The 144,179-nt window shown below is 36.2% G+C and overlaps 1 protein-coding gene across 3 annotated transcripts; it reads left to right on the top strand.

Moving 5' to 3' along the window:
- Positions 1–16,847: 16,847 nt before the first annotated feature.
- Positions 16,848–89,073, top strand: LOC131149872 (uncharacterized). Of its 3 annotated transcripts, XM_058100659.1 has the most exons (31): positions 16,848–17,455; positions 17,713–18,169; positions 26,233–26,487; positions 26,572–26,784; positions 26,865–26,996; positions 27,174–27,303; positions 27,404–27,450; positions 27,531–27,632; positions 27,818–27,925; positions 38,093–38,235; positions 38,329–38,423; positions 38,530–38,608; positions 38,703–38,754; positions 38,839–38,919; positions 54,410–54,505; positions 54,612–54,712; positions 64,336–64,813; positions 85,000–85,035; positions 85,133–85,334; positions 85,411–85,544; positions 85,644–85,824; positions 85,920–86,152; positions 86,292–86,384; positions 86,877–86,963; positions 87,040–87,072; positions 87,173–87,301; positions 87,411–87,471; positions 87,552–87,607; positions 87,706–87,762; positions 87,866–87,986; positions 88,186–89,073. In XM_058100659.1, exons 1-31 carry the CDS (start codon positions 17,040–17,042, stop codon positions 88,329–88,331), a joined length of 4,554 nt encoding a protein of 1,517 aa, XP_057956642.1. In that variant the 5' UTR covers positions 16,848–17,039; the 3' UTR covers positions 88,332–89,073. The 3 variants fall into 3 exon arrangements, with proteins under 3 accessions (XP_057956642.1, XP_057956643.1, XP_057956644.1); XM_058100660.1 differs by lacking the exon at positions 87,040–87,072; XM_058100661.1 differs by lacking the exons at positions 38,093–38,235; positions 38,329–38,423; positions 38,530–38,608; positions 38,703–38,754; positions 38,839–38,919.
- The last annotated feature ends 55,106 nt before the right edge of the window (positions 89,074–144,179 follow it).

A 144,179-nucleotide genomic window follows, 5' to 3' on the forward strand; every position in this document is an offset into this window, starting at 1 on the left:
TGGCAAAACCACCAAAGGATTCAATAAACCTATTCCGTTGATGGGTGGAACAAACCTTTACAACACTCCTTGATTAAGGCTAGAGCCCGCCTTCTCCAAACGATATCCCCTCGTCCGATCACTCCTTACATAGGCTAAAGCCCGCCTTTCTAAGCAATATCCCCTTGGTTAGCCAACGATCCAAACAACCCTTGGAATCATCAATCTAAAAGATACAAATCAAATATTTGTGTACAAGAACTTGCTCACATGAAGAGCTGATTAGTACAACAATTTAGATACTAATATACTTCAAAGTAAATAACAATATGGAATTTAACTTGAAGCTCAATGAAGTATATCATTGATTGATTCTTTCAATGATTGAAAGATTGAGAATTTGTAGCACAATATTGGTGGAAGAAGATCAACAAAAACTCAGTTGAATTCGTGCACAATATGTGAGCTTGAGAGCAAGAGAGAGACTTGAGAGTTTGAGAGCAATTTGAGAGAGATGCTGATTTTTTGCTGAATTTTAAATTCTTGGTGTATGATTCAATAATCTTTGAGGCGTATTTATAGACTTTAAAAGGTAAGTAACTTGGTCCCCAAGTGTGTTAAAATATCCCCCAAGTAAGTTTCCATAAATTTTGAGCCACAAACAAACCCATTTAAAAATTTGACTGTTATGAGAAAAATCAAAACAGCCGCGTGGCAGTCACCTGCCCCAATCCTCCAGTTGCCTGCCATGTTATTTTTAAAGGAATAGTAGGGGCAGTAACCTGGAAGTCACCTACCAGAACTAAGCCAATCGCCTGGCATAGCTACCCAGGCGCCTAGCATGTTCAAGCAGTCGCCTAGCATGCACACATGCGGCTGTTCGAGCACCCTTTTGTTTTTCGGTAATAACGTTTTTTGTATAACTCCGAATTTGATGATCTTGGTGTAAAATTAAGACTAAGAGAACATACTACAACTTTCATGTTTAACACTTTTTAAAATAAATAGTTTTTGATAAAGAGAAATACATCTCAATGCAGATGTAGAAAAATTAACAGCATTTTGAAAATCCTCTTTTTGATGCTTTTCATTCCAAAAATGATTCTAACCTTTTTGAAATAATTTTGACCTTATAAAAATATTTTTCAAGTATGTTAAAAGGTGTCTAGGTCCAATATATTAACCTAAGAGTTTCATGTATCCATATTGAAATTATTTGAAGTATTTACATGAAATTTCCTAGACTCTTACAAATTTTCAATCCTTGAATTCCTTGAAGTCTTTATGCTTGCTTCATCTTTCTTTGAGCTTTCCATGTTGATCACTTGGGATTTTATTCTTGAAGCTTTTTCTTTAATATCAATGCTCTCATGATCTTCAGGCTTTAAGCTTTAAATCCATTTTTGAATCCATGCTTTAAGCTTCATATTGAATTCATTCTTTGAAGTACAAGCTTTCATCAATTCTTTAACGCTCTATCCTTAAGTCCTGAAAATATATCACTTAAACAAAACATGTTAAGTTCTACTTATTTGTTAGCATCAAAATAGGATATTAAGCCTTGTAAGGCCAACACTATCAAACTGATCACTAGTAACCCCCATATCCCTCCTATGGCACGACACAAATCTAAGGACCTCACCGTTGAATTTCAGGTCCACCATTACATTATCACCTACAACTTCTGCCCTAGGATTGGTGGACGTGATTAGGTAACCCTAGGCGATATCTTTTGCATGTATTTTCTATGGGTTAGTAGAAGCATTTACTTACTGACGATCATTGTTCAGAATATGGAGGAGAGTCTGAAATGGCAATAGGGTTGCCTACCATACAATCATCTGCTCACCACGTTTTTTGATCATTTCAACCTCATTCATGCAAGGATGCCTTCTATTCGCCCTACGCCGGATGACACCTATATGGAGGCTACCCTGCGTTGTATGCACTTTGAGAAGGATGACGATACATATACGTGGGTAAAAGCCCATGAGCAAGGCCGGGCACCAGTAGATGAAGTCAAAGCTACCATAGATGAGGATGACAAGGCCAAGGAACCTGCTATTGATCCCATCCTCGAGCATCTCGATGGTCTTCAGCTTGCCATGACGCAGTCCGATCTGCGCTCCCGTTCCTGCTTTGATTCGATCGATGCGGCCTTAGCACTTCAAGAAAATCACAATCACACTCGATTTGACTCTATTGATGATACCTTAGCTGCTCTCCACGCCAAATTTGATCGTCCATAGGAATAGTATACGGTGACACCCCTATTTTTTATAATGGCAAAGGGGGAGATGAAAGGATGTTCTTTTGAGGCTAATATTCTTTTATGTAGTCAAACATACTGATGACTTATTTTCTGATGTAGTGATGAAATTTGCATCACTTTCAATATTCTGATGCAAATCGTCGTACATTCTTTATTATGCTCACTTTGGAATCATGAATGGACTTGTGTTGAATGAAAAATAATGAGATGCTTGTGTTGAATAAAAAATACAGAGATTCTTGTGTTGAATACTAAACTGCTAGTATAGGATATTAAATTTATGTAGGTTTAAAAGCACAAAAAATGCTTAATTTACAGACGGCATGCTGTCAAAAATTCACTTGAGTCCCTTTTTCAAAAACTAAAAACGATTATCACATAGTGCATACATTAAGGGGGAGGAATTGTTAAAATTTTAACATTTGCATATATTGAGGGGGAGCATTTTTTTTCAAAAGAACACTAATGGCTTGCCATCATAAAAAAGGGGGAGAATGTTAGACCTAGTGGCTAAGGGCTTTCATTCTAGCGTTGTTTTGATGACAACAACCCATTAGTAGTTATTTAAGGTTACTGAAAGTTTTCCTCTAGTCTAGTCCAGATACACAAGACAATTCTAAAGCAAGCATAAGGGTTAAACAAGTCTCAAACCAGCAAAGAGCAGATGACGATCAACAAAGTCCAAGGTTGGCCTTAAAAGGTTTAACATCTTGTTTTGATGCTAACAAACAAGTAGAACTTAACATATTTGGTTAAGTGTTGTCATTTCAGGGTTCAATGATGTATGCAAGGTCAAGTGTTCAAAAGGATTCATGAAAGCTTATATTTCAAAGAAGAATGATCAATATGAAGCTTAAAGCATGGATTCAAAAATGGATTTAAAGATAAAGTTTGAAGATCATGAAAGCATGAGGATTAAATAGAACTTGAAGAAAGCTCAAAGAAAGATGAAGCAAGCATAAAGACCTCAAGGAATTCAAGAATTGAAAGTTTGAAAGAGTTTATAGGAAATTTCATGTAAGTACTTCAAATAATTTCAATATGGATGCATGAAGCTCTTAGGTTATGTTCTTTGACCTAGATACCTTTTAAAATACTTGTAAAATATTTTTATAAGGTCAAAACTTATTTCAAAAAGGTTAGAATCATTTTTGGAATGAAAAGCACCAAAAAGAGAATTTCCCAATTTCTGTCATTTTTTATATATCTGCATTTAGGTGCATTTTTTTCTACAAAAACCTCCTTATTTTAAAAAGTATTCAACATTAAAGTTGTAGTATTTTTTCTAAGCTTTCTTTTGACACCAAGCTCATCAAATTTTGATTTACATATAAAAAGTTATGACCAAAATACTGAAAGGTGCTTGAAGTTGACAATTTGACAGCCGATTGTCCATGTTCTTATAGAAGCCTGTTGTTACATTCTCACACGCCTATCTGTGTTCCATTTGGTGACTACCACCTTGCTACCCCTTTAAAATAACTAGACAGCTGACTGACCAAAAGTGACAGTCAACTATCACACGACAAATTTTTAATTTCTATAATAAACAAATTTTTTAAATGAGATTGTTTGGGGCTCAAACTTTGTGAAAACTTAGGGAATACTCTAATTCACTTAGGGATCAAGTTACATACCTTTTCAAGTCTATAAATAAGCCTTAATATCATTGAATTAATAGAACTAAGAATTAAATTCAGCATTCAAAATCTCTCTCAATTGCTCTCAAATTCTCAAGGCTCTCCCTTGCTCTCAACTTGCACGAAGTTTACTGAGTTCTTACTAATTCTACTCACCAATCTTGTGCTACAAATTCTAAATCTTTCAATCATTGAAATAATTAATCAGTGATATACTCCCTTGAGCTTCAAGTTAAATTTCATATTGTTATTTACTTTGAAGTATATTATAGTACTGAATTGTTGTACTAATCAGCTCTTTGTGTGAGCAATTATTTGTACACAAATATTTGATTGTATCTTGTAGATTGACGATTCCAAGGATTTTTTGGATCTTTGGTTAAGCAAGGGGATATTGCTTGAAGGAGTGACAGAACGAGGGTACATCGTTTGGAGAGACGGGCTCTAGCCTAATCGAAGGAGTGTGTAAACAGTGTTGTTCCGCTCGGCAAAGGAACTAATTTTAGTGAATCCTTTGGTGGTTTGCCAAAGGCGAGGACGTAGGCTGGGTATAAGCCGAACCTCGTAAAAATCTCGGTCTCACTCTCTCTTTCCCTTACTCTTTATTTTCAGCACATTCAAATTACGTGGATGGTTCAATTGATAATCATATATACTACGTATATTTGAAAATCAAGTAAACTTAAAGTCTAATTTTGATTTGGGTTGTGGAAACCAAAAGGGAGTACGTTGGTTAAACCATATTTTGCGGAAACCATAAGGGAGTACGTTACTTGGTTAAACACCCAAAGATAAATTAACTGAGAGTTTATTTGAATTCTGAATATTGGGAAGAGTGTGAATGTTATGTTGATTGAGAAAGCTAATTCATTATCAAAGGGATTGTATTAATAAACAGGGCTGCAAACAAACAAAAGCTGAAATTTTGTATCTTATATGTCTTGGTTTGAATATTGTGCTTGATTGGTTAATTAGTTTAATTGATTAATTGATTACTTGTTGGTTGAGCAATAGTATTTTGAATTAAAAGAACTAAGTTCTTGTGTGATTGGTAAATTAAACAAATAAGTCTAAAATTGATTAACCAAGAAGAATTCCTTATAAACATTAAAAGAAAGTTTTAAAATCCAATCACCCCCCCCCCTCTTGGGACTGCACCTTGCTTTTTATCTAACATATGACATATCTAAAACTTAATCACTCAACCAAAGCATTTATGGATCCTACATAGCGAGCACAAGCTCTGGGTTGTGTGTGTATGAGTAAGGAAGGTTGATATTGTAATCCCTTGTGTATGGTGCTGTTCAAAAGTAACTAGCAAGATATGGGCAAATTGCATATGCATTTAGTTCATGATAGGCTAGAACATAAACACTAGTCTCACACATACATATCAAGTCAAGTAAATTGCATAAGATGTCTATAACTTTCAAACATATTTTATTAAACCAAAGACATCTTAAAATAGATTAAACATTATTTCTAAAACAAGATGAAACCTTTACTTTAACATGAACCAATGTTTGAATAGTTTTTAAAATGATAAGTAAAGGGTTCGTGACCACCTAAAAAGTTCAGAGCAGGTTCGTCGACGAATATAGGGGATTTGGCAATGAAGACATTGCAGTGGTTCATCGACATACACAAGGTACTCATCGACGAAAAGATACCGAGACCACCTAAAAGTTCAAAGAAGATTCGTCGACGAATACAGGGGATTCGGCGACGAACACAATAGACCGGTTCGTCGACGTACATAGGTTACTCGTCAACAAAAAGAAACTGAGACCCATTTGAATTCATAACTAATGGTTTGTTGACAAACACAGGGCATTGTCGATGAAGGTAGTCATGGGACTCATCAATGAGGTTGTGACCTCGTTGACGAATGTCGAGCTGGAGACTGCATTAAATGCGCTTAAATGACTAGTTCTCAATTTGTCTTATGTCAATTAATGTCCAACGACTCTCCAACACCCAACTCGTCACTTTGACCTTTAAAATGGGCCTTATGCATTTATTTAAAACTAGTTAAGAAAATTGGTTGTTGAGAATAATTATTTTGCATTTATACTAGGGTTTCACTTTGTGCCATCTTGCCCCCTTGCTCTTTACACTTGTTTTACACACCATTTACCAAGAGGGAATAGTGTGAGGCTTGTATTGGGACATTCATCTCAAAGAGGAGCATTCTACATTGTTTCTACTCGCTTTCAAATTCATTGTATTGGAAGGCTCTTTGTGAGCCATTATAAGGTGACTCTAGGTGAGCGTCATTGTTAAAGCTCTTTGTGAGTAGCTGGTTTGTAAAGGCTTCTCTGCTGGGAAGGAGGGTTACATGGATTTGGGGAATCCTTGAGTTGGTCTCAAGGTGTGGGCGTAGGCTTGGTACCGAACCACTTTAACATTATTGTGTTAAGCTTCTTTTATCCCTTCTCTCTTGTGTTGCTCACTTATTGCTATTTGCTTTATATGTATACACTGTGATATAATACCCTTACTTTTGCCAAGAAAACTTTGTGATTGTAGAAAAATTTGTATATCTGTGAAAGACGTCTATTCACCCCCCCCCCTCTAGAAGCATATCCAGACCAATAGGGCCAATAAGCATAAGGCTCAGCTTACCCTTCCTCCTAAACCTTTCAGTGGCGCTATTTTAAAAAATACATGGTCTCCTACTTCGAATTCCATTTTTCGGTGGTGATTATCTGCATAACTTTTCTGCTGGCTCTGAGCTGCACTGATTCATTATATAATAAGTTGTACTTATCGTACGCCTGCTGCACTATTTCTGGTCCCAAAACTTGTCTCTCACCTACTTCATCCCAGTATAGAGGAGAATGACATCTCCTACCATAAGGTGCCATGTCGATGCTGGTTTGATAGCTGTTATTGTATGTAAACTCTACCAACGGCAGATACTGGATCCAACTACCCCCAAAATCTAATACATATGCCCGTAGTATATCCTCTAATATCTGAATCGTCCTCTCTGACTGCCCGTACGTATGAGGATCAAACGTCGTGCTGAATGATAACTGACACCCCAGAGCGTACTACAAGCTCCTCCAAAATCGTGATGTGAAACATGAATCTCAATCTGATACTATAGACACTGGCACACCATGTGATCATACTATCTCTTGAATATATATTTCTGCCAATTTGTACATGGAATAGTTGGCTTTGATAGGGATAAAGTGAACAGTCTTTGTCAGTCATTCTACGACCACCCAAATAGTATTTTGTCCCTGCCGCACTAGCGGTAAACCCATCACGAAATCCATAGAAATGTGATCTCATTTCCACTCTAGGATGTAAAGTGGTTGCAACTGTCCCACTGATCTCTGGTGTTCGGCCTTAACCTACTGGCACATCAAACATCGCTGCCAAAACTCGGCAATCTCCCTTTTCTTGCTGCTCCACCAGAAAGACTCTCACAAGTCCCTATACATTTTTGTGCTACCTGGATGAACTGTGTATAAGGATCTTTGGGCCTCCTCTAGGATCATCCTTCTGATATCCATATGTACAGGCACGTATAGCCTGGTACAAAACTGCAAGGTTCCGTCATCAGAAATACTGAACTCCTCTCCATGTCTGTCCTGCACTTTAGCTATTAGCCGTGCTAATTATGTGTCATCCCTTTGAGTAGCTTTAATCCTGTCTTGTAAAGTAGGCTACACCACCAAATTGACAATAAATGCCTAGTGATCATATTCTACTAACTCCATGCTAAGCCTCTCCAAGTCCATCAGGATCGAGTGCAAAACTACTGCTGCTGACAATGCTGCTATCATGGATTTTCGGCACAGCGCATTAGCTACCACATTTGCCTTTCCTAGGTGGTCGCTGATGGTTCAATCATAATCCTTTATGAGCTCTAATCATCTTCTCTGTCATATATTCAACTCCTTCTACGTGAAGAAGTACTTTAAACTTTTATGGTCTGAAAATATTTCATATCTCTCTCTATACAGATAATGCCTCCAAATTTTCAGTGCATGAATCATTGCAGCCAATTCTAGATCATGAGTGAGATAATTCTTTTCATATTCTTTCAATTGTCTAGAGGCATATGCAACCACTCTACTCTATTGCATCAATGCACATCCAAGCCCCCTCAAAGATGCGTCACAGTAGATCACGTAACCTTCACCTCCTAATGGAATAGTTAATACTGGTGCTATGACGAGCCTCTGTTTCAATTCTTGGAAGCTCTACTCACAAAAGTCATCCCATTCAAACCTGGCATTCTTTCTGGTTAGTCATGTCAAAGGTCTTGATAAATTTGAGAATCATACTACAAATAATCGGTAATAACCTGCTAGTCCCAAGAAACTCCTGATTTCCTAAATGTTCCTCGGCCTAGCCCAATTCACCACTACCTCTATCTTGCTGGGATCTACAGAAATTTCATCCCTTGATATAACATGCCTCAGAAACGCAACTTTCTCTAACCATAATTCACATTTGCTAAACTTGGCATACAATTTCTTTTCCCTGAGCATCTGAAGTACTAGCCTTAAGTGTGTCTCGTGCTCCTCAAAACTCCTCAAGTAGACTAGTATGTCATCAATGAAAACCACAACGAACTGGTCTAAATACTGGTGAAAGATTCTATTCATCAAATCCATGAATACAGTAAGAGCATTCATCAAACCAAATGGCATAACTAGAAATTCATAATGCACATACCTGGTCCTGAAAGCTGTCTTTGAGATATCTTTAGTTTTAACTTTCACCTGGTGATAACTTGGCCTAAGGTCGATCTTGAAATAGACCTGTCTACCCTGAAGCTGATTAAATAAGTCATTTATACAGTGTAAAGGATACTTGTTCTTAATTGTTACTATATTTATTTCCTTATAATCTATGCACATCCTCATAGACCCGTTCTTCTTTTTCATAAATAACACTGGAGCTCCCTAAAACGATACACTAGGTTTGATAAACCCTTTATTCAATAAATCCTACAACTGATCCTTTAATTCTCCAAATTCTACTAGAGCCATTCGGTAAGGAGCTTTAGAGATCAGCGCCATCCCTGGAAGTAAGTCGATAGTAAAATCTATCTCGCGGTCAGGAGGCAATCCAAGTAGTTCTTCTAGAAAAACGTCTGGAAACTCTCTAACCACTAGTATACTGGCAAGCTTCAATTCATTTTCTGTCACCTCCTTTACATAATTCTTAAACCCCTGACATTCGTTTAGGAGTGATCTTCTCAACTACATGGTTGACACTAATTGAGGCGAGGAATGGACACGTGACCCCATAAATATGAATTCTGGCCTTCCTGGTGATTTGAATATCACCTCTTTCAGATGACATTCGATACTAGCATGGTTAGTAGCCAGCCAGTTCATACCCATTATTACATCTAATCCATGAAAATCTAACACAATTAGGTCAGCTAGTAATACTCTCCCCTGAATTTCTACCGGGTCGCCCCTGAGCACCCTACGACACCTTACCACTGACTTTGTTGGTGTTGCTACTGATAATTCAACATCTAATAATTGTGTCTCAAATCCAAACAATTTAACATATTTCATAGACACAAAAGAGTAGGTGACACATGCATCAAATAAAACAATAACTTGATATGATAAAGTAGTAAGGGTACCTATCACGACATCGTTTGTGGCCTCCGCGTCTCCCGACGTCAATGAAAAAACCCTAGTTGAGGCTACATTTCTTTGCTAGCCTCCATGAGGCACCTGATGACCTCCTTAGTAAGGTTTGGGTGCAGGAGCGGCACCAAGTGGTGTTGGGCAGTCTCGCACCAAATGTCCCGGTTTACCGCAGCGATAGTAGGCGCCTTTCCTTGCTTGACACTCTCCAAAGTGTCTTTTTCCATATGTTTGACATAAAGGGTAGGCTTGCACTCCCTGAACCTCACGGCCCCCAGCCTCCTGCCTCTGTCCTCTGCCATAGTTTCCTCTCCTCCACTAACCTCGACTAGATCCCTATTGAAAGCCTGAAAGCGTGGACCTCTTCCTCTGTCCATGCTCCTTTGCACCCATCCGCTCATCGGCCTTAACCACAGTTGCTTTGTCTACCAATTTAGCAATGTACTGCACTTTCAACACTGCTACCTGCTTATAAATTTCTCACCTCAGACCCCTTTCAAACTGTCTCACTTTCTTTGCTTCATAGGGATGATGTATGAGGGGAAGCAGAACAACTATATAAACCTCGTCGCGTACTACTGGACTATTTGCTGTCCCTACTTCAAATTCAGGAACTCCTCCACTTTGGCCTCCCTGATAGTGGCCGAAAAGTATATGTCAAAGAACAAATCTTTAAATAGCACCAGGTCATAGCTATAGGCACCGCCCTTTGTTCCTCTAACAGTTTCACCACAGTCCACCATCTCTGCTCCTCTATGCACTATAGCACCGCCAATACTTTCTCAATTTCCTGTATCCAGTTTTCAGCGACTGCAGGAGCTCCTCTTGAAAATGTCAGGGGATTCATCTTGGTGAATTTCTCTATTGTACACCCATAGTTTGTAGAAAAGCCTCCCTGATCTCTAGTACTTTGTGCGATCTCAGCCATGACCTGCTGAGTTACACTCTTCAGCACCGCCTGCACTCGAGGGCCCTACACCCTCTGTACCACTCGCATGTGCACTGCCACCTCCAAGGTCCATCCTAAAAAAAAAAAAAAACAATAAACATAACTTAGGGACCCTATCCTTATAATTTACGTATCTAACCAAAACTCTTAGTATCCCTTCTATCTTCACATCCCTATCATAATTTAAGATTCAATCCTACACTTTAGAAACACAACTCGTCAATAGTTTACTATGACTTTCCTGAAAATGTCACCCCAGGAAGGACACAGAAACCACCATGGAAGTCCTGCCTCCAACTGCAGAACAAAACCTCAAATCCTTTTACCTATACTCTAGTATTGTTTTCGCTGCACTCTGAAGTCTACTGAACTTAGCAACCTAGGCTCTAATTGTAGTAACCTGGATAATTATGGGAATTAAATAATAAATAAAATATGGGGGAAAAGAATTTTAAAGGGGGACACAATAGGGCCTTGTCAACATGGATGCAGGTCTCACCGACGAGAATTTACTGAGGGGCTATTTCGGGGCCTGAAACTCATCGAAGAGGGTTAGGTGCTCATCAATGAACTTCCTTCTTAAACTCGTCAACGAGGTGACATGGCTCGTCGACAAGGCCACGTGGCAAAAGGTCTATAAATAGCCAGAATTTGGGATTCAACGAGAGAAAATCATTTTTCTCATTCCTTTCTCTCTCTCTCTCTCTCTCTCTCTCTCTCTCTCTCTCTCTCTCTCTCTCTCTCTCCTGCTCGGTTCCTCTCCCTTCTCTCTACGATTCTCGCCCCGTTTCTCCCTGTTTCGACCATCAGAATCCGCCATGTTGATCCTGGGGAGATTCTTTACCAGTCTGCTAGAATAGATTGTTTGTTTGGCCAATTTGGGCACCATCCCAAAACCAAGGTAAGTATATTATTTGGGTATTTTCAGTTTTATTAGGGTTATTTGAGTTTAGATTGTGAGTAATATGGGAATATACAAGAGTTTTGTGAAATAAATTAGGGTACTATATTTTCAGGATTAGCGTATTTTTGGGACCTTGCAGGCATGGGTTGAGGACCCAGCGAATATTTTTAGGAGCCCAAATAAATTATAATATAGAAAAATTTACGTGTATGTAGGTTTGGGGAAATATAGTTGATTTATGGGAAATATGCATATATGTATTATTTCAGGATTTTGGGGATAGTACGCCGTGAACGAGAGGATTATGTTGGAGGTAAGCCTCCCAGCCAGTTAGGTAAGGAAAATATGTTATGCTAGTAAATTTAGAAATATTATCAGTAAATTATAGTATTTGTTTATTAAGGTATAGGGTATAAATTATACAGTTTTACAGATTTCAAAACATGAGATATATTAATTGTGTGGCCTAAGTAGATATTTGTTAAGTACAAAATTTATATAGTTTCTCAGAATATCATGATTTACAGTGTATATATATAGACAGATATATTTTACAAACAGATATTTATCAGACAGATATTTTTCATATATTATATAAACAAGTAATTTACAGTATTTACATAATGCCATGTTTTCTGTTGACCCTATGGGTCATACCCTATTTTGATGATGACAAATACTCAGGTATTTAATGACTGTCAAGTTGATGTGTAGGTTTATCTTGGTAGTATCCTATGATGGTACTCGGAGACCCGAAGGAAAACAAAGACCCTGAAGACCCTAGATATAATTTATTTATTGTAATTTATATTCAGGTCTATAAAATATAAGTAGGAAAGGTTTGTAATAGTAAATAGGACTTTGATTGTAACAATTGCATGCATCACCCGCATGATAATATGTAAGCTCAAACAAACCGCAACCTAAAAGTGACCTTAGGGTTTCGGTCGACCGACACCAAACTTTTTTGGTGTCTTTATTTTGGACATAAATGACTCTAGAACACACACATATTTGCACCTATGTTTGTTAGGCACTTGATTAGGGTCTGTGTGTATTGAAATTGGACCAAAATGCACACTTGGTGCACTTTCAGTCAACCGGCCAAGGCAGTTCATTTTGCCCTGGTCGATCGAAACATGCTTGGGTCAACAGTTGACCAAGGCCCTAGTCAACCAAACTAGGTAGTTCAAAAGGCCATGGTTGACCGAAACCCCCTGGGGTCAAATATTTGACTATCTGGTCAACCGAAACAAAAATGAACTCCAACTACCTAATCGACTGTGGGTCTTCGGGAAAAATCTCAACGATCTGGTCGACCGAACCAGCCAGTTCAAAATGGCCCGGTCAACCGAACCTCGGTAAAATGGAAAATCACCTTTGGAAAGGCACTTTCGGTCAACTGACCACTCAGTTCAAAAATGCCCTTGTCAACTGAACCATATAAGATCTGGTCGACCGAACCTCTCGGGTTGCCCTGATTTTTACCGCAGTTAAACATTTTTAAACAGGGTTAATTAGGATTAAAATGATCTTAAACAATATTAAGAATACCTTACATGTCCTAACGACTATAATTATTCCAATGTCTATATATAGCCCATCATTTGCTAAGATTAGTATGTGATTAGAAAATTTGATTCGGGAGAATTCTTTGAAAATCCAAAAACCTATAATACTCATTTTTTAGGCTCCTACACTTTTATTTACCTTCTCATACTGATTAAACCCTCTGTAAGTTGATTGAGTGTTAGTCTAAATAGGTTTGCTATCCCACTCTTGATTGATTGATTCAATTTTTTTTTACGAGAGCTAAACCTAAGTGTTTTTAGGAGGCTTTTGCTAATAAGTCTATCCTAAGAAGACTTGCTTAAGCTTCTAAGTATTGCACTTGTGTTGCAATATCTTAGGAAGCTTGTATTTGTCTTTGGGTTGCAAAATCATTTTCAAAACATACTCAAATATCTTGTGTGGTTTATATTGATATATTTGTGAAAAGATATTTGTGTTTGAGATATTGATCTTTGCTGCAATATTCATTAACTTACATATCCTTTGCTGAATACAAAGATCAAATATTCTTTTGCAAACCAAATGTATATATTACTAGAGCATCATACGATTGAGAAAATTTGCTGATTGAAGCATACATATATATACTGTCTGGGTAGTATCTTTGTGTGAGCTGTTAGATTGAGCATATATTGTGATACAAAGATCATATTGGTTGATACTCTCACGCACTCATTACACTGATAGTAAATATATATATATATATATATATATATATATATCTGAGAGATGAAATACTAGACCACACTGAGCCTACATATTAAATCATATTGTTGTGTATGTAATTGCGCGTATTTTAGTACATATCTGCTTTACACGAAAGCACAATCACTGTACCATTTTATTGTAATACACATATGTTGTATTTCCAATAACGAGCCTGAAAAGGGAGACTAGCCTTAGAATAGTCCCGGATTGACTTAGACCTAATTAGGAAAGTTAGGTGCGTTGTCCTGTTAAGGCGTGTAGGTTGAGGTCAGCCCCGCTAATTGACCTGGTTAAGGTTGAGGTCAGCCCTATGCTAATTGACCTGGTTGTAATCGGTGCCGCTCCACCCTTAAGTGAGCTATTAGTGGAATCCTCGGGCTTGCGAGCTAGAAGCAGGGACGTAGGCACAGTTGGCCGAACTCCGATAACATATCATGTGTTTGTTTATATTTCTGCACTTTATATTTACCGCACGTGTATGTTATTATGTGAATGATGCGCTTGATTTAAATTTCCTTATATTATATTTTAGGCGTATTTGGAACTGCATAGAAAGACCCTAGGTTGTAATATTTTGCTAACATCTAGTTCAACCTAAGAGAAAAGTTTCGTTAAACCAAAGGTTAGACTTCCAACGTCAGATTACGTGTATCCGCTATGATATTGAAACCGATAATGAAAATGAAAATATGCAAATGATTATGCAATGGTTTCGCCAGTGACAACCATAACTTCGTTAAACTAGAGGTTAGACTTCCAACGCCAGGTTACGGGATATCCACTATGATATTGAACCCGATTATGAGTATGAATTTTGCAGCATAGTAAAGTATATTCACAGCATGTATATTTAAATATTTTCTATTAAAAAATAATATAAGATTATTATTTTTAATTAACAATAATCTTATTATTAAAGTATATTTACAGCATATTACTATAATAACTAACATGTCATAATACATAGTAAAACAATATATAGCCATTTTAAAATAAATTTTGAATAAAAATGATAATATTTTTATAATTAGAAACTTAAAAGCTAATTATTTTAATTTTTAATGCAAATTTAATTATTTTATATTAATTAAAATCACATAATATTATTTATTAATTAACAATAATCTTATTATTAATATATATTTATAACATTTGATTATCACATTAATTTATGTTAAAAATAGCATCGATAACTAAATTAATTTTTTGATTTATTTAATGTTAATTTAAATTTATAGATGGTTCTTTTTATTATATTTTATTAATAATTAATAGGTTAATAAATAATATAAGATTATTATATTTAATTAACAATAATCTTGTTATTAATGTATATTTACAGCATAACTCATTGCTTCATAAATTCTAATAACTCATTGCTTGTTCTCATATGGGAAGACTGGCATTGCATTCTCAATTTCGTTTTGGGGATTGGGAAAGATGTAGACAAATTATTAGGCTAGTATAATAATTAAAACTAGTAACTAAATCTTAACAAAAGGGAATGGACTTTATAAATGTTAGTTATGAAAACTACGTATAATAAAATTTAATTAACTAATATAGAGGAACAAATTTATAAAAATTAAAACAAATAACTTAACACTACATGCATTTATAGTTTCAAAATTGTTTACATTTAGTCAACCTGTGCGCACAAAGCAGTAAGTTGTAACATTATTTATTAGGAAATCTAAAATTAAATTATCCAAAGTTGTATTCAAATAAAAACATCTCATTGGATGTGAATTTTTGAGCACATTAAGAATCAACAAAAAAAAGCAATAAAATTTCACTCACAACCTTATCCCTTTAGTTCAAGTCACCGCACGATCCCAAACTTTCATTATGTTCACAAGAAAATTTTTTGAATTCTCGTATTTGATGTTATGATTATTATTAAGTGTTATTGCTAAATATATTATAATTAGAATTTTTATAAATGCATTTCAAATTACAAGGATAAAAATAATACAAGTATTATTTCAATTTAAAAGCATTTTCTAAGTTTAGCATTCTTGAACCTTATTAACATTACATTAGAATATTCATGTTATATTGAATATGATGAATTTTTATTTCCATCAATCTTGAGTATCATGCCAAACGAAAAAAATATTTTCATGAGATAGCAATTTTATTTTTCAGATATAATATTCTTAGCATGCCAAATATATTGCATTTTATTTTTCAGGTATAATTTTATTTTCTATGAACACATTCAAAATAAGTTAAGCCAAATCCCATAGAAATGTTTAATCAATACTGTAAATTTCACATACAAATTTTGGCATAAATACAACATAGGAATTTCAGCATACATAGGCATACATACAACATAGTAAAAACTAAATTTCACATAATACATAACGAAATTAACCAAGAAAAACCATAACCTTAAATTTTGGCGTTTCCAAACGAAGCCTCCAAACAATGAATTTAAAGAGTTATGTAGTAACTTATAAGACACACTAAATCTTTTATCAATCTAACTAACAAAATCTTGAATAAAAAATATGAATTTTAATTTTATAATTAGAGAGCAAATGGTGGAAATCTTACCCCATCTCCTTTGTTTATATAGGCACTCCTCAAGCAGCCTCTCAACGAACAACGGTCACTTACAATTCGGCCCCTACCCTTTGCCTCAGCACTGATCACCCGCACCAGCACCTGCTCCTCTCCGTCTCTCTGCAACGTCAGACTCCTCTCTATTCGCGCACAAAAGGAAGAAGAAAGGGCTGTATAAGGGATAAAACAAATCTCGTTGGATGAACCAGCGAGATTTGCCACGCGTTCAATGACGAATGGAGAAGCTAATTAGTATTCCCAAGCAAATCTCGCTGGAGGAACCAACGAGATTTGCCATGCGTTTAATGCCAGACGGTTGAGTGATTAGTATTCCGAAGTAAATCTCGTTGGATGAATCGACGAGATTTGCTACGCGTCTAAACCAACCTCATTCATCCCTAGTAAATCTCGCTACTTGGTCCAAGTAGTGAGATTACGTTAGAATCATTTGAAAAATATTTTCCAGAATAGGGAATTATTTAATATATTTTTATAAAAAAGAGATAAATCGGAAAAAAAACTCCATTTGAGAAGCTGGAAATTTGAATGGAGTTTTATGTTTAAATTTTGGAAGGAGATGAAAAGAAATTTGAATGGAGTCCGCGGAGGGGAAAAAAAAGAAAAAAATGAAAATTGATTTCTGAAGGCGGGAATCGGGACGACAGTTTCTTCTGCGTTTTGGCGGAGGCGGCGGTAGCATCGTCACTCTGTTCTTTCTGCGTCCTCGCTTCTCCCTCTCCCTCTCCCTCTCCCTCTCCCTCTCCCCAGAAGCTGTTCAAATTACCAAAACCCGGATACGCGAATCCAGGCTATGGTTCTTCTCCACCACCATCACCAAGTCTCTTCCCGCAAGAGGCCCTCTTCCGCCTCCATCCCTTCATCTTCCCCGCCTAAAATCCCCAGACGCCCCACCAACTCCACCGCCAGCATCTCCAATGCCACTGCCACTGCCACTGCAACTGCAGCCGAGGCCTCTTCTGGAGACATCCAGGGCCATACCAGCGGCGTACAACCAGAAGCCGTAATAATGGAGAAGATGGTGTCAGTGCTTGCAGACGCTGGGTGCACACTAATCAACCCGGCCGGCCCGCCCTGCCTTCCCTCTGATCCTCATAAGTTCCGCGGTCGCCTTCATCGCCTCTTCTCCTCCTCCGTTAATGCGCCTCTCCGCTCCCAATTCCTCTCTGCCTTTTCGTTTTACATTCAGTCCCCCCACAATTTCCGCAGGTCTCGCTTCCTTTCATCCTTTGCACCGTTTAGTTGCCGAGAAACTGCAGGGAATTAGAGAAAGAACTGTGCAAAATAAGTGCTCTCTTTTATTGTCTCGATTCTCAAATAATTGCAAAATTCTTAAACTCAGAATCGGGAAGTTCTATTATTATTTTTTATATCCGTACAATTTATCGGCAGCAAAACAGACCATGGTGGTTTTTTGTTTTTTTGGAAAATTATATCATTTACTGACATTGCTGCACTTCTATTAGGGTTTTAGTCTCGTGTAACCGGGGTGGATCTAGTTATGGCTCTTCTTTTTGTGACAGCCTAATGCGGCATCTCTTACTGGTTCCTTCAATTCAGCTAGATCTTCAGATCATGCTTCTAGAGAAGCTTCCAGAATATTTTGATGTAGTTCCGGAATGTGACAAAACAGCGGCAATACTTGAAAATGATATTTCTAGGCTAATCCTCAGCCAATTCCGGTGGCTCGATTTCCTTGTTGATTCCAATTCATTTACTGAGAAATTGTTGCAAGTGCTTTCAATTTGCCCGCTCAATTTAAAGAAAGAGATTATTGGATCACTGCCAGAGATTATTGGGGATAAGAATGACAGGGCCGTGGTTGATTACCTTGAGAAGATCCTTCGTGAGGATTCAAATGTCATTGTGCCTGTGCTTGATTCTTTGTCCAATTTAAATTTGGATGATCAGTTGCAGGAGCAGGTTTTCCATGATACACAATCTGATATTGAACTATTTATTTATTTATGAGTTAATTTGGCTTACCTTATTGGTGAATTGAATTTGGATTAATTTTTAGTGCATGTATGTGTATGTGGGTGTTTCTATGAACTGAATTAATTCAGAAGCTTATATTGTCAATGTTAATCGTGCCATACAACTACTTCCTATAGATCTTATTTCTTATGGAAAAACATCCCCAATGAAGTCATATTTTTTGTCATGGGTTTGTCTTCTATCTCATGCCGTAATTAATAATTTTTTGTTCGCAGAATGGTGCATGGTTTCAATTCTAAAAGTAACTCTCTGGCATAGGCACTTTTTGCTCGAAAATGGTTGTTGTTGGTTTGTTTTTTGAGTGTGGTGGGGTGTTGGGGGGGGGTAAGAGGGACCATGCACTTATTTATTGAAGTGCTTACTTTTTTTTTAATGTATTACTTGCGTGTTTACAGGAAACATAGCCTCACCTTCAACTCTCCACAAATGTTTTTTTTGAGGTGTGCCCTTTGATATGTTGTACCAGTGGGTGGGGACTGGGCATTCATTTGTGCATTAGCTTACTTATTTTTTGCCTGTGCTGCTAATGTACCTACATTTTTTTTTTTTAAAAACTTTTACCTGAGTGTTTATAGGAGACTTTGCCTCACCTTCAACTCTCCACAAACTCTTTTTCTTGGGGACTGGGGGCATGCATTTGTGCATTAGCTTACTTATTTTTTGCCTGGGAAACTTAGCCTAACCTTCAACTCTCCATAAACATTTTTCAGGGGGTGTGCCCCTTAGATATGTTGGGCCAATGAGAGGGGACTGAGGGGCATGCACCTGTGCATTTGCTTACTTATTTTTTTTCTGGTTTGTTACTATTTCTTTTTGGGAAACCTAGCAACCTTGCATCATCTTGAACTTGACATTGATTTCCTTTTGTGGCTTATATGTGTTTTAGTATGCATGTGTCACACAATGGTGGATGCAGGATCTATCCCTTGCAGGGGTGAAATATATATTGCATCTAATTTTTTTTTAAACATAAATTAAAGTACAATGCTTTACTCAAATAAAAATACAAAGATATTAACAATATATTCATCATGTAAAGTGTCCATGATCACATAAATTGGTGGAAAAGGATTCATGTAGCCGACCCATCCTGGGGACTTAAGGTTTGGTTTTGTTGTTGTTTTTATTGTATTCATTATGTAAAGTCAACAACAACATTCATAAATAAGAAAAAAAGCCTACATATCTTAAGTATACTAAATATCCACATACTCTAACCAAATGATTGGGGGCTTGGAGTTTGAATTTGGATTTGTGTGAAGTCAAACAAAGTGCAATACAAAATTATATTGTGTTTTGTATGAATTATTATGCCCCTGATTTTTGGCATGTGCCCAACTGTGACTCCATCCAAAAATCCCATGGAGGCATAGGGCCTAGGGAAGAATATGTTTTGCAAAACCATCATTTGAAAGAAAGTAATAAGCCAATTAAAAGTGAACATTTGTTAAAACACAAGATACATACATGTATTTTGTAAAGCAATCGAAAAAAGTTCTACTTTCATTGACAAACTCTTTGTTGGGCTGTACTTTACATACATCATTTTTCACACTTTGTAGACTAAATACATATTCGCCAACAAACACATGCTTAGTATCTCTAGCGTCTTCTTGCCAACTTGTGGTACATGTCAAAAGTGGCAGTCTCTTGGAAAACCTAGCAAGTGGGGCTTTCCTTCAGTATAAACCTAAAATTGTCATAGAAGTAAACTGTTGTCCTATCTAGGGGTTCCTTTGGAGGGCAATCCTAAGTTAGCTTTTGGGACCCAATAGTTGAGAGTGTCCAAGTGTCTATATGGGTGGAAGGGAGCTCTTTTTTCCTTGGGAGGTTGGATTACTCTAATCCATGCTTGTCTCTCTAGTATCCCGTTGTATTTTCTTTCTATTTTTAAAATTATAGTGGTTGTTGCTAGTAAGATTGAGAGGATCATGAGAGATTTTCTTTGGTCAGCGGTAGAAGGTTTTAGGGATCATTTGGTGAGTTGGTAGTTTGTAGGTCTAAGCAGGAAGGTTGTTTTGGTCTTGGAAATTTGGTGTCTGAAAATATGGCTCTATTGGCTAAATGGCTTTGGCCGACCCCTTTAGAGGATTCTTCTCTGTGGCATAAAGTTAGCAAGTTTGGACTTGATGAGAATGGATGAGATACCAATTTGGTTCTAGATGTTCTTCAGAAAGTTTATGGAAAACTATTTCTCATATTTACCCTATCTTTGTTTCCAATACTAAATTTGTGTTGGGTAAGGGGTGTAATACTCGTTTTTGGAAATACTTTTGTTGGGGAATAATGTCAAATATTGTCTTGTCCACCTCTTTTCCTTGCCTATTTTGATTGATCTCAGGACAAAATGATTCCACTTCCTCTTTCCTTGTTGATCCAGCTGGTCCTTTACCTTCTTGAAAATTTCATTTTAGGCGATCCTTGAACGATAGGGAAATAAATGAGCTATGTTGATCCTGTTGAATAATTGTCAAGTATCCTTGGAAGCTGATAGCCGATCTTGACTGTTGGATCCCTTAGGGGTATATTCTTGCAAATCTTTTTGTGAATTCTTAGTTAGCAGTAACATTTCCTCCCCTCTCTACAGAACTATTTGGAAGGCCAAAACCTCCTTTAAAATCAAAGCTTTTATTTTGTTGGTTGTGCTTAATAGGATAAATACCAATAACTTGCTGCAGATTAGGAGGCTTTTAAGGGCTCTCTCTAGATGTATGTGTGTTTTTTCTTAACTGCTTAGAATCTGCTTTGCATCTTGTCTTGCATTGTAATTTTTCTTGGAAGGTTTGGGAACAAGTTATTTAGTCATTTTGGATAAAGTTGGGTTTGTCTAGGGACAGTGGAATAGTTGTTGGCAATATCTTTTGTTGGGTTTGGTAGGAAGAAGGAAGGAAAAGCGCTATGGGTTAGTGCTTTATTTGCAGTGTTTTGGGGCTTGTGGAAGGAACAAAACTCGTGTGTATTTTCAGGGAAGAAATTAGCATTTTTATTGATGTGGAAGAAGATTAATTTTCTGCCTTCTCTATGGTGCATGGGTAATGGTAATTTCAAGGGGGATATGCTTCTCAGGTATATTCAGTAGCATTGGTTGAAGTGACCCCAAATTTTCTATATATATATATATATATATATATAAAATAAATATGCCCTGATACCATATACTGTAGTGCCCTGAACCCGGTGGGGCCTGGAAAGCTATTCTATCATACATGCATCTTTGATGTCATAACTATAACAACCCGAACCCGAAGTGGGGTACCGGGTATACCTGTCCATAATCCAGTCTATAAACCAAACAGCGGAAACACATACATATATATATAACTCCAAACACAATACCAGAGTTCTAAAACCATCATAATACAATAGTATCTCCCAAAACCAAATAATACTACAACCCAAGGTATACAAAGCATATTAGAGTCTCACCAATATTTATTTTAACCCAAACTAAACAGTCTCACCTTGGAGCTCTCTAAGCTTGGCTCGCTAGATTTCTTGAAATGTTAAATTATGGGAGTGAGACACCTCTCAGTAAGAAGGGATAAATTATTATCAGTGTGTGGCAATATGAGTTTAAGTGTATCATATACATATCCTGCAAATAATTAACGTAACACAACATGAGTTTAAGTGTATCATATACTCTGATGTAATAAGTTTCTCTATATATGTAAATCATCTGTTATATCTATACATAAAAGAAATTTTCCCTGAATGGACAATCATATAATATCATGTAATAACCCGACATGATAGGGTTGTGCAGCCCGTAGGCAAGACTTAGTAATGGCTGACCTACCACGCTAAGCCAAATATAACGCGTTTGTAAGTACGATTGGCCTACCCAACCTAGTCCGGACTGCCAGGGGGTATTCTACTCTTCTTTGTGCTCAATCGACTATCCATTCACCAACACTCTATCTGAGTAGTGTGGTGGCACTGGCTGATCTAGCTAGTTACGATATCGTGCTCTGAATATAATTGGTCCATCAGGGTTCTTATGCCATATAATATTGTTCATAAATAATAAATCTCTAACTTGATCTCATTTTTATAATTCTGTATAAAATCTATCATATCATATTTCTGTATAAACTGTCATTTCTTAACTTGGCATAAAGCCGTCTAAACTCGGCATAAAGTCGGCTGAACTGCTATATCATACTGAACTCAGCATATAGCCGGCTGAACTGCTATATCATACTGAACTCGGCATATAGCTGGCAGAACTGTTATGTCATACTGAACTCGGCATATAGCCGGCTGAACTGTTATATCATATATCTGTCTTGAAACATATCTTGTAATAATTCTGTATAAAATCGTACTTGTTTTGTATCATCATAAAATATTCTACATGCTGATTTATACTGTAAAATAACCCTACTCATGCCACACAATTTGGGTAGTAATTCATAATATAATGACTTCTTGGGAAAAATATACCTGGTTTTCCAAAACATGTATATAATTATTCATAATTACTATTTCCATATGCCTGAATATTCGGTAAAATCATATTCATCATTTCAATAATCATTTACTTCAATTTAATCGGGTAAATTTTCTAAAATAGCTGACATAATCTATTCCCCTTACCTTATCCTTGGAGTGGTGCCTAGGATTCCCAAACAACGAATCTGCTTCCGGTTAAACTGCTAAGGATTGATGCTAGGACACTGGAATGGTGTTTATTCTTCAATTTGGTTGAGTTTGGAGAGAAAATTAAGAGAGAGAAAGAGAAGATTTCGTAATCCTAGAGGAGAGAGAGAGATATCCCCAAAAAAATGAATTAGATTCCTGTTTATAGGTGTGATGGCCCAGACAAAACCGTCGACGGTTTGGTCTTTAACCAAACCGATTCTTATTGTTTTACCCTTACTGGACCTCGGTAACTTAAAACCATCGACGGTTTTCTCTGAGCTTGCCAAACCGTCGATAGTTTGGTCCTGCACCAAACCGATTTCCCTTTTTTTTTTTCTTTATTATTGTTTTTCTGGGTCTTTACATTGGTTTTCTCTTTTTTAACCTGATTTCCTTGGGCTGTTTTCTCACTTTTTGGTTTTCTTATTTTGTTTTCCCTAGGGTTTCTCAGACTTTGTTAAGGAGATGTCTCTTCTCCTTATTGTACATTCTTATTCTATCTAATGAATATCTTTTGCAAGAAAAAAAATCATACTGTCATTAACACAGTCCCTAATCTAAGCAAACTCTTCATCTAAAGTTACCATCACAAGACATTCAAATACCATGCTTTTCAACATTACTTCAAAGTGTTAGTGCGGTCTCAAACAAGTGTAATTTTTATCTCAAACAGATGCCAATATCCAGCTTGGCCAACCTGTGCTTAGTGCAGAAATTCCATCCGGAAGTTTAGGGCCTTTCACCCAAGGGAGACACAATCCCTACTTGCTCAAATTTCACAGTATCATAGCCACAAACAACAAACAGTGCCAGCTATTTCACATAAGAGCAATTCAATATAGGCACACAAGCCATGCCATATCAAGTAAAACTGTCATTGAGATCAATATCTGTCACATTGAATTTTCCAAGTAAAACAAAATATGCAGCTATGGTAACCAATAAGTCGTAAGAACATATTTGCTGCCATAACTAGTGATTAGAAATAACAAGCTTAAATATTTCCTTGTCAGGATTCAGTTTCATGCAAGTTTCTACCTTTTTTATTTAGAAAAAACTCAATTTTTTACCCAAAATACTTAGATGAATAAATGAAGATTCTACACCTACCTTGATTCTCATCTTCTCCGATTTATTTTAAGGTTCCTCTGAATTTTATGTATTTTCTTCTGATTTTCCTTGAATTCCCTGATTTTCTGCAGAGTTTTCTCTCTTCCTTCGTTTCTAACTCTTTAGAACTAGGGTATACAGCAAGAGTTTATTACATCTAGTGTTCTTGCTGGCTTTGCATGGCTAGAAATGGATCAGGACAGCAGCTACTTGCTGTCAGCTGCCAGCCAAGTGTCCCCTTCTAGGCTGGAAACAAGGCAGGACAGCAGCAGCTGGTGGCAACTAGGGCCCTGCAGTGTTGTCACCTGTTTACCAGGTGTCCCCTCTGGTTTCCCTATGCCCCTCTCTATTTTTATTCTGTTTCTGCCCCAACTCCTATGTTATTATGTTTGGACATGTGTTTTCTTTATTTATTTTCTCCTAAGTTCCTCTTACCACTCATATATTTGATTGAAATTTCCAATATAAATTAACGCAACTTAATTAATGCAGAGCATGGTTAGTATCAACTCATTCTATACAAAGTAAAGAAGCAACAGCCATGCAAATTTATGAAAGTAATTAAAACTACCATGGCTTAAAGGGTGTGGTTATCACAAGAATAATCTACCCAAGTTTAAATTCATGGTCTGAAATCCATGCTTCCAATCACAACCGATAAAGTGCATTAACCAATAGAGATTATTTGATGGATTTGAAGCACAAAGAATGAATCAATGGCCACAAAGAGCATCTAAGATAGTCTGGTAGCAAGTAAAAATGAGAAGGCTGGGTGCGATGCACCAAAACACAACTCCCCCTTGACTTCATAGTTATGCATAGAACTTTCTCAAGCTTCAATGTATGCTCCTCATTCAATCTCTTTTCTACTTGGCATGAGATGCCCTCCTTGCCGCCAAATTTAGTGCCTTCCAAAGAGGAAAATGAACATGAAAATTGGAAATCTAGACTTGCTATCCAAATCTCATGGAGAACAAGAGAGGTACCAAAAGCAAATGCTCCAGATTTACCCGACTTTCATGCTGCAGCTGTGCTTGCAGGTGGAGTTTCCTTTGAACTAGGTTGGACATAGTTGGAATTTACTACAATACCAAAGGATATAAAATGAAACAATGTATAATTTTATCCGAACACAACAACTAGGGGTGGAGGGCGGGCAGGCGGGTGGGTTTAATAGATTTGTAAGGTGGACCATATCTATTAGAGTTTAATGAACATAGAGACTAACTTGGGGAGGGCGGGGGGTAGTCAGCCCCTGCATGGGCGTGTGCATGTGCATGTATGTGTTGGTAGGCAGGTGAAGTTGGGGTCGGGGCAATGTGCTTGTTTATTTATTTGTTACTTGTTGCTAGCCATGATACGTTGCCCTACAATCAATCGAAACTATCAAGAAATTAATCAATTCTTTTTTGGTTACATACACTGATACATTTATTTATTTTTTTTAATACAGAAGTTAAATTTGCTATTGGTGCTTATGACTAATTGAGTTTTTGGGACATAGCACTACATCCAATGCCACACTATCAAGAAATTAATGGTTTTTTTTTTTTCCTCTTTTTGTAACATTAATTTTTTATTTTTTAAACAAAAGTTAAATTTGCTTTTGGCGCTTTCTCAGGTATTGTGTTCCTCATTTATGAAACGTATGTCATACACACATGCACTCATGAGGGAATATCCACTCGCACCTGGGGTTTGTGCTTGTTATGATCTCAATTTTTTGCAGGGTTCATTTTTGTCCATCCCAATCCAACTGTTATGCGTGTGTATTCTTGTGCATGTGTATACACGTGTCTTCCCCTTCTCTCCATCCCCACAATATGTATTTGTGCGTTGGTTGTCTGTGGTGTTGTGTGGGCAGGTACAGTGTGGGTTGGGGCATGCTTTCATATGCTAGGTTACTTATTTCTTGTTAATTGTGTTTCTTCGCATGCATGCCTTTGTGTCTTGGGTGGGCAGGTGGGTGTAATGGAGTTGGGATTGGGGCATGTGTTTGTTTGTTAGTTTACTTGTTTGCTGCTTGCTACCAGTGTTTTTCTAAAAAACACAGCCCCACATTTAGTAATCCTGCTGTACTAGAAATTAACCTTTCATTTTTTTAATACTAAATGCACCTCGTGCACACACGGATGGTCATGATTGGAGCCAAACTTTATTTGCTTTTGGTGCTTTATTAGTTTTTAGCATATGAGTTCCCCAATTTATGAATGTTATGCTTTTTCTTTTTAAAGGTAATCACCATTGCATTATCATGCATTGGAATAATTGATGAAGACCAAATGCCATATCTACTCAGATTCTTACTGCTTTCTGCAACACCAGTAAATGCTCGAAGAATAATCTCAAGGATTCGTGAACAAGTAAAATTTGTCAGTGTCTCGAGTTCTGATGCAATGCACCAAAATAAACTTAAAGGGAAGTCGCCTCTAGACAATTCAGAGGCTTCAATTCTTGATTCCTTGAGATCTGGTCTTCAATTTAAGAATGTATGTTTTTTTTCTGTTGGTTCTTTGTGTCTCAATCTTTTGTAACGTGCCATATGCAAGTTCTTATATGTAGTTGTATTACAGAAACTCTGTGAGGAGATCTTGAAAGAACTAAAAAGCCTTGAGAAACCCCAGGATCACAAAGTCATTGACATATGGCTGCTTATGCTCATATACATGAATGGTAAATCCCTGCAAAAAAATGTAGAAAAGATACTCAAAAAAAAAATCATTGAAGGCTTTATTCAAGAAGGTCTCTTTGATCAGTGCATCCGGGGAAGTAAGGCATTGGTACAGGTATAGCTAGTTTTTTGTTCATTCATAGATTAAATGATCAATTTAGAAACATTTTTGAGTGTCGTACTGAATTGCATCAGGATTATTTTCCCTTGTTTCTGTCCTTGTCCGAGTACTTATTGGCATGCAAAGAAACAAAAGCAAGGGAGTTTGGTATTCACATGTACACCTGTCTATTTGAAGGATTTGTCGATACTTACTCCAGACAGGAAGTAAGCAACCTGACCAAATATTTTTCATATGTAATCTCATTGGTAGGACGTTGCAGGTTAGGAACTCATTTTGTGCATGCGTGTGTGAATGTGCACACACTTGTTTTGTTTTTATTATTATTTTTTTTTTGGTATTGATTTTTTTTTTTTTTTTTAAACTTTGTTTTGTTTTTGCAGGTTCTAGGTGCATTAGTTGCTCATGTGGGTTCTGGCATTAGTTTTGAAGTGGGTTCTGCTTTGGACACCATGATTCTGCTGGCCTCCAAACTTTCACAGGAAATGGTTCCACTCTCTTCTCACATAAATGGTATAGAACACTTTTGTGAATTATACATAAAATTTAACCTTCTAAGTGATCTATTTCTTAGTTTACTTCCTCCGTTACTTGTTCTCATCCAACAATGTAGGCATCTTGGATTACTTGGAGGGATTTAGTATTGAAAATCTGCACAAGGTAGGTTTTGCTCTTTTCATAATATTATTCTTGATGTTGAAGTGTTTGTCTGTTATCATGCTAGCTTTTCCATGCGGCAGGTCTATGATGTTTTCGGCCATCTGGCACTGTGGGCTAAATCTACTGCAGATTCTTTTGGGTCTTCCTTTGCAAATGAGCTTTTTATGATTGTGAGGAAGCAGGTATTGGATGCATATATTCTTGTGTTGTTGTTGTTTGGGATTTCTTGTTTTTAAACACTAAATACTTTTAAAGTGCTTTCAAGCTGAGCTTCTGTGTTCAAGATTCCATGTTGTAACGATCACCAATATATGGTGCTTATAATGATTTTAAATTGTTTGATTTGTGCGACCACTCTTATTTGCAGATCAGTAATCCAGATATGAAATACAAGAAGATGGGCCTAATTGGAACTTTGAAGATAGTTTCATGTCTTGAGGATGCAGGCAATGTTGCATGTCCATCTTCATTTCAGGTGGTACTCAGTAATTTTTACTTCAATATTAATTTTATAATTATTGTCCCTTTTAGCCTGCTATAATTTTCTTGTTGCTAACATTTTTCTAAAAGATAAAAAAAGAATTATATTGAGAGAAAAAATGATATACAGAAGGAAGAATGAGTTATCCTCCACTAGTAAAAATTTAAAGCAAATTTAGAAGAACAAAAATAAGATGTCTAGAAGAAAAATACGATGTTTAGAAGAACTCAAGGACTAAACTTTCAATTTCGATAGAAATTTTGAGGGTCTCAATTTACAAAAAGTTTGAAAAAAATTTTGATTTCAATTTAAAGAAACACCAAAAACATTTAAAAATTATGGAAATTATGATTTAAAAATTGAGAAATATTAGAATAAATTGTTTTGAATAATTTAGAAACAAAAAAGAAGTCTTAAATTTTTCTGGTTTTTCTTCAGTTTTTATTTTAAATTCCTGAAATTCTGGGAATTTTGGTAGAAATCTTGGAAATTCATAACATTGGTTGAACTTGCACAGAAAAAAAGAAACTTGATCTCATTTTGAACCCTCTAAAATATAAAAATTGAATTCAAATTTGGGCAAAATTACAAAAATTTAAGACCATAAGAGAATCGCCAGAGTGGCTGTCTAGTCCCTCTTTAAGTCAGAAGCATTCCACTGAAAAAACCATCTGCTGAAAAAGTAACGCAAAGAAACCCAACCTATACCATGAAAAGATCAATAGGAATGACAGAATTCTTGAAAATTCTAGCATTAAGCCCCAACTAAATGCTAAATGTGCAGATCCTGATAAGACCCTAGGGTTTATCATGGATAAATTGGGGAAATTTTAACGAGGGAAAATAGTAAGAGAAAATAGGGTTTGATCATTTCAAGGGGATCTGCCTCCAAATTAACCAAAGGCTATGAATTATGTTGTTGCTTGGATGGAAAAACCCTTTAGGTTTACATATATATAAGGTATGGAAACTTATTCCTCGTAGGAATGTAAAATATCTCAATCCAAGTCCTTAAGGACAATCCCAATCGATTTGGGAATCCTAACACATTAAATAAAAATCTCAACATTAAATAATCCTAACATTAAATAGAATTCATTGGAAATCATAGTAGATTAATTAGAAATCCCAAATTCCAATTGATGTGGGAATCCTATCATTAAATAAAAAATCCAAATTGATTTGGGAGTCCTAACATTCTTGCCTCCTTCAAGTCAGCCTTGTCCTCAAGGTTGAGCAGCAATAATCTCTGGGAATCTCTCCTCCAAGGATTGATAAGTTTTCGAAGTTGCATCTTTAGATGGTAAGTGAAACTAGTGAATTAAAACTTCTATATTGTCTTGAATTCTACGTTTGATCACCCAGCGATCCAAAATTGCTTGTGGCTGCACTTGAACCTCATAAGTAGGTGCAACATTAGGCAAGTGGTGCTGCATGGTAACTTGCTCCCCTAACTTCTTTTTGAGGCAAAAGACATGAAAATCTGGGTGTACCTTAGAACCTGTTGGTAAGTCGACGATAAGCAATAGGGCTTATAAGTTTTAGGGTCTTATAAGGCCTGTAGAGTCAAGGAGACAACTAAATTGAAGAACGAACAGTCACAGATATCTGTCTATAGGGTTGTAGCTTGAGAAACACCTAATCTTCCCCTGAGAGTTACCTTTCACTATGGTGCTTATTAGCTTATTGTTTCATACGAGCTTGAGCTGTAACAAGATTTTCCTTGAGGAGTTGAAGCACTTTGTCTCAATCATGTAACTCCTTGTCAACTTGATCAACCCTGGATGATCTAGTTGAATACCTAGCAAGAGCAGGAGGAGCTCAACCATAAACAACCTTGAATGGAGTCAACTTGGTACAGGATTGATAAGTGGTATTATACCACCATTTCGCCTATGGAAGCCATTGTATCTAATCCTTCGCTTTGTTGTTAGTAAAGCAACGAAGATAAGTCCCCAAGCACCTGTTAACAACTTCAGTTTGCCAATCTGATTGTCGATGATATGCAATGCTCGTATTCAATTGTGTTCCTTGCAAATGGAAAAGCTCCTTCCAAAAGTTGTTGGTAAAAACTTTGTCACGATCACTAACAATAGAATGAGGAATTCTATGCAGCTTAACAATATTCTCAACAAAAGTACGAGCAACACTTATAGCAGTATGAGGGTGAGTTATGGCACAAAAATGAGCATATTTTGTGAGACGGTCCAGGACAACAAAGAATAGTAGACTTGTCATGAGAAGATGGTAGTCCCTTAATGAAATCCATAGAGATATCTGTCCAAGCTTCTTCTAGAATAGGAAGAGGCTGTGGAAAGCCTGGACTTGCGGCGATTTCCCCTTTCTGTTGTTGAAAAACATCACATTCTGCCACAAACTTTTTGATTTCACCCTTTATTCCCTTCCACTAAAATTCCTGAGAAATGTGCTTGTAGGTTCTAAGAAAACCAGAGTGATCTGCAGTCAGTGATGTGTGTAATTCTTGTAGTATGGTTTGCTTGTCAACTGACTTAGGCACTAATAAAATCTTCCCTTTATACAGCAAGTTTAAAGAGTTTCCAAAGGTAAGGAAAGAAGGACTGAAGTTGGCTCTTTTTGTGGCTTTTGGATAATACCTCTAGTCTCTATATTTAGCCACCATTCCTTTCTAATTTGTCCGAGAGTAGTACATGCATTTACAAAAATAGCTATAAGTTCAACTTGTTCAGGAAGTCGTGAGAATGCATTTGTCACCACATTCTTGGTCCCTTTCTTGTAAATTATCTCATAATCATAGCCCAACTAGTCAATGACCCACTTTTGTTGTTCCATGGAAAAGATTCGTTGATCCAAAAAATACTTCAAATTCTTGTGATCAGTTTGAATTTAAACAATTAAATATGGTCTCCACTTCGTAACTGCATGCACTATGGCTAGCATATCTTTGTCATAAACAGACATGCTGATGTGGCATTTGTCTTGCATTAAAACTGCACCAATGCCAACTCCTGATGCATCAAACTCAATGATGAACACCTTGTTGAAATCTGACAGGCAAGAACTGGTGTGATGGATATTGCATGCTTAAGCTTGACAAAGGCTTGTTTAGCTTCCTTACTCCATTTGAATGCATCCTTTTTTTAGTAGAGCGGTCAGCTGCGCACTAATCTTTCAGTAATCCTTGGCAAACTTGTGGTAGTAACCAGCTAACCCCAAAAATCCTCACAGAATTTTGATTGTTTGTGGAATAGGCAAGTCTTTCATCACTTGTATTTTAGAAGGATCAACTAAAAATACCTTCTTGGGAAACAATATGCCCAAGGTATTCTACATGTGATTGAGCAATACTGCATTTAGATTTCTTGACAAACAAAAGATTCTCATGAAGAGTGGTGAGTACAATTTGCAAATGACCCAAATGGTCTTCAAGAGATGGGCTATATATTAGGATATCATAAAAAAATATAAGAACAAACTTGCATAGGTAAGGTCGGAAAATGTCATTCAGGAGACTTTGGAAGGTGGTCAAAGGCATATTGGTTAACCCAAAAGGCATAACCAATAACTCATAATGGCCGTCATGAGTTATAAACATAGTCTTCTGAATGCCATCCTTGTGTTCCCGAATCTGGTGATGGCCCGATCTCAATTCGAGTTTGGTGAATTGCTGGGCTCTCCTCCCAACTCATCTAACAATTCATCCACAATAGGGATATGATATTTATCCTTCATAGTTCTTGTTCAATGCTCGATAATCAACACACATCCGCCAAGAGCCATCCTTCTTCTTCACCAATAAGATAGGAGAAGAATATAGACTGACACTTGGTTGAATTATGCTCGCATCTAACATTTCTTTCACTATTTTTTTTTTCTTCTTGAAAATAAGGATAGCGATAAGGACAAACATTAGTAGGGACACTACTTGGCAATAAAGGAATATGGCGATCATGTATTTGCTGAGGTGGCAATCCTCGTGGCTCTGCAAATAGGTTAGAAAATATTGAAATAAGAGAGTCTAGCCCTTCATCTTGGCCAGATTAATGTTGTAACTATGGTGCTCGAAGTTGTACCAGGAAGCCATGTCGCTCCTTTTTTAAGGAGATTCTCCATACGATGGCTTGAAACTATAGTGACTTTACCACAACATTTGCCTTTAAGAGTCGCTCTTTAGCCATTCACGGCAAACGTCAACCGGTTTAGAGAAATTCCAAGTTATATCACCTAAAATTCTTAGCTAGTCAATACCCAAAACCACTTCATAGTCTTCTAGTGGTAGCAAAAAGAAATCAACATACAAGTCATGGTTTTGCATAGTAAATTTAACCTTTGAACACTTGCTTTGACATGTCAAGGTCCTTCCATCTACAACCTTCACATCAAAATTTTCACATTTCTCCACAGGATAGGCTAGCCGTTTTGCAATTTTAGTGTCCATGAAATTGTTAAAGCTACTTGTATCAATTAAGATAGTAATAGGTTGTCGTTTTATGAAGCCACTGATTTTCATGGTTTGAGGATTAGCATAACCAGCTAATGCATGAACTCAAGAAGTAATAGATTCATTATTATCATCAGATTCCATACCTTCCTAATCTGAATAAGGGGGGTCATCCTCAACCTTGTGTGGCTCCTCCACTAGTTCTATCATCAACAGTCGTCCTTTTTGCAACGGTGCCCTCTATGCCACTTTTCTTCACAATGCTAGCTCAAAACTTCTGTCACTCTCTCTTTAAGTTCCTCCAGAGTCAATCGTTTGGCAAGAGGATTGTGAGGATTAGGTGGTGTGATAGTGTTGTTGACATTGTGCTTGCTAATGGTCTTGTTGGGGCAACGTTGTTATTCTCTTCTTCTAACCGTGCAAAGGAAATTGCAGCAGTTATAGTTTGTGGCTGATCACTGATGTACTTTGACCTTATGCCGAATGTCAGGTGGGAGACCTTCAATTAAAGTATTGATGATTTGGCTTTCATTCCAATATTTAGTCTTGTTTGATAGTTGCTCAAATTGTGTCCGATACTCAAAGAAGTGCTAGTTTGGCGTTTTTTAGCAAGATCTCCATTGATATTCTCATATCCAGTGGGCCCAAATCGGACTAGTAATCCAGAAACAAATTCTGCCCATGAAGGCATTCCATAACGAGCTTCAAACTAGTTATACCATTGAATAGCATTGCCATCCAGACTAATAGAAGCAATCTCAACTTTAGATGTTTCTGGAGTGTAGTATTTTTCAGCCGTAGAAACCCAATCGGTAGGGTCATCACTATCCCATCTTGGAAATTCCTCCTTTATACGATTAGGACCACTATCATGCTGTCCTTGGTAACCTCATTCGCATGTGTATGATTGCTTCTTATGATTAGCTGATGTAGAGGCATCATTTTCTCTCTCTTTGTGGGAAGATGTAATGAGTAGTTTAGAGAGTGATGCTTGGATCTCTTCAAATTGAGACTCAAACATATTGCTAAGTTGAGCCTTTAGCCTAGCTTCCATTTGGGACTTTGCTGAATTTTTTGAGGCCATTGCGTATGAATGAAGTTCAAGAATTCCAAGATCTTGGTTTTGTTGGCGGGTTAACGACATTCACAAGAATGATGGATTTGATACCAAATGATAAGATCGTAAGGTTTTATTGTGGAGAAATTTGGGAAATTTTACGAAGGGAAAATAGTAAGAGAAAATAGGGTTTGATCACTTCGAGGGGATCTTCCTCAAAATTAGTTGGAGGCTATGAATTATGTTATTGCTTGGATGGAAAAGCCTTGTAGGGTTACGTATATATTGGGTATGGAACTTAATCCTATTAGGACTGTAAAATACCCCAATCCAAGTCCTTAATGGACTCGATCCCAGTTGATTTGGGAATCCTAATATTAAATAAAAATCCCAACATTGAATAATCCTAACATTAAATAGAATTCATCGGGAATGGTAATAAATTAATTAGAAGTCCCAATTGATTTGGGAATCCTATCATTAAATAGAAAATCCCAATTGATTTGGGAATCCTAATAGTAACCTCCTTTGCGCACTACGATGCTTCCTATGATAGCTGATGTAGAGGCATCATCTTCTCTCTCTTTTTGGGAAGATGTGATGAGTAGTTTAGAGAGCGATGTCTGGATCTCTTCAAATTGAGACTTAAACATATTGCTAAGTTCAACCTTTGGCCTAGCTTCCAACTGGGATTCTATTGAATTTTTTGAGGCCATTGCAGATGAGTGAAGATCAAGAATTCCAAGATCCTGCTTTTGTTGGTGGGTTAGTGACATCCACAAGAATGCTGACTTTGATACCAAATGATTAGACACTAGGGTTTTATTGTGGATAAATTGGGGAAATTTTAAGAAGGCAAAATAGCAAGAGAAAATAGGGTTTGATCACTTCGAGGGGATCTGCCTCCAAATTAGCCAAAGGCTATGAATTATGTGATTGCTTGGATGGAAAAGCTCCATAAGGTCACATATATATAGGGTAGGGGAACTTACTCCTATTGGAAATGTAAAATATCACAATCCAAGTCCTTAATGGACTCGATCCCAAAATTGATTTGGGAATCCTAACGCATTAAATAAAAATCCCAACATTAAATAATCCTAGCATTAAATAGAATTCATTGGGAATCATAATTTATTAATTAGAAATCCCAATTGATTTATGAATCCTATCATTAAATAGAAAGTCTGAATTGATTTGGGAATCCTAATAGATCCCTACAAACATAGCATTTCTCCGCAATCCCTTTTCTTTAAAGAGGAAGGGTAGACCTATTACTCCATAAGGGAACCAAACAATTTGTTCCAGGCCTTCTAATAAAAGGAAGAATGAAACAATGGGCAATAAATTATCTTGCTTGTGGACTTCTATAGCCAGAAGTTGAGACAGTGAAGATTGGAAGAGGCAACTACATTGTGGCAGTGATGTTTGCATGTGCTCCAACATTTATAAACCCTCAATTGTTTCTTTGATTTAACAAATGGATTGGCAAAAGGAGTGGGAGTTCTCTTTAGAGGAATAAGGATAGGAATACAAGGATTAACACCTAAGAGGGAATGAGAAAACAGGAGGTCCCGACCCTAAATGTGTTGACATAGTTCCTGTGGATATGGGGATCATAGCATCTATATCCTTTCTAAGATGTCGAGTACCGAACAAAGACATTTAACAACACGAGGAGAAACCTTGTCCTAACCATTATATGGAACATGAATGAAGCATGAGTACCCAAAGACACGAGGTACAACAGATTACATGGATGTTTCTAGTACATGATGGAGAATGAAATTTGCCCCTATAGCACTAGATGACATTTTGTAAGCAAAAAGCAGGTTTAAAGGAGAGCATTAGTACATAAAATTTTAGGAACATGCATATGAAAAAGTATAGATTGTGCTATAAGAAGTAAGCTATTTTTCTCTTTAGCTACTCCATTATGCATGCCCAATGAATAATCCCTTTGGCAAGTGAGAAGACTGAAGCTCATTTGAACAATTTCAAGTGCATTATTAAATAACAAAAAATTTAATACAAATGCTAAACTAAGCTTTCATTTCTTAGTAGAGTTGAGTGAGTACATTAAGAAATTCAAACATTTCTTGACAAATTGATCCAAGTCATCTACAAAAACTCATTGATACAAAATATTGATGAGGAGTTATCTGCTTGTTACCTCTTAATCATCTAAACATTAGAACTCTTGGTTGGAAGATATTGTGTTCCTCTGACATACCCTTGAGAGGGTACTATAATACGCATAGAGGGTACCTATATTATTGGTCAAATTTGAAACACTTCTCATTTAGGCAATAAACATGGAGTTTGTTTTTTTGTCTTGGGAGAAGCTTTCACATAGACACAGCTTTGGTTGCTCTATGAAACATCATGTACACAGAAATTTATAGCTCCATGATATGTCACAACCAGACAAGCAGTGCACCATTTAAATTTTTTTTTTTTTAATTTTTTATTATTAATTTTTTGTTTTGGAGATTTTCAATTCCATAGGCCTCTAAATGATAGGGAGTTGGACGAACCCTTTTCTTGGTTGGTTGTGTTGAAGGGCTGTCAGTTCTCATGTGAGAGGGATAGTAGGAGTTGAGGTTTGGATTCTGCAGGTGTCTATTCTTCAAAGTCTTTCTTTGAGCATTTAACCAATTCTTTTGAATTCTTTCCCCTTCATTGTTTTATTTGGAAAGCTAAAGTCCTCTCCAAGATCAAGGCATTTGCTTGGTTGGTTCTTAATAAAATTAGCATCAACAATCTCCAGATGTTTGTTTCTTGTAGTTTAATAGCTCAGAATCTGCTTCGCATCTATTTTTGCATTGTCCTTTCTCTTGGGGGATCTGGTATAGCTATTTGCTGTATTTTGGGAGAACTGGGTTTGGCTGGATTCGTGGAGAAATTATTACATCTCTTTTACAGGTTTTGGGAAGATTGGTGATGGTTTAGTCTTGTGGACTCGTGACATCTTTGCAGTTTTATGATGAATTCTGGTATTTTGCTTTAGGATAGGACTCAATACTAGCTTCTCTATGGTGTTTTGCAGCAGTTTTAAAGGTGTGCCATCTTCGGATCCTCAAAGAGATTGGAGGGCGGTTCTATTTTGATTGTTTTCTGGTCTATTTTGGTTTCTTCTTTTATTAGAGGATTTTTTCTTTCAACTCATATTAGGTGCATTTAAAGAGCTTTGATTTACTAAGTTTTAATTTTTTGTCTGTATTTTATTTTTTATTTCTGCAGGTTGGCTTCTTGGCCCTTTTTCTTTCACAAAAGAGTCTAGGATCACCTGGGTGCTCCTTAAAAGGAAAACACACAAATGTTAAGAAAGAAGCCTTCTACAGTGCAAATCCACTGCTTTTCCCAAAACCCCAAACAGATTGTTTCAAATACACCAAATAGAAAGGACTATCAAAGAAGTATTAGTTGTCTCATTGCTCTGATGGCAAAGAATGCGCAAATTTGGATGTAAGGTGTTATTAGGCCTTCTCTTCTTTGATAGATCATTGGTATTAATCCCATGAGGATTGCAAAACCACGTGAAAGCCTTGATTTTTAAAGGGGTCTTTACTTTTCAAATAAGATAGATAGTGTAGAGAAAGTGGCCAACATTAAGAATTCAAATCAAACTGAGAAGTTAGATCAACATGAAAAAACTCCCAAGAACATCTAAGGTCCTGACCTCTTTATTAAGCATGGAGGAATTGTGAAAAAGTCAAGAACATTCAGCAACAAAATCAGGTAATATATTTCATCCATTCAGGTCCCCATAATATAATCCAAGAAGCCTCCCTTCGATGGCAAAAGAAAGGAACTACTAAGAATAGGAGCATGATGAATATTATATAGTTTCTCTATTGCATTGATCCTCCCAAAATTGACCCATGGGAAGGATTTGAGGCCAAGGAAAATTCCAACTTGCATTCTTTCTTCCCATTCCTAATCCAATAGAACCTATTTTTTTTTCCCCAAGAAAGTATCGCAATGACTAAGATGTTTAGAAAATAGCGAGATCTGGTATGTGATTATATAAGCATGATTCTTTATGGGCATTTCTCATGGGGGTGGCTAATGATAAGGTGTCCCCTTTGGTCTATTGGGAGTTGCGAGGAATAGAAGGCACAATTTGGTTAGTTTGGAGCTGGTGTTTTGGTCTAAAATTGTGGGGGCATTTGGGTCTTGCCAACCTGGTGTCCATTAATATTGTTCTAGTGGGAAAATGGTTATTTTGGGAGTGCAGGGTTCCTTGGAGTGAGCATGTGTGTCTTTATGTGTGTTTTTACATGTTCGAGTAAATGTGTAAATAAAGATATTTCTTTTTATATGTCTAAATGTATAGGATCTTCTGCATATCTATGTCGTGTCTTCATACCATTGCCCCATGCCTGTGTTTTTCCTTCTTTACTACCTTGTAAAATTTCTGAAAAATTACCTTCTTTATGATGTATTCCACAAGTGCTATTCAAGATCATCTGAATTTAATATTATTTTTTTTTGCTTGGTTGACTCATTCTACAATGTGACTAATTCATGCTTTGTTATATTACATTTTAACAAATGAAAATAAGTTCCATTGTGCTGAGGATTTTCACATACGCTTGGCCTCTTGTTTCAATCCAGATTTTGGACATTATGATGTGCATTCACCATCTGCATTTTTTTTGAAAAAATATTTCAAATACAGAAATTGAACAGCGATGAAGCTTTGGAACTTTTGAAAATGGTGCTGGAATCGTGCAAACAGTTGCCCCTCCTATTGATCCTGTTTTATGATGAGCTGGTCACTGTGTTGGAGTCTAGAACTTTGCAATCGAGAATAATAGAATGGTGACATAATCTAAACCTGTTATGTATAGGATCACACTTGTTGCCATTTGATATGAATTTGTGCTCTGTGAAACATTTAGCTGCATTTAATAGGATTGGCAAACATGTCGGAGAGTTCGAATCAATGTTTTTGACTGAACTTGAATGTGGACAATTGCCTATTCAGGAGTCTTATTTTGATTTAGAAGGTGAGCTCTGCTGCTGCCTTCCCACTTAAATAAACCCAAGTTCAAAGTTGCAAAAGGAAGTCAAAAGAAGGGATAAGTTTAATTTTCATTTTTGTTCTTTTTGTAGGTGAACTGTGGATGAATTTGGATGGTGATATATCTCCAATATGTCTGAACATCTTGCCCCTAGCTTCTTCTTCATTGCAGTAATGTTTTGGCAATTCTCTTTCTTGTGCTGGATTCAATTTTCCAAATTTACTGCTGAAGCTTTTCTTTTGTTTTTTCTTTTTTCTTTCCCAGGTCTGCTTTGTCTTTAAAAACTCTTCCTGCTAACTTTCATTTACTATCTGTCGTAAGTGTGAATTCATTGAATATTTGAACAAATTTCTAAAAGATATGGAATAATGGAAGGAATTGTTTGCCAATTGTTTGTTAGATTGAAAGATTGGCAAATCAGGGGTCTCTTGAAGGAATAGATGCACTGCTTGGTTGTCCTTTACACCTTCCTTCTTCTAAGGTGAGAGATCATGAAACTAAATTGGATGTTCTCATTAGCATTGTCAATTTTTTAAAAACCATTATAAATATTGTAGTTATTTTTCTATTGAATTTTATGAAAGAAATACTCTTTTCATTTGTAAAGTTAATTTTAACACCCTTGAATTGTTGAGGTCTTACTCTTAAATTTTAGAGCAAAACTATTTTCTGGACTCATAAATTCAGTAAATTGGAATGCTTGGTTTTGGTTTAGTAACTCATTTAGAAAATTTTAGGTACAGTGGCATTTCTATGAGAGAGCCCATTAGTCCCATGAAATTTACTTTTTTCTTATCATTGGAAATGCATTTGTTTGAATTACATTGTCAATAATTGTTTTGTGTTTGTTTGCTGAGATACTGAGGACCCAGTTGGAAGCCTGTTTGATGTATAAGAATGAAGAAATGATGTGAAGAACATATCTGTAAGAAAAGAAGCCCAAAAATAGAAAAAAAATAGGAGGTTTATTCTGTAAATATACAGATTGAGACTTGTATAGAAAGCTAAAATCTGTTGTAATTTTGTGGAAAAAAATCTATTCATTCAAAATCAAATAGATGGTAAAAAATAATTTATTTATGGATTTAAATTAACTCGAACAAATACTTGGGAGTTATTTTGATTTGTCAAATATTGAATCAGAAAATAAGGTGATAGAAATGAATATTACTGGCAAGTTGCAAGAACACAGATATTTGAATTGTGAGAAGTTGAATCAAGTTGCTCTGCGCTTTGTTATACCATGATAGCAATGGCTATTTAAGTTTTTTGGGAGTGAAGTAAGCAATGCTTTGCACAATAAATGATGCTGATCTCGAGAAATGCTTCATATCTTCTAGAATTTTTGTTGCTGCTGTAAAATATTGCACAAGTTTAGAAAACTAGAGCTATGGCTTCAACGGATCTATGTTGAATTTGTGGAGATATTCTAGAGGTTAAAACTTAAAATGGAACTGCTTGGGCTTGTGGAAGGAAAGCGGTTAATTTAGTTTGCTTCCATAAGTTGCAGCTTGCAGAATTTTTTACCTAAAGACTGCTACTGAGGTTTGTGTGTCGATTTAAAAGCTTGAAGCCAGAGGAAAGCTTCAGAAAGTGAGTTTAGGCTAGGTACAAACTACAGAATAGCAAGCTGAAACTGGATCTGTTAATTGGCTACAAACAGTAACATAAAGATAGGAGAAGAAGAAGACGAAGGCATGGGAGAAGAGCAGATGTCCCATATACAAAGGTGAGTGAATTCTCACAAAATTTTATTGAACTTTATCAAATAAGATGATAGTGTCACTTTTTTATCAGAAAACTAAACTAATATAAGCTAAACTTGAATTTGTAATGAATCCCAAATGTCTGCATTGTTAGATTTTTGTGGCCTGTCATATGTGGCTTCCAAGATTCTGGAGGCCAGAGTCTTTGGAATTCTATAAGATAGCCTAAACCAATGGCCACGTAAGCTTTGTTATTGAGCTCAAATAGTACATACGCACCTTCTTTGGACACATGGAATTCTTTTTCCTAATCCTTCAAGAAGCATTACTCATCATCTTCTTATCCATATCCGGTCATCATTCTATTCTTATTAGCTGAAATATTTAGTGGCATTACCTATTCCTTACCTAATTTTGAGATGTTTATCCCACTCTTACAGGAGAGTCTCTCTCTCTCTTTCTCTCTCTCTCCCTTTAACCTTGCTTCATCCTTTTATCATCTTTACACTTCCTTTGTACTCCACTTCATATGTCATCCTTTAGCTCCTAGGGACTGTAAAATCGCTCTCAACTTCCTTTGGTTCTCCCATTACTTGTATGCAAGAACCACCTCAAACACCTTACTGAAGAACCAACCACTATAGTGCTGATTTGGCCTAGTAGGTGGTAATTCTCGTGGCGCATGGGTGATATGATCATCACCATGGTCTTAGATTCCACGAGTTGTCAAAATTTCCACTTTCCACCACCCCAGAAATCTAAGTGATTGTCAATTTCATCTTATGTAATTTTCGTTCAAATTTCCACGAATCATCTGAAATTTATCAAAATATTGAAATTACAATGATTTTTTTTTTTGAAAATTAACAGGAACAAGATTTCCTTGAAATTGAAATTTGAGATTCAAAACCCCAAATTGAAATTTCTCTTAATTAGTCTTCTATTTCATTGAAAATATAGACTAACAAGAAGGATATAACTTTTAGAATTTTAAAAATTTATGCAAAATTGAACTTAGATATTAATGCAACATTTTATTTGACCTTTTATGTAAAAAGTAACTACATTTGCATAATTTCTAGTATTTAACTGATTTATGAATGCTATTTATATTAACTGAAAACATGTTTATTATGATTATTGTATTGTACATGTTGGATTTCTAGTGAATAAATTAGGAAATTCTATTTTTTTTTTGCATTTTCTAGCCTAGAGATCTGCTGATTTTATGGTGGTTTGATTTGCTGATTTTTTGGCCTTCCTAATTTGGTGGCCTTCCTTTACCATTTATCTTGTAATTGTGTCTCTTGAAATTCAATAAGAATGGTTATTCTTCTTCTCAAAAAACCTTCATGGTATCAAAGCCTCATGATCTTTTTCTATATTGTTCTTTTTTTTGATGATGTCGTATAAGTTGGCGATGACTGGTGCCCAAAGAAATCCTACCGGCTCCTCCGGTACTACCGAAACCATTCCGCCCAATCCCACTATTCCTCCCAAGCTTGTATTTGCCGATTACTATTCATAGAATTCAGCCCTTTATCTCATGGTTACAAAACTCAATGGGCACAACTATCTCGAGTGGGCTCAGTTCGTAAAATTGGTGATTGATAGCAGAGGCCAAATGGGGCATTTGACTGGCGAAATATCGAAACCTGCTGCTGGTGACCCTAATCTAAAAAAATGGCAGTTTGAAAATTTTCTAATTATTGCTTGGCTCAACAATTCCATGAAACCTACCATTGGAAAACATCACCTATTTCTTCCTATTGCAAAAGATGTCTGGGAGGCTGTTCGAGATCTTTATTCGGACCTGGAGAATTCTTCAAAAATATTTGAGTTGAAAACTTGACTCTGGAGATCCAATCAGAATGATTGCGATGTTAGTACTTATTACAACGAATTGGTAATGTTATGGCAGGAACTTGATCAGTGTAATGATGATGTTTGGGAGAATTCGAACGACCTCGCTCACGACAAGAAGAGAGAGGAAAACGACAGGGTTTACATGTTTTTAGCCAGCCTTAATCAGAGTTTGGGCGAAGTCCGATGCCGCATTCTCGGTAGGAAGCCATTGCCCTCTATTCGGGAAGTTGTTTATGAAGTTAGACGTGTGGAGTCAAGGAGAAAAATCATGTTGCGCAACACGACCTGGTTTTAATCTGGAACCTGAGAGCTTTGCTCTTGTGTCAAGTGGTGTTGATTCTGACAACGACGGGCATAAGAAACCGTGGTGTGAACATTGCAAAAAACCGTGGCATACGAAGGAGACATGTTGGTAGCTTCATGGTAAACTAGCAAATTGGAAGCCAAAATCCAAACGTGACAGTCACAGCTACCAAGCCACTGCTGAAGAGACTCAGGAGCCTTCTACCAACTCGGATGCAGTCCCTTTTACCAAGGAGCAATTAGATCACCTGTACAAATTGTTTAAATCTCCAAAACTGTCCTTAACTCCGTCTTGTTCTTTGGTACAAAATGGTAACTCTCTTGCTACTGCGTCTTTAGGTTTTATTCCTAACTTTGTTTATTGTTGGATAATTGATTCTGGCGCAATTGATCATATGACTGGTTGCTCCAAATTGTTCTCATCCTATAGTCCGTGTGTAGGCAATAAAAAGTTCAAAATTGCAGATGGTTCACTCTCGGTAATTGCCGGGATAGGAACTATCAAACTCACTTCGTTGTTAACTCTCTATGATGTGCTCCACGTTCCCAATTTGTCTTGCAATTTGTTGTCCATCAGTAAAGTTACCTTTGATCATCAATGTCAAGCTAATTTCTACTCTTATTGTGAGTTTCAGGAATTGACCATGGAGAGGATGATTAGTAGTTCTAAGGAAAAAGATGGACTCTATTATTTTGACTATAGACCTAACTCAAGTAAACAATGTCAAAGTACTTGCTTAAATTTTGTTTTTGTTTTCAAAGATAATGATATCATGTTATGTCATTATAGGTTAGGCCATCCTAGTTTTCAATATTTAAAATACTCGTTTCCCAATTTTTTCGGAATAAAAGTCCGTCTTTTTTTCAATGTGAAGTTTGTCAGTTTGCTAAACATCATCGTGCATCCTTTTCCACCCAACCCTACAAACCAACTACACCATTTACTGTTATTCATAGTGATATCTGGGGCCCATGTAGAACATCTACGTATTCTGGCAAAAAATGGTTTGTAACCTTTATTGATGATCACACGAGATTAAGTTGGCTTTATTTGATGAAGGAAAAATTTGAAGTGGAAACAATTTTCAAAAAATTTTACACAATGGTAGAAACACAATTTCAAAAAAATATTCAAATATTGCGGAGTGATAATGGTTGAGAATATTTCAAAAAAATTTTGGGTCAATTTTTTCTTGAAAAAGGAATTGTTCATCAAAGCTCTTGTGTCGACACTTCGCAACAAAATGGTTTGGTTGAAAGAAAAAAACAAACACTTATTGGAAGTAGCTTGGGCATTCCTTTTTACCAATCAGGCACCTAAATATCTTTGGCGTGAAACCATTCTTACTGCTACATTTCTCATAAATAGAACGCCTAATAAGGTTTTAAGCTTTGAAACACCTTTTGATGTTTTTCATAAGTTTTATCCAACAAATCAGCTTTCTTCTTCTTTACCACTAAAGATATTTGGTTGTACCGCTTTTGTTCAGGGGGGCGAACCAAAACAAAGATTCGGTTGTGTTTCATGATTTTTTCCAAACTGAAGATTCGCAAAATGATCCTTCTACGACTTTGATTATTCAACCTCAAAACCCAAGCTTTATTATGCTAGGAGAAAGTGAGTCGAGTTTTTAGATACTGAAAAGGTAGGTCTTCCTACAGTGCCATCTCATGATGTTCATGATCCTATAATGACTAACAAAGGAGAAATAGAAAAACACACCACGGCGTTGGTAGCATTTGACATTGTCTACTCGCGACAAAGGAAAACTCGAAAGAAAGGGTCTTCCAATCCTTTACATTGTCCAGAATCCATAAACCCTCTAGGTAATGTTCGCACCGAGCCTTTACCTCATGTTCAGTCCATTTCATCTTTGAGTTCTGAGTCCTCTAGTTCTGAACCTGGGTCTGGTTCCAATCTTGAGTTTGATGATTCTGAACTTCCCTTTGCTGTCCGGAAGAGTGTGAGGTCTTGCACCCAACATCCATTTTCCAATTATGTGTCATATGAAAGTCTCACCTATTTTTTGTGCTTTTACCTCACAATTGTCTTGTATGGAGATTCCTAACACTGTGCAAGATGCTCTGAAAGTTCCTGAGTGGAAGGAGGCTGTCTTCGAGGAGATGAAAGCTCTTGAAAAAAATGGCACATGGGAGTTAGTTGATCTACCAAGAGGAAAGACAACTATAGGTTGCAAGTGTGTGTTTACAGTCAAGTATAACTATGATGGTTCTCTAGAACGGTATAAAGCTCTATTGGTCGCCAAGCGATTCACTCAGACCTATGGCATTGATTACTTGGAGACATTCGCCCCAGTCGCAAAGCTAAACTCTGTGAGAGTTCTTGTCACTTGCAGCTAATCGTGACTGGCCTCTACAACAGTTGAACGTAAAAAATGCATTTCTCAATGGAGACCTGGAGGAACAAATGTACATGGATGCACCTTCAGGATTTGGTGAAAAGTTTGGCTCAAAGGTGTGTAAACTGGAAAAGTCTTTATATGGGTTAAATAGTCACCAAGAGCTTGGTTTGAGAAATTCACTCAGTTTGTTAAAAGTCAGAGTATACTCAAGGGCAAGGTGATCATACGATGTTTATAAGACATTCACAGGATGGGAAGATAGTGATACTGATTGTGTATGCAGACGATATAATTCTCATTGGAGATGACATATTTGAGATAAACCGATTGAAGACTTCCCTCTCATCAGCATTTGAGATCAAGGACATAGGATCTCTGAGGTATTTCCTTGGAATGGAGGTTGCTCGGTCAAAGAAAGGTATTGTTGTCTCCCAACGAAAGTATGCCCTTGACCTCCTTAAGGAGATTGGGATGAGCAGTTGTAGGCTAGCAGACACTCTAGTAGATCCCAATCAAAAACTTGGAGATGACAAGGAAGGTGATTCGGTGAATACATCTCGGTATCAAAAATTGGTGGGAAAGTTAATTTACTTTATCACATACACAACTCGATATTGCTTTTGCTATGAGTTTGGTAAGCCAGTTTATGCATTCACCCTACGAGAAACATCTTGAAGCAGTTTATCGGATTCTCAGATACTTGAAAAGTACACCAGGCAAGAGTTTACTCTTCCAGAAGACCACACAACAGAACATAAAGGCATTCACTGATGCAGATTGGGTCGGCTCAGTTATTGACAGGAGATCCATGTTAGGATATTGTACTTATGTCTAGGGAAATATGGTCACATGGCGAAGCAAGAAACAGAATGTGGTTGCAAGGAGCAGTGCTGAGGCAGAATATAGGGCTATGGCTAATGGAGTTTGTGAGATGCTATGGTTGAAGAGAATTCTTGAAGAGCTGCGGATGCCGGTGAATATGCCAATGAAGTTCTATTGTGACAACAAAGCTGCCATAAGTATTGCTCAAAATCCAGTACAACATGATCGCACGAAGCATGTAGAGATTGACAGGCACTTCATAAAAGCGAAGATTGATAGTGGAGCTGTTTGCATGCCTTTTGTTCCTACTACTCAACAAATAGTCGATATCTTCACCAAAAGACTTTTCAGACCTAGTTTTGAGCTCTGTAAGCAAGTTGGGCATGATAGATATCTACGCTCCAACTTTACTATTTCGGATTCTAGTAGTTTTTGTTTCCTGTTTTCTAGCCTAGAGATATGCTGATTTGATTTGCTGATTTTGTGGCTTTCCTAATTTGGTGGCCTTCCTCTACTATTTATCTTGTAATCGTGTCTCTTGAAATTCAATACGAATGGTTATTCTTCTTCTCAAAAAACCTTCAATACACATTGCGCCTTATACACTGCATGCTTGTCATTAGTGTGCTTTATTTATAATATTTTAGATGTAAGTCTTGCATTATTATATCTATTAGTAGTTTCTAAGGTTTCATAAAAAATTTCCATGCTTTAGTACTAATTTCTATCATTTTTTAAAATCATAGTTATTGACATCACAATTGAAATTTCACATAGAAGTTTTGTACTTTGAAATCCTTGAAATTTTAGTTGAAATTGAGACTTGTAACCTTGATAATCACATGTATTAACGTAATTGTTCAAATAGTACAATAGTCGGACACTGCTCAAGGAGGTCTCCTTTTCTATTTATAACAAACTCTATGTATAATAAATTATGTTCATACCCTTGCGGCCTTACTAACATGCTAACTTGTAACACTCAAATAGGAGGATCTATATATGTGGTCATAAATTTAAGTAATTTTTATAAAGTATTTGCTTGAAATTTCATAGTTCGAGAAGGTTTAAAATGAAATCATGGTTCATTTTTGTTTTTTTTTTTGAAAATTTGATTGTATTTGATGAAATGTTTGGGAATGTAAATTCTAGAAAAATTTGAGGTCTTTTTATTTTGTTTCTAAATTATTCACAATCACATATTTTAATGTTTCCTCATCTTTCATTCATAATTTTCAAAATTTATTACAAGTTTCTGGTGTTTCTTTAAGTATAAATTGGAATTGTTATAAAAATCAAATTTTTTGTCGAAATTTCCATCAAGATTGAAATTTTAGTGCTTGTATATGCTATATGCTCAAGGCTTGTTACAAATGACTTTAATCTTGATACCCTCTAAATATCTCTTAAATATATCATCCTTGATATTTTGACTTCATATAAAGGGTTGTTTAATGAGCTTTTGTACGGTTTTACTGAACAAAATGACAATCAATCTCGGTATGTTTTGTCTTGTCATGGAAAACTTGATTGGAAGTAATATGAACATCCATTTGATTATCAAAGCCGCTTGATTGTAGTGAGCATATACCCTTAGTAGAATTTTTATACAATAGTAGTTTCCAGTCAAGTATAAATATGACACCATATGAAGCTTAATATGGGAGACTTTGTAGATCACTGGTGTGTTGGGTCGAAATTGGAGAAAATCAAATGCTTTGTCCAGATTTGATTCAAGAAACTACTAAGAAGATTAAGCAAGTAAGCCATCATATCCTTGCAGCCCAAAGCTGACAAAAGAGTTATGCTAATTAAAGAAGAAGGCCACTTGAATTTGAAATTGGAGAATTTGTATTCTTAAGGGTATCACCTTGAAAAGGGATTTCTTGATTTGGGAAGAGGGGTAAACTATAACCTCATTATGTGGCTGTTTCAAATTGTCAAATGAGTTGAAGAAGTAGCATATAAATTAATGTTGTTGTCTTAGTTAGCTCATAATCATGGTGTTTTCCATGTCTCAGAGCTTCAAAAGTATGAATGAGATCAGAGTCATATTCTTGAATGATCCAATATTTCGTTAAGGGAGGATGCCAGTTATGGAGAAAATCCTATCCAGATTTTTGAAAGGAATAAGAGTGTCTTAAGGAAAAAGGTTATTCCCTTGGTCAAAGTATTATGGCAACAACATGGTGTAAAGGAAGCAACTTGGGAATAAGAAATCGACATGGCTGAAAGATATCCTCATTTGTTTACAACCTAAGGTTGGATGAAATATTGGAAATTTCGAGGATGGAATTTCCTAAGGAGGAGGGAATTGAGATAACCATACCCTTTAGGCCAAAGTAAATTTAAATTACTTTGATAAATTTGCAACCATGTCATTAATTAAGTTATGTTAATTGATATTGAAGTTCCATTCCATCTATAGTGGTATGAAGGACTTAGATGAGAGGAAATTAAGAGGGTAATGCTAAAACATAAATAGCACAAGAGTGGGGGTATTTGAGGTGGCGTAATAGGGAATGGGAATTTTTGCCTTCAAGAGTTGCATCAAGGGGCATTCTTGTCTTATGGGATTTGTGCTTTATTTTGAAAGTGGATATGTTGATGAGGTTTTTTTCCTTGTTGGTTTTATTCGATTTTAGAGGGAGTGGTTAGTGGTGGGTCTCTTCAGTTTACGATTCTTCTAGGTTTACCTTGGGGAATTCATTTTGGGATGAGCTCAGCTTTATTTTGGCTTTTACTCTCTATGTGGATCATGGGATGTGATTTCAATGCAGTTAGATTTCTTAAGAGAAGAAAGGGGGGAAGTAGAACTACTGCAAGTATGCTCAATTTGATATTTTTGTTAGGGGTTGTAAGTTGAGAGATCTTCCTTAGGAAAAAGCTTCGTTCACTTGGTTAGTTAGGGGGGGATAAAGTGGTAGCTAGTAGATTGGGTAGATTTTTGTTCTGCAGTGAGTGGGAAGATGAGTTTCCTAATCTATCTCATTTGGCTCTTCATAAGACTACTTCTGATCACTTTCCCAATTTTTCTAGAGTCTAGTAAAGTGTTGTGGGGCCCTACTCGTTTCAAGTTTGAGAACATTTGACTTAAGCATGCAACTTTTAAGCCTTTGGTTAGGGATTTGTGTGGAGAGGATATGGAGAGTGGTTGGGATTGTTTTATATTTGCGAGGAAGTTAAAAGGCTGAAGGAAAAACTAAAAGTTTGTAGTAAGGGGGAGTTTGGTGATTGTAGGCTTAGAAAATATAGTATTTTGAGTGAATCAGTAGGTCTGGATAGTAAGGAGGAGGAGGTAATGTTGTCGGACAGTGAGAAGGCTAGAAGAGCCTCTATTAAAAACGAGTTAGAAGATGTGATCTTCCAGGAAATGAGGAGTTGGAGACAAAAGACTAAATTTAAGTGGGTGAAAGATGGTGATTGTAATTCCTTTTTTTTTTTTGTTTCCCCATAGATTAGCCAATGGAAGTAAGAGAAGACTTTGATTAGGGAGCTAGAGTTGGGGGATGGGAGGACTACTAATGACCAGCATTTGATATCTCCTATTATTACTAACATCTTTTGCAATTTGTATTTAGACTTAATAGATCTATGATTGAGGGTTTAGATTAGGATCCTAACTCTGCTGATCAATTGCTTTGGCTTGAGAGACCTTTTGATGAGGAAGAAATGAGTTAGAGATAAGGCTTCAGGTTCGGATGGGTTTAGCATGGCATTATTTTAAGATTGTTGCGAAATGCTTAAGGCTGATTTGATGAAAGTTTTCAGTGAGTTTTATGGGAACAGGATTTTAAGCAAGAGTATCAACTCTAGAGCTGTAGTGCCTAAGAAAGCTAGATCTTCTAAGGTGGAGGACTTTAGACTTTGTCTCTAGTGTGTATTATCACTAAAGTCTTAGCTAATAGGTTCGTAGGAATAAGAAGAGGGTGCTTATTTTTAAAGTAGATTTCGAGAAAGCTTATGGCAGGGTGAGTTGGAATTTTTTCATTTTGTGGATAAGGTATTCGTGCAGAATGGTTTTGGGGAGCAAGACGTTGGTGGATTAGGGGCTACCAATCTAATGTTTGGTTTTCAGTTATTGTTAATGGTGCACCTAAATCTTGGTTTACTGCTTCGAGAGGCATTAGACAAGGTGACCCGTTATCCCCCTTTTTGTTTGTAGCTAATGTTTTAAGTAGGATAGTGATAGAGGGTTGGTTAAGTGATTTGATGTGGGGAATGAGGGCGTGGTAGTCTTTCATTTTCAATTTCCTAATGATGCCATTTTCTTTCTTGATGACCATAATCTTTCATTTAGAAGAATTTTGGGTATTCTTAATGTTTTTGGAGAGTTTTTGGGCTTAAGATTAATATGGAGAAAAGTGGCAGCCTTAAATGTCCACGACGAGGAGTAGAGTTTGGGCAGCAGATGCAGGGTGTGGTTTATCAAAATAGCCCCTAACTTGTATAGGGGTTCCATTCGGTGGGAATCCTGGAGGGGCGGATTTTTGAAATCTAGTGGTGGAGAGGATTATGAAGAGATTAGTCGGGTGGAAGGGTGCCCTTTTCTCGTTTGGCAATAGAATTACACTTATCTAGGCTTGTCTCTTTAGTATCCCTTTGTACTTTTTATCTGTTTTTAGAATACCAGTAGGAGTTGTGAGCAAGCTTGAGAGAATTATGAGGGATTTTTGTGGTTTGGTTTGGGGGGTTGTAGGGAACATTTATTAAATTGGGCAGAGGATAGTGAGTCTAAAAATGAGGGGGAGGGGGGTTGGATCTTGGTAACTTGATTTCTAAAAACACTGCTATTTTAGCTAAATGGTTGTGGCGCTTCCCCTTGGAAGATAATTCTCTATGGCATGGAGTTATTCACCATAAGTTTGGGTTGGATGAGAATGAGTGGGATGCCAATGCTAGCTTGAGATGTTCTTTGGGGAGTCCGTGGAGGTCTATTTCCTATATTTACTTTATTTTTACCCCTCAAACTATTTTTGTAGTGGGGAGGGGATCCCGGATTCGTTTTGGGAAGACCCATGGTTCGGAACAATTCCTTTTCCATTTCTTTCTGCATCTTTTTAGATTATGCTCGGAGCCAGACAAAGTTATTTTTTTTCTTTGTTTGATAATGGGAGGGGCTTTCCAGTTACTTGGAATCTTCATTTCAGGATACCTCTGAATGATAGGGAGTAGGGAGATGGTGAAGTTGTCTTCTTTGTTCTCCTTATTGAACAATTGCAAATTATCCTCAGGTAGGGATGTTCTTTCTTGGTGTCTAGATCATTTGGGGGTGTTTTCTTGTAAATCATACTTTGAATTTTTGACCTATTCAAATTATCCCTTTCCTCTTTATTTAGTTATTTAGAAGGTTAGAGTTCCCCTAAAAGTTAAAGCGTTTACTTGGTTGGTTGTACTTAACAAAATTAATACGAATGACTTGCTGCAGATTTGGAGACCTTTGAAGGCTCTCTCTCCAGGTGTTTTTGCATGCTCTGTTATAGGAATTCTGAAACAGTCTGTCACCTCTTTTTGCATTGTGATTTTGCGAGGAGGATTGGAATAAATTGTTCGGAGTTATGGAAGAGAGTTGGGTCTGCCCTTATTCAGTGGAAGATATGTTGATCACTTCTTTTGCGGGCTTTGGAAGAAGGAAGGAAAGGGCAGCTCTATGGAAGTGTAGTAAGTATGCAGTTTGATGGGGTCTTTGGTTGAAACGAAATGTACGGATTTTTATAGAAAGAAGTTGAATTTGTGTTTGGTGTGGGAAAAGATTCAGTTCTTGACTTCTTTATGGTGTATTGGGTTTTGAATTTAAGAGAAGCTATCTTTCAGGATTTAAATAGGGATTGGAGGAATTGGTCGGTCTGATTGTTTTTAATGTTTTAGTTTTTCTCTGGTTTGTTCCAGATATTTTGGGAAGATGCCTTTTCTCCCCATTGTGAATTTTATTCCTATTAATGAATTTCTTTTGCTTTCAAGAAAAACACAACTAGGTGCAAGGAAAAAAAAAGAGGGGCATTCTGAAACCAGATGTGACACCTAGCAGCTCTACTGGCCAGCAAAAGCCACCTGGCAGCACCTCAAACCAGCAGCAAACATCTGGCAGGCACCGCAGACCAGCAGCAGACACCTGGTAGGACTGCACGCCAGGAGCAGATCGCTGGTACACAGCTGGCAACACTGCAGTGGCTGCTGTTCTTCTCTGTTTCCAGCAATGAGCATACCACCAATAGCAAAATATACCTTACCAACTGCCGTAAACCTAAATTTTTGGAGGAAACTTAAAATGACTTGGAGAAGCTGAAAAAGATAGGTGTTCCTAATTGCAGTTATTCATCTAGGGATTTTGGATAAAACGGAAATTTGCCTAAGAAAAAGGGTTATAAACTTGCATTGAATTGAATCCTAAGAAGGAAAGATTTAAGGTTGTTATTTTTAAGCAGATATGGCTGCACATAGGTTATCATGGTTTCATATTTGTTTTAGTTGAGAAATTGCAAGTGACTGATGTTGATCTCGTCGAATGATAGTTTTACTTGCTATGGCATAGCTTCTGTGCATATATTTAATTGTTATCATGCAAAAAAGCTGGAACCACCTCCAGAGGGTATTTCTGTGTTAAGTCGCTGAGTTGGCCAAGCTGGAAATTGGCACTGACTTGAGATAAGAATTGCACTTGGGAACTGCTATGTTGAAAAAGTGTTGAATGCATACTATTTGATTGTTTTGCGATGGTAACTTTAGATAAAGTGATTGATCATAAAATAGAATGTGTTCATGCACTATATGATTATGGATGCATTTACAGAGTTATATCTTAAAGTATTGAAATTCATATTTAAGTAAGGGGATTAAGAATGTCTGATGAGCTTGTGATTGCTTTCCCAGCTCCTTGACAATTTCAGGTTCAAACTGAAGGAGAGCCCTACTTATTAGGTTTTTTGAGAGACTCCTGTTTTGACATGTACTATAGGTTGGTAAGAAGATATTATGCTAGGTTTAGAATGCAAGAATGGGATGGAATTTAAGTAAGAATGGAATGGGTATTCACCTTCCATTGTTTGGTCGCAAACATAGAATGACAATGGAATGGAATGAATATTCCCATTCTCATTTCCGTTCCCATGTTTGGTGTAAAAGATTGTAATGATGGAATGGAATAACAATATTTTTGAATAAAACAATATTCCTGGATTAAGTAATTTAATTTTATAATAACTCATCTGAAAATTATTATATAATTTATTTATATTATATATATTTCAATATCTAGAATAAGTTGGTACAAACTATTTTTTTGGGTCATAAGACCGATGAATATTTTAATAAGATCATTCCTAATGCAATCTTGTAGGCAAAAGCTATATATTATTCTTTGCATTGGCATTTAAAAAAAAATAATTAAAAAATCCAGGTACAGTATCACGACAGCTTTATGAAAAATTAACCAAGAGGACTAGCGAAGAACAAAACAAGACTTGAACAAAAGAAAAAGAGATGAATCAGATGATGTCAGAGCACCATTGATGATGCCAGTGCAAGCTCATGATCTCATGCTGAGGCGCAAGCTCAAGATCATCCTCAAGTGCAACCGCTGAAATTCATCCGGCAATATTGTCAGAGGCATTCACCAAGGATGCAATGATTGCGTGGTTCCAAGGTGAGTTTCAGTGGCAAACGAATCAACATCCTCTGCAATCATTTGATGCAGTGCCAGCAGTGGCAGATCCAAGTATTCATAGGTGTTTGTGGGGATTTACGGGCGGTGGCTGAACTGGATTCCAGTCCTCCAAATGCATAAGTTTCCGTCAGTTCGAGGGAGTTGGAGAGGTCCTTCCCTCCCACTCAAATTTGATTCACACTTTGGATGAGGATAAGCATTCCTCCCAAATTTGGAAGGAATGTCCATTCTCACTTTTAGTGGGAATAGGCATTCTTAGGGAATGAGCATTCTTACTTCTAAAAGCACACCCAACCTAAGATTAGAGATACTAAGCTTGTATTTTGTTGGCGGATATGGTTTTAATCTAGGAAGTTTAAAAAATGTAAAGTACAACCCAATGTCAAGAGCCTGTCAATGGAAGAAATTTTTTTTTTTTCCAGTTGCTTTATGAAATATATGTATCTTATGCTTTAACAAATATTCACTCTTAATTGGCTTCTAACTTGCTTCCAAATGGTGGTTTTGCGAAACAGTTCTTGCCTAGGCCTGGTGTCTCCATTGGATATTAGATGGAATCATGGCCAGTCACGTGCTGAAAATGGGGATGTGACAGGAAAACTCTTTATACACTGGTGCATGGTGTTGGACTGCCAGATGATGGGCTGGTTTGTGAGGGTGCAGCACCAGTAGGAGACAAGATTGAAAATTTTGGGGTAAACAGTGATGTTGGCTTTTCAAAAAGATGCCTGGAACTATTGTCAATCAGAGACCCAGTGGCACATAGATTTCTGGTGACATTTCTGACAAAATTCTGACGACTGTGTTAACCTGATGGGTCAAAATGTTGTTGAAAGTGTTTAAGGGAGCGCAATGCTGTACATGATGGTGATGATTTCAGGAGTTCAGGATTTCTTAGGATTGCTCTGATAGAGAATAGAAGAGTTTGTTGTAACATGAGAACCTAATGCAGCAGTTTCCCACTTATGTATAATATATCTTATGTACCCCGTAATAACTATCACACCCCTTAGTATGGTAACAGCGCTGATTAAACGCCTGTGATAGAACTAGTTTTAAATTAGGCTTAATTTGATCTTGCCTCACAAGTACAAGTTAACTTGCAACACTTCATTACTTATAATTTTGTAAATGCTTCATGATCCTTGGTATTATTTGATTTTCTTTGGTCTTCTTTATTTATGTTCCTAACTGCTTCTCATGACCTATGTGCTGTGTGCTGCATATGTTTGGCTTTTGTAATGCCAGTACTTTTCTGGGCCTGCCTGGCGATCTCTGAATGGGAAGCAGAAACAGATCGTGTGTCTCTCTGTTTATTATGCAGCTAACTGGATACGGGAGTTGGTAACACAGTTGATTCATTGCTGTAACTCTAATGTTTCATGCGTCTGTTTTAATATTTTAATTTTTATCAGTTGTACAGGATCTAACACTTGTATACTGCTTGTAGCTTAATGCATTCTGTACGCAAGTTGTAAAATCTCAACCTACAAGTCAGGCTTCAAAAGATGAAGTCATTGTCAAGCTATTGAAGCGCTTGAGGAACCTTGTGTATGTCCTTCCTCAAAAACGTATTAACACTGTTAATAATATGTACATCTGTTTTAAGATTAATGTAAAATCATTTACATCATCCTTTTGGGGATATAGATGTCCAAAATAAAAAGGACACTTAAATGTTTTCTGTTAATGAATTCCCTGGGGCCTGTAGTTAGTCTTTTACTATTTAAGGAAATTCTCATTCAATACATTAGAAATCATCACATTTCAAGTGAACAGATTCATAAAATTCAGTGATATTTTCTTAAATTAACACTTTACTACTGCCCTTGGTGTACTAGCTAACAAAATCTGTGACATCCTTATCCATTTGTAAAACTCAGGAATAGTTACTATTTTTTGCATATCTGATCCATGATATTGTGAAGAATTTATGTTACTCTGTCAAAAAGCCTGTTGTGGTTGATGAAGCTTGAAGCTATGATCGATTATGACCCAACCTAAAAACCGAAGGTCTTAGGTTGTAGACTAACCATGCTTATCAAGCCCTAATGCTCAAAATATTTCACCTCATTTCTGAAAGGCAACAGTGATAGTAAATGTAGTGGCTTTTAAAGTTGAAACTTCTTTTGTTCCTATTAAGAGTTAATTAAAATGAATGACCTAACTTGAAAATAGGTAACTCCCTCTATTTATAATACAAATTAAATACATTCTAATGACAATAATACCCTTACTAATTCTCACTAATTAACATGCTAATACACTCAGTAATAATAATGCTAAAAGACATATATAACCTCCAACACTCCCCCACAAGCTGGAGCATAATTGTCATATGCTCCTAACTTGTTACAAATGACTTTAACCGAGCACCGCAACGCTTTGGTAAACAAATCAGCAAGCTGGATGTCCGACTTCACATAAGTGGTTGTAATGAGCTTCTGCACAAGTTTCTCCTGAACAAAGTGCCAATCAACTTTAATGTGCTTCGTCTGCTCATGAAAGACCGGGTTGGAGGCAATATGAAGAGTAGCTTGATTATCATAGATCAACTTCATAGGCTAAGAAATGCGAAAAACCCAATTCTTCCAACATATTCTTTAACCAGATAAGTTCACAGGTAGTGTGAGCCATAACTCTATATTCCGATTTAGCACTTGACCTTGCCTCCACAGTTTGTTTCTTACGTTTCCAAGAACCAAATTATCACCAACCAAGATACAATACTTGGTGGTGGATCTCCGATTGGAAGGCGATCCAGCCCAATCTACATCTGTATATCCATGGATATAAGTTTGACCCTGATTACGATGTAAAAGACCTCTCCTAGGTGCACTTTTGAGATATCTAAAGATGCAAATTACTGCGGCCCAATGACTTGTCCTCGAAGAATCTAGAAATTGACTCACAAGACTTATTGCAAAAGATATATCCGGTTGAGTAACTGTGAGATTATTCAACTTTACAACAAGTTTTCGGTATTGTCCAAGATTAGGTAGCAAATCACCCATATCTAGCATTAACTTGTTGTTAGGATCCATGGGTGTATCAATCGGTTTAGATCCCAACTAGCTAGTTTCATCCAATAGATCAAGAACATACTTCCTCTGTGACAGAGCAGTTTCGATACAAAATCTAGATACTTCTATACCCAAGAAGTATTTCAGTGGTCCAAAATCTTTGGTCTGAAACTTAGTCTGTAGAAAAAGTTTGAGACTCTGAATGCCTTCATCATCATCACTTGTAATGACAATATCTTCCACATAAACAATAAGAAGGATCCTACCCGATGTAGTATAACGATAAAACATGGAATGATCCATTGCACACCGTTGAAGACCAAACTCAAGTACTACAACATTGAAACGACCAAGTTACACTCTGGGAGACTATTTTAAACCATATAACGCCTTCTTGAGGTGACACACTAAGTCTTCCCCCCCCCCCCCCCCCTCTGAGCAACAAACCCAGATGGTTGCTCCATATAAACCTCCTCCTCTAGGTCACCATGGAAGAAGGCATTTTTCACATCTAGCTAATTCAAAGGCTAGTGACAAGTAGTAGCCAAGGAGATGGACAGACGTACTAATGTAAGTCTGGCGACCTGAGGAATGTATTAGAATAATCCATACCATGCACCCAAGTGTATCCCTTAGCAACAAGACGAACCTTTAGACGAGCCACAAAACATTAGGGTTGACTTTCACAGTGTAAACCCAATGACAACCAACCATAGACTTATCAGGAGGAAGAGGTACCAAGTCCCAAGTACCATTGTCATGTAAAACATTCATTTCTTCAACCATAGCATCCCTGCACCCTGAATGGGCTAAGGCTTTTGAAACAAATTTAGAAAGGGTAGTAGATGATAAAGCAGTGACAAAACGATAATAGGAGGGTGATAAGGAGTCATAAGAAACATGGTTGGAAATGGGGTGTTATGTACATGTGCCTGTACCTTTCTGAATAGAAATAGAAGGATCAACATCATAGGAAGTATGATCATCATACGTGGAAACCAAAGGCACGATAGTAGAAGTTAGAGGGGACTCTCTTCCTTGGAGCTGTTGTCGTGAATACACCTGCAAATTAGGATGATCAAGGCAATGAGAAGGACTTGAACTACATGGAGACTCAGATGGTTGGTTGAGGAAGGACAACAACGTAGAATCTAGAAGATTAGTCAAATGAAGAGACTCATTGAGCTCAGGAGTGCTCAATGACTGGGTGTAGTAAGGTGTAGACTCAAAGAAGGTAACATTGGTAGAAACAAAGAAGCGATGCAGCATGAGGATCCAATTTGTCCACCTCAAGAGTTAGTTGATGAACAAAGGACACAGCCAAATATACGAGGAGGAAGAGAAAATAAAGGTGAATTAGGATAGAGAATGGTGTATCGAATTTTACCACTAAGAACAGAGGATGACATTCTGTTGATTAGATAACAAGTAGCAAATATAAAATCACTCCAAAACACTTTAGGTACATGCATTTGATCAAGTAAAGTGTGGGTAATTTCAAGATGTCTATTTTTCCACCCTGCAACCCCATTTTGTTTAGGAGTGTGGGCACAAGATGATTGATGAATAATACCAAACTGAGTCATATAAGTAGTGATTTGTGCACTGAAAAACTCTAAAGTGTTATCACTTCAAAGTATTTGAATTGGCAAGCCAAATTAAGTCTTTATTTCAGACCCAAAGGTACAAAATACATGAAATAAATTAGAACGATCTTTTATTAAATATAACCAAGTCATTCTTGAATAATCATCCACAAAGGTTACAAAGTATTGGAAACCCAACTTGGACACGACCTTACTAGGACCTCGGACATTTGAATGAATTAACACAAAAGGGCTTGCAGCTCGTTTATTGACCCGGGAAGCGAAAGAAACACGATGGTGCTTTCCCAACTGACAAGACTCACAATTGAGACTAGACACAAAACTCAAACTAGGAACAAGACATTTTAACTTTTCCAATGAAAGATGACCTAGGCAACTATGAATTTGGAAAGGTGTGGCAGCAGTAGTGCAAGCGGTAGAAGGAGATAGCGGCTCAAAGTGATAGAGTCCACTAGCTTCACGCCCCCTGTCAATTGTCTTTCTCGTCTTCGAATCCTTAATAACCACAAGATTAGAGAATATTGTCATTGAGCAATTCATGGATTTAGTAATTTTGCTAACGGACATAAGATTGAAGGGAAATTTGGGAATATATAAAATCGAACGAAGAGAAATAGAAGAAGTGGGATTTACAGTGTAAACCTCAATTCCCTTAATTGCAGTAGTGGATCCATCAACAAGAGTAACACAAGGTAAATTTGCAAGATATTGAAGAATGGAGAAAAGTTAGGTATACTTGTGATATGATTAGTGGCAGTGGAGTCTATGACCCAAGGACTAGGACGAGAAGTACTGGATGGCAGACATAATGTGTGATTACCTGTTTGGGCTAGAGATGTGATGGGAAGAGAAGCTTGTTGTGACCCTTGATACTGTTGAAACTTGGAATACTCTTTCTCTGACATATAGATAATACGTTGCCCCCCACTCGACCCCAAAGTTGAGGAGTCAGTGGTAGCTGCATTGGCTGCCACCAAAGGTGTGAAGTCAGTGGTGGCTGCATTGGCAACACACGAAGGTCTGCCATGAAGATCCCAACATTGCTCAATAGTATGATTATTCCGTCCACAATGAGTGCATTGTGAGGAGTACCTCTGCGTCATTTGTCTCTTCACTACAACTAGTTGAACCATCACGATAACTTTTGCGGTTGTTTGGTAGAGAACTAGAATCACTCTGTGTAGCAAAGGCTCTCCTCTTAGAGTCATATGCAAGAGCAGGAGATAGTGTGCTAAAGGAAGCTCGAAGGACATGAGAATATACATCAGCAAATGATGGCAGCTTGGCACTACTGAGTATCTGAGGCTGAACTGCCTCAAACTTAGGTCTCAAGCTTGCTAGAACATGAAGAACTATCATATACTTCCTCTGCTTCTGCATCTTGCGAGTGTTGGCAGTTATAGGTTGCACAACGTTAAGCTCCTTATGAATAGGCTTCATCTCTCCAAAATAATCTGCAATGCTCTTATCTCCTTATTGTAAATGAAAGTACAACTGGGATAAATCATACATCGTGTAATGTTACCGGAGTATAGAAGTTTGACATAATCCTGAATCTCCTTGCTTGTATCTAGATGCATACACATCCATTGAATTCCGTGAAAGGGAAACAATCAAGGCATCTTCTTGAACCCACACATTTTTTCTCTTCTCACCATAAGAATCAGATTGGTGCAAGTGGTTAGATTTTCCTAATCCTACTAAATTAATCCGAACTGCTTTAGACTGTTGAAACATAGTTGTTCCCATCCAACATTTGAGTCGTTATTTGTGACAACAGTGTGGGAAACAAATTTTTGGGATTTATAGATTCCATCCCAACACTCACAAATGGGCAATCACACCAAAAACTAATCGGGACAATCACAAACTATGTGAAGCACTGATACAACGACGGACGAGGTGAACAACTCACCGATGGATATAGTGCTGCCACAGCACTCAAAAATCAGCTGCCACACCAAAAACAAGAAGAACAATCAATAATCGGAACAATCCCAAACCATCTGAAAGCACTGACGCAACCACAAATGAGGTAAACAACTCACCAACGGATATAGCACTGCCACAGCCTCACAACTGAACATACCAACGCTGCCACGGCTCCAAAAAACTCACAAGGATGCCCTCACAAATCCTGAACAGAATTAACGGAATACCGCAAGTGCATTGGTCGAAAAAGGTTGAATTTTGAGCAAAAAATTGGCCTAACTGCTTGATAATATAGTGCAAAGAAGGAATCAGAGTATGGCAGAAGAAAGGAAAAAAGGAAAAAAGTGGCCAGAACTTCACTCACACGCTGGCGCATGGAGTCAGCCCTGCCGGCATTTGGCCGGTGTGTGGGGGCGCTTAGAGTGCCCTCCGACGATGGGATTTTGTGGGGTGGGTCGTCAGGGGGGTCTGATTATGGGTGTATGGTTGGTTTTGTGATTTAGTATGGGATGGAGGTGGATCTGGGAAGAACAGCTGCGGGAATGCTGTTTTCTGGCAACGACTGAGGGAAGTAGGGTTTAGATAGGATCATGCTCCGATACCGTGTTAAGATTTAATTAAAATGAACGACCTAACTTGAAGATAGGTCTGTCCCTCTATTTATAATACAAATTAAATACATTCTAATGACAATAATATCCTTACTAACTCTCACTAATTAACATACTAACACACTCAATAATAATAATAATACTAAAAAACATATATAACCTCTAACAGTTCCTTTTTATTTTTATTTTATTTTTATTTTTTTTGGTTGGTAAGTGGCTTTGTTTTTTTTCTAGTTTTTTTTAGTATACGCTGGCAATCACCTTTATTGTGGTGTTAGGAGTAGTTGATTGGCTTTTGTTCTAGCTGGGTGGGTCAATGATTTCTCATGCAATGATTGCAGGACTGTATTATCCATCAGGAGAAGTCAGGACCATTTATCATAAGTTATTTGTGTTAGGATATGGACCAGAAATAAAAGGTAGGAGGACAATGAGAAATTTCAAAAGATAAAGAAAGACCAAAATCATTCACTAAGGAGTGCTGTGAAGTTGGAAAACCATAATACACTTCCCTTAAAAATTGGGTTTCAGCAGCCAGACACAAGTCAAAAGACTTCAATTAAACATAGATACCATATTAATGTACCAATAAAATGCCAAACAAGTAGAATAGATAATAGTTTTGAAGTATCATCTATTATTACTAACCTCTTTCACAATTTGTATTTGGAGGATAGTCATAATAGACTTATGATTAAGGGTTTATATTGCGATCCTATCTCTGCTGATCAACTGCACTGGTTAGAGAGACCATTGATGAGGAGGAAGTGACGGGGTTGGTATTTGGGATGGATAGAGATAAGGCTCTAGGTCCATATGGGTTTAACATGACCTTCTTTCAATATTGTTGGGAGATTGTTAAGGTTGATTTGATGAAATTTTTCATTGATTTCTATGGGAATGGGATTTTGAGGAAGAGTATTATTCCAACTTTATAGCCTTGGTGCCCAAGAAAGCTAGATCCTCGAAGGTTGAGGACTAGAGACCTATTTGTCTTGTTTCTAGTGTATAAAGTTATCACTAAAGTCTTAGCTAATAGGTTGAATGCAGTGCTTAATAAAACTTCTAGAGCCTAGAGTGCTTTTGCGGGGGGAGACAAATAGTGGATGCTATCTTGGTGACTAATGAAGTGGTGGAGGACATCCGTAGTAATAAGAAGAGGGGGTTCGTTTTCAAAGTGGATTTTGAGAAAGCTTATGACAAAGTGAGTTGGAGTTTCCTAGATAAGGTCTTTGTGAGAAAGGGTTTTGGAGATTGCTGGCTTAGGTGGATTAGGGGCTATTTGTCTTGGTTTACTGATTCGAGAGGCATTAGACAAGAAGACCCATTATCTCCCTTTTTGTTTGTGCTTGTAGATGATGTTTTAAGTAGGACAGTGGACAAGACGGTTGATAAAGGATTAGGCATTGGGAATGAGGAGGTGGTGATTTCTTATCTTTAATTTTCTGATGATACCATTTTATTTCTTAATGATCATAACCTTTCATTTAGAGGAATTTTGGGTATTCGTAATGTTTTTGAGAGAGTTATTGGGCTTATGATTGATATGGTGAAAAGTGGTTTAGCAGCCCTAAGTGTACCCTATGAGAACTAGTGGATGGGCAGCAGCGCAGGGTGTGGTTTATTGGACTGGCCCCTAACTTATTTAGGGGTTCCATTGGGTGGGAATCCTAGAAGGGCAGATTTTTGGAATCCAGTAGTGGAGAGGATTATGAAGAGATTGATGGTTGGAAGGGTGCCCTTTTCTCTTTTGGTGGTAGAAATATGCTTATCTAGGCTTGTCTTTCTAGCATTCCGTCGTATTTTTTATTTGTTTTCAGAATTCCAATAGGGGATTGCTAGAAAGCTTGAGAGAAATTTTTTGTGGTTTGGTCTGGGGGGTCGTAGGGCCATTTAGGAAGCTGGATGGAGGTTTGTAAGTCTAAAAAGAAAGGGGGGGGGGGGGTTAGTTTTTGGTAACTTGGTGTCTAAAAACACCACTCTTTTAGCTAAATCATTGTGGCGCTTCCCCTCAGAGGATAATTCCCTATGGCATAGAGTTATTCGTAGTAAGTTTGGGTTGGATAAGAATGGGTGGATACCGTGTTAGTTCGAGATGTTCTCTGGGGAGTCTGTGGAGGTCTATTTCCCAGATTTACTGTTTTTATCCCTCTCACTAAATTTGTAGTGGCGAGGGGTTCCTAGCTTCGTTTTTGGAAAGACTCATGGCTAGGGAAAGATTCTTTTTTCCATTTCTTTTCCTTATCTTTTTAGATTGTGCTATGAGCCAAACAGAGTTCTCTCTTTCTTTGTGGTCAATGGGAGCGGCTTTGGTCTTTTGGAATCTTCATTTCAGGAGACTTCTAAATGATAGGGAGATGGTGGAGTTGTCTTCCATAGTTTCTTCTTGTTTGTATTGAACAATAGAAAATTATCCTTGGGTAGGGATGTTCTTTCTTGGTGTCTGGATCATTTTGGGGTGTTTCCTTGTAAATCATTCTTTGAATTTTTGACCTATTCAAACTCTCCCTTTCCTCTTTACCCTGTTATTTAGAAGGTTAAAGTTCCCCCCAAAATTAAAGTGTTTACTTGGTTGGTTGTGCTTAACAAAATTAATTCAAATAACTTGCTGCAGATTAGAAGAGCTTTGAAGGCTCTCCAGATGTTTTCATGCTTTTTGCATGCTCTGTTGTAGGAATTTCGAAACAGCGTCTCATCTCTTTTTGCTTTGTGATTTTGCATGGAGGATTTAGAATAAATTGTCCGGTTTTATGGAAGAGAGTTGGGTATGCCCTTGTTCAATGGAATGCTTGTTAATCACTTCTTTTGCAGGCTTTGGAAGAATAAAGGATAAGGCAGCTCTATGGAAGAGTAGCAAGTATGCAGTTTTATGGGGTTTATAATTGGAAAATAATGCGCTGATCTTTTTGGGGAAGAAGTTGAATTCGTATTTGGTGTGGGAAAAGATTCAGTTTTTGACTTCTTTATGGTGTGTTGGGTTTGGAATTCTCAGGGGAGCTAGCTTTCAGGATTTAAATAGGGATTGGAAGAATTGGTTGGATTGATTTTTGATTTATGTTCTTTTCCGCATATGTGGGAGCTTTGTGCACTGGGCTGCCCTTTTTTTTTTTTTTAAATTTTTTTCTTGTATGTTCCAGTTTTTTTTTTTTTTTTGTTTTTTTTGTTTTTTTGGGAGATGTCTTATTTTCCCTTCTTGTAAATTATTTCCCTATTGATTTTATTTTTCTATAAAAAAATAATTGTTTTGAAGTATCATATCAAGTGAAAAATGGTAGCATGCTATATTTGGTGGCATTGCACATCCCTTCCTGTGGATCCGTCATGCAAATCCTGCAACTGTGCTGCTTCTAAGATTAACTTAATTCAGGTTGTGCATGTCTTCATTCAGAAGGGACCTCTTCTAGGACATTTTTTGTGAGAATATCTACTTAATATTTGTTCTGACTTTATCTCTTACAAAGTACGTGATTTTTGTTCATTTTATTGAAATTGATTAGTTACACGCCTTAGCTCTGTTTGGCATTGCCTAATTTTCATGAATCTAAATGTAACAGAGGAGAAGACATACTTGGCTGAGTTGCCAAACTTACTATTAATTTTTCCTTGTTTCCTGATATGCGGAAAACCTTTTATAATTTACTTTGAGATTGAGTGGAGATTAATTTTATTAGAATCTTAAGTTCATGGCTGAGTGGATTTTCTGCAGTAACATTTATGCCTTACGCATAGACAACACATCTCAGTGCATGTCTTTGCCTTTGCTGAGTAAGGTGCTATGGATTTCCTCAAATTTTCACTAAGCTAAAATTAGAGTAAGCTTTTCAATATTATTCAGCACACACACAAGCCAAGCTGTTTAATTTGCATACTGTATACTTCGCTTATTTTGTAGGCATTTTAAACTCTATTTGTTTCTGTACAATTCAGATTCATTTAGTAGTATCATTTTTTCATGAGATTCTATTACTGTCCATGCTGATACAAAGAGTCGAAATGTGCAGATTTCTTGAATGCTTACTAAGCAGAGTCCTTAAACAATGCCCTCTATCTTTACCTGAGCTGCATCTTCATGTTGAGCATTCTGAATCTTCTTTTCCAAACCAGCTGTACTGTTTTGGGCCCATAGAAAAGGGAAATGATCACAAGAAAACCCTTGAAAGAACCTCTTTAAACAAAAAAAGGAAGCATATTAAGAACTCAAAAGCATCAGTTAATTCAGGCCTGAATGTAAAATTCAGGCAGCCTACAATTTTACATCTGTTAAGGAAAGCAGGAACTACTGTGAGTCAAGACATACCAAATGGGGACTCTGCTGTTCTTTCTTCTAACAAGATGACATCTGAATCATCAGTTTCTCATACCTGTGACACTCGTGAGGCAGTGACTATAGACGCTTCTATTGAGAAGATTGTGGACGCACAGAGATTCAAATTCAGGCCTATGTTGGTTTACTGTTTGACTATCTTAACATTTTCAAAGGTATGTACATTGACAGTAAATTAATGATGGTGAATTATGCTCCTTTAGCATATTCAAGAACTTTTGCACACCCATTGAAATAGAACCATTACACTTTGTTTTCCATAGCATTTAGTGAATTTACTTTTTGCGTGTGATGAGCATTGGTTTTAAAATTTCATGAGATGTTTCTGGTTTAAGCTATGTGACAGTCTTTGCTCTTAGCACCATACTGGAGAATGCTTGAACATATCCTCGATATGTAATAGTTTATTAAGCCATAAAGTGGTTCATCATTAGTTTGCCTATATTAATCCAGATCAGTGTTCTTTTTATTTCTTCAGTAATCTAAGGTTTATGGTCCATGTTGGATGTTTACATGTCAACTCTAGACTTGAAATTTCAAATATTTACTTGTCTTGGCCCAAGATATTACATTTCCCCTATGAATTCATTGCTTTTTATAATGTTACTGTGCTTTCATATTTCTAACATATTGAACTTTGAGAGCTATAATGTTAATGAATATAATGAATGCTTCTAATGTTAATGACTATGATGACTGGTAATCTTCTAATTGCACTTTACAGTAACTTGCATGAACAGTGAATGATGAGCACAACTAGATCATGCAAATGGTGGAGCCTTAGAGGATTAACAAGACAAATTGCTTCTAGTAGTGACATTTACATCAAATCAGATGATTTGTTGATCTTTCAGTCATCCTAGATTGAATTGATAGTTCAGTACAAGCATTGAAATTATGAGTATGAGAGGTTCCGTCAAAACTAAAGGCAATAGAGCATGAGCTTTTTCAATTGCCATCATTACCTTGAAACAATATTGTTGTTCCCTTAACCGATTTAAGGAACTTTCTTTGAGATAATGGCCATGGAACCTACTTTGATTGGTATGATTATGGCCATTAGTGCTGTTCAAAGACCTGCCCGATCCACCGAAACCAAACCAACCTGACCTGAAGTAACAATTTTGAATTGCATGTGGGTCAATTAGTGGGTCCAATTTATGTATGACCTGAATATAGGGGTTGGGTTGTTGACACTTCACACTATTGTTTTCAACGTGATATACCTTATCATATTTTGCAAATTTTTGATCGCACATATTCCTTTTGTGTTAATTTTTCTTGTTGTCCTTCAAGAACGCTAAATTGCCAACCTGACCCATCCCACCTAATAACCAAAGCGATCCGAAGGTCCCAAGCCATATAATTAATAGTTCAATTTAGAATTGAATTTCACTAAACCAACATGGTTAGGTCGGTCGTAATTTTGGAACCAATCCAACCCAACCTGACCTATGAACACCCTAAATGGCCATGGAACCTTCTTCAAGTGAAATTGGAGAACTTATAGGTTTACATTTTGTGGAGTTGATGGCTGTTCTGATAGCTGATAAACCTCTAATCAACAGGAAGATTGATCAAGGATCAATGGCAATCTAATTACGCCTAGGGAAAAAAAAAAAAAAAACAGAAATCTTAATTATCTTGGCAAAATCTATTCAAAACTGAGGCATGCCAAAGTGCAGAATTGACATATTTCAAACTATGTGTAAAGATGACAAAGTCCTGATGAATCCTATCTTTGCTCTTGGAACTGCAAAGTGGACAGATGATCTTATTAGTTAGTTCTTTGGTAAATCTCCTTTTTCCTTGTGCATTCGAACTATAATTGAAAAAAAAAATTATGGAAGAAAATTGAGGGACTTGAGATTTATTCCTTGGCCTTTGTACGTATATGTTCATGTGAAAAATGAAGATTAGAATTGAATCCCTTGTAATGTGCCTTTGTTTACAAGGAACAATCCTATTTCCCTATCATAGTTTATCCTTTGAAACTGAATTAAGCTGTATGAAACTTGATAAAATCCCTATTTGGGTTAAGTTCCACAACATTCCCTCTATTTAATAGACTTCTACAAGTTTAAGCTTCATTGCTAGCTCTGCTGGAAGACCTTTTTGTTGTTTACTAGACAGATGAAGAATTTGTCATATGCAATAATCTGTGTTGAGAGTGATGAGTAATGAATTGAGTTTGTTATTCTCTCTCTCTCTCTCTCTCTCTCTCTCTCTTGTGGTTTCAAGAAAGCTTGAGAGTTCTTCCTAGTCGTCGCCTCCTGCGACAAGTTCTTGGTTCCTCTGCTAAGTGTCCCACCATTATCCTCCGCATTGATTCTAGTTTCTTGTTTCTTTTGATATTTCATTGAAGTTCTTATATGAGTTTTAGTTTGGGTTCGGTCGTCGTTCACTGTAGTAAAGAAATTTGACATCTTGGACTCTGCCGGCCACCCTCCATTCTCTGCCTTCTCTCTCCATCATTTTGGTGTTCTTCACGGTAGTTTCTTTTACAAGTTTCTTTGTCATCTTGCGGAGTTTCTCTCTTCTTTTTTCTTTTCTTTGTCATTCAACTTGTATAATCGAAAATTTTAAGTTACATACACACTCCCGCTTCCTGAATTTTATTGTCTTGGAAGTGAAGAAATCAAATTTATGTATTTTCGTCTCTCTTGAAACGCCAAATTTAGAGTTCTTCCAAAGGACTAGAGTCAATAGAATTTTGACTAAAAATATGCAAGATTGCACATTTTAGCTCAAGATTGTGTCAAAAAAGAACATTTTGCTTTCATCAAGGATATGTGTGAAGGGGTGTGAGTCCAATGAGAGGTTATGTCGGCACCATATACTAAACTCCATCGCCAATCTTGAATGTGAATCTTGAATTTAGACTGAAGAATTATTGCCTTGCTGCTTCAATATTCTTTGATTGATTTTTCATTAGCAACATCAAATTTCCAGCACCAAAGGGTACTTATTGTAATATTTTCAATCAGTTGTCATTCTCTTGTAGTTTCAGCCACAGGTGAGATCTTCTCTCTTATTATTTCTTTTCTTCTTCTTCTTCTTCTTCTTTTTTTAATTTTTTTTTCAATAGTGGTTAGTAGTGGAGATTTTGTGTTTATGATTTGTAGGCTTACTGTACACATTTTTGTGTTTTCCATTTGCAAATCTTGGAGTATACAAATTTTTTTCAAAAAGTATTATCGCACTTTATTTTTTATTTTTTATTTTTGTCTAGATTGGATTTACATCCCAAATTTTATGCTTCAGATTTTTTTTAAAGCATTGTGTTTGTGTGGTTTCTACTGGTTGTAGGGTGTGATTTAGAAAATTGTCTATGTGAAATAAAGTTGTACATATAGCTGGTCCGAAGCCCGGATAAAGGAGTAGGGTTGTGTTAGGTAGCTGCCCGCTAGCGTTAAACTTTGTCAAATTGTATTATCATGAATTATTACCAAATTCACCTAGGTCAAGGGAAGAGACCGGGTTAGGATAGAAGGGGGAGGGCTAATAAGTTAGCACAAGAAACTAAGATTAGATTAGCAACTTGGAATATACGGACTCTTATAGGGAAACAAGTATGGAAATAGTAGAAATAATGTTTAGAAGGAAAATTAACTTAATCTGCCTCAAGAGATGAAATGGGTAGGAGAGAAAGTTGGAGAAATTGAAAAATCAGGCTTTAAACTTTGGTACACTGGAAAAGAGAAACATAAAAGCAGGGTGGGAATTATTATAGATAAAGACCTAAAAGATAATGTAGTAGATATTAAAAGAATAGGGTATAGTATCATTAAAATAAAGATAGCTCTAGGCTTGGAAATAATGAATGTCATTAGTGTGTATGCTCCTCAAATAGGTTTAGTAGAAAATCTTAGAAGATAATTTTGGAAAGATATGGATAGTATTTTACAAGGGATACCAACATCTAAAAATACATTCATAAGAGTTGATTTGAATAGGCACAATGAAAGGATAATATAGGCTATGGGAGGATACATGAAAGCCATAGATATGAAGATAAAAATGAGGCCAATGATACAATCTTAGATTTTGCCATGTCTTATGATTTGGTTATATTGAATACTTGCTTTACAAAAAGAGAAGAACACTTAATAACTCTCAGGAGTGGGCATAACAAAAGCCAAATAGATTTCTTCTTAACGAGGATCGTCTATCTTACAAGGATTGTAAAGTATCCTAGGTGAAAGTTTGGCTACACAACATAGAGTTGTAGTATTAGATATTTATATTAAAAAGTGGAAGAAAAAGAGTAACATAAATCTATGCTAGAGCTTGAAGGGAGATAATATAGTAAAATTCAAAGGTAAAATGATTAAAGAGTGTGATTGGACTATACAAATACTGTTTGGAATAAAATTGCTAATTCTATCATAAGGATAGCAAAAGAGGTTTTAGGTGAGTCTAAAAGAAGATATTTGGGTAGTAAAGAAAATTGGTGGTAGGATCAAGAAGTCGAAAAAGACGCTAAGAAAAAAAGAGTTTGGTATAAAATATGACAAAATTGTAGGAATATAGAAATTCATGAGAAGTATAAAGAGGCAAGAAAAAATGCAAAAAAGAGTATTAGTGAAGCTAAACATAGAGCTTGTGATACTTTATATACTAGACTAGAAACAAAAGAAGGAGAAAAAGATATTTATAAACTTGCTAGTGTTAGAGAAAGAAAAGAAAAAATGTAGGTGATGTAAAATGTATAAAGGACGAGAATGATAATGTCTTAACTAGAGAAGAAGACATAAAAGAGAGGTGGCAAAGATAATTCGATAAGTTTTTTGATGAAAACAAAAATGAAAGATTGAACTTTGAAGTAACAATTAAGGAGAAGACTAAAAATAGGAGATTTATTTGCAAAATTAGAGTTCTTGAAGTTAAAATGACTTCAAAAAAGATGAAAAGGGAGAAATCTGTAAGACTAGATAAAATACCAATTGAAGGTTGGAAATGTTTAAGGAGATAAATGAAATATTTGGTTAGCTAATCTATTCAAAATTATTATAAAAATCAAGAAATGTCAGAAGAATGGAGGAAAAGTACGTTAGTACCTTTATACAAAAACAAAGCGATATTCAAAACTATAATATCTACTATGGAACTAAGTTTATGAGTCATATGATGAAATTATGGGAAAGAGTAATTGAACATAGAACAAGACTAGAAATGAGAATTTCAGAAAATCAATTTGGTTTTATGCCCGAGATATCAACAACAGAAGCTATTTATCTTTTAAGAAGCTTAATGGAAAAATTTAGGGAAAAGAAAGGGGACTTGACTATGGTTTTTACTGACTTAGAGAAAGCTTGTGATAGAGTACATAGGGAAGTCCTTTGGTGGATCTTAGGAAAGAAGGGGGTTTGCTGTAGATATACTGAGGTCATTAAGGATATGTATGATGGAGTAATAACTAGTGTTAGGAGTGTAGGAGGGCAACCTAGAGATTTTTCAATCACGGTTAACTTTTTTACTTTACTAATTGATGATCTTACTAACAAGGACTTAAATTTTGATTTCGATGGTCTCAATTTACGGAAATTTCGATTTCGATTTCAATTTAAAGAAATTACGGAAATTTATAGTAAATGATGGAAATTTACAATAAAACTTTAGGAAATATTAGAATAGATGATTATGCTTAATATGGTATCAAAATACATTAAAAAAATGCATATATGACAAGTTTCTAGTGTGTAGGATATTAAACTGCATATCGCGAAACAAACTATGAACTGAAGAACATTCAAATGATTATAAAGTTTTGAAGCTATTCCTTTAAGATTTAAGGCAACAAATTATCATTTAAACAAATAAAAATTATACATTTAATGATCTAATACCACATGGACTTTCTTGGTGGCTCAAAGTCATCTCTCCTATCCCTATCATTAGGATTTCGAGATAACATATATTGTTTACAATAATCACTCCATGTTATATAATTTCCAAAATATTGAGTATAGGTGTACATGTGTTGTTCATACTCCTCCGTAGTCATCTGGTTCATGGCAGTTTCTACTCGGCCAGAAGATCTTCGTGTGCTAGGATTTCTTCTTGCAGGTTCTACTTGTTGTGTATGTCCATAGGATTGTTTTGCATTTGCATACTGGTCATACTCATACCCATATTCTTGACCTGTTTGTCCATACCCATAGACATGTGGTTGCCAATTTCCATATTGTTGTGCCTGCTCATTTGCATGTGAAAACGGTTGGCCATATGTAGATTGTGAGGAGCTGTTCTGTGTAGATTCATAACTACCATAACTATTAGAGTCGTGCTCTGTTCCTATACTCATACATTCCATACTAAGGGAAAAGGTATCCTCTTCTATTTGATGCATCTTCCCTTTTCCTTTTCTACGACTATACTGCCTATCAATTGGACGTGTTTCTCTTTCTGGACCCTCATCTTCTAGTTGGGAAGGACGTGTATATTCCACTTCTGGTCTATAATCTTGCCATCCTTCATTTCCTCCATAGTCCCCACCATCACCACCTTGCCCACTGCTACCGCCGGGGTTAGATCCGTCACCACCAGCATCATTGTCGTCATTATCATCATCACCACCAGAGGGCATAGTGGATGAAGTTCCATATCTAGATCCAAGATTCATTTGAGAATCATCACTACTAGATATTACTTCTTCTACCATTACCTGATTAATATCGATGCCAAAGTCATCTTGTGCATGCTTGGCCATTTGTGGATGGGGACTTCCGTCTCGTTCATCAAGATGGGATGGCCTAATCCATTGAAAAAGTGGATACTCATCCTCATCACCCAATTCAACCGATATGTCAAGAAGGTCCAGGGGATCTTGTTCAGCCACTTTGTCCATTTCGGCCTCCATATCTCTTATTCGAAGCGTCATGTTGTAATAACAAAAAACAAGCTGCTGAAGTTTGTTGTAGGCTAGTCTAATTCTTTGCTTTGTGTGAATGAGTGCAAATGTGCTCCAATTTCGTTCACAAGCTGATGAAGATGCGGTTTGTGACAAAATGTGCAATGCTAGCTTTCTTAGGATTGGAGCACTTGATCCATACATCATCCACCAATCAGCTTTGCAAGATGTTTTAAGAACACAAGTTAGTATTTACTACTTAGTAGATTGTACTTGAAGTTTGTAACTTTGTATTGTACATTTATATAAAAATACTTACCAGGTGCCATGGTTGCCCTAGCTGCTTCTCCAAAGCTTCTTTTAGCATCTCTAAATATAATAATCTAAAAAAAAATATTGTTATTAAATAATTAAACATGGATTAAGACTTATTTTATTTTAAAAATATACCTCATTTCCAATTTGATCTAGGCCCGAGGAATGTGGCTCAAGGGTGTTAAAAACTTTGTGAATTGCATCAAGAAAATAAGGATCTTCCCCAACACCTTCTTTGTATTGACATTTTGGATTTAAGAAATAAGCTGCCAATTAAATAATATAAAATATAAATATGTAATAAGTTTTTTGATATTTGAATTTCTTGAAATTTATAAATATTTTATACTTGCTGCATGAAGAGCATGTTCAAGGGTTCTTTCCCACCGGTCATTGATGACTTTGAGAACCCATCTTGCACTTCTTGCACCTATTTCAATGGCCTCTTTCATCACCCTTATTGCTTCAAACACAACTCCTAATGTTGGCCACACTTCACTGTCAACTATACGCAATACTCGATATATAGGCTCATAAATGTTACAAACTTTTGCCACTCTATCCCAAAATTGATGGTTAAGAACTGTACTTTCAATTTCTCTACCCATTTTTGTTCGACTAAGAACATGCTCAGCCCATTCATCAGATGTGAACAGAGATTTTAAACCTACTCTTTTTTTTTGTAGGCTATCAAGTGCAATGTAGTTTTGTAGCAAATCGTGTGGCCCCTGGACGCACAATATCCCCTTGACAGTGCTCCCTCATTTTAGCAAGCAACCATCCATGATTATATATAAAATTAGTGATCTGTCTCCCGTGCAAGGTCACTATGCTAATTGCCTCTCTTTTTCCGATCTCTTCAAAAATGAGATCAATACAATGAGCGGCGCAAGGAGTCCAATACAAGTTGAATTTTTTCATTAATTTTAGACTCGCTTTCTTGTAGGCACTACCATTATCGGTCACCACTTGGACAACATGTTGCTTTCCTACCTCTTGCACAACATGTTTTAATAAGGAATATATGTATTCATGGTCTTTTATTTTGTCAGAAGCATCTACTGACTTTAGAAAAATTGTGCTTCCTTTCGAGTAAACCATGAAATTTATGATGGATAATTTTGTAGGGCCTGTTCATCCATCACACATTATAGTACAGCCATACGTGGCCCACTTTTTCTTCACTTCTTGTATGTGGTCTTCCATTTCTTTTACCTCTAAATCAAGGTATTTTGTTCTGATTTCATAGGGTGTCGGTGGATCGACTCCCGTTCCAGCTGATTGGCAACCCCATACCATGTTTTTAAAATGAGGTGATTTTGCCTTCTCAGGTGGAACATTATCATATATAAAAAACTTCGAAATCAACCTATTCATTTCTTCTTTTATTTTACCTCCTTTGAATAAATTTTTCAAGTTTCTTTGTTTTGCTGCATCTGACTTGTAATGTTGAGAAGGCTTTGAAATATATGGCTCTATTTTTGGCTCTCTCACACTTTGAGATCGCCTCATCTGAGGTTGTCCTGCACTACTACCAGCCCTTGAACTGCCTCCTTGTTGCCTACCTGCAAACCTACGAGATTGGTCTCTTTCCCATTCCGTCTGTTTTGAAGCATAGAATGCTTGACGATATGCAGAACTTTCATAGGAAGAAATGTCAGGCGGGTATGCAATATCGTCAACATCATCAACTTCATCAATTTGTTGTGATTGCATCAAGTTCCCACGCAATTCATTTTTTATTTGATCCATTCTTTCTATTTTTTTGGCCTTAGCTATTGTTTTTCTTTCTAAAACAATTCTCATTTCCTGCTTAACTTCTGGAGGTACTTTGTCGCAGAATTTTATATTATGCTGCGGGTCGTAATTTGCTAGGTGCATTTTTAATCTTGTTGCACCACCACTTTTCATTTGTATTCCGCAGTATTTGCAAATAAATCCATTCTTGACATTGGGCATCGGGTATCCATGTTCCCATGCTGGATCTTGTTTTCTTCCTTCAAACATTTTTGTAGATAATTTTACTTTCCTACAAGGTAACAATGAATCAAAAATTAGGTGTTAAATTAGTCAACAATTTTAAAAGAAAATTATTTGAGATGTTTTATTATCAATATAATCTCAATAAATAAGACAAACATTAAAATATTAAATTAAATTTACAAAATTTAATGATAATGTACAAAATTACCTATAAATTATGGAAATTAAATTAGTCAAATAAATGAAATAATTTAAACTATATTAAGTTAATAAGTACTTTAATTTATTTAATTACTAGGCTATATTGATTAGATGTTAAATTACTCTAAATTTGTAATAAAAAAAAAAATTATTTGGATGTTACTCTATAATTTTAAAATAAAAATATTTCGATGCTAAATAAAGATAAATTAATTACTAAGAGAAATATTAAATTATTAAATTAAAATTACAAAATTAATGATAATTTTTAGAAAATTATTATTAAGTAATAAATTTTTAGAATGAATATATTTAAATAAATGAAATAATTTATTAATTTATACTATAATAAGACAATAATAGTAAATTATTTTAATTTTATTTAATTATTAAATTTACTAGTTATTAACTAATTATTTATTATACATTTATACTAACTTATTATTTAGTATACTAGTAAAGTATTAAGTAGTAACTAGTAAGTTAGTAACATTAACTAAGGGGTAAATAGTAAATGGGAGAGGAGGGCATTGCTGTAAATATATTGGGGACAAGGGGGATTTTGAGTAAATGAAAAAACTTAAGAGTTAAGACATCTTATTTAAAATATAAACCGGCCTTTAGGCAGCCCTTTTATTTTGTGGAGCTGCTGGTGCTCGTGGAGGGAGGGGCGACAGAGGCTCCAGACTCTCGTCCCTTGTTTCTCGTCTCTCTTCTCTCGGTTTCTTGCTCGCAGCCCTGCGAGAGCCTCGGCAAAAAGGAAGATTGCAGGCTGGAGTTCTTGCGGCTGGCTGCGATTGTGTGTGACGCCGACAACGATGGAGGTGGAGGGTGAAGCCGAAGGCTAGAGGCAGAGGCTTGAAGGCCTGGCAAGAGGGGATTCGAAGGCTAGGGCTTTTCGGAGTTTGAACTTCAAAGGTGGAGGCAGGAGGCAGCAGAAATTTGGAATCTGGGGTTTTTTTTTTTTGAAGATGGAAGAAGAAGAAGAAGAAGGCTTTTGAGAGTTTGAGCTTGAGGTATGTATCCGAATGCATGTTAATTTATAGAAATAATTTGTGTAGTGGTCGGTGGAATTATTTGGTTGAATAATGGATCTGCAGAGTGCAGAGTATCTCTGCGAGATTTTTTTTTTCACTGTATAAGGTCACGGGTTTCACAACGTGCACAATCACGTGGGAAAAGGCAAAAATTTTTTTGAGAATACTCAAAATAGTGCTGAAATTCCTCCCTCCAATTTAATTTTTTTTTCTTCCACATGATTTCCAGGAAATTTCGGAAGAACAGCCGAAATTTTTGAAATTTCGAACGAAATTTGCCAAAAGCTCGAAATTTCGGTTGAATATTTTCAAAATCGAATCTGTCTCTCAATTTCCTTTCGGGACCCCTCGAAATTCAAAATTTCAGTCAAAATTTCGACATTTCGACCGAAATTTAAGTCCTTGCTTACTAAGAATATTCAAAATGAGATCCCTTAGTGTATGTTGTTTGCAGATGATATCGTGTTGATTGATGATAGTAGGAGCGGAGTGGAATCTAAGCTATAACTTTAGAGAGTTACATTAGAGTCTAAAGGGTTTAGGATAAGTAGGAGTAAGATAAAATATATGAAATGTAATTTCAGTAAAGTAAGGAGTAGTAGTGGACAGAAGATTAAATGTGATAATCAAGAGATTAATAGCACCAATAGATTTAAATATTTTGGATTTATTATGCAAGCGGGAAGGGAAATTAAAGAAGACGTAATAAAAGGAATAAAAGGGTTAGTTGATTGCCCCTTTTCTGGTCCCATTTACATTTGGACAAATAAAAGGAATAAGAGTTTCATTGCAAGGAAGCTAGATAGAGTGATATCCTCTCAAACTTACATTGTTTCTTTTCTTGACGTGCAAGTAGATTTCTTATTGCCTTGAATATTAGACCATTGTCCTGCTTTGGTTAAGATAAATGAGAAATCAGAACAATGGTAGGCCAATGCTCAATCTAGATTTTTGAATTGCTGGACAAGGCGGGAGGAGTTTCTATTGTCATTATAATGTATTTAATTTGTATTATAAATAGAGGAAGAGACCCATCTTCAAGTTAGGTCATTCATTTTAATCAAATCTTATGATGGTATCAGAGTGTGATACAACCTAAACCCTATCCCCCTTAGCTGTCATTGGAAAAAAAACCATTCTTGCGGCTTTCCTTCCCATATTTTTGGTGTGGTTGCTGATTTGTGAGTGCCGTGGCAGTGCTATATTTGTCGGTGAGTTGTTCACCTCATCCGTCGTTGTGTCGGTGCTTCACATAGTTTGTGATTGTCGCGATTAGTTTTGATTGTTCTTCTTGTTTTTGGTGTGGTTGTTGATTTGTGAGTGTTGGGATGGAATCTATGAATCTCAAGAATTTGTTTCCTACATTGCTACCACAAATAACGACCAAAAGTTGGATGGAAATAGCTATGCTCAATGGTCTAAAGCAGTTTGGATTTATTTAGCAAGATTCGGGAAATCTGACCACTTGCTCCAATCTAATTCTTCGGATGAGGAGAGAAAAGACATGTGGGTTTAGGAAGATGGCTTGACTGTTTCCCTTTTATGGAATTTTATGGAGCCACAAATTGCACAGATGTGTATGCATCTAGATACGTGCAAGGAGATTTGGGATTATGTCAAAATTCTATACTCTAGTAACATTACACGTATGTATGATTTATCCCATGAGTACTTTTAGTTACAACAAGGAGATAGAAGTATTGCAGATTATTTTGGAGAGATGAAGCGTATTCATGAGTAGCTTAACGTTGTGCAACCTATAAATGCCGATGTTCGTGAGATGTAGAAGCAGAGGGAGCAGATGACAAATTTTCATGTTTTAGCAGGCTTGAGACTAGAGTTTGAGGTAGTTCGGTCCCAGATACTCAATAGTGACGAGCTACCGTCATTTGCTGATGTTTATTCTCGTGTCCTTAACGCTTCCTTTAGCACGCATTCTCTTGCGCTTACATCTGACTCTGAGAGGACAGCCTTTGCTACATAGGGTGATTCTAGTTCTCTAATAAACAATCGCAAAAGTTATCGCCGTGGTTCGAGTGGTCGTAGTGGTAGAGATGGACAAGGCAAAAGTACTCCTCGCAAGTGCACTCATTGTGGACGGAATAATCATACTATTGAGCAGTGTTGGGATCTTCATGGCAGACCTTCACATGTTGTCAATGCAGCCACCACTGACTTTACACCTTTGGGGGCAGCCAATGTAGCCACCACCGACTCCTCATCTTTGGCGTTGAGTGGGGGGGGGGGGCAACATACTGTATCTATATTAGAGGAAGTATCAAGAGTCACAACAAGCTTCTCTTCCTATTGCATCTCTTGCCCAAACAGGTAATCACACAGTATGCCTATCATCCAGTACTTCTCTTCCTAGTCCTTGGGGTATAGACTCTGATACCATTGATCATATCATAGGTATACCTAGCTATTCCTTCACTCTTCAATATCCTGCAAATATACCTTGTGTTACCCTTGTTGATGGACCCACTACTGCAGTTAAGGGAATTGGGACTGTAAATCCCACTTCTTCTATTTCTCTTCCTTTGATTTTATATATTCCCAAATTTGCTTTCAATCTTATGTTCGTTAGCAAAATTACTAAATCCATGAAATGTTTAATGACATTTTTTCCTGATTTTGTGGTTTTTTAGGATTCGAAGACGAGTAAGACGATTGGCAGAGGGCATGAAGCTGGTGGACTCTATCACTTTGAGTCGCTATCTCCTTCTACTGCCTGCACTACTACTGCCACACCTTTCTAAATTCATTGTCATCGGGGTCATCCTTTATTGAAAAAGTTAAAAATGTCTTGTTCCTAGTTTGAGTTCTATGTCTAGTCTCGATTGTGAGTCTTGTTAGTTGGAAAAGCATCATCTTGTTTCTTTTTCTTTCCGAGTCAATAAACGGGCTACAAGCCTTTTTATGTTAGTTCATTCAGATGTCTGGGGTTGGGTTTCCAGTACTCTATAACCTTTGTGCATGATTATTCAAGAATGACTTGGTTATATTCAATGAAAGATCATTCTAAGTTATTTCATGTGCTTTGTGTCTTTTGTTCTGAAATAAGGACTCAATTTGGTTTTCTAGTTTGAATACTTCAAAGTGATAATGCTGAAGAGTTTTTTAGTGCACAATTCACTACTTATATGACTCAGTTTGGTATTGTTCATCAATCATCCTGTGTCCACACTCAACAAAATAGGGTTGCAGAGCAGAAAAATAGACATCTTCTTGAAATCACACGCACCTTACTTTATGCATGTACCTAAAGTGTTTTGGAGTGATGTTGTACTTACTACTTGTTATGTAATCATTAGAATGCCATCCTCTGTTTTTAGTGGTAAAATTCTCTACTCCATTATCTTTCCTAGTTAATCGTTATTTTCTCTTCCTCGTATATTTGGGTGTGTCCTTTATTCATCAACTAACTCCTTGGGTGGATAAGTTGGGTCCTTGTGCTATAAAATGTGTCTTTCTAGGCTACTCATATGTCAAAAGAGATATCATTGTTATAGTGTTGTGCTGCATTGCTTCTTTGTTTCTACTGATGTTACCTTCTTTGAGTCTACACCGTACTACACTCAATCACTTAGCACTTTTGAGCTCAATGAGTCTTTTCCTTTGCCTAATCTTCCAGATTCTACGTTGCTGTCCTCATCCAACCAACCATCTAAGTCTCCATGTAGTTTGAGTCCTTCTCATCGTCTTGATAACCCTAATTTGCAGGTGTATTCACGATGGCCGCTCCAAGGAAGAGAGTCCCCTCTAGCTTCTACGACCACACCTTTGGTTTCCTCGTCCGATGATCATACTTCTGATGATGTTGATCTTCCTATTGCTGTTCGGAAAGCTAAATGCACATATACTCAACACCCCCATTTCCAACTATGTTTCTTATGAGTCCTGATCACCCTCCTATTATTGTTTTGGTACTGCTTATCATCTACTATATTTCTAAATCTGTTTTGAAAGCCTTAGTCCATTCTGGGTGGAGGGATGCTATGGTTGAAGAGATGAACACTTTACATGACAATGGTACTTGGGACTTGGTACCTCTTCCTTTTGACAAGTCTGTGATTGGTTGTCGTTGGGTTTACATTGTGAAAGTAAACTTCAATGGTTCTGTGGCTCATCTAAAGGCTCGTCTTGTTTTTAAGGGATACACTCAAGTGTATGGTTTGTATTATTTTTATACTTTTTCTCAAGTTGCCAAACTTACATTAGTACGTCTGTTCGTCTCCTTGGCTACTACTTGTCACTGGCCTTTGCATCAGCTAGATATGAAAAATGTCTTCTTGCATGGTGACCTTGAAGAGGAGGTTTATATGGAGCAACCACCTGGGTTTGTTGCTCAAGAGGAGTCAGGCTTAGTATGTCGGCTCAAGAAGGCTTTATATGGTTTAAAATAGTCTCCCAAAGTGTGTTTTGGTCATTTCAATGCTGTAGTACTTGAATTTGGTCTTCAACGGTGTGCTGTGGATCATTCTGTGTTTTATTGTTATACTTCATTAGGTAGGATCCTTCTTATTGTTTTATGTGGATGATGTTGTTATTACAGGTGATGATGATGATGAAGGTGTTCAGAGTCTCAAACTTTTTCTATAGACTATGTTTCAGACCAAAGATTTGGGACCATTGAAATACTTCTTGGGTATATAAGTGTCCAGATCTCATATCGGAAATGTTCTGTCACAGAGGAAGTATGTTCTTGATCTGTTGGATGAAACTAGCTTGTTGGGATCTAAACTGGGATCCTAACGAGAAGTTAATGCTAGATATGGGTGTTTTTCTACCTAATCTTGGACAATATCGGAAACTTGTTGGAAAGTTGAATTATCTCACAGATCTTGGCCGGATATATCTTTTGCAACAAGTATTGTGAGTCAATTTCTAGATTCTTGAAGGAAAGTCACTGAGACTTAGTAATTCGCATCTTGAGATATCTCAAAGATACACCTGGGAGAAGTCTTTTATATCGTGATTAGGGTCACACTTATATCCATAGATATATAGATGCAGATTGGGCTGGATCACCTTCCAATTGGAGATCCAACACTGAAACTATATCTTGGTTGGTGGTAATTTGGTTTCTTGGAAGAGTAGAAACAAAGTGTGGTGGCAAGGTCAAGTGCTAAGTTAGAATATAGAGCTATGCCTCACATTGCTTATGAACTTGTCTGGTTGGAGAACATGTTGGAAGAATTGGGTTTTTCACATGCTCAGGCTATGAAGTTGATATGTCATAATCAAGATGCTCTTCATATTGCCTCCAATCCGGTCTTTCATGAATATTTTGTTTGGGAGAAAGTTATGCAGAAGCTCATTACAACCGCTTATGTGAAGTCAGACATGCAGCTTGCTGATTTGTTTACCAAAGCATCGGGGAGTGCTCATGTTAAATTCATTTGTGACAAGCTAGGAGCATATGACATTTATGCTCTAGCTTGAGGGGGAGTGTTAGAGGTTATATATGTCTTTTAGTATTATTATTATTGAGTGTGTTAGTATGTTAATTTGTGAGAGTTAGTAAGGGTATTATTGTCATTAGAATGTATTTAATTTGTATTATATATAGAGGAAGAGACCAATCTTCAAGTTAGGCTTTTCATTTTAATTAAATATTAATAGTACCCCTTTGTATGTATTGTGTCAGAAGCTGAAGAGTTCAAAGTAGAATTTGAAAATCTCCTTTAAGAAATATTTTTCTAGTATGAATGATAGTGTCAAGGATGCGTGAGTGGCTCTATCTCTTGCCCAAGCTGACCTATTATCTCTTAAAGGTATCCCTGAGGTGGTTAGCTTTAAGATGCGAAATTTATGGATATCTAGAGAGCTGAAGAGGAATTGCTTGGGCAAAAGTCAAAAGCGAATTTGCTGACACTTGGATATAGAACAATAAATTATTTTCTCTATTAGCAAATGACAAAGGAATAAATCTCAGATCAAATCCTTTAAAAAATGCAGAGGGAGACAAAATTGAAACCCCTGAGGTAATTTCGAAAGAACTTCTACAGTTTTACTCCAGCCTAGGTTACAATGAGGTTAAGTCCTGTAAATAACAGTACTTGAGGAGGATTCTGAAGTAAGTTTGTTCTGATAAACACAAAGTTGTACTTAGCAAGCAGATTGAAAGGAAGGAAATCAAAGATGCCATTTTTTATTTTTTTGATGACAAATCCCTAGGTGTGGATGGATTTAGGCTCTGTTTGGAACTCAGAAAATATTAAAGAAAGGAAAATATAAAGGAATCCTCATTTTCATGTTTGGTTATGAAAGAAAAGGAAAAAGAAAATAAAAAATATATCTAATCTATAAACAAAAATTTGATTTTACACATTATTAATATTTTGTTTTTTCTAATTTTTAATTATATTAAAACAAACTTTCATTTTCAATAGCATTTAATAGAGAAGGAAAATATAAGGGAAAATGAGTTTCCTCCTTATTTTCCTTTCCTTTCCTTTTCCCACATCAAATCCTTGATTCAAACAGACCCTTAATGCTCAGTTCTTTAAAATTTGCTCAAACATAATTGATGAAGATGTCTCAGTTGCTATTCTCCCTCCCTTCCAGGACTGTAAGCTTCTGAACCAAATAAACTCCACACACCTAGTTTTGGTGCCTAAGGTGAAAAATCCTTCTCATCCAAAGGATTTTAGGCGGATTGCATGCTGCAATTTTTTCTCCAAATGTATTACAAAGATACTGGAAAACAGGCTTTGGAAATGCTTTGATTCCTTCATTAGTATAAATCGGTCTGATTTCATGAAAGGCAGAAATTTTCATGATACTATCCTGATGGCCCAGGAATTACTTCATTGATATTACACAGATGATAAGCTTCCTAGACTTGCACTCAAAGTTGATTTGATGAAAGCCTTTTAAGTCTCTACTAAGGCTTCTTTAAAGGTGAGAAGAATCTTAGGGGCAGAGAGACCCAGTACCACCCTACCTTTTTGTTATGGTTATGGAGGTGCTTACAAAACTACTCCAATTACAGCAGCTTATGGTCAGCTGGGGCTTTCATCCAAAATGCAAAATGATAAATCTCATTAACCTCAAGTTTGCAGATGATCTCCTAAACTTAGCTTAAGGAAATATGAGATATGCTGCCCGTATTAAGAGTGTTTTGCAAATATTTTATAAAATAACTGGGCTGAGTTGCAATCGTCTGAAATCTGAAATTTTCTGTTCTGCTGTCCTATTCCATTAAAGACATTACACATGTACTTTGCTTCCCTCTAGGCAAATTGCCTGTGAAGTATCCTGGACTTCCCTTGGTTACAAAGAGATTACCAGAGGTGAATGTAAGCTACTAATTGAAAAAATTTCGGCCAGGATTTATATGCATGGACACATAAATATCTTTCTTATGCAGGTGGATTGCTACTAAGATAAGTTTATTCTTCAGATCTTACAAGGGTATTGGTCAACTGCTTTGTTTCTTACCAGGCTGCTATCTGGGAGTTAAAAAGGAGATTTAAGACCTTGCTTTGGAAAGATAATGATTGGGATACTCACAGTTGTAAAATCAAATGGCAGGATGTGTGTAGACCCTTGAAGGAAGGAGCTTTAGGCCTCAAAACTAATTGCTGAGTGGAGTGAAGCTTCAGCTATTAAAATTATATGGCATCTATATACTTCTAAGAGTTTCCTATGAGTAATTTCTATTCACACCTACAAGGTCAAGGGCAAAAGCCTCTGGTCTTCAAAGCTCAGATCTTCTTGTTCATGGACATGGAAAAGAATCTTAAGAGCCAGATGCCTAGCTTGCTCAAATATATAGCACTGTGTTGGAAATGGAAAATCCTCTATATTTTATGATAATTGGCATCCTCATAGTCTTCTGTTGAAATTATGGTTCAAATTTGCAGTAGAATTGTGCTTCCCTGAAAATGCAAAGTTGGTTTCTGTCATAAGTGAGAAATCCTGGATATGGTGCAGATGAGTCTTTGCAAATGTATCTAAAGATAAATCGTGTGATTGTTTTCCCTCAAACTAGAAGACCAGATCACCTGGAAGCAGATTTCTAAGCTTGGGAGCGTATTAGAAATTTAGAAGTAGAAAATGCCTTGTCCCTTAGTCAAATGCAGTCTGGGCTAAGCATAATGTACCAAAACATGCCTTCATAGTTTGGCTAGCCATTCAAGATACACTTCCCACACTTGAAAAGCTTGCAGCCTGGGGCACCTTAATTGATCCAGTATGTAAACTCTGCATACAAAGCCTTGAAACAAGGAATCACTTGTTAAGTTTGGCTAGCCATTCAAGATAGACTTCCCACACTTGAAAAGCTTGCAGCCTGGGGCACCTTAATTGATCCAGTATGTAAACTCTGCATACAAAGCCTAGAAACAAGGAATCACTTGTTCATTCCTGTCTTATAACAGTGCAGATTTACAAATCAGTAAATCTTTCTATGAATGTTCAGGGAGCTTCTATGGATTGGAATATAAATTTGAAATGGCCATCAATTATGGGAAATTCAATTATGAGGAAATCTGCAAACTCACTTGGGCTGCTGCAATTATCACTCTTGGAAGGCAAGGAATGTTTGCATGTACAAAAATGGTGTAGATTTTGATGTTACTTGGCACACCATTAGATACTCTTGAATGAGAAGATGAAGAGTTGATGAAAGATGGGATAAGATGGGCAGAGGTCTTATATCTATCATATCCCAGGGCAGTTTCTCAGCATTTGAAGTTTCATTGAGGTTTTGATAGTTTTTGGTGTACATGGCCTTTTGGCCTTGTTTCCCAGCCTGTGCTAATATTTGCTTCTTATTCCTCAGTAATTTTTTGGGTGAATTTATGATATTATAGTGAATCATATCATCTCTCAGAAATCTAAATTATTAACCATGGTTAGATATAGGTTCGAATCCTGCAGCCTTTTTTGTGGATCATCCTGTGGTTACTGGATGATGAGAATAACAAAGCAGAAATTAATAAATGAGCATGAAATGTCAATATATGAATTGTTTCATTATTCGTTATTCTTCAATATATCAGCACTTCTCTCTGCTCCCTGTGTCTTAGACACCCACACAGACACGTCACACAAACATGCTGTTGGATAGTCTCCTGGAGAAGATGTTTCTCCGGTTTTTGTTTATACTAATATAAATAATATGTCAAGCAGAAGCTGCAGAACCTGAATTTTCTCACATTTCCAGCTCATGCATGCGTAAGTGCGTAAAGTTTGTGGTGTGACTGCATCAGTAAAGTTCTTGGAGTATCAATTTAAAGTTTCCACATTTGAGAGGTTCCAATGAATGTTTACATATACGTACATATATAAATACAGACGCAGATACATATATATGTGTTTACATATATTGAAATATATCATTCATGTATACATATATATTTCAATATCATAGTTTCCATCATTATTTTTCTGGTTATTATCATGTTTTGAAAAATTAACGTTTCCATTAATATCAAGATCCAAATGCATAGCCTGCAATGTGAATAATGATTACTATACAAGGTTAAATGAATTAAGATGTGCTTCTACTTTTGGTTATGATTTTTTTAATAAAAAAATCAAGCATTTGCTATCTGTGGCAATATTGACTGTGAAAGCTCATGTTTGAGCTCAAGCATTAATTTATCGTTCAAATTTGAAATAGAAATAATTCCTAAAGAGATTTAGTCAAATGTGATGTTTATAGTTAAAATTGGAAAACATTTTGATCCAGTTCATTGAGAGAGAGAGAGAGAGAAAGAGAGAGAGAGTGTTCTTACATGCTTTGAGATCTATTTATCTGTGATGTCCATTTAGATGTAAAGGTGACAATGTGGATATGACCATAGCACCCTTTGTGAATGTGTGGAGAAATTTTATTTATTTATTTGATTTTGGCTTATTGATTGAATAAAAAAAAATATGCATTTTTGTTTGGGTGTAATGATAATGAAACTCATTTATTATATTCTCTTACATGCAGAAAGAAGACTTGTGCTGCCTGGATCCAGCAGCAGAGGTATGGTGTTAAATTTTTACTTGGCTTGTATTTGTTCTATCATTTTCTTGTGAATAAACTCATTAAACTTGTGAAAAATTCTTATTTTCTCTGCTAGTTACCTCTGCATTTGTACCTTTTGCGTGATCTTCACCATAAGCTGGAGTTCTTTGCTCCATGCAAACAATTTCCAGCTAGATGCTTGAGTGCTCCTTCAGGTCTCAGAAAAATGACAGTGAATGAATTCTTGGACAAAATTAGGCTGCTGTTTCCTAGCCTTGCAAAGCATCTTAATTCTGCAGTTCATATTCTTAAAGAAGGTGAGATGATTGCTCATTGGACAACACTGAAACAGTACTTCCATGATGTGAAAATTTCTGGGCTAATATTTTTCAGGTCCTGAAGCTTGCCAAGAACATTGGGTAGTTCAGTCTGCTTCTTCTGGGAACCCAAATATACCTGAAATAGTGGTTTCAAAATCTTTAGTTGCTAGTTCAGTCTGTAAAGAGATACTTTGGTGTTTCAGTAAGGTTATTATTATTATTTTTTAATTCCAAAAAAGAAAAAGAAAGAAACACCATCATGAGTACTTTTGGCTTTAGTCTTAAAATTTTGCATCCTGTTTGCAGATGCTAAATATTCCTGATTTTCTGATGAACAAGACAGTCCTCTTGGGACTGCTTGAAGCCTTCCAGCCCACCATGGTATGGGATTCTATTTTTTCAGGCGTACAACCAATCCCTACTCCTGGTAGTATTGGTTATTTATATTGTGGTGCTTATTCTTTCTTCGAGGGAATCTTGGACTTAGGTGCGTTGTTGTATCTTATTCCTATTAGTGCTTTATATAATTTTTTGATGCTTTCATGGATTTACTGCATTTGAAATGATCCCTGTTTTCTGCAGCAAGTTCTTTCTCGTTCACGCTGGCTTCAGAATTACTACTTACTCTAGAATCACTTGTAACCTCTGGTCAGAAATTCCTTGAGAAGTCACCAGAGGTAACTCTAAAAAATATGCACACAGGATTCACCCCGGAAGTCCTTCTCATGCTGCGTAACAGACTCGGAACTTCTGCTCATAAACTATTGAGGCATAACTGCAATAATGATACTTTCAAGGATGGGTTGAAGAGCAGAGTGAGTTTTATGTGGCATCCTTTTCTTCTTTTTTCCCTTTTAATTTGTACCATTTTATAGGCAGCATGGACTGTGATTTGTGTATTTTCACGACGTGGTTTACTCTGTAATTGTAATATCTTTAGCCTGATTCTTGCAGGTTGAAGTGCAGAAGATACTGCACATTTACTTAAAATATAGTGAATCCACTTCTGATTTGTTGGGTGAGCTCGCATGCTCTATTTTGCCTCAGGTTTGTAGAACTTTTTCAATTTCTGTGCTACTATGCTCTACCACGCTGATTTCAGAACCCTAGGGTTTTTGTGGGAAGGAAGAAAGTGATAACCCACACTGCCATAAAAAGTCACTTAAATAGCGTTGAACATAGAGTCTGTTAAAGCTTGGCATACATGATTGGCCCACAACCTAATAGCTTAAGCTTTTAGTTGAAGTGGTAATTTGACATTGTATCAGAGCTATGGTTGCTAGGGGGTCCTGGGTTCTAGCCTTGTCGCCCACATTTATTATGTGGTGGTCAAAAATTTTCTTATTTGCTCTAATGGATGTTATTTATTCACTGTTTCTCTCCACGTGCAATTGGGCTTCACATGCCGGGAGTGTTAAAGCTTGATAGACATCGTGGCCCACAACCTAATAGCTTAGACTTTTAGGTAAAGCGGTAATAAAACAAGGTCAAAGTGATTGTCCAAAACATTTAAAAACCTATAAATATTCACTGTCTTAGGTACCTTCATGCAAAGCCGGCGAAGATGAGTATCATGGTTTCCCTAGTCTTTGTTCTGCAACTTTCATCATATGGTATCGGATATTGGTAAGTCAATCCCTTATATCTTTAGTGACAATACTGTTTTGATGGAGATGTTTACGAAATGAGATTTGATGTCCAGCATGAAGAGAACCTTGCTATGCTAAACAAATTGGTGAGCTTGGGTACCATTTTTGCATTTTTAGAAGATAGTTTTGTTGGTGAATATTGAATTTGCTGAAGTTTCAATCGATATTATTCTTCCTGCTTATCAGGTCAAAGAAATTGTCCTAAATAAGTTCAGAGTGGACGTTGATCAAACTTCAGAGAGGTTTTTGATCAAATTGCAACAGTGTGTGAATGTGGTTGTCGCATTGGTCAACATGTGCAAGGCTCATGACAAGGTTTGAAGCTAAACTAAAGTTTGGATAATATGCCATCATTTGTTTTCTGGTTGATTAAGTTCTGCAGCTCTAATCAGTATGAGGTGGACATGGTAAAACAATCATGCAGGTAGCTGTGCATGCAATGGCTGTAAAGTATGGTGGGAAGTTTGTTGATTCCTTCCTGAAAGGTATACCTATAATACATTGGCATGCTATTTGTTCTAAGATATATTTACTTTGGGTGCTGAAAGTTGAAAACATTCTCCAGTGTTTGACTTCCTCCAGACCCACTTCCAAAGGCATCATAAGCTTGTAATTCAGCTGGTAACTTGGATCAAATAATTGTTTCTGCTATTGTTCATTGTATGTCACCATTCTTTAGGCAGGAGTGTAGTCATACTTTATACCTTGAATTGAATCAGGTGAAAGAACTTCAGAAGGCAACAAGGACGGTACAGTCCCTATGTTCTGAAGCCAAGGCTAGTACTCTCTGTTCTTATTAATAGATGTACTTTGCACTGTAGTTATATATCTTTATTTATTTATTTTTTATTGTTATTTTTGTTATTTTTTATTTCTTAGGGCCTTAGAAAAACAGTTATCACAAGGAAAATTCCTGCTACAAAGAGATCTCTGGAACGGTTTTTGTTCGGTGTAAAGACTCTCCTCCATACCACATCAAGTGGATGCACCTTTTGGATGGGTACGCAATTATTAATTGTTAGTTGTCATGAAATTGTTCGTTTCTCCATAAGCTCTGAACGTTTCTTCCCCAGTAGTCTTCCCCAACCACAGAAAGGTGGTTATGATGTAGATTGTCTGTTGAAGTATCTTTTGTGGTGAATTACATATGAATTTTCATGCCCAACTTTACATTTACCTTTCAACCCTTGTTTGGACAGGCAATCTGAAGCACAAAGACTTGATGGGTCAGGTGGTAAGCTCCCAGGCATACGGAGATGACCAAAATGAGAATATTGATGATGATCCTGAAGAAGCCGCTGTTGAGGATCAACCCATAAGAGTTGCAAGTGAAGAGGAAAGATAAACATGGGGAAATGTACCAAGCACAGAGTCTGTTCTTATTCCAAGTTAATATGATGTGTTAATAGAACAGTTATCATGCTGTGTGAATGCAGTTCCATAGTATGTGCTTTGAGCCGTATCATGAGGATTGCAGCCATTGCTCTTGGTTGCTTTTTCGGCCATTAACAGTCTGAATATTTGCAGAAGGAACAAAGAACAGAAGTCCTGTAATCCATATGCTTTGCATCTTTTGGCTGCAGACAGCATTGAATACATACAATGGTGCAGAAACTGTTTAAAATTGTTATCATTGGGAAGAGCAGGGATAACTGAGCCATTGATATATGATTTCTCCTGCTGAGAAAATTAGCCTGGTCAATAGCCCGCTGTACTGAGACTCTGGCACATTCTCTGCCTCCAACTCTCAAGTTGCTTTTGTGGGGAAGGCTAGGTTAGTGAGTACTTAGTAATGCTGCTCTGGCCTCTTTTAGAAGATGCTGCACCCATTGGGTCCTGGAGATTGTATTGTTTTCCAATGTAAATATAAAAGAGGGATTTTTAGATCTTCCAGCATTGAAATTGTGCATATAGTACCGCACTGCTAGCATTAATCTTAAGGTTGTATGTCCATTCTTGGAATTTTCACAGGATAAGGGTGGTATCCAAATGATTTTCTGGACTTCAGTTGAATTCATTGACAAGTTACAATTAAGGTCCTGTGTATTGGTTATGACTTTTCAGCTCAACTTTAAGTTGTTCAAACTCTCATTCTTTGCACACATTATTAGCCTACCTAATAGATCCATTTATTTATTTACTTTTATATAAAAAAAATTATTTACTTGTTTTTTTTCCTTAGCAAACTTTTATCGTTCAACTATGACAGGCGAAACTGTGATATCTGTAATGTCAATAATGCACAAAGCTTCCCCAGAAATGTGGTTGAAGTTGAAGACCGACTGTTATACCATCGATTCCTTGCTGTTTAGGTCCTTCTACTGTCAAAGTTCTTAGAGGTCTTGCACATGTGTACATAGATTATTCCCTCTTCTCATATATAGCTTGAGAGCAATATAAGCCTTTGTTGGCCCAAACCATATTTATGTGTTTGCGTGTGTGCGTGTTTGTGTGTGATCACGTAAAATTGGACTTATATTTGGGTGGTTTAAAATACTCTTAGACAGGGCAGTAAATTTTTAGAGTGGGCTTGTGCAAATGGTTGATGGAAGGTGTGTTTGGCTGTTGACTGGGATGATTGGACCACCAAAATTCAACATATGGAAGTAATGTTAGTTGTAGTTGCTTAATGTAGTGACAAAAATTATTATGTTACTGCAAATAATATTAAAATTTGTTATGAAAAATATGAATGTCACCCCTTCATTTTCCACTCATTTATCTTCCATCACCATGTATTGCGCTATAAAAGGGTCCTCTCCCTCAATCTGTAATGTACGCAAAAATGCTTGAAGAGAGTAGGCATATTACAGAAAGGATGAGAGAGAGAGAGAGAGAGAGAGAGAGAGAGAGAGAGGAGATATTTTGTACAAGACTGGTTTCAAATCATTTTGTAATTTCTCTTCAAATAGTGAAATTTTTTATCCCATCCTCTCGTGGAGTAGGTATAGCCGAATCACATAAATTTCTATCTCATCTTCTCGTGGAGTAGGTATAGCCGAATCACATAAATTTCTATCTCATCTTTATTTATTTTTCTACATTTTTTATAATACTATATCAACACAAAACTCTAACCAACTGAGATATTTCTTTAAATCATATTTAATTTATTTATTTTTTGTAAGTTTTACTCCATAAGAATATAATATTCTTAAGAAGAGAATATAATATTTTTAAGAAGAGAATATGTTTTTAAAGTTTAAAGAGTACCATGCAGTGAGGGTTATATGAAAGTCCCGCGAGCCATTTCATTTTATCAAATCAAAATTCTCTCTTTTCCTCTCGTGCAAACCCACAAAGCTCCCTCTTCCCCTTCTTGATTCCGGCTTCATTTAAGCCCGGATTGATGATCAGGAACCACCACGGGGTTCTTGGGAAGATTCTCTGCAACGTACGCGAAACATAATTTCAATTTGGGGTTCTGGGGAACCATCCCAAAACCAAGGTAAGTGGTGTATTTGAGAGTTTTTAAGTTAATTTGGAGTATATGAAACCTAGGAAATGTTAAATTGAAGTTATTTAGGGAGTTGTGTTGAATAATTTGGAAAAAATGTACATTTTTGGTTTTTGGGTTACGAATGTCGAAGGGTGTAGAAAATTGGGTGTTTGGTGGACTCTCAGCAAGTCAGGTAAGGGGAATAAATTATAGCAGTCTTTTATTGAAAATTATGGGTTGAGAAATATGTGAAAATAGTATTATGTTATTTTACCTGAAATTTATTATGATATAAATATGAGATGAAATTTGTGTGGCATATGATTTGTATTGAAATATATTTGAAATTGAGTTGAATGATTTACATTGAGAATATGAGATTATGAGATGTGAAATGATATATGACATTTGAAATGTGGAAAAATGATGAAAGTGAAATACACTGGAATATGTATCTTCTAAGAAATGATGAAACGTGAAATATGGAAATGTGTATTGAGAAACACTGAATTACGTGAAATGAAATATGTTAATGTTATTATGAGATGAAATGAATTTTGAACTGATGAAACATTATTGAAATGATGAAATATGCCGAGAATACTGAAAATATGAACATTGCAATGATAATACTGCAATGAGAATTATGATATGTGAATACTGGTATGAGAATATGAAATGTGAATACGTGAAATGAAAATATTGGAATGTTAATTCTGCAATATGAAAATGAGAAATGTGAATATGAGAAATATGATTATGGGAAATGTGAATATGTGAAATGTAAATATTGCAATGGAAAATTCTGTAATATGAATACTGAATGGTAAGAATTGAAATGTAAAATTCTGAAGTATGAATGCAGACATGTGATTGATGAAATGCCAATACCATATAATGATTGCTGGTATGTGGCAGTGATAACCCTGATGGATGGATATGGAAACCCTAATGATGGGTAGTGATATTGAGCACAGTATCGTTGCTAGTGGTGTTAGTACAACCACACGGGCTCGTGGAGCGTGTGGGTGACAGTCGACTGAGCTGTATAGTAGAATTGTTGTGCCCCCTTAGTCCGAATCAGGGCTATTGGCTAGCTAGTCATGCTACAGATACGAGATATATGATGATATTTGACTTAACCGGGTCGGCCAACCGTGGTTAGGTCCAGCCTTCGGGCCACACAACCCTATTTATGGGGGGAAGCATGACGTGGAATGATATCCTCAGGGCAGCCATGAGTACAGACACGGATGTATTGGTAACTAGTGACACTCATGAGCTTGATATGGAAATGGAAATGGAAAGGAAATGAAAGTGGAAATGAAGTGGAAATGGAAATGGAAATGAGAATGGAAACAAGAAAGAAAATGAGAAATGAAATTGCGTGAGTTAATAAGTAATGAGGCGAAGTAAAACACACCGCCTGAGGGCTTACTGAGTAAGGTGAGTGCTCTGATAAATATCAGTTGTAACTGAACCTAATTTAATCGGGCTGGGCTGGAAGCAATATCAAGGCAGAGGGAAGGTGCTTGTATGAGCGGGTAAGCTTTCCTATTCTCAGGAACTTTGCCGGTAAACTTATGTTACTAATGAATGATTTTGGAAATGGAAGATAAGCTTAATAAAGCTTGTGTTGTATATCTATATGATTATGATTATGGAATTGATATATTTTCTCAAAAGATATTATCATTATTGATACGAATATGTGTTATGATATAATGAATCTCATACTTTCATACATTGTAGATAATTTATTCCATCTTATTGAGATGTGTCTCACCCAGTTATTTAAATATTTCAAGAAACCGAGATAGAATTGGTGATAGAGCTCTGAGATAGAGGGGAGCAGATACCCTGGGTAGATAGGGTAAGTATTTTATGCTAGGGAGGTTTGTTTCCCCTAGAGTTGTGGTTGACTTGTATATATGGATGGTAGTACTCTGGTATGTGTATTTGTTGTGGATTGTATATATATATATATATGAAATGACTTCCGCTCTTAGGGATTGTGTATTAGTATGATTGTATACTCGGTACCCACTTTCGGGTCGGGTTATGTATTATGGTATCAGTGGTTGACGTGGTCGATATGTGTTATATATGTATTAATTATAAAAAAAAATGGTATGAAAATTGGGGCGTCACAGTTTGATATCAAAGCCTAGGTTGCTAGGTTCTGTAGACTTTAGTAAACAGCGGAATACAATACTAGAATATAAAAATGGATGTTGATGAGATATGAGTCAGTTGTTGTTAGTGGATGAGATTAGAATTTAAGGTTCTATCTTGCGACCTAGAAGCAGGAGTTCCGTGGTTGTTTTTGTATTTTTTATAGGGTGACGACTTCTGGAAAATCATAGATACTATTGCCAAATCGTGTTTTTTAGTGGTAGGATTGGATCTTAAATGGGAATTAAGAGTGTTAGGAGAAATGTTTGTAGTGGTATATCTTGTGGATTTTAGTATGTTGGGTGCGTTGGTGAGTTGTGATGATAAAATTCTAAAATGATTTTATACTGTTTGCAAGATGGATGCAGGGAGTAGTAGTGTTCATGCTAGGGGCGACGATGCAGGGCCTTCCAGTATGGGTGGAGGAGACCCTGATGTTGTATTACGTAGTGTCACCTAGCAGGTGATGTCAGAGATGGCTGGGAATTCGAGAGGGCGGAGCTGTATGATTGAGCAGTTCACGTGGATAAGACCTCTGTCATTTTCTAGAGGAGCTGACCCACTTGTGGCTGAGAATTGGGTCTAGGACATAAAGGATATGATGGTGGTTCTTCCATGTATAGATGAGTAGAAAGTTTTATTTGCGACATTTAAGCTGATGGGGGAGGCAAAGTGCTGGTGGAGATCAGTGAAATTGTTGGAGGAGTAGGGACTAGACCTTGTAGCGGTGACGTGGAGCTGCTTTAGGGAGATCTTTTTTGAGAGATATTTTCTTGCAACTGTCAGGAGTGTGAAGGCGGAGAAGTTTCTGCATTTGACGCAGGGACCATTGACAGCACAACAATATGCAGCCAAATTTATTGAGTAGTCTCAGTTTGCTCCATACTTGGTACTAGATGAGGAGAGGAAGACGATGAAATTTGAGGAGGGTATGAGGAAGAGTCTATTTGAGCATGTTATAGGTTCTCGAGCTTAGATATTCACAGAGGTTATAGACAGAGTAGCAGTGATTGAGGGTGGTCTTCAAAGAGGCACCGCAGCACAGAGTTAGGGGAAGAGGCACGTGCCTTCAGATGTTCAAGAAGGGTCTAGCCGAGGGCCTTGGAAAAGGCAGAATAGCAGAAGTGGACAGAGACAAATATTGAGAGATCGGGCTGTACAGGGCAGTCAGACATTTCCTTCTTGTCCCATATGCTATAGGAGAAATTCGGGAGAATGCTGGGTCAGGGAGGTGATATGTTATTGGTGCTATCAGCCTGGGCATATGGCGAGGGACTTTCGTGCATCACTAGTTGCTGCTCCAACTTATAGACCATACTGAGGAGGTCATCAGGCACCTCAAGGCGGACAACAGAGGAATATTGCCCCAGCTCGAGTCTATGCACTGACACTGGGGGATGCAGAGGCAGCAGGAGATGTTATGACAGGTATAGTTTCAATTCTGTCATTTACAACTATTGCTTTATTTGATTCAGGGGAGACTCATTTTTTTATCACTTGGGAGTTTGTTAAATTTTATGGGTTAGAAACACAGAAATTGGGTGTCAATTTGTCAATGGCTACGTCGACAGGAACTATGGGGATATGTGATAAAGTACTTAGTAACTCTCCGATATGCATTCAGGGGAGGATTTTATTAGCTGATTTGGTGGTTTTTGATATGCATGGGTTTAAGGTGATATTGGGTATGGACTGGGTAGCTGCTCACTATGCCAGTATAGATTGTCATTAGAGGGAGGTAGTGTTTAGACCTCTAGGGGGACAAGTGTATAGGTTTGTGGGGTCTTGTGTGCGTACCCCACCACAGTTGTTATCCGTCATTCAAGCGAGGCGATTGCTGCTAGAGGGTTGTTAGGGGTATGTGGCCTGCATAAAGGTGGTATCAGAAGGAGAAGTGAGGATACAGGATATCCCAGCAGATGGATTTTCCTGATGTTTTCCCCGAGGATTTTTCGGGACTACCTCTTGATCCTGAGGTAGAGTTTTCTATTGATCTATTATCGAGGACAGCGCCAATTTTGAAAGCGCCATACAAAATGACACTGGAAGAATTAAAAGAATTGAACGACCAATTGTAGGAATTGTTAGACAGGGGATTTATTCAGCCCAACGTGTTGCCCAGGAGAGCGCCAGTATTATTTGTGAAAAACAAAGATGAGTCGATAAGAATGTGTATCGATTACCAAGAAATCAATAAAGTGACTATCAAGAATAAATACCTGCACCCCTGTATCGATGATTTTTTTTATCAGCTATAGGGGATAAAAATTTTCTCAAAGATAGATTTATGGTCTGGGTATCATAAGGTAAAGGTCAGAGTAAAGGATGCTTCAAAGACGACATTTAGGACTCGGTATGGTCATTACGAATTTTTGGTTATGCCATTTGGATTGACAAATGCTCCTGTAGTGTTTATGGATCTAATGAACTGAGTATTCCACCAGTATTTAGATTAGTTTGTGGTAATGTTTATCGATGATATACTGGTATATTCAAAGAGTCCAGAGGAGCATGAGGAACATTTGAGGATAGTACTTCAGATACTGAGGGAAAGGAAACTGTTTGTGAAATTCAAGAAGTGCGAGTTCTGGCTAGAGCAGGTTACCTTCCTTGCACATGTGATCTCCAAGGGTGGTATTTCAGTGGATCTGAGTAAGATTGAGGCGGTAGTAGATTGGGTGCGATTGAAGAATGTATAGGAAATTAGAAGTTTCTTAAGATTAGCTGGGTACTACTGCAGGTTTGTTGATGGTTTTTCCAAATGGTAGGGTTCGTTGACTAGATTGACCAGGAAATGGGTGAAATTTGAGTGGTCTGATGAATATAAGCAGAGCTTCCAGGAGTTGAAGCAGTGGCTTATCACTGCACCGGTGTTGACGATTCCTTTAGATGAAGAGGGTTTCGTGATTTACAGTGATGCATCGCATAAAGGGTTTGGCTGTGTTTTGATGCAGTAGGGGAGAGTTATAGCACATGCCTCACGACAGTTGAAAGAATATGAGAAAAATTACCCTACCCATGATTTGGAGCTGGCAGCGGTGGTATACACACTAAAGATTTGGCAGCATTATCTTTATGGGGGTAGGTGTGAAATTTTTACTGATCATAAGTGTAAAGACTAGGAAAATTTATCGCAATTAAATAATAAAAGAAATGAGAGAAAAGGAGATTTCAATGGGGGACATAGCAGGGTCTGAAGTTTGTCGACAAAGGTTGTGAGTTCGTCGATGAACTCTCTTCTTCACCTCGTCGACGAGGCCATGTGTCTACTCGATGAAACCACGTGGCTAGCCACTTATATATAGTCGAAAATTCACTTTTCATACAAGAAATTCGTCCAATTTCACTTTCTCTCTTTAGAGAACGAACCCTCCACCTTCTTTCTATATTTTCGGCTCCATTTCTCCCCGATTCAATGATCAAAAGCTACCACGGTGATTCTAGGGAGATTCTCTACAACTTAACTGAAGCAGAATGATGGTTTGAGAAGTTTGGGCATCTTCCCAAAATCAGCGTAAGTAGATTATTTAGGTATTTTTAGTATTGCCAGGTTTATCCGAGCTCAGATTTACGAGAATATACTGGTATTTTGTAGAGTAAAATTAGGATGTTATGATTTTAGGGTTAGGGTGTTTTTGGGACCCTGCAAGCATGGGTTGAGGACCCCAACAGATATTTTTTCAGGAGCTCAGGTAAATTATAGCTTAGGAAATTACAAGTAGGCAGGTTTAGGAAATATGAGTGTGATGATTTTCTGGGAAATTAAGTGTTTTACTGGGAATTTTGTATATATGTAATTGCAGGATTTTGAGGTTGGTACACCGAGGGCGTGAGGGTTGAATTAGAGGCAAACCTCCTAGTCAGATAGGTAAGGGAAATATGCTATGCCAGGTGATTTAGAAATACTTACCAGTAAAACATGATATATGATTATGGGTGTTTTTAAAGTAAGTAAATTATACAGTTCTACTGATTTCAGTACATTTGTTTTGTTTAATTAATTGTGTGGCATGAGAAATTATTAGTAAAGTACATAATTTATACAACTTTCATGTTATCAGGATTTATGTAGTTTTACAAAGTTAAAATATTCAATTTTCTTAGTACCATGATTATACAGTTTATACAGAAAACACGAGACGCGGTATTAACCAAAATTATGATTTATGCAAATTTATGATTTTATAGATTATACTAAAATATGAAATTCAGTTTCAGTAAACCATGATATATAGTTTTAGAACCATAACATACATATATTTTAGTTTATTCAGATCAGTTAATTACAACATTATGGTTATTTCAGTTAAACAGAATCATGGTTAAACAGTAATATAGAAATATCAGTTATATAAATATATATAGTATCAGACCCTGATGGACTAGGTCAGTTTTCAGAGTATGGTATCGTTGCTATTTTAGTTCAAAGTGCAACCACATATTTTAGATAGCATGTGGATTTTCAGCAATCGGTCGTGCCTTTGTTGTGGACAGGCTCCCCATCAGTTAGGGTTGAGGTGGCCGATCTGACTATCGGAGTTCAGTTGACTTATCTTGGTCAACCAACTAGTGTTAAGTTCCGCCTATAGGCCGCACAACCCTGTCATGAGGGATTAATTCATGACTTTTAGTTATCCATCCAGGGAAGTTTTCTCAATACTATTAAACATCTAGATTTACAGAAACCGCAGTCATACCTATAAATATTAGAAGTATTTTGAATTGAATATTAAAAAAAACAGTTTATGTTAAGCCACATAGGTGTGAGTTATACTGTGTATTTTTTATACATGTTTTCTCAAACTCAGTTGTTTAGAGTACTTTTAAATCAGATATTATAGTTATGTGAACTCATCTGCCACACACTAATAATAGCATATTTCTTCTTACTAAGAGTTGTCTCATCCTAGTAATTTATCACTTTTCAGGTGAACCAAATAGACGAGCAGATCAACCTCGGAGGTAGGGGAACTACAGTACTGCCTTGTATGTAGGGTGAGTATTTTTGGGAAAGATGCATTTTTGAATGGTCCCTAGGAGATCATATGGAGGATTTTTGGGAATGTTCATGTTGTATGCATATTTTGGGAATACAGAAACCTTGGTATTGTAAATGTGGATGTATGCCTTTTTGTTTACCGCTGTATAGGAAATTTTATCGATGTTTAGCCTTCCTAGTCCCCACTTGGATCAGGATGGCGTTGTAGATTTTATTCAGGGTATTAGAGTAGTATAATTTTATTATATATAAAAAAAAATTACATGAAAAATTAGGTCGTTAAAATAAGAGTTTAAAATACCTTTTTCGCACAGAAAGAATTGAACATGAGGTAAAGGAGGTGGTTGGAGCTGATAAAGGATTGTAACTGCACCATCAGTTACCAATCAAGAAAGGCTAATGTGATGGTTGATGCCTTGAGCCGAAAATTAGTGGAAGCATATAGCGATGGATTTTTTTACAGGTTTGCCATTGGCACTACATGGACAGGACACCATTTGGGTAGTTGTAGATCGACTTATGAAGGCTGCCCATTTTCTGTCTATCAGAGTTAACTACACTTTAAATAGATTGGCAGAATTGTACATTTAGGAGATAGTGAGAATGCATGGCATGCCATCTTAGTCTCTCTTGGTGTTTAAATCAATGGAACTAGAGGGTACTTATAGATGTAGAAAGTAATTTTGAAATCTGCCGCAAGCCAGACGATTGTGTAGTCACTAGTAGTCGGCTGTCTATGTATTACAACTACAAAATTCACAAACAGAGAGGTGGCAGTTGCCTGTCCTCAAAGTGGTAGTCGTCTGTCACCAGAACAACTTAGTTTTAAACCATACTCAGAATAGTGGCAGTTGACTGACAAAACATGCACAAACGTCTCGTTTTTCACTAGCAATTGTTTGTCAGTTGGTTGACAGTCATCTGTTAGGATTTTGTTCTTCTTAGTTTAGGTTGTTTAACTTTCCAGTCATCTGTCCTTATACAGACAGTCGTCTGTCAGCTGCCTGTTTCTCTTTTCAAGTCATTTTTTATTTCTCTCTCTTTTGTTTAATTAACCTTGGAATTTTTACTTGTTTTAACTTTAAAAAACATGTTCCAAGACTTTAAAGCTAAGGTTTCTTAAGTATGTCTTTACCTAATGAGCTTCGAAATGAAAATTCATATTTGAATCAACTTTGAAGTGCTTACAAAGCTTGTCCTAAGAAACTGATTTGACTTCTTCTTTGCTTTGAGTTCTCTTTGTCTTCTTTGCTGAGCTTCAATGATCTTTCAGACTTCTCTGAGCTTTCATTATGGATCACTTGTATTTATGTAAGGCATTCAAGTTCCTTGATCCTTGTGAGCTTTCAAGATATGTCTTTTGAAGTTTGAGCTTCATTTGAACTTTGAGCATTCCATGTTAAGGCTTTCATGTTGCTCACTTGAGTTTTTATTCTTAAATCCATGCCTCAAGCTTGATATAACTATCCTTCTCTGAAGTACAAGCTTTCATGAATTCTTTAACCTTGCATTCATCATTGAGTCTTGAAAATACATCACTTAACAAAATCATGTTAAGTTCTACTTGTTTGTTAGCATCAAAACAGGATATTAAGCCTTGTAAGGCCAACAAGAATAAATGCCCAAATGAATACTTCTTCAACAACCCTTAAGAGCAATAAGTTTGCAGATGAAGGAAGTGAATGATAATCAATGCACTCTTTCAAATATATTCAAAGAAATGAGAGAAAGAGAGTAGATGCTTGCTTGCTTTTGAAAGAATAGGATAACTAAACCTTAAAGATTTTAGAGAGTATTCAAGATAATCAAAAGGGTATCAAATGAGCTTTTGGGCAAGCTATTTATAAAGCTTTTCAAAAAATGACCGTTGAGGGACCGATTGGGCATTATTAATTTATTTAATTTAAAATTAATGACCGTTTTTGGCTTAAAAAATTGCCTAACCCGAGAGGTCCGGTCGACTGGCAGTGGCTTCGGTCAACTAGGCTAAGGCGATATTCAAATCACTAAAGTTCGGCCGATTGGGACTCAAGATCCAGTCTGCCAGATCATTAGGCCGGTTGACTGGGCTTTTCCAATTCATTTCGAGCCGATCAGCTGGGGCTATTCAATACTAGCCAACTAAACGGGCAGGTTGACTAGGGTTTGTAAAGAATGAAATGGCCTGTTGGCTGGGGGTTTTCAAAATTGGCCAAATGAATAGGCTGGTCGATTGGGGCTTATAAAGCATGAAGGGGTCAGTCAATTGGGCCATTGTAAAATGAGTTTCTGGCCATAAGGGCAAGGTCGGTCGACTAGGCCTTATAAAACATGAAATGGCCAGTTAACTAGACTAAGTAAAAAACTTAATTTTAGCCTTATTTTTACCTTAAAACTTTTCAAACTTTTTATGTATAAGTATAGCATTTTATGAAAAATTTTTCTAGAAAATTTTTAGTTTCCTAAGGTTAATCTATGGTCCTCGTTTGAACATTCAATCACATCAAGCAACATATACATATTACAAATTAAAACCAAATGCAATTTACAATTGAAAATATAAAGTCTTCATTCTTTTTGCTCTTCAAGTTGCCATCATGTGACGTGGGTTTTGAGTTCCTCATGGCTTCCATTGTATCCTTACCATTAGTGCGTGCTAGATTATAAACATGTTCAAGTACTTAATGCACAGGTAAGATACTTCGGATTTGTCATAATCAAAACAGGATTGGATTCATAAAGTCAATAATGTCCCTCTTGTAACAAGAGTTCTCTACGGGCGTAGTCTGATGCATCAGTTTTTACCTCAAAGGGTTTCATGATGTCCAAAAGAGCAAGTACCAAATCTCTCATCATGACATCCTTCAAGTTATCAAAGGATCCCTAGCAATTCTCTATCCACTTCCACCCTTGACTCTTCTTGAATAGTTTTGTCAAGGGAGCAGTTCTCCTCGAGTACCCCTTTACAAACTTCCTATAATATTTAGCAAGACCAAGAAAGGAACGTAGCTCCTTCACTATCGTTAAGATCTTCCATTCTTGAATTGCTTTCACCTTCTCCATGTCCATCATAATATAACCTTATGCAATTACATAAACAAGGAATTTAATGCTCTACTGAGCGATAGAGCACTTCTCTTTCTACCTATCCAACATAACTTGGATGGTTATAGGCACCAACTCTTGGCCTACATCTTCCTCTACTACCACCATGGCGAGATATGTCTTTTCACCCCTTCTTAATCCATTTTTGAGTTGCATGGCTGAAAGGAACTTCTTATCATCTCCTTTCCTTGCAACAACTTGCACTATGTGAGGGTGATCTCCCATCAGACATAAGGAACCAACAAAAGGCATCGACATTGCCTTAGTCTCCCTTAGGAATTTCATTCCTTTTTTTTTTTTTTTGCATGGTTAACCTACTAGAGTGTGCAGTGTTCTCCTTGCCTACCCTTCCTGGGTGCTTGGCATGGCACCTTACATACCCTTAGGCTCTTGGCATAAACCATTACCCTTTCTCCTCAAGATTAACTTACTAAAGCATGCAACGTTCACCCTGCCTACCCTTTGGTGCTTGATGTGACACCCTACCTACCCCTCCTAGGTGCTTTGTGTGACACCCTGCATACTTCTTCTAGGCACTTGGCGTAAACCATTACCATTTCTTTACAGTGTTAACTTGCTAGAGCGTGCAGCTTTCACCCTGCCGACCTTTTGGTGCTTGGCATGAATGATTACCCTTTCTCTATAGTGTGGTGGAAGTCCTCTAACAACTCAGCCATTGAACTTTGTTGATCTCTTTGGGATCCCTCTAATTAATCAACACGTTCCCTCAATTGAGCCCTTACTTTGGCTACTTTGTTGGTTGACGACTCAATATTTTCTCCCACCACATTAATTCTCTAGGCATTAGTCGACATGGTCATTTACCAAAGTTTTACCGATCCCACAACAAAGGCAACTGAATTCATGTAGCAGCTAACCAAGATCTAATACCATATGTCATACGCCGAATATTTCACACTATTGTGAGTGGATTGTGCAGCGCTAGCTAAATCCCTCTTGTTTAACTAGCCAGTCTAGTGTTTACCACAATTCACTAACAAACCATTTTCATTCATGCAAATATAAACGGAAGCAATAATCAACTTGTGAAAGCAATGATGCTTAAGCATTAAACATTGAAGTAACGTAATTCATTATTAACACTTCCATTAACAATGTGTATCTTGCGAGGGAGGTAAGTAGGCTAAACACGTTGACAATAGATAGTGATTTTAACAAGTTAATGAACACTACCCTCCCATAAAGACCTTTCTATGCTATTCTCATTTTAGCACTAGGAAACATCAATATGACTAAGGAATCATACTCCCCTTTTTAGCATAGGGAAAAATTATCTCTAAAAAATAACCCTACACTAGTATTTACATGATGGAAATCCATCTCAAATGCACGAGACAAGCGGTCATAGGAAAACATAATGCCCTGAACAAGCTCGACTCGTGACGCTCCCCCACTTATGCGATCGACGTCTTCATAGACTTTGACGCTAAGTACACTTCAACTTTGTCCACAAAAGGTTGCATTAAATTATTTTAAAAGTCGAAGAAAACATTGGAACAATTAAACTAAGAATGGTGCCTTACGTGGGAGTTGAAGGTTCTTCAACAGATTGCCTTTTCAAAACACTAGAAATAATGTCTCCTACGTTTGGAGAAAATGTGTTGGTTCCAAGATTAAAGTTCATAGAAGTTAGGATGACGACTAGAAGATCGATGTTGAAACAAGAATATGAACTTGGGAAAGGATTGGGGAAACATTTACAAGGAATAATAGTCTAGTATGTATATTATAGTGAATGCGTTGCAAAAACTTAGATAAGAATAAGTTTATGTTCACTCACAAAATCACCCTATATGCTTCAATAACCAAAGATAATGTATGAAATATGTATAAACACAATTGGGCATTTAATTGAATCAAATAATAAGTAATGTAAGAAGGAGGGAGGGAAATTCTCAAATTCTTTTATAGTGATTCGGTCTCCTTCACAAGGACTTAAGTCCATGCTCTTGACCGAATCCAAGTTGATGTTCCACTAGAAAACTTCTTGCCTTTCAATTGGGGCAAGAGTATTATAAGACCTAGCCTTTTGCTGAGGCTATAATACAAAACGAGTCTTTCACTAGGGCTCAAATAACACTTACAATGATGAGAAATTATAAATGATATGTGACTTAGTATCTCTAAGTAGATTGATGCCACAAACCAAGCTTACAACTCAAATTCTCTCAAAAAAATGAGACTTAACTTGAAGAGAGGTAAAACTAATGAAAAGAACTTTTACAAGAAAGTGTTCTCTTAGATAAGAACGAAACACTCTTATCACTCGAAATATGGAGGAGAATGGGAGACCACTTTTATAGCAATTTCTCTTGTACTTCTTCCTTGATATTGGAATTATTTTATAGCCAAATTGTCTACTAGACATCAAAGAAGTTTTGGATCCATGTGATTAAGGTTGGAGCTAAACAATCAATGATATGATAAGAAATTTGATTTTTAGGTGAGATGATATATTTTATAAAATCACAAATGGTCATGTAAATAAAAAATAAAATTCTATAAAAATTAATATTGACTTATCAACAAGTTTGGTTTCCAAGAAAAAAAAATCATGCCAATTGGAGTAGCCGGTGAAGAGATAAAATTCAAACATTATAGATATGTTGAGCTGCTTTTATGACAAAGGTCAAAATTTGTTGCTTGATTTGTACAATTCATAACAAATCGAATATTTATTCATACAAAAAAGAAAGAAATATTTTCAAAGATTGTACAATAAGATATGTCTAATTTACTACAACATACTTATTTCTGACTCTGACTTTATGGATGTGCAAAATGACCATATTGTTTTAATTGTTAATCCTACTTTATAGATTCAAAACGTCTACATACTTTTTTTTAGAGAGAATAATGAGTCTAGTTTTATATGAAATAATATTTTTATCTTTGGACTCGCGTGGAATAAAATTAGAATTAGATTCACAAATAATACAAAATTATAATCTGACTTTTTTTCTTAAGACATAGAGTGCACTTTTACAAAAACACCCATTTTAGATCGAGATATATAAGAGTCAAATTGAATGTTCTTGAAAAGATGTATGAGCTAATTTTAAATATAAAGAACCTTGTCACATTTGGAGCTTTGAATAAAAATATACTCAAGTTGGTAGATTTTCTTTCTAGCTAGGTATTGACATACTCAATCCTAAATACCAAAAATAATTTTCATATATAAACGTAAAAGAAAATAACTATTACATAATAATTCATGGAGCACAAATTCATATAACACATGTGTTGATTCTTTTTTTTTTTTTCTTTTGCCATCATCAGAATTAACATAAAACCTAGTGGGCTAACACTAGAAAAGACAAGACTAAAGCATTCTTTTGTTGCAAGGAAAGAAGGTTGGAAAAAATGGAGGGAAGAACTTTATATGGGCCTGGACTAGTAATTCCCCATATTCGCTACACATTTCCAAAGCCATCATTTGTGATGCATCATGGATTGGAGACAGTTCCCAATGAAAAAATCGATCTTGTTGAGTTGTTTAAAGGCAAGATATACATTGACCTAGTTAATCAAGAGAAGCATCAACTGGTTGTTTCTAGATTTGCAATACAAACGCTTGATAGTTGAACTCTTGAGATTCTACCATGTTTAAGTAATTTGTTGAACAAAAATCTATCCTTGATTTGAATTGTGGCTAGAAAAAGATGATTCATTAATAGGATTATCTTTTCTTTTAACCCTTGTTTTCTTGCTATTTCTCTTTGGAGTTAGTTAATTTTATTTATGCAAAAAACCTATCCTTGAGAACATTATTGATTACAATGGAAATGTTTTGCCAAAACTTAGTAAAGGATATGAGGAACTAGAACCATCAAAGGAGGTTTTTAGGATGTTGGAACATGAATAAAAGTGTATTAAGCCACATGTATATGGAATAAAATTTGTGAATTTGGAAACAGAGGGTGCTCCATAGGAAGTAAAAAGTGGTACCTTGATGAATTCACAAGTAAGATAGGAAATAGTGAATTTGTTTTATGAGTACAAGGGCATATTCACTTGGTTTTATCAAGGCAATGTTGAGTTTGGACAAAAACATGGTGATCATCATATACTAGTATGACCTGATTGCTAGCTTATTAAACAAAAGTTCGAAAGAACGTGTCTAGAATGGCAAGTGAAAATCAAAGAAGAGGTTAAGAAGCAGTTTGATACAAGATTCTTAGATATGTGCAACTATTTGAAATGGGTAGCTAATATTGTTCTAATTCCCAAGGAGGATGGTAAATAGAAAATGTGTGTTGATTATCGGAATCTAAATAAAGCTAGCCTAAAGGATGATTTTCCATTGTACCACATTGACATGTTGGTAGATAACACAAGTAGATGTAAACTTTTTTATCCATGGATTGTTTTTCCAGATACAATTAGAGCAAGATGACAGAAGAGGATAAAGAAAAAAAAAACGTTAATCAATGAGGCACGTTCTACTATAAAGTAATGTCTTTTGGGTTAAAGAATGTTGGCCCAATTTACTAGAGAGCCATGTTAACACTACTTCATGATATGATGCATAAAAAAATTGAAGTGTAGATGATATGATTGCAAAGTCAAAGATTGATAAAAAAAACATCAAGTGTGGAAAATGTTGTTTGAAAGGTTGGGAAATTACAAGTTGAGGTTAAATCTAGCTAAAAGAACTTATGGAACAACATATGGTAAATTGTTAGAAATCATTGTAAGTTAAAAAGGAACTGAGGTAGAACTAGCTAAAATTTTAGCTATAGATAAGTTGGAACCTATGTCTGCTCAAAAGTAAGTACGAGGATTTTTGGGAAGACTAAACTACATTGTTTGGTACATAGCTTAACTAATTGCTACATGTGAACCAATATTTAGATTGTTAAAGAATGATAATCCTTGTATTTGGTATGAGGAGTGCTGACAATCTTTTGATAAAATCAAAGACTACTTGAAGAATCCACCAGTATGCCACCAATACTCGGAAAACCATTGATCCTCTATTTAACTATGTTAGAAAAGTTTGTGGGATGTATGTTATGTTAGAATGATGAAATGGAAAGAAGGAAAAAAATGCAATTTATTATCTTAACAAGAAGTTCAATCAATATAAGTTTAAGTATTTAGCAAAAAAAAGAACATGTTGCGCCTGAGCTTAGGCAACTCACAGGTTAAAACAATACATGTTGCATTGCATGACTCATTTGATCACTCGAATGGATCCATTGAAGTACATTTACCAAAAGCTAATATTATCAGAAAGAATAGCTTATTGGAGTATGTTGTTGTGTGAGTATGATATTGTTTATAAGTCAGCTAAGACAATTAAGGGGCAAGTGAAGCCAATCATGCAGTTGAAAAGGAGGGAACACATAATTTGAGCTTTCCTAATGAAGATTTCTACCTATGGAAGAGAAGAATGCTGAAGGAAAATGTATTTTAGTTCAATTAATGTTATATATATAAAGTACAAGTAATGTAGGTATCACCTCAAGGGGAACAATTTTCCATCGTTATAAAGTTAACTTTTCCTTACTAAATATAAAGCTTGCATAGCTAGATTAAAAGTTGCACAAGAATGAGAATCTGAGATATTGGAGTGTATAGAGATTCATCTCTCATCATATGTCAAGTAGTGGGGGAATGGAAAATCAAAACTGGAAGTTGATTCCTTATTAGCAATTCATGGATAAACTTGTTCAATAATTCATATTTATATTCTTTGAACATCTACTAAGAATAGAGAACAAATTTGCAAAAGCAGCCTTGGCTTCTATGAGAAGAATTACTTATGAATAAATGATCCAATCGTTTAGTGCGGATGTGCAAAATAATCTAGCTCATTCTATGATTATTGAAGAAGAAGTGGATGAAAATTCTTGGTATTATGATATCAAGAAATACTTGCAAAATCAACAATATCCACCACATGCATTTGACAATGACAAAAGACCAATTCGTAGGTTATTTATGGGATACTATCCCTTGTATAAAAAAAAAAAAAAAGGATTTGATATGACTTTATTGAGACATGATGATGCCAAAGTAGAAACTTATATCATGGAAGAAATTCCTATAGACATGTGTTGGCAAAAAGGATTAATAGGTGGCTATTATTGAACCACTATGGAGATCAATTGTGTGGATTTTTTGAGAAGATTCAAATAGCTCCACTTGTTCCATTGTTTCTATGGTAGCTCCTTGGTCATTTTTAATATAAGACTAGATGTAATTGGACTAATTCCACCTAAGGCATCAAATGACAATTGTTTCATCTTGGTGGCCATTGATTACTTTGTGAAGTTAGTTAAGGTTGTGTCTTAGGCAAGCATAACAACAAGGCGGTAGTTAAGTTCATCAAAAAAGAAATAATCTGCAAATATGATCTTCCTGAACAATGTGACAAATTTAAACAACAATATGATGAAGGACTAGTTCTAGTAGTTGAAAATTCGACATCATAACTCTTCCATATTTTTCCCCAAAATGAATGGATCTCTTGAAGTTACAAATAAAAATGTCAAGAAGATTCTGGAGCAACTTCATACTCCTTACGTTGCATGCCTATCAAAAAACTGTTATAACTTCAATAGGATCAACTTCATACTCCTTAGTATATAGAAATGGATGTTGTAGTACCAATAGAAGTGGAGATATCATCACTTACAGTTATTATGGAATCTGAATTGTTAGGAGTTGAGTGGGTATATAATAGATTGGATCAGCTAAACTTTACTGATGAGAAAGTGTTGAAGGCTATACATAATGGTTAGTTATATTAGTAGAGGATTACCAAAGCATACAATAAGAAAGTTTGTCCTTGAAACTTCAACGAAGTTGACTTGGTAATGAAGAAAATCCTAGCTAATAGAAATGATCCTTGAAAGTTTACTCCAAAATATGAAGGGCCCTACATGATGAAGAAAGTTTTTTGATGGTGTGCTATGATTTTAGTTGACATGGATAATTAAGTGTTTGATCAACCTTGTAACTCTGATGTAATCAAGAAGTTTTATCCTTAAGTATTGTATTGTACCATTGACTTTACAAATTATAAGGCAATGTAATACCTATTAAGTGATCAATAAAATGCAAATTTTCTTCATTTCTTTGAGTTTTCTGCTATTAAGTGACTTTATATCTTAGGGGGGGGGGGGGGATGGGCTTGATCTTTTGAAAATGGGTATGTAGGCAACCTATCGAATGAAATGATAGGTTCAGTCCAAATAGTCACAAATCCATGCCTCTCGAAAAAATAAACTTGTTAGTCGATCTAAAGGAAAAAGATTTTTAGGTCAGCCAAGAGTTGAGATAACTATTCTTTGGATTGGTTGAATTAATTAAACATCTAGATGATTTTTGAAGATATTAATATTAAGGCAATTTTGAAGAGACTTAAGAGTTTTTTCTTTCTTAAAAGTGTCCTCGATAGTTGAAATTTCTTGTTTCCTATCATGAAGAATAGCAAAAATGTTGTCAATGTAATCAATGATAATTTCACCTTACTTATCATGATTAGGCTAAACCTTTTTCAACCAAAAACATAACTCGTTCAACACAATTGTTATTAATAGTGCAAATATGAGAAATGATGGAATTAGTAAAAGAATTCATGGAGGGATTTGAGAATTGTAGCTAAAATTCTAGCTCAAATAATGATTGGGATGAAATAGGGCATCTCAATATATATATATATATATCTCTCTCTCTCTCTCTCTTTAAGAAGTGGTTAAAAAATGACATCTTTACCTTTTCCTAATATTTTATCCTAAAAAATTATTAAAAGAGGGGCAACTATCGATAGTCTTTTTTTATCAATTAAAATAATTAGATGTAGCTAAATATATGAAAAAGTTAAGCTGAAAATCAAAGAAAAAGGTTGTAGCATGAGGCAGTCAACTGAACACTTTTGGCAATTAAGCGACTCCTTTTCTCCTTCTTTGGTTTGGCGCAACCCAATAGCAATTGCTGGCCTTTGCAAATGATTAACTGGCCTAGTGAAATTTCAAAAATTTGAGTTGTTTTCATTTGATTAGCCAATGGATCTAGGCATGCCAATTGTCATAGGAGTTGCCACATGTTGAATAATGACTACATCAATTGCTTTGTTGTTGGTTGGTGGTTGGTAGTTTGAATTTGAATTTTTGAAATTCAAATCAAATGTTGTTTTTCCTTCATCCCACAAAAGGTCTATAAATAGACCCTTTGGGAGAGATTTTAGGGAACGCCTTTGTAACAACCTGCTTAATTTCCACATATAATTTTTTTTTCTTTCCATAGTATAAATAAAATCATAATAACAAGTTCAGTAGATCATAATCAACCTATACCCATGGGTAACAGGGATACATCAGAAACACATCACGGAAGCCTATGTAGTAGGAAACATAAATCATAAACATCTCATTATACCATACATCACAATACCAGAGTTATTACAACCATTGTATTTATATATGCACAATACACAACCCAAAAGATGTCTTAGGGCCATTTCCACAAAATATATCTGACCCTATCAAAACACTTACCCTTCTGGAAGGGCAAACCAGTTGTACTATCTCAGCAGAGCTTTATCTGCTCTCCTATCAGGGGCTCCTGAAATGTTTATAAAGTTTGGGGTGAGACACTTCTCAGTAAGGGAAATAAACTAATACTAGTGTGTGGCAACATGAGCATTTCCATGATATATATATATATATATATATATATATATATATATATATATATAATCATTTACATAAACATAACCTAAAAAACTGTATATCTCATTTTTGGAAAAACATGTTTACTCATTTCAAAGCAGATCATAATAGATTTCTACAAGCATAATTTATCTCATATCATAACAATAATACAAAAACAACCCTGGTAGGTTAGCTGGCTGTTGTCATGTATTACCCCCATATGACTGGGTTGTGTGACCCAAAGGCAGGACCTGACAATGGTTGGTCAACCACTGTCAAGCCAAAAGTACAGTCTATAAATTCGATGGGTTTGCTAAACCTGCCTGTACACCAATGGCACTCACACTTCTTAAAACCACATCGACCATCCAATCTCACACCACTTCTTACAGCAACGCTAACACAAATATCATGATGAATCATGAACACATAGCATCGGTATCGTGCAAGTGCTAGTCTAGACCAAGCCAACTAGGTTTTGATAACATATAGCATATACTGAAACTGTGATACATGGATATTTCATACCATTAATTATCAAATCAATCATATCATTTTGCATATATACGTATATCATGAAAATCATCAGCCCTTACACTGGTATCTCATATTTTATTATAGCTCGGCCTGTACGCTGGCAAATCATATCCATAGCTTAGCCCGTTCGTCGGCAAATCATACACATAGCTCGGACCGTATGCCAGCAAATCATACAAAAATCTCAGCCCGTACGCTAGTTTTTCATACAAAAACTCGGCCCGTACACCGATTTTTCATTACAAAAATCCATATATTTATCATATTCCCAGAAAACAGTATTTCATAATAAATTCTACTCATGCCATACAAAATGGGTATTTTGTATAATCAGAACATAGTATCATTTTCAGCAGTATTTCCCAACATAATGCATATATATATATATATATATATATATATATATATCTCTCTCTCTCTCTCTCTCTGAAATCAAATGCTATAAAATCATACTTAAAATTTTCATAAAAACATCTACCTTAGTTTATCCCCTTACCTGAGTCCTGAAAAGCCCCTAAAACAAACAGCCCCGCATCCACAGGGTTCCCCGTTCAACACCCTGAAAATTAGGGGTTAGCATAATTTGGTGAAAACCGAATTAATCGAATTAACCGGCCGAAATTGGCTGGTTCGGTTCAGGTAAAAATCCCGGTTTGGTCGGTTCGGTTATAATTCTACAAAATTTTGGTTAATCGGTTTCTGTTCGATTAAGGGTAAAAAAAATTTCAGTGAACCGATTAACCGAATTACTAATTAATTAGATTTTAAATATAATTTATGAATATAAATTTTGCTTATGCAAGTGCATTAAGGAGTTTAATTAACGTATTTGGATTATTTGTTCTATGGTAAAATATTATATTCATTAATAAAATTAATAAATAAGGTATTTAATTAAGCTGGATTTGATTTTTAAAAAAATTATGATTGTATTATATTTCTAGCAATTAATTTTAAATGATTTCGGTTAAAATCGGTTAACCGAATTACCCGAATGGGCAATTCGGTCGGGGTCAGTTCGGTGTCCTTCATAAATTCGGTTGGTTCAGTTAATGGTATTATTTAACTGAATTTTTCGGTTAATTCGGTTAATTGCCTGAATTTAACCGAATTGATCGTTTGCTCACCCCTACTGAAAATGACATTTCCCAGAACTAAAGTTCAGTATTACTAAGGGTACTATGCTTTCTATAACTGTCAAATAGGTAAATATTGAGTAGAAAGCCTTACCCTGGATTTCAGATGGTTTCCAACTCAGCCCTACCGACGATCCGCTCTGGTAGACTTGTAAAGAACTTTCCCAGAAGCATCATGGTGGCCTCAGATCTTCGATCCGGTGACTAATGGGGCCGAAATCGAAGAGAGAGAAGGGAGAGACCGTATAAAGAGAAAATAGAGGGTTTCGGTGAATTTCCTACGCAAAAATGAGTTTAGCACTATTTGTACTGCGGGATTCGTCGACGAGCCACATCACCTCATCGACGAGTCCTGTAGAAAGTTTGTCGACGAACCTGAACTCTCATCGATAAATTTTAGACTTTCAAAAATCCTTTCTCGGTATCTTCTCGTCGACGAGATGGAACTACATTGACAAGACCTTGAAGAACCCTCGTCGATGAAACCCCTGTGTTCGTCGCTGAGGTCTGGAAAATTTCTTGGGATTATCACATTCAAAATACAACATCGTCGACGAATGCCGGCTGCCTCCTTCTATTCCTATTTTCATTTCCCTTTCTTTTTATTATTTAAATACCATTATTCTTCGGGTTGTTACAACCTTAGTGGGGGTAGGGTCAATAAAGTCCAGGGAGTCACCAATAACCATTTATTCACCTAGATATGGTTAGATTACCTAATTACTACTAATTAGTTGGTCTTTAAGTCATATCTAAGGCCAATGGAACCAGCAGTCAAAGTTTGCATCATCAGAGTCAAGTTTAAGGGTACATTTATGTAAGTGGCATCCCTTACACATCCTTTAAACAAACAATATCTTGTTCCTTCATTTCATTCCAAATAAGCAAGATCTATCAATTAACATGCAAAAGAAACAAACTTAACCAAGTAAAGATACACACATAAAATTCGAATGTATAATAGAATCACTAATCAAATTCAATGTTTCTACTAGATATATTGCCTCTCAAGCTGTAAGTTGGGTCTAAATACGCTAAATGGATCAAGTTGTAAGTTATGTCTAAATACACTAATCATACCTCATCAAATGGGAGACACACGTACATACACATGCACAATAAAGATAAACATGCAATTAATCATCAAGAAAAGACATTAAATCATGAAATAGAAAGCCATCAAAGCTTAAAATGCACGGACAAATGGCCAAAAAAAAAAAAAAATTAGTCAAGGAATGTTCTAAAAATTTTTCTCTATTTTTATCTACTTTTTAGTAATTTTCTACAATTTTTATGATTTTTAGAAGAATTTTCTAGGTTTTGTGATTTTTAATTTTATTTTTTAAAAAAAATTAAAATCTCAAAATTTTATTTATATTGTTTGTATTTTTATACATTTCAATTAATTTTATGATTTTTATTGAATTTTCCAAATTTTTAATCTATTTTCCCGAGTTTTATTTTTTGAAGTTTCATTTACATTAATTTTTTAAAGTCTTAAATCCACAAATTTTTATTTTGTTTTTTAAAATTATTTTTCCACATTTTTAATGATTTTAAAATTAATTTTATAACTTTTATAATTAAAAATGTATGTTATTATTAGAAAAAGTTGAGTCAGGCTATGCTCGACTTTGTTTAGCTCAAATGTAGACCAAGGAGCAAGTCAACTTAGGTCAAGCTGAGTCAATTTGACCTGATAAAGCTAATTTGGGCAAGAATTTAAAAGGGAAAAAAATTGAATCATGTTGTGACAAGCAGCGTGCACCATATGTCACTAAGTAGGATGTCTCCCCCCATTTCCTTTCTCCTACGTACGCATGAGCAAGGAATTAGTGGCTAAGCCACCCCCATACACCATAGTCGTAGTGTTCTATGGCCAACCATCATCGTTGTTGCCATTGCCCTCGCCATCACTAAAGTTTTTTGAAGCTCCGATAATCAAATTTTCCTCTCTCTCTCTCTCTCTCTCTCTCTCTCTCTCTCTCCTCATTTATTGACTTTTTGAGTCTGATCCCTATTTTGATTATGACAAACCACGATATCTCATATGTGTGCTAAGTGTTTTAATAGGTTTATTTTTCTGAACACGGATGACAGATGAGTAATGGAAGTCGAAAAACACTTAAATGCGCACACCATCCGGCGCAATCCATGAATTTGCAGAGGAGCAGAGCATGAAGTTTTTTGTTTATTTCAAGTTGTATTGTAGTGCATTATATTTTAATTTTGGGTCTATAATAATTAATGCACTGCATGCATGGTAGGACTATAAGCTCAAATAACCATAGGGAAATCAATGATCATAGAAAAGACTTCGTCGACCGACACCAGGTTTTTTAGGCTAAATTAAAAATTCGAGACCTTAGACTAACCCTAGGTCCCTACACGTCACTTGAAAAAAATCCCCTCTATCTTATAAATCATAAGTATGCAAACAGGGGTAAACTATTCTCAAAATCAGGACCTAAAGTAATAATTGAAAGTCACTCATTCGACTGAACCTAGCTGGTTATATTCAGTTCATTCGACCGAACCTTTCAGGGGTCAACAGTTTAACCAAGGCTCAGTCGACCGAACGCTTTTGAAGGTATCTTCCACAGTCAACCGAACTGGCACATGTCTGACCCCCAACAACTTAGTCAACCGAACTTCTAGTTCATTTGTGATTGAGTCGACTGAACCATATGAATAGCAGACTGAATTTCAGATAGAGTCGACTAAACCTCGAACGTTTTCAAAATTGCCTTAATTTAGTCGACTATATTTGTAGTTCAAAAGTGCCTCGGTCGACTGTACTTATCAACATAGTCGACCGAAACTCTCAGGTTGCAATATTTTTTTTAATTGCGGTAATTATGGTTAATTAAAGGTAAATTGGATTAAAGGCTTATTAAACAATTTTAATAATTCCCTTTATATCCTAACAGTCATATTTTTATTGAAGGCTATATATATACCTTCATTTGGAAAAACCAAGAGGAGATTAATGCCTCTGAATCTCCTTGAGTTTTTCATTCCAAAACAAGTCTATATACTCCACCCATTCCTATTCCTTTACTAAAACAAATTTGGTGAGAGTGCTTTGAGAGATCCTACATTGTTTCCACTAGCTTATACTCCCATATTGATTGTTGATTTTAGAGAGAGTTAAGCACAAAGTTTTTCCCCAGTGATTTAATCAATATAATCTTTTTAGGGAAAACTTTTTAAGCTTGTGAGTCTTTGCATTTTTATTACAAGACTCTTGAGCTTGTCTTGTGTTTTTGAAAAAACTATTTTTGTATAAGCTTGCTTTTCTAAATATCTCTTGTGTGTGCACTGTTTTATTTTTCAGCAACTTATTGTGTGTGCACTGTTTTATTTTTCTGCAACTTATTTAATGCACATGTATATTATTTTCAATTGACTGTGAATGTTGCGCATGATTTAAATTCCGTACATTATATTTATCTGCGCATTTGGGATTGCATAGACAGACCCTAAGTTGTGAAATACTGCTAATATCTCGTTAAACCTAGGAATAAGTTTAAAATTCCAATTCATCCCCCCCCCTCTTGGGAATACTCCAATTCCAACGTCATTTTCTTTTCTCTTTTCTCTTTTTTTGCATTTGCTCTCTCTTTCTATTTCTTCTCTTTATTCTCTCTAATTTCTCTATTTCTTTTTTATTTCTTTTATTCTTCCTCCTTTACATTCTTGGTTTCTTTCTATCAAGCTCTTAGTCTCTTTTCTCTCTCCATATTTTCTTATAATTCTTCTCTATTATCTATTCTCTTTTTTTTTTTTCATTTCTTTTATTTTATCCTTTATTTTATTTTCTTTTATTTTCTAATTTTAGCTTCTAATTCTTATGCTTTTGATCTATTTCTTGTTCTCTCTCTCTTCCACCTATTTCTATCTTTGCTGCTTCTCTCTTCCACTCCTTCTCACACTCTATTTCTTCATAGTTTGGTCACCCTACTTCTCTCTCTAAACTTTATCTGCTGCATCTCCCCCAAATTCTTTATCCTCACTCCCTCTTTCTCAAAATCTCACTCTACCCCTTAACTTCTGTCATTCTCTCCTCTATTTTCTTTTATTTCTTTATCATTTCCCTTTCATTTCCCTTACTTCACTCCTTGTTTCAAGCATTCTTAGTATCTCAAATTCAAAATTTAAATCACTTAATTTTAACCACATTGATTTTCACATTTCAAAACAACATATAAGCATAAATTCACTTTTGGCTTCTCTTGACTAAGGTAAGGATCACTATAATATCCAATCACTTCACACCAGTTCAACTCTCAATTGGTTCAACAATGTACATGCATTAGGTGCATTATGTTTCAAGAATTAGCATGCATTAAACAAGATTTAAATCATTACACCATGACATGCATCAAAACTTCTAAACAAATATTAACTCATTATAAACAAGTTGAATCTCAATTTTGATCACAAAGAAAGATAGGAAGTCATTTCTTACCTCTTTATGAATCCAATTTTGATTAATATGCTTCCTTTTCTTCTAAATTTTCTTCTCAATTTGAGTTCATCAATTCTTAAGTCCATCATTTCAACAGCACTCTTATTTCTTCTTCTCCTTCTTAAAAGCTTCATGCTCACCTTCCAATGGAGGTAGGGGGCTTAAAATGGGACAAAAGAGAGAGAAGGAGGAGAAGGGTAGCTATTTAAGGTTACCCTTTCTCCTTTTTATTCGATTTTTCTTTTTCCAAATTATTTCTAATTAGTTGGAGAGAATCTCAATTTAACCAATTTATTTTTCATTTAATTTTTATTTGTTTTGGGTGAAAAAAAAAAAAAGGAGGGGCCATGTGGCAAGGGAGTTAGGGGGGAATAAGCTATGGTTAGGAGGAGGGATAAGGTATAGTGTGAGTGCATGGATGCTTAAGTGCGAGGGACTTGAGGGGAAATGTTGGGTGCATGCATGTGCAACTAATCCATATGGGTGTGATTAAAGAGATGAGAGGCTTGGTGAATATGATTTAAAGAAATATGGATAAGGAAATTAAATGTGATAAAGGTCAAATTGTGTGGAATTAAGTGTAGCGTATGAAAGTTTACTTGCGAAATTGGTGTATTGTGTGAATTGTGGGCATGTAATGTGAGAGAAATGAGTAAATTAGGTTTCAATTGGGTGCATGTGGTGTCAATTTGTGTTCAATGCAAGATTTTGGTGTCAAATTGAGTTTAAAATGTGGATGTGATTAGGGGTTTGATTTTCAAAATTCAAGGTTCAGTTGAACTCAATTTGAAATATTAAAGTTCAATTGAGCCTTAATTTTTTAAATTAGGGACTAATGTTACATTAATTTTGTAATTATTGGTCAATTGAGACCTAATTCTAAAAATTAAGGTTCAATTGGGCTTCAACTCAAAATTTAGAGTTTAATTGAGCCCCAGTTTGAAAAGTTGTGTTGAATATGGTGGAAGTGAAGTTCTATGACTCAAGTTTGGTATTTGTGTGAATTTGTTGTGTTTTTTATTTTTTTTGTCTGTGTCAGGTTTTGTGATTGAGATTTGATGATTTTGTGCATGTTTTTGTAAGTCAACGGTTTATAAAGATGGAACTAGTTGATTTTGTGTTGGTTTTGTGATGTTTAGATTGAATATGAATGTTTTGAGTTGTGAATATTGATTTGAGAAAGTGAAGGTGTAGCATATGCACATAGTGGAGGACAAGACCCCTATTTTATTTTAGTGAAATGGGAAGGTGAGAATGACAAGAGTCATGCTTTGAGGAAGACTAAATATGGAAAACCCGTAAAAAGGTTGAGAAACCACTGTATGATAGGGGAGAAAGGGAAAGTAAAGGGGAAGAAGAGATTTTTTTTTTTTTTTTTGTATTCTAGTTCTTGAAGAAAAATTATTATTATTTTTTAATTTTCCAATCTCTTAAGACCTAAAAACAAATAAGGGAGTTTGAAGGCTTTATTTAATTAGAAAGAGACTAATCTACTAGAAAATAAAATGTTGCAAAAATGAAAAGAAAAATGCAATGAAAATGACAAAAGAGATTATTTCAAGAAAACAAGCTCACAGACCCCTTAAAAAGGCCACAGAGACCCCAAATGGGGTCTCTAAGGGCTAAAAGTGGGCTTGGACATAATTAAGTACGTACAATATGTATATGTGTATATGATATTAAGCGTCCAACTGTTTATTTTTCAAAAAAAATAAACAAAGAAGGGAAAATTGCAACAAGCGATCAACCAACCTCTTTAGGTGATTGATCAACCATGGTTGCAACTTTTTTTCAAATTTTTCCTTAAAAAATGAACTTCAAAATGGAAGACACACTCATGTAAGATAAGTACAATTACCATTCTTAGAATGGGTTACAATTACCTCATTTAAAGAAGACTTAAAAGTCTACATTCCCTATCCACAATAATGCTCTCAGACCAAAATCTCTTTTCAATTTTTTTTAAACTTTTTGTGACTCCATTTTTAAGACAAAATTTTAAGGAAGGGAACCATTAGTTTGGCTTTCTTTACTTATTTGGTTTTCATTGAGTCACCAAAACACATCGATGACCAAAATGGGCCACCTAAACTTTGTGTTGACACCATTGTATTTCAAAAGGACCAAAACATCATACCCATACTACATTATTACAATATAAATAAACTAAAAAATATAAAAATTAATTTGGGGTATTATGTCTACATTATATCCCTTATTAATTTTTTTAAAAATAAATGCATTTGAGGTAGGTTGGGTCAAGTCAGGTCTAAACCTAAAAACTGAACCATATAGTCAGATTCTATAAAATGGGAAATCGTCAACTGTAACATAACTGTTTCAAACCAAATTTTGAGTTCAATTAAGTTTGAATTAGTTAGATTGGACAAGTTGAGCAAGTTGTTGAACACTGCTAGCATATGCAAAGCATGTGCACCACTAATTAGTATATATATTTGAAAAAATTCTTTTCAAGCAGCCCTAAAAATCCTTATAGGTCCTTGAAAAAATCTAGAAGAAGTAACTCTGGATGGACTCATCATCTTGATTTATTCTTGATGCAAATTCTTCTTCTTTGAAGGTGTCAATGCATAAGCCACATAACCATTTCTGAAAGCCTTAACGGTTTTTGAGAGCTCTTTTTGTTCTTGAAATCGGAGCCACAAAGATAGTGAGGCTTTCCATAGTTCTTCTCATGGGTTCCTCAATCTCCTCTAATGGTAGAGACCTCACTATGTTTATGTTAGCCTTGGGGGTTACATGATCCTTATTATCATATTTTGATGATAACAACCCATTAGTGGTTCTAAGTAAACTAATATTTGCGTAAAAAGTTATGATGGGTACAAACTTAAATGCAAACATCAAGTAAACTTTTAACAGGTTAATTATAAAAAAGAGGGAGATTGTTAGCCTTAGTGGCTACATAATCATATTTAATGTGTTTTAATGATATTAACCTATTTGTAGTTCCAAGTGTAACCTATCTTTGCAGATTAAGTTAAGTACAGGTACAAGTGACAAATACATGAAGGTATTGGATCAAAGGCAAAGATCGGATGAAGTAGACATTTGAGTAGGAAAGATTAAGGTGGACACTCACTCAAAAGAACTCAAGCACATCCAACAAAGTCATAGGGTAAGAGGGAGTGTTTGAGGTAGGAACTTTTGGTGTATATGTGTGCAATGCCCACCTCCCACGAGTTAATTGGCACACTTACTTGACGTATGGTTCAAATGAGGTCGAAGCGGTGGGCTGCAATGGTACTATGAAGACAGAAGATGTTTCCCTTCGAGACACGGGGGTTCGGGGGCAGCGCCCCTGGTGGGGGGTATGCCTCCCGAGATGGTATGGCCTATCTAGCGTGAACAGTGGGCACGGTATGTCAAAGATGGCAACTAATGTCAAAAATGGCCACTAATGACAAAGATGACCGCTAATGTCAAAGACGACCACTAATGTCAAAGTCGGCCACTAATGTCAAAGACGGCCACTATTTTCAAAGTCAGCCACTATTTTCAAAGTCGGCCACTAATGTCAAAGTCAGTCATGGTAGGTGAGCTACCACCACCTACCATGGTAGGTGAGCCACCCATGTGCTTCTTCCATGGACCAGAGGCTATAAATAAGACCCCCCCCCCCAACCGAAGCACTACACATATCTCGTATGCAAGATTGTGTCCTCTTTTTTTTTTCTATTTGTTGTCCTTTTGCCATTGAAGCTCATTTAGTGAGTGTATAGTTGGACATATTATTGTAATCCGATTATTGTAATAAAACTTTGGGTTATCTCTTCAATCATTTCTTTAAAACAGATCTTGGTGTTGTTATTCTATGTGGTATCAGATCTGAAGGATACTAAGAAGAAACAACTATAATTGTTGAGACGTTGCAATGGTAGGAACTTCGTCTTTAGCTACTGCATCTCCACCAGCACTTCGGATACGTCCACCAACATTCACAGAAGGAAATCTAGATGACACAAACTACATTTTGTGGAAGTTCAAGATGAGTGTTATTTTGGATTCATATGAACTACTTGATACAGCTCAAGGTATGGATCCAAAACCGATTGGCACGCCTAATCCCACCAATCCTAAGGTTATCATCCCTCAAGATGCTGGCCTCGTAAAAGCATGGAAGAGGCGGAATGCATATGCACTTTGTGCTATTATCACAAGTGTATCTGATTTTGTACTTACGTTGATCCAGCATACATCCAAGGTTGCAGATGCTTGGAATGGTATGAAGAATCAATATGAAACAAGGTACCAGACATGCATTTAGAACTTGGAGAATCAACTTGCTGCAAATAAGCTACATGACGAAGAATTGGTAGAAGTATTCATCACCAGAATAAAAAATTTGGGTGATCAGATGGTGGTAGTGGACATAACAAAGACGAGTGAGGAGTTAGCCCAAAGGTGTATTCGAGTGCTACCATTAAAATATGACAATCTGGTAACTGCTCTTAACATGTAGATTAGAACTTTTGCACTAACCTTTGAGGAATTTTGTGCTTTACTACTAGAGGAGGAGATGAGGCTAAGAACCAAATAAAATGAAAGCAGTAGTGCTTTCACCGTGCAGATCAAAGGCAAGGACAATAATGTTGAAAATAAGAAGGGAAAGAACAAGAAGAGATTTTCTGGTACGTGCTACTACTGCAACAAAAGGGGGCATGCAGCTAAGGATTGCAGAAAACGTATCCATGATGAAAAGAACAGCACGTTGAAGCCTACGTGGAATGTCAGACAGGTAGCAAATTGTGCTGAACCAGAATTAGATCTTTTCATGGTTACAGAAGAAATGTGCTCAACTGCTCAAATAGTACTAGGAGATTGCTCATGGGTACTTGATAGTGGAGCTTCCCGACACATGACTAGCAAAAAGGACTAGTATGGTTCTTTTAAGCCTCTACAAGAACCTATGAATGTAATTTTCGAAAAAAAATGCAAAGTTTCCAGTAGAGGGCACTTGATCTATTTCCTTAAAAACCATGAATGGCCAAGGTAAAACTCTTTTAGATGTCTTTTATGTTCCTCGAATTAAGAGGAATCTTTTATCTGTACCTGCTATCACTAACCGTGACAATGAAGTTCGATTTATGAAAACAAAAGCTGAGATCATTGATAGCAATGGCAGCATTGTGGGTGAAGGTATTCGAAAGAATAACTTGTATGAGTTTGTGGCACTTGCCGCAACAACTAGAGATACAACAAGCAGACTTTGGCATGAAAGATTTGGACACATCTCCTATGCAGCTTAGAACGAGATGCGGAGAAAGGAAATGGTGGTTGATCTGCCTGTAGTAGTTGATACTGTAGAGCCTTGTGAATCCTGCATGCTAGGCAAGCAACATCATATGTCATTTCCACAAGAGAGCAACAACAAATCAAAGCTTCCTTTAGAGCTAGTACATGCAGATCTTTGTGTTAAAATGACTACTCCTGCACTAGGAGAATCTTTCTATTTTATGCTGTTAGTCGATGATTATAATAGAAAGATGTGGGTGTACTTTCTTCATGATAAAGCTGAGGCTTTTGTAAAATTTAAAGTGTGGCATAAACTTGTTGAAAATGATACAGGTTTGTAGTTAAAGAAACTTCAAACAGATCAAGGAGGTGAGTTCACAATAGGGGAGTTCAACAATTATTGCAGTGCATTTGGCATCAAGCGCCAATTGTCGGCACCAAAAACTTCACAATGGAATGGCATTGTGGATCGGTAAAATCGCACTGTGATGGAGATGACCAGAGCAATGATGAAGGCATAAGACCTTCCAAAATCGTTTTGGGCAGAAACTGTTAATACAGCTATGTATATCCTTAACCGATGCTTCACTAAAGCTTTAGGGAACAAAAGACCTCACCAGGCTTACTCTAGTAAGAAACCCTCCGTTTCTTATCTTAGAATATTTGGTTGCAGATGTTTTGTGCATGTTCCAAATGACAGTCAAAGGAAGTTAGATGACAAGAGTCACAAGTGCATCTTCTTGGGATACAGTACAAAATCGAAGGCATATCGTTTGTATGATGTAGAGGCAAAGAAGATCTTCACAAGCCGAGATGTGGTATTTTATGAAGGACCACACTCAGTGGGAGATATAGATCAGCCCACTTTATCATCAACCGATAAAGTAACCCACCATGTGCCTCACTCATAGCAGTAGATTGAGGTGAATGATGAAGAAATTCAAAACTAGCCTATTGTACCAGTAGCACCTGTTCATAAGCCACACCCTAGGTGGGTACAACAGCTCTTTGATGAAGGCAATCCAGAACCTGTGAATCAAAGCTCACAACCTGATGGACCTCGAAGGTCGAAGAGAATGGAGGAACAACAACAATCAGTAAGAAACTTGGTAAATATGGCCTTAATGGCTTATATAATCAGTACAGTTAAGGAACCATGTAGCCTAGATGAAGCGCTGACTGATCTAAAGTGGAGAATGACTATGGAAGCTGAATATGAAAGTATCATGAAAAATGATACTTGGGAGATTGTGGATCGTCCCCCTCATAGGAAGGTAATCGACACAAAGTGGATATGGAAGGTAAAATATAAAGCTGATGGTACTTTAGAGAAGTACAAAGCTTGCCTTATAGCACAAGGATTTTCTCAGGTGGAAGGTTTTGATTTCACTGAAACCTTTGCACCAACAGCCTACATGGAAACAATCTGTCTGATTTTAGCTACTACTGTACACAGAAGTTGGGTGCTATTTCAAATGGACGTGAAACCTGCATTCCTCAATGGTCATCTTAAAGAAGAGGTTTATGTGATGCAACCACCAAGATTTGAATTGTCAAATTCAGACAACAAAGTGTGTAGGTTGAAGAAAGCCTCGTATGGGTTGAAACAAGCCTCCAGAGCTTGGTACCATTGATTCTTTCTTCACCAATTATGGATTTTGTAGAAGTACCTCTGAAGCAAATTTATATGTACTGAAGGAGAATAGGATGTATGTAATAATTGTACTATATGTAGATGATCTTGTGCTTATAGGTGACCATGAGGAGAAGATCAACAACATTCGAGAAGACCTATGCTTAGAATTCAAGATGACAGACTTGGGGCTACTCCACTTCTTCTTAGGCATTTAAGTGTGGTAGCATTCAGGAGAAATCTTTATTTCTCAACAACGATATGCTCAAGAGTTATTGAAGGCATTTGGGATGGCAGAATTTACTCCAGTGGTTATTCCAATGGAAGTAAACATTAAGCTCTCCATTGAACATCCCTCTCCACTTGTTGATACTAAAAGGTTGATTACGCACCACAGTTGCGTAATTACACGTTTAAATTTATGCATTCAAGATCATAATTTTAATTAAATGGCCAATTTTGTCTAATATTTTAATCATTGAGCTCTCCTGATAATTTTAAAGATAATTAACCTACTTTTGTTGAAAATTTGCGCATATTCATATTTTATTATTGCAGGATAATTTTTGGAAGCCGAGCCATGCACATAAAGAGAGGTCATTTTCAAAACTATTTTGTAATCTGTGTGTAACTCTCTCATCCGACCTCCAATTTAGATAATTCAAAATGTTGTGGAAAGTCAAGGAAATTCTCTACAAATTTCATGTTTTGAGCTTTAAGAGTTACAGGCTGTAGGAAGGTCGAAATCGAGCTTGAAAGTGGAGAGCAACTCATATGCATTTGGATAATAATAATAATAATGGTCTGACTAGGTTTTTCAATCAGTTTTGGTGATAACAAACAAATGATATTTTAACTTGGAATGTTCAAGTTTTGATGTTTCTGGAAAACAAGAATCAAGTGTGGACCATCAAGATAGATAAACTAACAAGTGATCCAAAGAGAAGCTTAAAATAGCTCATTACTGATCAAAACATTGGAATATAAAGCTAGCTCAAGCAAACATCCAAGGGACTTCAAATGCAAGAAGAATGTAGATGATCTCAAGCTTAGCATATAAGGTTTTAGGAAATCCAATGTGAGTACTTCAAAATTTGAATATCTATTGAAATATATTTTGAAGCTCTTTAAGGGATCATATGGACATAAAGACCTATTTAAAAAACCCTAGAATAAGTTTTTTAAAGCATAAAAGAAAGAGAGCAAACAATTTTTTTATTATTGAAATAAAAATTTAGAATACAATTTGTTCAAATGACTGAAGTTCTGATCAGATGCCTGAAGTAACAACTTCAGATGACTGAACTTCAAGTTCAGATGACTGAAGAATTACTTCATACGTCTGAAAAATAAGCTCAGACGTCTGAAGATTTTTTGGTGAGAAACAGAAACTGGCAAAGTAGCAGTTCAGATGACTGAACTTGGACCTCGGTCGTCTGAACTCGACTCTTTGGTCATTTGAACCCCATCTTCGGTCGTCTGACCCTGTTTCTAGTTCATATTTTTAGCATACTCAAGAACTTCAGATGACTGAACTGTTCAGCCATCTGAACACTGTTAACGAGCAAAAATTTTCAAATTTTTAATTTTTAAATATCCGTTGCTTGGGCTCCAAACTTTTTAAAATCTTGGGAAACACTCCAAGGAAACTTTAGCAATAAGGAAACAAGTCTGATTGTTTATAAATACATTGTTTTCTAATGCAAAACACACCAAGTTCTAAAAATTGTTCATAAGCTCTCTCGCTCTCAAAGTCTCATCTTGTTCATCTCTTGCAAACTAAAAGTGTTGTGATTGTAAGATTATTGTTCATCAATCCCTGAAGTTATACTGCTGATTTCTCATCTGGAGAAAAGGGAGTTCGGTAAAATCCATTCCTAAGCTTCAAAAGTGTATTTCATTCTTGATATTTATCTTTCGAAGTACATAGTTCTGAATTGTACTAACTTGCTCTTTGTGTGAGCATTCTTTGTACACAAATCTTCTTATTGTTTTTCTTGTAAATTTTGAATGATTCCAGGTTGTTGGATCATTGATCAAATGAGGGTATATTGTTTGGAGAAGGCGGGCTCTAACCTTGACAAAGGAGTGATTGTAATCGGTGTTGTTCCGCCTAGTAAAGGAACTGCTATACTGGAACCCTTCGGTCTTTTGCCCAGGACGAGGACGTAGGCTGTGTTGAAGCTGAACCTCGTAAAATCTTTGTGTCTTTCTTTTTTCTTTACTTATTACTTTCTCTACAATCTATTTTTTTATGTACTAAAGTGCAGTTAGCAGGGCTTGAAATTAAAATCAAAGGAAGACTCTTGATATTTAGAAAGCACGTTCTGGTTAGTCATTTACGGAAACCCAAAAAGGGAGTACGTTGATTAATCTGCAGAAATCTTGATCAAGAGAAGTGCAAACAAAGATTTCATTTAAATAAGGTTGCAAACTTCTACAGGGCAGCTGATAAAAATTCTAAAACTCTTGCTTGTTTGTTTAAACTATTTACTTTAATTGTTTGGATTGTATATTTTAATATCAGTATCTTGCAGTGTGTTTATTAGTTGATTACTTTATTTTCTTGTTGTCATACTAATACAAGTAAGCATCAAAGAGGGAAATTTTTTTTTTAAAAGAACCCAATTCACCCCCCTCTTGGGAAGCTATTCCTAATTTCAATTGGTATCAAAGCCTGGTTATAGTAATTCCTAACAAGAAACTATAAAAAGATCATATGGCAAATATAGGAGTAGCGCCCTTTGGTGAAGGCCAATCATCAACCCATCCACCAATCTTTTGTGGACACAATTATACCTTTTGGAAAAAGAGAATGCAAATATATCTCCAACACATGGATTGGAAAGCATGGGAAGTAGTTATGGATGGAGACCTTATTCCCACTAAGATAGTTGATGGAAAATAGATTCCAAAAGAAAAGAAGGACATGACCGATTTAGATTATAAAATGCTTCAAATAAACTCAAGGGCTATAAATGTGTTATATTGTGCATTAGATGCTAATGAATTTAATAAGGTCATGGCCTGCAAAACGGCAAAGGAAATTTGGGACAAATTAGAAGTAACATATGAAGGAACAATTGATGTTAGAGACAATAGGATAGACATGTTAACAAGCGATTATGAAGCATTCAAGATGAATTATGATGAAACAATATCAAGTATGTACACCAGATTTACCCACATAATAAATTCCTTAAGTGCCTTAGGGAAAACTTAAACTACCTACGAAATGATTAGAAAAATTCTAAGAGGCCTTCACTCTATATGGGAACCAAACTCTACAGCTATCACTGAAGGCAGAAACCTTAAGACCACCTCCTTAGATGAACTCATAGGTTCACTTCTTACCTATGAAATGGCCTTAAAAGAAAGGAATCATGAACCAAAGCATAAAAGATTCATTACACTAGAAGCATCTAGCCACAGCTCTAATGAAGAGGAAAGTGAAACAAGTGACTTAGATCAAGATGAATTAGCATTCATTACTAAGAGACTAGGTAAGTTCTATAGAAGGAATAAAATATTTCCTAGAAAGTTCAATAAAAAGAAACCTGAAAAAGGAGAGAAAAGTAGGAAAGAAAATAAAAGTAAGAATGAACCTCCAATATGCTATCACTACAAGAAACCAGGACATATCAAACCGGACTATCCGTTGCTCAAGAAAGACAAGAAGAAAAAGAAGGAAGCTATGAAGGCCACTTGGGAAGACTCAAGCTCCAGCGAGATGGAAAACGAATCAAGTGAACAAGAGATGAAAAATATATGCTTCATGGCGAATGAAGAGGAGGTAAATTCCTACTACTCTCGAACAAAATCTTATAATGAGTCTTGTGATGAGTCATGTGATAGTATGCTTTCCTACAAGGAATTACAAGTTAAGTTGTTTTCTCTGCATAAAAGATTCATAAAAATTTTCAAGAGAAATATAACTTTGAAAGATCAAAATAAAGAACTATTGAAGCAACTTGAATCATTCAAAACCGTTGAAAAAGGAAAAGACTCTTGTATTAAAAAGTTAGAAGAGGAAATAAATAAACTCAAAAGTTAGGCAAAACTCATGAAGATGATTTAAATAAAAAGGATTTAGAAGTAAATCAACTCAAGAAATCAGTAGAGGATAAGGAGAAGATTATATATAACTTTACCAAAGGTAAAGAAAATTTTGAAAAGATGATTGGACAGCAAAGGCTACATGGAAATAAAGAAGGGATAGGTTATAATGGTAAAAGTAATAAAAAGAATAAAAAATTATACATGGGATACTTCGTCAAGGAAGCCAAGCACTATGCAAGCACCTCTTCAAACAACAAACATGAACACACCACTTGCTATATGTGCAAGACTAAAGGTCACGTAATGTTCAATTGCCCACTAAAAAGAAAGTATGTTAAAGTGCAAGGAGAATGAAAAGTCTATAATGGAACTAACAGCAAAACAAAGAAAATTAAAAGAATTTGGATTCCAAAGACTAACACAATGAATCCTCCATTGTAGGTATGTTTCAGGACAACACCATCAATGAATAAGTGGTACTTGGACAGCGGGTGTTCAAGGTACATGAACAGCGATAAGACCAAGTTTACCTCTCAAAGACAAAAGGATGGAGGATATGTCACCTTCGGCGACAATGCCAAAGGTAAAATTATCGGCATGGAGAAATAGGTAAAGAACCTTCTCTCACCATTGACAATGTGCTATTAGTAGAAGGATTGAAACACAACCTTTTAAGCATTAGCCAATTAAGTGACAAAGGGTTTGAAATAACCTTTAAGAAATAAAAATGCGTTATCCAAAATCTTAAGAACAATGAAACCTTATTTATAGCTCATAGGATAAATAATGTTTATTGTATAAATCTTGAGAACTTAGTAAATCAAAACGTACTTGTTTGGCATCAATGAATGAAATAAGTTGGCTATGTCATAAGAAACTAGGACATGCTAGATTGGACCTATTATCCAAATTATCAAAGAAAAATTTTGTCAAAGGATTACCAAATACCAAATTCATAAAAGACAAGATGTGTGATGCATGTCAAAAGGGAAAGCAAGTCAAAACAAGCTTCAAAAAGAAGAAATACATATCTACTAAAATACCCTTAGAACTATTACACCTAGACTTATTTGGTCCAAATAGAACCTTAAGCCTAGGAGGAAACAGTATGCTTTTGTAATAGTAGATGACTATTCAAGATTTACTTGGGTATTATTCCTAACAAACAAAGATGAAGCATGTGACATGTTAATCACCTTATACAATAAATTACAAAATGAAAAGGGCTATAATGTAACAAGCTTTAGAAGTGATCAAGGTGGGGAGTTTAGAAACAAAGAGGTTGAAAAATTCTATAATGAATGCGGAATAAATCATAATTTCTCAACACCTAGAACTCCACAACAAAATGGAGTTGTAGAAAGAAAGAATAGAATCCTACAAGAAATGGCAAGAACAATGATAAACGAAAATAACCTACCTAAATATTTTTGGGTAGAAGTTGTGAATACAGCTTGTTATATTATAAATAGGGTATCTATAAGATCAAGTATAGATAAAACACCGTATGACCTATGGAAAGGTAGAAAGCCTAATATCTCCTACTTTCATGTATTCGGATGCAAATGTTTTATCCTTAACACTAAAGATGATTTAGAAAAATTTGATGCAAAATCTGATGAAGGTATCTTCTTAGACTACTCTACAAATAGCAAAACTTATAGGGTTTATAATAGAAGAACTCTTACTATTATTAAATCAATACACATATCGTTTGTTGAATCAAACAATTATGACAATAAAGCTAAGATCGATGAGAAAGAAGAGATTTCACAAAGAGAAGAAGAGCTTGAAATAAAAGAAGAAAACAATAATGAAGCTTCAAAGGAAAACATCATAGAAAATCTAGAACTTCCTAAAGAATGGAGATATACTAAAAGTCACCCAAAAGAACAAATTCTTGGTGAAACATCAAAAGGAATAACCACTAGAGCCTCATAGAAAAATATTTGCAATCATTATACATTCTTGTCTCAAGATGAACCCAAGAACATTGAAGAAGCCTTAAAAGATGATTCTTGGATTATAGCCATGTAGGAGGAACTAAATCAATTTGAAAGAAGCCAAGTGTGGGAACTTATACCTAAACCCAAAGATAAATCAATCATAGGAACTAAATGGGTGTTTAGAAATAAAAAGGATGAAAATGAGGTAGTTATAAGAAACAAAGTTAGGCTAGTAGCACAAGGATATAATCAAGAAGAAGATGAAATCTTTGCTCCCATGGCTAAAATGGAAGCAATTAGGACGCTTCTAGCTTATGTAGCCCACAAGGATTTTAAATTATACCAAATGGATGTAAAGAGTTCATTCTTAAATGGATATATAAATGAAGAAATGTATGTTAAGCAACCTCCAGGTTTTGAAAATTCAAAAAATCCAAAACATGTATTTAAGTTAACAAAAACCTTGTATGGTTTGAAACAAGCACCTAGAGCTTGGTATGAGAGGCAAGTAATATTTTGCTCAAGAATGAATTTTCAAGAGGAATGGTAGATAGCACCTTATTTGTCAAAATCAAAAACAAAGAAATGATGATTGTTCAAATATATGTGGATGATATTATATTCGAAGCTACAAATGAAGATCTATGTAAAGACTTCGCCATATGTATGCAAAAAAAATTTGAAATGAGTATGATGGGGGAGTTAAATTACTTTCTAGGATTACAAATTAAACAAGATAAAAATGTGACTTTTATAAATCAAACTAAATACATTAAAGATATGTAAAAAGTTTGATATGGAACAAAGCAAACACATAGGAACTCCTATAAGTACATCAACAAGCCTTGATAGAGATGAAAAAGGAAAACAAGTGGACATGAAACACTATAGAGGAATAATTGGGAGTTTATTATATCTAACTGCTAGTAGACCCAATATTATGTTTAGTGTATGTATGTGTGCAAGGTTTCAGTCAGCACCTAAAGAATCACATCTAACAGCCGTTAAGAGGATACTAAGGTACCTGCTAAGAACACTTGATCTAGGTTTATGGTATCCAAAGGATACTAATTTTGACATGATAAGCTATTCCGATGCTGATTATGCTGGATGCAAGGTTGATAGAAAAAGTACAAGTGGTACATATCACTTCCTAGGACAATCCTTAGTATCATGGTTCTCAAAGAAACAAAACTCAATAGCCTTATCAACTGCCGAAGCTGAGTATGTAGCAGCCGGAAGTTGTTGCGCACAAATTCTGTATATGAAACAACAATTAAAAGACTTCAATCTAGAGTATAAAACAATTCCAATAAAGTGTGATAACACAAGTGCTATAAATATATCCAAAAATCCAATTTCACACTCAAGAACTTAACACATAGACATAAGGCATCACTTTTTGAGAGATCATGTTCAAAAAGAGGATATAACTCTTGAATTCATTAATACAAGTGACCAATGGGCAGAAATTTTTACAAAACCCCTAAGTGAAGAAAGATTTATACATATTAGCAGAGAACTTGGGTTAATACACAACAGAGAAGTGTGTTAGAAAAGTAATTTTAAATTTTTCTGATCTTCATTCATCTGAACTAAGAACTTCAAACGACTTAACACTGTAGAAAACAAGTTCAGATGACTAAACCTCGAACTTCAGACGTTTAGGAGGTTACTGACTCTTCAAATTCCGGATCTAAAAATCTTCAGACGATTGAAGATAATCCTCAGTCATCTGAAGTCGCAGGATTTAGATATAACTATCAGCTTAAAACCCTAATTTCAGCCTTCTGAAGTTCGTTGCTCAACTCGTTCGAACCCTTCCTCTCCATTTCTCCTCATCCTCACCCAAAAAACACTCAATCCAAAGCTTGTTCCTCTCTTCTAAGGATCATTCCATGAAATCTAGGGCTTCTCCAATCAGGTATCTTCATCAAACATGCCTCGTATCAAGCACACTACCAACCGAGGTTCTTCATCTGGGAGAGATGCACAAAATCTTGACAAATGACTTGTTGCTCCCCAAGCTAAGCTTCGATACCAAGCATCTCTTGGCACCATAGACCCCATTCTTGGTAAATTTTTGGATGTCACATTCTTAAATAATGAATTCCCCGATATCCTTCCTTTATTCCAAAATATAGGGTGGTTTGATTTTGTTACCCAACAACCAAAAGGCATTTTCCCTCATCTTATCAAAATATTTTATGTCAATATAACTAATGAAAATGGGATTATCTCCTGTGAGGTGAAAGGAAAGAAAATTTTGTTAAATTCTGAAATTTTGTCTCCCATTTTCAAAATTACTCCAGGTGATTTTAATTGTCCTCTGTTCGCTTAATCCTGGATTCTAGAACAAGGATTTGCCCCTGAAACTTTCCTCCCATTGATCATGGAAAACGAACCCATTTATTTTGGGCATCCTCCTTTGTACAAGCAACTAAGTCTAAAAGTCCAAATTCTACACAAAATAGTTGCAAATAAGATCCTACCCAGGCAAGGCTTTTTTGATCATCTTTCCTACATTGAGTGTTTTGTTCTTTGGTGTCTTCTCAAAGGGAAGAAACTAGACTTGGCCAACTTAATTATCAGATGGATGTGGGCCAAACTAGAATCCTCCCGAGTTGTCCTTCCCTATGGACGTGTCCTTAGTCTCATTTTCTCTTATCTCCATGTCTCAGATAGCTCTAAATTCTTTATCAAAAGAACCCGCTATGATTTTTTTAATGAGACATCTCTGAAGCAAATGGGGTATGAAAAAGGTAACTCGGGTTGGTATTTGAAATCAAGTAGGATTCAACGCGCCTCTACAGCCTCAGCCTCAGCCTTAACGGCAGCTCGCTCCTCTCCCACACAGGATCTAGGGTCCTCTCATGATGCACCTTCATGGTTCTTATCATTCCAAAGGGACTTCTCAAGTTTCTCATCTGAAGTGCGCACTGGCCTTCAAAATATTAAAGAAAAATTTACATCCCTTGATTAGCACGTCACTCATATAGAGAAGTATCAGGCTAGATCTTCTAGGGGAAGTGATCCCATGGATATTAGCTCTGCTCCTCATAGTGAAGATGATGGTTCTAATGAAGAAACTGAAGAAGAAGAAGAAGAAGAAGAAGAAGAAGAAGAAGAAGAAGGTTCTGCCAGAGAAGGTACTCAGGAAGAAGAAGAAGGATCTGAAGAAAAAGGAAGCCAAGAGGAAGAAGAAGAAGAAAAAGACTAGGATCTTTTGGGAATACCTAGTATATATTACTAGTTACTATGTAACTTTTTGAATGTATCACAGATGTTTGAGTATTAGTACTTTGTCTCTTTTTGTTGTAATATCTCTTGATGAAATGTTTGGTTGCAATATTATATTTATGCAAACACTTCATTGTTGGTTATAAAAATACTTTTCCTATTACTTACTTGTTCTTTTTGAATAATGACAAAGGGGGAGAAAGTGTTGTATTGTTAGCAAAGATAAAAAGAATACATAGACATATGATAAAAAGAATACATAGACATATGATAAAAAGAATACATAGACATATCAAAAGTAAAATGAAATATGAGAAATGAAAATTAACAAATAACATATGGACTATGAACTTACTTGGATAAAATGCCATTATGAACTTACTCGGATAAAATGCCATTATGAACTTACTCGGATAAAATGCCATGGTTCTTGTTTAGTTAATCTGTATTGGATGCTTATAGTAAGGGGGAGTATTTTTTCAAGGAAACCTCTATCTTTGCTCCTTGTTTGAAATCATCAAAACGGGGGAGATTGTTAGCCTGACTAGGCTTTTCAATCAGTTTTGGTGATAACAAACAAAGGATATTTTAACTTGGAATGTTCACGTTTTGATGTTTCAGGAAAACAAGGATCAAGTGTGGACCATCAAGATAGATAAATGAACAAGTGATCCAAAGAGAAGCTTAAAATAGCTCATTACTTATCAAAGCATTGGAATATAAAGCTAGCTCAAGCAAACATCCAAAGGACTTCAAATGCAAGAAGAATGTAGATGATCTCAAGCTTAGCATATAAGGTTTTAGGAAATCCAATGTGAGTACTTCAAAATTTGAATATCTATTGAAATATATTTTGAAGCTCTTTAGGGGATCATATGGACATAGAGATCTATTTAAAAAAACCTTTGAATAAGTTTTTTAAAGCATAAAAGAAAGAGAGCAAACAATTTTTTATTATTGATATAAAAATTTAGAATACAATCTGTTCAAATGACTGAAGTTCTGATCAGATGCCTGAAGTAACAACTTCATATGACTAAACTTCATGTTCAAATGACTAAAGAATTACTTCAGACGTCTAAAGAATAACCTCAGACATCTGAAAATTTTCTGGTGAGAAATAGAAACTGGCAGTAGCAGTTCAGATGACTGAACTTGGACCTTGGTCGTCTGAACTTGACTCTTCGGTCATCTGAATCCCATCTTCGGTCGTTTGACCCTGTGTCTAGTTCATATTTTTAGCATACTCAAGATCTTCAGATGACTGAACCCGAGTGTTCAACCATCTAAACGCTGTTAATGGGCAAAAATTTTCAAAATTCTAATTTTTAAATATCCGTTGCTTGGGCTCCAAACTTTTAAAATCTTGGGACACACTCCAAGGAAACTTTAGCAACAAGGAAACAAGTTTGATTGTCTATAAATACATGGTTTTCTCAAGCAAAACACACCAAGTTCTAAAAATTGTTCATAAGTTCTCTTGCTCTCAAAGTCTCATCTTGTTCATCTCTTGCAAACTGAAAGTGCTGTGATTCTTGGATTATTGTTCATCAATCCCTAAAGTTATACTGTTGATTTCTCATATGGAGAAAAAGGAGTTTGATGAAATCCATTCCTAAGCTTCAAAAGTGTATTTCATTCTTGATATTTATCTTTTGAAGTACATAGTTCTGAATTGCACTAACTTGCTCTTTGTGTGAGCGTTCTTTGTACACAAATCTTCTTATTCTTTTTCTTGTAGATTTTGAATGATTCCAGGTTGTTGGATCGTTGACCAAATAAAGGTATATTGTTTGGAGAAGGTGGGCTCTATCCTTGACAAAGTAGTGATTTTAATCGGTGTTGTTCCACCCGGTAAAGGAACTACTATACTGGAACCCTTCGGTATTTTGCCAAGGGCGAGGACATAGGCTGTGTTGAAGCTAAACCTCGTAAAATCTTTGTGTCTTTCTTTCTTCTTTACTTATTACTTTCTCTACAATCTATTTTTGTATGTACTAAAGTGCAGATAGCAGGGCTTGAAATTAAAATCAAAGGAAGACTCTTGATATTTAGAAAGCACGTTCTGGTTAATCGTTTGCAGAAACCCAAAAAGGGAGTACATTGATTAATCTACAGAAATCTTGATCAAGAGAAGTGCAAACAAAGATTTCATTTAAATAAGGTTGCAAACTTCTATAGGGCAGCTGATAAAAATTCTAAAACTCTTGCTTGTTTGTTTAAACTATTTACTTTAATTGTTTGGATTGTATATTTTAATATCAGTATCTTGCATTGTGTTTATTAGTTGATTACTTTATTTTCTTCTTGTCATACTAATACAAGTAAGCATCAAAGAGGGAATAATTTTTTTTAAAAGAACCCAATTCACCCCCCTCTTGGGAAGCTAGTCCTAATTTCAAATAATAATAATAATAATAATAATGGATTGTTGTGGGCTGATGTGACCCACGCATGCAGCCCATGCGTGGATAGGTGTGTCCTTGGGTCTCCAAAAGAAAAGATAGGTTTTCACTTTGGTGGAGAAGGGAGCACATGGATTGGAGGAGAGAAGGAGAGTCTTGGTGGGGGCAGCGCACAAAGGAGTAGGTTGTGCATGCATGCTTGGACGTAAACGTGGGTTGTGCTTTACATGAAGAAAGGCCATACGTGTGGGCTCTTTAAGAGGGCTGTAGCAACACGAACTTAAACAAAACTAAAAAGAGAAGGAGGTCGGGCCACTTGATGTGACCCGGCCATGAAAGAATGAAATTGGGAAAGGGCATGCATTGGGTTGAATGGACACGGGCCAAAGGGGGCAATCTGCACTGGGGTTTTAAGGAGTAAAATAGGGTTTGAAATATTCTTTCAGGGGAGGCATAACAAAGGAGGCCGCACCACGCACGAGGGGGAAAGAAAATATTTTTGAGGGGTTTTCTCTTTGGGGAGGCATGCGAGTTGGAGGATTATTTTGGGGACTATTCTTTTGGAGAGGGGAGTACACACAGGAGGCGGCACAAACACAGGAGGAGTTCGAACAGTGGGGTTGAAAATTTCCTTTTGGGAGCTTTCTTTTAGCTTCAAAAGGGGAATCTTTCTTGCGGCTTTCTTTTGGTGAGCTGCGTGGGATTGAAAAGAAGATACAAGTAGACCCGTAGAAGAGACACAACACACGAACAGCAAGAGGGGGTTGGTGGTACTCTAAAAAATTAACATCTTTTCATGAACTGGAAAGCGGCGAACGACGTCGGTGCTCGGGGTGTTCGCAGTGCGCAACGGTCGTGCTGTGGGTTTCGTTTTGTCTTCTACTCTCCAAATAAAAGAAAGCATGGTGAAATATTTTATGTTTGATTTAATTTTTGGCATGAACTAATTTTTGTATTCTAGGAAAACGATGTAGCCTAGTTTTTAAACTATGCTTGCCCTTTGATGCTAATTTGGAGTAGTTTTCTGTAATGTTTGTCTGAGTTATTCTGCGCTTAATGCTTTTAATTAACTGGCCATTAATTAGATGATGTTGGTCTTGTGATTTGCTATCGAAAAGGGGGAATTATAGGATAGATCTTGGATAATTCAACGTAGGTAAATATGGAGATCGAAAGACTTGTATGAACTATTGTAGTGTTAAAAAATCTACGGTCTTATTGCGTTCTTACATTATTAATATGCATATTCTTATGTTAAATAATAAACAAGAATAGGTTCTGATTGACTATCGAAAGAGGCTTTTGGAAAAATTGGAGATTTGCTAACAAATAGAGAAAATGAAGTCGAATTAGCTAGATTAGTAAAGCATAGTGAGAAACTAGGTGAAATCGGTTTCCTAGAAGTTTTCACCCTCATTAATTTGATATGCAGCAACCAGTTTTGTTTCCCTTGAATAGTTTATTTAAAGTAGCCTTATTTCAAATTCGCAATCTAAAATTATTAATCTTTCTAAATAAAATCAAGATTAATACAATTTTGGTACTTGGAAAAATTAAGACATCAATCCCTAAGGACGATACTCTTCACATCACTATATTATAAAACTATGATACTGTGCACTTGTAGTTTTGCACCGATCAAGTTCTTGGCGTCGTTGTCGGGGATTGAGTTTTTTTTTATTTTTGCCAATATCGATACAAAGTAATCTTGGTTTTAATTTAGAATTTTATTTTTATATTTTTTATTATTATTTTATTACTTTTCTTTTTATTTTATTTTATTTTATCTTCCTTATTTTAGGTGTGTTTTTTATGTTAGATGCGTCGTGCTAGAACCCATGTCATTATTCCTTTTGATCCGGAGATTGAAAGAACGCTCAGAGCACTAAGAAAAAAAAGGGTGCTAGCCATGGAGAACGGACAAGATAATGCATAGCCATGCTCCTTGAAGGATTATGTATGGCCAGTTGTGAATGACAACTATTCGAGTATCAGACGCCAGCCCATTAATGCCAACAATTTTGAGCTCAAACCTGCATTAATCAGTATAGTGTAGTAGGCCCAATTTAGTGGATCACCACTTGAAGATCCCAATATCCATACGGTGATGTTTCTGAAGATTTGTGACACTGTAAAGATCAATGGTGTTACTAAAGACACCATTAGACTTAGATTGTTCCCTTTTTTCTTTGAGGGACAAAGTAAGATGTTGGCTACAATCTCTACAACCGGGGAGTATCACTAGTTGGCAAGACATGGTAGAAAAAATTCTAGTTAAATTATTTCCACCTGCAAAAACAGCTCAACTCAAGAGTGAGAATGTGTAGTAACCCAGGGAAAAAATAAAATAAATAAATATATATTAATTATTAATTAATTAATTAATTAAACATTATTAAGGAAATTAATTAAATTAAGAAATCTAAGGGTTATGTGTATATATATGCTTAAATACATATAAGGATAAATTGTATATATATATATATATATATATATAAGTATATAATAATGTATAAAGTAAAGGAAAAAGAAAAAAAAAGAAAGCTTAGTGCCTAAGCTTCCTGGAACAAAGCCGGAAGAGGAAAAGAAAGAAAAAAAAAACTTCTTCTCACGCAGCAGAACAAGAAGGAAGGAAAGGGGAAAAAAACTCTCACGCTCTCCACTCCTCTTTCTACGATTTCGTGGCGAATTCTCGCCCAATTAAAAATCCAAAAATACCACTGGACTCCATTCTCCGCCACTGACATTTCTACCAAAGTGGATTTGTCGTAGGAGCAACGTAAGTATATCTTCTGGGGTAAGGCAAATTCTCACTCTTACCTCAATTTTTCATAAATTTTAAGTCAAATTGACGATCAGACACTACCACGAGAATCTAGGGATGATTCTCTACAAATCTAGCAGAGCGGATTTCTTGTGGAGTTGTTGTAGGCATAGCCCCAAAACTAGGATAAATAGGTTATTTAGAAATTAATTGTTATTTAATTATTATAAATTAAGAAAGGTTAAAATAATATTTTATTGGGGTTGATTTGATGGAATAAGGATTCGGGTGAGCGCCGCGGGTATAATTTTGGGAACCCTACATGCGTAATTTAGGAAATCAGGTAAGGGGGAAAAAAATTATTTCAGTATTTTATTAAAGTGAACCAGTTATTTACGATCATATGAAATTTATTATTTATCTATATGATTTTTAGAATAGCCTGATTGCTGGAAAAATGATGATTTTGTTTAAGGTTATATCTGGGATAAGTGCTTATGATATTAAAACCGTGTGGCATGAGAACAGTTTTTCCTAATAAATTGAATATGAATTTCTGTCGTATTTGGGCTTGCATGAGGCGATGTTTTGAATGATTATGGCATGATAAATGAATTTTTATGTTTGACTCCTGTGGAAATGTATTGATCTGTTGAATTACTGTGTGGGAATGTATTGATCTGTTGGATTCCTGTGTGGAAATGCATTGATGCGTCTGTGTGAATTAACTGGTGTTGTTATTCATATGCATCTCAATATATTATTGGCATGAGGAGGTTGTGTTAGAATTGGTGTATTCCCAAGAGGGGGGGTGAATTGGAATTTTAAAACTTTTTCACCTAGGTTGATCTATGCAACAACGGTATGTACACAACCTAGGATCAGTCTATGCAATTTCCAAACGCGTAGATAAATATGCTGTAAAAATTAAGTCATACGCATCATTCACCCATAACATACACGTGCGGTAAATATAAAGTGCAGAAATATAAGCAAACACACGATATGTTGTCGGGGTTCAGCCAACTGTGCCTACGTCCCCGCCTCAAGCTCGCAAGTTTGAGGATTCCACTAATAGCTCACTTAAGGATGGATCAACACCGTTTACAACCAGGTCAAATTAACACAGGGCTGACCTCAACCTTAACCAGGTCAATTAGCGGGGCTGACCTCAACCTACACGCCTTAACAGGACGACGCACCTAACTTTCCTAACCGGGTCTAAGCCAATCCGGGACTATTCCAAGGCTAGTCTCCCTCTTCAGGCCCATGCCTGGAAATACAACTAAAGTGTATTACAATGAAATGGTACAGTAAATAAGCTTTCAAGTAAAGCAGATGTGTACCCAGATACGCGCAATATCACATACACCACAATATGATATAATATGTAAGCTCAATGTGGTCTAAGATGTCAATTTTCAAATAGATTTACTATCGTTGTAATGAGTGCGTGAGAGTGCAAACCTAAATGATCTTTGTATCACAGGATATTCAATCTAAGTGCTCAAACAAAGATATTATCCAAACTTCATATATTTCAATCAAAAAGTTTTCTCAATATATATATGTATATGAAGTTCTAGCAATGTATAAGTTTGGTTTGCAAAAAGAGTTTAATCTTTGTATTCAACTATAGATATAAATCAATGAATATTGCAACAAAGATTTCTTTTCTCACACAAACAAATATCTCTGTAAAGATTTATCAAGATAAAGCATACTAGATATTTGAAAGTATTTTGAAAATGTTTTGCAACCCAAAACAAATACAATCTTCTTTAGATGTTGCAATGAAGGTGCAAATCTTAGAAGATCTATCAAAGTCTTTTTAGGATAAACTTATTTACCAAGTCTCCTAAGAATACTTAGGTTTAGCTCTCAATGAAAATAAATCAACCAAATATGAATGGGAGAGCAAACCTATTAACTATAAACACTCAATCGACTTACAGAGGATTTAAAAGATCGAAGAAGGTAAGCATGAGTGAATGGGGATTGGATATGAGTATTATAGGGTTTTGGTTTTTCAAAGAATTTTCCCTAATCAAAGTGGCTAATGATTCTTAATCTTTGCAAATGAACACATATATATAGCCATGGAAGGAAATATGACCGTTGGGGACCTTTTGGGTATTATTAAAAAAGTTTAATGACATTTAAGGCATTTTAACCCTGTTTAAAAATATTAACTTCGGTAAAAAAATCAGGGCAACCCGAGAGGTCTGGTCGACCAGAAATGGTTCGGTTGACCAGGACTCAAATGGCTCGGTCGACCAGGGGTATTTTGAATTGAGTGGTCGGTCGACCGAGGCAAGGCGATTTTCCAAATTCCTGAGGTTCGGTTGACCGGGCCTTTTTGAACCGAAGGGCTCGGTCGACCATACCGCTGGGAATTCTCCCGAGGACCCTCCGGTCGACCAGGTAGTTGGAGTACAAAATTGGTCGGTCGACCGGGAGGTCAAAATGTTGACTCTTTGGTGGTTCGGTCAACCGGGGTCAAATGAACTATAAGGTCTCGGTCGACCGGGCCTTGGTCAAACTGTTGACCCAGGGCTGGTTCGGTCGACCAGGGCCTTTTAAACTATAGGTTTCGGTCGACCGAAAGTGCACCAAGTGTGCTTTTCGGTCCCGTATTGAACCAAACAAGTCCTAATCAAGTGCCTAACAAATGTATGTGAATATGTGTGTGTCCTAAGGTCACTTGGGGTCCAATTTGGAAATACCGAAAAAGTCCGGTGCACCCTAAGGTCTTTCTATGGTTCTTTCTCATTCATGATTTGGTTTGAGCTTACGTAGTAAATCATACGTGTGATGTGTGTGAGCTTATTACAAACCAAATACCTACTTACTATTACAAACCAATTTAATATATTACATTATGAAATAAAACTTTGGTCTTCGGGCTTCTTTTGCTTTGTGCACATCTTGATCTTATCATTCTTGAATCCTACACAAAAACTCAAATGCTCATTAGATACAATGAGTATTTGTCATAATCAAAATCGGGCGTGACCAATAAGGTCAACAAGTTGTTATATTGCCTAGATATAAATCATGATATGACGTTGGCAGGTCGAGGAGCTCGTTATATTGTCATTTATATGGGGTAGGACATTGGCAGGTCGAGAAGCTTGTTCTACTAATGTACTACAGGTAGGTCATGGGGATTGGACACTGGTGAATTGTGTGCCTACGTAGGCTACGTGTTGCGGAAGCTGGAGTGGTGCTTGTGCAGGTCACGTTATATCCTGTGTGGATAATGACGCCTGTGTGGGCCATGTTATGTGTCATGTGTGGATGGCGGCGCCTGTGTGGGCCATGTTGTGTACCCTGTGTGGGTAGTAGTGCCTATGAGGGCCACGTGTAGATAAGACGTGCGTAGGTGCTTGTGTGGGACACATACTGATATGTAGGCAGTTGCTCTGTATGGGCCACGTACTGAGGACATTGGAAGACGAAGTGTAAGTTGCATGATTTCTGTGTGGATGTGTTGCGCATGTGAATTTAATTAAAACATAGTAACAATGGTATAGCATATTGTGAATGCATGTGTGTGCATGCGACGAGGTAAACATACTGTCGAGGGCTTTTTGAGAAAGGCAAATGCTCTCATAGGTAATTTCTTGGTATCAATGCAAAGGGATGCTACTTGTATTGGCAGGTAGACATCCTGATTTCCAGAAACCTTTGCCTTTAAAATAATAAAGATGTGTATACTGGTGGCGAGGTAATTCTTCACCTGAAGGCTTATTGAGTAAAGTGCGTGCTCTAGTAGGTAGCTTTTAGTACCAGAGCAGAGGGAAGCTACTTGTATGGACGAGTAATCTTCCCTATCCTCGGGGACTTTTGCCTACATAAAAATTATGTACTTGTGCATTATGGATGTGTGTATGATATCAGATGTCAGTGATGTTGTTAAGGATACGTTTTCTTAGTTGTTATTGATATTATATGAGAAACAATTTATTTTGATATTTAAATATTAAAACTCATTTGTCACACACTGTTATAATTTATTCCACCCTTACTGAGAAGTGTCTCACCCTAGTAAATTAACAACTTTTCAGGTTCTTCTGTAGATCGGGTTTGAAGGCCTAGGTTGGGACTATTTTTGGTGGTTTCTTTTTGGGGTATTTTGAGATACTGGTATATATACAGATATATTTGTACTGGGTTATATTTTAAATGTTGGTTGTGAATACGGATATTTGGATATTGTAGTGTTCGTTTTGGGGTTGTTATATAGAACTCTAGTATTTATTTGAGGTTATTTATTTATATTCCGTTGTGTGCATGTTAATTATGGTATCAGATACAGATGATTGGAACACGTGGCACCCGGGCCCCACTTGGCGGGTTTGGGGCATCACATTGGTCAATTCAAGCAACATGATTTTGAATCACTCTAGGAAGCATGGAAAAGGCATAAAGATTTGATTTGACGCTGCCCACAACATGGATTGCCAGATTTGTTGCAGATTTAGATGTTCTATAATGGGTTAAACGGGCAAACTCGGACTGTAGTTGATGCTGCATCTGGGGGAACTTTGGTGTTAAAGACATGTGAGGGTTCTACTACCCTTTAGGAAGAAATGGCCTCAAATAACTATCAAGGGCCAACTGAAAGAACTATGGCAAAGAAAGTTGCTGGGATTCATGAATTGGAGCCGTTTGCTGCACTTTCTTCTCAAGTTGCTTCTCTTTCTCATTAGATTTCATCTTTGACAACCCATAGGATACCACAAAGTGCAGAATATGTGGCAGCTACAAGTAGGACAGATACGAGCAATAGAGTGAGTCAAGAACAGGTTCAATACATCAACAATTGGAACTACAATTATCGTGGTGATCCTTTGCCACAATATTACCATCCAGGACTTCGAAATCATGAGAATTTGTCTTATGGAAATGCAAGGAATGTGTTGCAACCTCCTCCAGGACTTGATAGTCAACAAAGTGAGAAGAAGATGTGACTTGAGGATGTCATGATATCTTTTGCTGAGGAGACAAAAGCAAGGTTTAAAAAGACAGATGCACGACTGGATAACATTGAGACTCATTGTAACAACATGGGAGCTGCCAAGAAGAATCTTGAAATGCAAATTAGGCAACTAGCCATGACCATAAATTCCCAAAAAAAAGGAACTTTTCCTAGCAACACAGAGGTGAACCCAAAGGAACAATGCAAGGCCATCACACTTAGGAGTGGAAGAGAACCTGAGAAGTCACCAGCAAAGGAAACCATGTCCACACCTACAGCTGAAAATAATGGTCAAAGCAAGAATAAAGGGGAATAAGAGGAGATTGTGGATGATACACTAGGAGAGAGTGACATGCCACCAGAAATTTAATTTCCTAACAATCCTCCTATTCTCTCTACTCCACTTCCTTATCATTGACGTTTTCAAAAGCAAAAATTAGAAAAGCAATTTTCTAAGTTTTTGAATATTTTTAAGAAAATGCACATAAATATTCCTTTTGCAGATGCCATGGAACAAATGCCAAATTATGTTAAATTCCTGAAGGAGATCATTTCTAAGAAAAGAAGGTTGGAGGAGTTCGAAATAATGAAGCTTACTGAGGAGTGCAGTGCTATTCTTCAAAAGAAATTACCGCAAAAATTAAAAGATCTAGGGAGTTTTCCATTGCCTTGCACTATTGGAAATTCATTTTTTGATAAAGTTTATATGATCTTGGCGCTAGCATTAATCTTATGCCACTTTCTGTTTGCAGGAAATTGGGACTTGGAGAGATGAAACAAACAACCTTTTCTTTGCAACTGGTAGACTGATCTGTTGAATCAGGTGTAATCCCAAGAGGGGGGGTGAATTGGGTATTTAAAAAATATTTGACACTTATTTACCCCTTAAACCCTTCTTATTTATTTACCAATAAAATCTTGTTACTCAATTTACTTAAGTGTAAGACTATCCAACCTATGCATGCAATATACACAATTTAAACGCAATGCTGAAAATAAATAGTAAAGGGAAGAGAGAAGACAAACACAATTGTACGAGGTTCAACCGACTTGGCCTACGTCCTCGCCTTGAGCAACCACTCAAAGATTCACTAAATCCCTGCTCCTTAAATTGGGATGGAGCTTCCCTTACAATCCACTGCTTACAAGAGGTACAACTCCCTCCTACTCCGCTGCGTACAAGAGATACAGCTCTCTCCTCACACACTGGTTCACACACCGAACCGTGTATACAATAAGATATGAAAAATAACACTCAAAACAATGCTTCTAACAAAAGCTTGTGAGTACATATCAATTTCCTAATACATTAGCATATGATATAACTTGAAGCTCATGAATGTATGAAAACGATACAATCATTTTATATATGATATGCTTCAACACACAAGTCCCTATTTAACCAAAACTCCAAAGTAAAGATATATTTAAAAATGTGTTGGAGTATACTAGGGTTCTTGATTCACTTTGCAAAAATGCACAAACATATTTGAAGTGAACTTGTTAACAAAAACTTTGTCTTGAATATTAAATCAATCAAAATCACAATGTTTTTCTTTCAAGTATTCAATCACAACTGAGTATCTTGTTTTTCGGAAATTATCCCTGAATAGAATATATAGTTATAAGTGCCAAGGATATTTAATCAAGTGTTAATATAACTAAAATATAGTTCCTTTAGAAAACACACACTTGAATCAAACCTTTCAATCAACCACACAATTTAAATCAAGTAATGATCTTGTTTAGAATAACTATATATATGTATAGGTACTTTCAAGATCAACCTTTTAATCAAAATAGGTTTTTCAATAATTAGCTCAATGAATGATATATATGTATATTTATAAACTCTTGAAAAAAAAATCAATCAACCAAGTTAAATAATCTTTCTCAAGTAATGATCCTTTCAAAAATCAATTTTTATACAAATATGCACGCTCAAGATCAAACATTTTCTAATGATGTTCAAGAATACGTAATGAGATGAGAGGTTCTTCAAAACAATAACTTGAATGATTAAACCTCAATACTAGATTGAAGTACAGTTGAATGAATGAGTGCCCTTTGATTTTCGGAATAGCTTTGCCCAAAGACAATGAAAGTAGAATGAATGCAGACAATTAGCTCAAGTTTCTCTACGATCTTGCAATACGATGAGTTCTTCTCTTGTTGTGTGTCTTAGCTTCGTTCTAGGGTTTAGATATTCAGTATATATAGTATCTTACCCTTAGGATTGATCTTAGTCATTGGATCAATGAAATAGCTCACGAGTTCTTTTAATAAAAATATGATTTTTTAAACTTTCCCGCGACTTCAGGCTCCTGAAGTGGCAAGTTCAGGCGCCTGAGGTTCCAAGGTCAGGCGACCGAAGTGCC

Source organism: Malania oleifera, chromosome 2, assembly GCF_029873635.1.
Source record: "Malania oleifera isolate guangnan ecotype guangnan chromosome 2, ASM2987363v1, whole genome shotgun sequence".
In the NCBI taxonomy this organism is placed as follows: domain Eukaryota; kingdom Viridiplantae; phylum Streptophyta; class Magnoliopsida; order Santalales; family Ximeniaceae; genus Malania; species Malania oleifera.

Excerpts from the sequence above, each read along its gene's own strand:
- LOC131149872 (XM_058100659.1), top strand. The coding sequence starts at position 17,040 with ATGGTTCTTCTCCACCACCATCACCAAGTCTCTTCCCGCAAGAGGCCC. Across the intron at positions 85,036-85,132 it reads GCCTGGATCCAGCAGCAGAG|TTACCTCTGCATTTGTACCT; the intron begins GTATGGTGTTAA and ends TTTCTCTGCTAG. Across the intron at positions 85,335-85,410 it reads AGTTCATATTCTTAAAGAAG|GTCCTGAAGCTTGCCAAGAA; the intron begins GTGAGATGATTG and ends AATATTTTTCAG.